This window comes from Stegostoma tigrinum, chromosome 7 (assembly GCF_030684315.1).
Source record: "Stegostoma tigrinum isolate sSteTig4 chromosome 7, sSteTig4.hap1, whole genome shotgun sequence".
NCBI classification, from domain to species: domain Eukaryota; kingdom Metazoa; phylum Chordata; class Chondrichthyes; order Orectolobiformes; family Stegostomatidae; genus Stegostoma; species Stegostoma tigrinum.
In genome coordinates, this window is record NC_081360.1 from 8,726,322 (window position 1) to 8,862,976 (window position 136,655).

At 42.5% G+C, this 136,655-nt stretch overlaps 1 protein-coding gene across 2 annotated transcripts; it reads left to right on the top strand.

Annotated features, from left to right (window-relative positions):
• Positions 1–8,945: 8,945 nt before the first annotated feature.
• Positions 8,946–121,607, top strand: LOC125454434 (uncharacterized). 2 transcript variants are annotated; one of them, XM_048535173.2, is made up of 8 exons: positions 8,946–9,046; positions 9,155–9,238; positions 39,562–39,607; positions 48,755–48,819; positions 62,917–63,027; positions 72,329–72,416; positions 114,235–114,307; positions 121,085–121,607. In XM_048535173.2, exons 2-8 carry the CDS (start codon positions 9,164–9,166, stop codon positions 121,371–121,373), a joined length of 747 nt encoding a protein of 248 aa, XP_048391130.1. In that variant the 5' UTR covers positions 8,946–9,046; positions 9,155–9,163; the 3' UTR covers positions 121,374–121,607. The 2 variants fall into 2 exon arrangements, with proteins under 2 accessions (XP_048391130.1, XP_048391131.1); XM_048535174.1 differs by lacking the exons at positions 8,946–9,046; positions 9,155–9,238 and adding an exon at positions 23,436–23,615.
• The last annotated feature ends 15,048 nt before the right edge of the window (positions 121,608–136,655 follow it).

A 136,655-nucleotide genomic window follows, 5' to 3' on the forward strand; every position in this document is an offset into this window, starting at 1 on the left:
AAATTCCATTTGCCTTCTTAATTACTTGCTACACCTGTATGCTGATTTTTTTTTTCTGTTTCATGCACAACAACACCTATGTCCCTCTGTGCTGCAATTTTCTTGAGTCTCTCTTCTGCCTGGCTTTTGATATTTCCGACCAATTACCTTATCTTTATCCTGTATTAAAATCCACATGCCAAATTTTTTCCCACTCATTCAACCTATCTACATCCCTTTGTGGATAACTTTTCTCCTCATCCCAACATGACCACCAAACTATTTCTGAACCATCTGCAAATTTAGATGCATTTCACTTTGGACCCTTCTTCAAGTCACTTATATAGATGATGAAGAATTAGAGCCCAGAACTGATCATGGTAGCACTATAGTAGTTACATTCTTCCAACTAAAACAAAGCTCATTGATCCTGGATCTCTTCTGTGTTAACAAACCCTCAATCCATTTGAATGTATTGCACCCAATATAGTGAATTCCTATCTTTGGAAACAACCTTTCATGTGGTACTTTATCAAATGCCTTCTGGAAATCAAAACACACTACGTCTGCCGGTTGCCCTTTATCAACTCAACTTGTTGTTTCCTTAAAGAGCCTTATTGAATTTCTCAAACATGATTTCCCTTTCTTAAAGCCATGTTAACAATGCAACAAGCATTTCTAAATATCTTGCTATTTCTTTCTTAATAATGAACAGTGGGAATTTTCCAATGACAGATGTTTGGCAAACCGGCCTGTAGATTCCTACTTTTTATCTCCCTCCCTTCATGGACAGGGTCATCAATCTCCTGGAACTCTCTCAGAATCCAGAAAGTTCTAGAATATTTAAACCAATGTTTCCACTAACTCGGCAGCCCTTCCTTTAAAGTATTTGGATACAGGACATCCAGTTCTGACAAAACCAGGAATTTCTGGTGAAACTCAGCAGGTCTAGCAACATATGTGGGAAGAAAGCACAGTTAACATTTTGAGTCCAGTGACTCTTCTTCAGAAGAAGTCTCGCTAATTTGTTTGCTTTCTGCCTCATTAATTTATCAAATACTTTGTCCTTCTGTTACAAGAGACTGTTACAAGATTTTTCCCTCGATTAACACTTTGCTTATCTGTTATTTTTGGGATGTTTATATAGTCATCTACCATGAAGACAGATGCAAAATATTGATTTAAATTATCTGCTACTTCTCTATTCCTGTTTACGAATGCCTCAATCATATCATCGAAGGGTCTCCCATTCATTTTAGTTGCCCTTTTCCTTTTTTATATCTATTGAAGCTCTTGCTATTTGTTTTAATATTTCTTGCCAAGTTACTTTCATTGTCCCTACTTGCCTGGATGGATGCAGCTCCAACATTATCCTAGCAGCTTAACACCATCCAGAATTAAACACCCTGCTTCACTGGCATCATCTACAAACAATCATTGCCTCTGCCACCGATGCTCAGTAGCAGCAGTGTGTATGACCTACAATGTGCATGCAGAAATTAACCAAAAACTAGTAGACAGCACCCTGCATCTCCACTTCCATCTAGAATGACAAAGGCAGCAGATATACGGGAACAACATTTCCTGCAGGTTCCCCTCCAAGCCGCTCACAGTTAGAAATATATTACTGTTCCTTCACTGTCGCTGAGTCAAAATCATGGAATTCCCTTGCTAAAGGCACTGTGGGTCAGCCTACAGCACGAGGACTGCAGCTGTTCAAGAAGGCAGCTCATTACACTTTCTCTGGGGCAATGAGAAATGGACAATAAACACAGGCCCAGCCAGTGACACTCACAGCCCACAAATGAATTTAGAAAAAAACATATTTGTCCTTTTTATTCACCTTTTGCTAGTTCCTAAAAAAATCCCAACTCTCTGGTCTATCAGAAGTCTTTGCTGCTTTGTACAGTTTTTAACTGGATGGTCTCCTTGACCACCTTTACTAACCATGGATTGTTTATCCTTCTCATTGACCCCTTCTCTTTGACAGAATAATTTTTTTTGCTGAGCAGTATGAAATATGTGTTCAAAAATCTGCCAACTGCACACTTTTCAGTTAGTCTGTTTCTTCCATGTCACTTTGGAGAAGCCTTTCTTCATATCTGTGTAATCATCATTAGTTAAGTTGAAGACATTGTATTGAGACCCAAGATGCTCTCTCACAAACTGAATTAGAAATTCTACCATATTTTGATCACTACCCATGAGAGGATCCTTGGCTATGAGTTCTCTTATTGATCCTATCTTCTTCTGGGTAGGTTGTGCAACATACTGCTATAAGAAACAATCCCTGATGCTATCTACAGTCTCTGCCTTTGTCTACTTTGGGATCAAGAACCTTGTTGTGACTGGACAAGGGCTCTGGCTGAGGCTTTTCCAAAGTTAAATTTTGGCTGTCAATATCGGCCTCACTCGCAGTCATATCCTCCTATCCTTCACCATGGATTAAATTTGGTGCAATTAATCTAAGGTGTGACAGCTTCCTGAAACAGTGCCTCGGTAACTCTACCCCTCCCTGAATGCCCACAGCTCAGAGCCTAGCTCATTGCTTTCCAATAACATGGGAGAGCTCTATGCCACTGGTTTTCATTTTCTGCTCATTGCTGCCCTTCTCACACAGATCTACTCTCCCAGTCTGCTCCACATTCCTCCCAGTCAAATCAGAATAGAGACGGAGAAGCTCTGGTGGTGGAACCTGGAAAAATGGAGCACAATCAGAATGAAAACAGGAAGGAATTTTCACATAGGAAAATCTCCTTACCAAAAAGATGAGGAATCTAGGGTAATTTGTAATTTTCCAAAGTTGGGTCACCAAATTATTATCAGATAACAGTAGCATGGAATTGGAGATCTGATAGAGAGCAGTCTTCACATTTAATTTTGGAACAGCCTTAGAGCTGCTGAATGACTTACTCCTGTTCACATATAACATGCAGAAGCTACCATGGTGCACTTTATGGATTGCATTACAAGAAATCACCAGGCCTGTCCAACCATCAGGATCATTGCATTACCATTGTAGTCTCAATTTATTCTGGCTCAGGTCAATGAGAGCTATCATTGGCTCATTGATTTGATTGTCGTGCATTTTGGCTACTGAACTGAACTTCCAGAAAGAAGCCATGAATTAAGTATGCAATGTAACCTTTGCTGCCAAACTGACTGTCTCTAAATTTCGATTCAGGGTTAAAGATTAGAGGATTGGCACACATGAAAATGATAGCAGGCACAGGCCTGCATGATTGGTTTTTGTTCATTACCGACCAGATTGCATCAATAGAACAGGGGTCCTTGCAATTCGGAAAAGTTGATTCATTTGAAGATGTCTCCGGAATGCATTGGTTGCGATCCAATGAACTTGGGCCGGGACTAGTGGGAATCCTACAAACTGAACAAAATCCCACACGTACTTTACTGGCAAAAACGGTGAGAATGTTTATCTGCTGAGAAGCACAACTTTGATATCCTGGGTGAGTATGGACAGAAAGCATGGCTCTTTCTATTAGTCACTCCAACAACTGCTCTGTTCCTGTGGCTGTTCGTCTGGCTAGAAAATAATTCTCTACAAGAAATTATCCATTTAAGAAATTGTTTTGCTGAAAGCCATGTAAAAATGAAAAATATTGGACAGGAATTTATGACTTTGAAGTTGTCTAGGTAACCAGACTACAATGTGGAAGCAAAATGCCTCCTCAACCAAGAATAGCTAAGATACTTATATCTTCCAACCTCGTCCTTCCCCTGGTTTTTGTGTAAGCTGAGGAATTTGGTGAATGAAAACCAAAATGGCACTCTGAACTCACAACTAGGCTGTTCAAAAATGATATCGAGGGAACTGCACTTCAAACATTTCTTTTGTTGTCATTCTGATACTGCCTCTTTCATGCCAACAAGATGGTGTTCAGCAGGTGAAAATCACCCCCTAAGTTTCTAAAAGTAATTATTAAGTAGAAAGCTCAGCTGGTAGGAATTAGTTGTAACAACAATGATATTCTGAAGGAGCATTGAGTAATTAATCCATTGCTGGATCAGTTAAAGTGCATCACTACTAATCCTGTTGTATATTAATTAAAGCAGACCTTTGAGTTAATCCTTTCTTAATTACCTTGCTCAATGCAGTTGTTCGGTAGTAAATACGTGCACACAACAGTTTTAACAACACTATTATTTAATTCACATGCCTGATTGAGATTTTCTGTAGAGTGTGTATTTTCTTTACAAAAACAAACATTCAGTATCTAGGTGACAGAATTTCAAACCCAGTATTCCATCAATTTGTATCAGAGATAATAGGAACTGCAGATGCCGGAGATTCCAAGATAACAAAGTGAGAGCTGGATGAACGCGGCAGGCCAAGCAGCATCTTAGGAGCAGAAAAGCTTCTTTTCTGATGAAGGGTCTAGGCCCGGAACGTCACCTTTTCTGTTCTTAAGATGCTGCTTGGCCTGCTGTGTTCATCCAGCTCCACACTTTGTTATTCCATCGGTTTGACTGCTTTTAAAAGTAAAAGCATGATCTTTCAAGTCAACATATTCTGACCACACCATAGGGCTGCTCGCTCATTCGAGAAAGAGAATTGATGGTGACTTAACGTGACAGCCGCAGTACCTCAGGCAAGGGGAGATGTTGAGAAGGAAGTTCCTTCATGGTAACCTCAGCCAGTGTGGGCATTGAACCCACACAAGCAACTGTCTCCTTAACTGCAGACAGCCTCAGATCCTTGAACTGTGATGTGCAGGGCTGTAGTCAAGATGTTGCATTTTAATGTGGACAACACTGAAACTAAACACAATGTGAAAGACCCTGTCCTTTCTTGCACAAGTCATTCCACCCTTACATCCACCTTGAGAACATGGAATCAGTGATAATTCCACACATTTCTAGGGGAAAGGCTCATTCTCATTATAAACTCGTAGAGTGACTGCAATGCCTTTCAAGGCTGGAAGATGTACAATAGGCAGTTCACATGTCCACTCTGCCTCATAAGAGTTTTGAGTTTCCAAGGTATGTTGCCTTTCACACATTCAATGCTGCCCCTCAGGATGCTCAGTCATATGAGGGTCAGTTAGCAGTCTGCAGACGCTCTGAAATATTGTATGGTTACTGAAGATGAAAGGGTCAAAAGGAAATGCCTCTGGATTCCTCGCGAACTGCAGGATTCCTGATATTTCCGATATGATCTCCTGATGGAAGCATGTCGAGCTCCTAATATTAGTGTCATGTGATGTAAATGTACTATCTTCCTAACTAATGTGTTCTCTGAAGGTCAGCAGGACCTGAAATGTGTAAATATGTTAAAATGGAATCACCCAAAAACATCAAACATTTAATCAGGTGGATAATGAGGTATTTATTATTCAGCAACACGTAAGGTGAAGAACAGTAAAACTAACAAGGTCCACTTATCCTTTGCACAAAGCAGGGACTGCTTGCCCTATCAACATCAGGATGTTTAATAATTTAACAAAGTCCTAGTTCCACTTATTCATCCTGGAGGTGGGTTTCAACAAGGTTATCTCTGGCCTCTTGGGCTCAATGATGCATTGCTCTGTTGTGCTTTCTTGGATAAAAACTGAAAGAAGTGCAGATGCTGTAAATCAGGAACAAAAACAGAAGTTGCTGGAGAAGCTCAGCAGGTCTGGCAGCATCTGTAAAGAAAAAAAATCAGAGTTAACGTTTCTGGGTGATTGAGCCTTCTTAAGAGCAGTTCTGAGGAAAGGTCACCGGAGCCGAAACATTAACTTTGACTTTTTTCTTCACAGATGATGCTAGACCTGCTGATCTTCTCCAGCAACTTCTGTTTTTGTGCTTTCTTGGATGATCCTTCTGGTCACTGATTCTTAGTAAAGTATTGTCACATCGCAGTTACATTTGCAGCCAGGACACCTTGTCTCATTCAGCCCCTGTGGTGATGGGCACAGTGATGTGGGCATTTTTTCTGGGCTATACTGCAAGGCTCAACTGGACCAGTTTAGGCAACACAAAACTGTCTTTAGAAGGTCTGTTGTCTGTTGCCTTGGTGGAAGCCAGAGCTACATTATTGTTCTGCGTCAATCTGAGGATAATGGAATGATATTGTGTACCATTTTTGGATCACCCCTCCACATCTTCTCCCAGCAGTCATGGCCCAAAGGCCTCAGAATGAAGCAGGAACCTGTGAGTTTTCAAGAATGAAGAATCATGGCAAGTCCCAGGACATCTGGCTATGAGCTTCAGAACCAGGCATCAATGGTTGCCTATAATTTTAACATGCATGAAGCGGTAGCCTTTCTGATGAAAGCTGTGCAGGTTGCTGATTGTACACTCTCAATTCAAAATGTGTGCTGGCGGTAGAACCTTGCACCTAGGAGAAGCTAAGAATAGTGGCGAAATCACCTGCCCAAGCTGTCATGGGGAAAAGTTATGAAAAGTTGTGCTCTGGAGAACATAGCATCAGTTACAAGCCACATGCGTGAATTGTCGGGCGATGCCACACAGGTTCCCATGTTGCTCCTTGAAACAAGCCTTTGGTATGGGATTGGCCAGATTCAGTCAGGCGCTTCGTCCTATCAGATTTGAGGGATCTGTGTTCTTGCAGTCCAGGGATTGGCCATGGGCAGTCCTGCAGGTCAAGTGTAACTATCATGGGATTGCAGATTGATCAGTCTGGGTAGTGTGGAGACATCACTCTCAAGACTGGGCTGTGGTCATTTGGGACTATTGTGCAAAGTAATCCTGGGGGGGTTAACCATAGTCAGCCCTGGGAAGAAGGATCAAGGTGTCTTCTCTACACTGTCTAAATAATCTCAGTAAATATATCCCCTATAATAATGTCAATCAAATAAGGTGGACCCAATGTTCAAGCCTCATTTTATCTTAACTTAAGTGATGTTAACTGTAATTATTTTAAGCGTTCTAAGATAAGGAGAATGAATACCATCCAATGTTCCTGTACATATGTGGATATCAAGCAAAGGAATCACTTGACAGTGAGTATCACCCTATTCTTCCCTGTTGACCAGACTCTACTGAAACAGCAAAATGTTTCACAGGAGTGTTACTACACCAAATTTGAAGCAAGATCACATTGGAGCAATGGGGACAGGTACCCTGAAGTTTGATCAAAGAAGTAGGTTTTAAGGAACAAATTAACAGAGGAAAGAACAGTAGAGTAGCAAAGAGGTTTCAGAAAAAAAACTCCCAAGCATTGGGCCTGTACAACTAAAGTCTTGGCCACCAATGGTAGAATAAAAAGAATTGGGAGCAGAGACCAGAGAGATCTCGTATATTAGTAGGCCTAGAGGAGGTTACTCAGATAGGGTGGGACGAGGCCAAGGAGGAATTTTAATTAATATTGAGACTTGGCCAACCAAGAACTAATGAAAAACAGAGAACAGAATGAAGGCTTCAATCAGTCTATGTTCATAATACAAAGCTGTTGATCTGGATAAGGCATCAAATCATGATCACATCACAGGCTTCTTCCTTCAGAAAAGGGGAGGACAGAATGTGTGAAAAGAAAAGATTTCATGGGCACACCTTTTGGACAGAAGATGGTGATTCATGCAACAACATACATCAGCAACACTTAAGGGGGCTTGTGATGCAGTGGCAATGTCCCTATCTCTGAGCTAGAGAGTTCAAGTCTGACCTGCTCCAAAGGTGTCAAATAACACATCTGAACAATGATAAAAAACCTACATGTTCGATGAATACGCTTAACAAGTAAGCCTAAACACTTACAATGCAAATAGCTCCTTGAAAATGTCTTTTCCACATAAGATATTACCCTGCCTGTTGATACTTTAAATGTTGAAATAACAAACAGAGGAATGTCATATGCATACGTTGAGTGTTAATCTGCTAACATTCACAACAGCAATGTTTAGGCTTTTTTTCTGTTAAGTTTAATCCTCACTTGGCTCATGCTAACTGCTACTGGCAGCTTTTATCAGAGTAGCCACTCTTAATTTTGTGAATATTCTCAGTATTGATGGAGGTCTCAGAGCACAGTCCTATCTCCTCCCGACCTGACATATTCACATACACGCATTCCAGGAGGTGCCACTGGAAACTAATCAAGGAAGACAACCGCTGCTACTTTTTTTGCTCTTCCAAAGCCTGAGGCCAAGTCAAGTACACCCAGATCACAGAGGATCAAAGGAAATTACCTGGGACAGTGACAGTAATGGATTGTCAATCCACAACGACAGTTCTAGATTCTAAAAGCAAATTGATTCTATACTCTGACAAGGGGTCTGTGAAGTACAACCAATAGAAACTAAACTTCAAATAAAAGCAAAATACTGGAAATCTGAAATAAAAACAAAATGCTAGAAATTCACACCTAAATCTGACAGTTTATGTGGAGTGAAAAGTTGGAATTGACTATAATTTTCTGCAGAAAATCTTGTTGAGACTTACCAAGATGAGGTGATCTGGTGCCACTTTGCAGAATCTTTGTTGACCTAATTAAACTGACCATGAGTTGAGATCTCAGGATTCATCCCATCAGTGCTCTCTGAGCATTGGGTATGCAACAATGCAATGTCTTTGCAACTACACTGCAATGCCCTGATCAAGTGCAACCATCTGTTTTCATGTGAGTTTGACATTAGCCCCACAGCTCCTAAAGAATACAAATGGGAAAAAAAACCATGAATGTAATTGACTGAAAGGGTTAACAATCTAAATTTACAGCCCCCACTAATCATCTCTGACTGACTGTGTTAGTCATTTGGCAATTCCATGATCCCTGCATTAAAGAAACCATTGTCACTATTTCATTTCATTGATGACTAACTGTCTGGGAAGCCCAAACTACAGAAAGAGTTAACAGTTTCACTGAACTCAATGTTTAGAACAAAGGATCTACCAAGGTAGGTGAGCCATTATCTGGAATAGTTCACTATTGACATCCCAGCAGGGATTTTACCTAGTCTATGAAACAACATTGTGTTGGGTAGAATTCAGAGCATTGTGGCTTGTAATTTGCAATCTGAGGTGTCATTTAGATTTGGCACAGTTACAAGATCCATTAGCACTTGACTGAAAGCTCCAGAGGCTGCTTTATTTAAAGACATGAAAGGTAAGCCAAGTATCAGCTTAACCATGGAAACAAAACAAACTGTTGGCTGCTTAGTTCTGTGCCATTACTGTGGTTTTATTTTAATAGAGATTTGTTTTTGTGCTGCAGCTGAAACAAATGAAAGGAAGGCGACTAGTTCTACCTCTACTAGCTCTGAGCGACTATCAAAACATTTGTCCTGACTCGGCCCAGGTATGTCACATAAATTCCTTGTGCATGCAGTTTTACATTACATAACATGTGAAATGTAATTAATATTTACTAATTCCCACAATTCATACCATCCACATGAACAGCTGGCTAGTGTTTTGGGCCTAGGCCCTTCTTCAGAAAATTTCAGACCGTTTCTGTGGTTTATTTTCTCATTTTGCTTCACTATTTAACATTATCTCATGATGGCACACATTGTAAATTTCCATTCATATTTATTCTATGTTCACTGTTTTTAAGCCAAGAGTACAGCTATTAACACAAAATCCTGTTCCCAGACTCATTAGGGGTGAAAATAAAAACAAAGTGCTGAAGAAACTCAACAGGCCTGACAGCATCTGTAGAAAGAGTGTTAACATTTCGAGTCTTAACTGACTTTTGTCTCCGACGAAATTAACAAAGATGTTGGCCTGTACCAGGAATGTGAAAAGGGTTCATACTGAATCAACAATCAGTCTTTCATCACGCCTCATCTTATTTCCAATGAATTTCACAGAATGATTGTTCAAGATTTTTTTAAGACTTGTTTCCTCTTCTCATTGTCATTTTCTAGTCAGTGTAAAATATTTTTTTAGTTGGTGTAAAATAACAAGTGGCACAGTGAAAAGTCAGCTGCCACTTCACGATAAGCTTAGGTAACATCTCCGGAGATGCTGCTTGGCCTGCTGTGTTCATCCAGCTTCACACTTTGTTATCTTGGATTCTCCAGCATCTGCAGTTCCCATTATCTCTGATCATGATAAGCTTACTTCACATTACTATACTTTTCAGAAAACCTAAAATCAGGTTAAACAGCCCCTAATGGGACATTGTCACAAAAACACAAGCAAATTATTAACAGAAACTTATAAAAAATGAACAAAAACTTACAAAATGGAAAGATCATTGTCTGCAGTGATGATGCACCTCAGCTCCTGCAGTGCCCAGTTGTCTATAAAGGCCTCTAAATGTACCAGTCAACATTGCATGTTTCCCCTCAATGGATACTTGCGTTTGGACATAACCATGAAAGAAGGGCAGGCAGTCAAGCACAATGACCCTTCCACAATCGGCTGACTGAGCCTGTTAATGTCCACTTTGACCAGGTCCAGGAGCCGGTCCACAAGAAGGCCCTCCATGCCCCCCACCCCTCCCTGAGGGTCCCGCCAATAAATCAGGAGTGTAGGGCTTAAGGATGATCAAAATTTAAGAGCAGCTCCACAGTCCTGGTTTACACCCCACAGACTTATTAATTAGTTCCTATCGTGGAATCTTGAGACTAGCTTTGTGAAAATGTACAAAGTTTTATGTGGCCCAGGCCAATAGATTTCGTATTGTACATTTAAGTATTCCAGTTGGTTTTCCTCCTATGACCTCTCTAAACAGAAGTACAAATTACAGAATCAGCTACAGATTGTTAAATGGCTTATCTATGGTATGAGCTGCAGCTGTTCAGGCACAGGTCCAATCAGTAAGCAGCATCTTGTAGACTTGAATACTTACCAGGACAATGGGCCTGGCTTCTTTTGTTTATTTAGAGGCAATGGTGAAACATTACCAAGGTTAACACATTAGCTTCTTAACTACATTTGTCCCAGACTTTTATTTTAACTTGTCTGCATAAGAGTATTCTCTGAGGGATTCTTCCATTTATCGTCTGAGCCATTTATTATTCACAACAAGTTGCGGCACTGTATTTCTGTTGTCCTTGTGATCAAAATTTAATGTGAATCAAGGAAGTCCCGCAGCTTCTGAGAGTTTCAAGCAAGTCAGTGAGCTGGCAGCTCAACAGCCTTGGCAGGATCACATGAAAGGTGGCTGCTGCGGAGGCTGCAAGGTGACAAAGAATCTGCCCTCGTGTTAGTGAAGTCTTGAAAACCAGATAAGTGTTTTGTTTGGGTTGAGACCAGGCAGAGAGGCCTCAGCAGTCAGAACTTAACAGACTGAACCAGCATCAGTATCAGAACTGTAGAGGCAGACATTCCATGGGCCACAGATTGACAATTAGAAAGGCCTCTCCTTGGAACTATTATGGTTTATCTGTTGGCCACCCCTGCTGTCACGGTTCGGGGTGCAAAAGTGACCATTAACTAGCTAATTAATTAGTTTAATTCTGGCAGTTTCTCTCTGGCTCTCTCTCTTTCTTTTCCTTCTCTCCTCCATTTTATCTTTCCTGTTTCAGTGACCAAAGAAGTTCAATGCCACGGGGTATGAGGTTGTAGCAATCAGCAGAAAACAAAGGGTAGTACTCTAAAGGGTGTGCAGCTACAGACAGACCTGGATGTATTGTGCAACAGCTATTAAAGGCATCAGGACAGGTAGGGACAGCTGGGAAATGTGCAGTATTCTAGGTTCCATTAATAAGGATAGCAAGTACAGGAGGAGGGGGCTGTGACGAAATTATATAGGACACTGCTGAGACTTGACTATTGTGTGCAGTCCTGAGCAACACACTTATAGAAAGGGTATAAATCCAGAGAATGCAGGTGAGGTTTACAAGCATTTCTCCAGAGATGAGAAACTTCATTTATGAGGATAGATTACAGAAATTGGGACTGTTTTCCTGAGAGAAAAGTTCAGAGGCGAATTGACAAAAGTTTTCAAAATCATGAGGAATCTGGACAGACAAGTAGGGAGAAACTGTTGCTGCTGGTAAAATGATTGAGAATGAGAGGAGGTAGTAGGAACTGCAGGTACTGGAGAATCTGAGATAACAAGGTGTAGAGCTGGATGAACACAGCAGGACAAGCAGCATCAGAGGAGCAGGAAAGCTGATCTTTCGGCCCTTAAACCTGCTTCAGAAAAGTTCCTACTATCTCTGAAACAATTTTAACCCTACTGCGAAGCCATAGCCCAGTGCAAAGCCTCTTCTAAGGATGCATTTTTCTGAAGAAGGGTCTAGGCCTGAAACGTCAGCCTTCCTGCTCCTCTGATGCTGCTTGGCCTGCTGTGTTCATCCAGCTCTACACCTTGTTATCTGAAAATGAGAGGACACAGTTTTAAAATGTTTTGCAAAAGAAGCAAAGGTGAGTGAGGAAAAGATTTCACACAGATAAAGGGATCGTTTAGCTTACATGGCTGGTTTTTAATGCAGGCAGACACCAGCAGTATGGGTTCGATTCCCACACTGACTGAGATTACTATGAAGGACTGTCCTTCTCAAGCTTTCCTGTTGCTTGAGGTATGATGACTCTCAGGTTAAACTACCATTAGTTATCTCTGTCTATTGAAAGAGCCACCCTGTGGTCTAGTAGGACTATGGTCACTTTACTTTTTGGTTAGGCATGGAATGCACTACCTTGAAATGTGGTGGAGGCAGGTTCAACTGAGGCAATTAGAAGGACATTAGGTAATTATTGAAATATGATGATAACAGATAAGTCAGGTATTAATTGGAGGAAAAATCTTGTACCGGTCTTTATCACAAGCAAACTAGTTTGGCAAACTAGTGGGATGTAAGACAAGTCACCAGAACCTGATGGTTGACATCAAAATATTTTAAATGAAGTGGTTGCGGGAATAATGGAGGCATTGAACTAAATATTCCAGAATTTACTGGTTTCCAGGAGAATTCCAGTGGATTGAAAGAATGTAAACGTGACACCCTGTTCAAGAGGGAATCATGATAAAAAGCAGGAAACGACAGTCCAGTTTGCCTAGCATCTGTCTTCAGGAAAATACTAGATATTATTAGGAATCAATAGCTGGACGTTTAGAAAAGCTTAACCCAACCAAACAGAGTCAACATGGTTTTATAGAAGAAAAATCGTGTTTTACAAATTTCTTAGAGTTTTTTGAGGCTATGTCAAGCAGAGCTAATAAGACGATATGACAAGCAGAGTTAATAAAAGTAGTAGGACAAAATAGGAGTTGACGGTATTGAGGTAATGTACTAGCATGAATTGAAGACTTGTTATCATAAGGAAGATATAAATCAGTCTTAATTGGCCTTTTTGTGGTTGGAAACATATAACTTGTGGAGTGCTGCACCAATTAGTCCTGGGGCCTCAATTAATTATTATCTATATTAATGACTTGAAGGAGGGAATAAAGTGTGTTGTATTTAAATTTACTGATGACATAAAAATAGGTGAGCGGGCAAGTTGTGATGAGGATGTACGGAATCTGGAAGGGGATATAAGTAGATTGAATGAATGGACAAAAACTGGTCTTCCACCAAAGCTACAGTTCAGACGCAGGATGCAGATGGAAACACCTCACCTGATCAAAGTGATGTCTACCTGAGAACTGATAAAAGAGGTGGCCAACTGCCTTGAATTCTCGACGGACAAATGAAATAGTTTGAAATGTCAATACGTAACACTTCAGAACAGGAGGAGGCCATTTAACCCTTTGACCCTGATTCACCATTCAATATGATCATGGCTGATCATCTAACTCAGTAATGGGTTCCAAATTTTGTCCCATACCCTTTGATCCCTTTAGGCCCAAGACCTACACCTTAACCCTGCAAGAAAACATTCAATGCTTTGGCCTCAACTACTTTCTGTGGCAGAGAATTCCACAAGCTCACCACTCTGGGTAAAGAAATTTCTCCTCATCTCAGACCTAAATGGCATACCCCATATGTTTAGACTGTGACCCCTGGTTCTAAACTCATTGGTGATCAGAAACATTCTCCCTGCATTTACCCTGTCTCATCCTGTTAGAATTTTAAATGACTCTGTGAGATTCCCCTTCATTCTTTCAAATTCCTGTGAATACAGTCCTAACAAATCTAATCTCCTTTCATTTGTTAGCCCAGCCATCCCAGGAATCAGACTGGTTACTGTTTGGTCATTGTAAAGCTAAAGTTCAGTTTCCACTCGCATTATGCAGAACAAGACTGACTGCTTATCTGAACTAACTTGCTTTGATTTTTCTATCAAGTTTAAAAAAAAACCATGTTTGACACTTCCTAGATTCATGTGGAGAGGTTTCTAGCAGATTTTTAGCATCCTATTTCATTACTTTTAAAAATTAAATGACAATTTATTCCTTAATCCTTGTACAGTATAACTCCAGCCAGATGTGAAGAACATTGTAGAAAGTTCGGGACCATACGGATTACCAAATGCAATTTTGAACATTAGGGTCTGGATTTTTATGTTAATGGGGAAAATGGGTTTAGGATCAGGAATGTGGGATGAAGACTTTTTTTTGCATCTGCCTGATTTCCTGGCTTCACTTGCTCAAATACTAAGTTTGTGTGTTTATGCCCTTTTTATCAAAAGATGGGGAGACCAAGCATTCTCAATCTTAGAGCATCAGATAAAAATTGTCAAATGTGTAATAGCAGCAAACACAGACAACCCTTCCAAGCAACATTTTATTACTGTTGCACACACTTCCATGAGGAAATACTAATAACAAAAATGGAAGTGTAAATATTTTAAAACCTATACGTATTCATGAACATTTACTGATGTATGCAGTTCTATATCTTTAAGCTTTGTTTAAATTCAAAATCTGTATATACCACAGTTTATAAATCCAAATTAATTGTTCTATTTTTCATGTGTTTTATATGTTAACATGTTTTCTTAATTTAAGTTCAAAATGCTGTTATTATAATAGCAATATCCCTTAAATCAGATGACATTTATCAGGGCTAAATAATACTGGAGGTAGAGAAGATTTGTGAATTTCTAGTCTGAATAAAAGTCTGAACATCAAGCTAATATCTTGTCAGGTACTACAAAGGAGCTCAGTCAGTAACCCTTTCTCACTTGACATTTGTCATATGTAAAAGCAATAACTATATTCTAACAGACCAAATGCTTCATCAGTCATCCTAGACCACATGGTGCTAAGATCTGAGTTAAGAAGGTATCAGTGATATCTTGCTGAACCATGCCTCCTTGTGTAGTCTAGAAGTAATCTAAACAGTGCAGAAAGGAGTCATTCAGCTCATCATATCTGCAACAACTCTCTGAACAGTGTATCCAGCCCCCTAACCCTGTAATCCTGCATTTACCATGGCTAATCCACTTGGCCTACGTATTCCTGGACATATGGACAATTTAGCATGGCCAGTCCACCTAACCTCCATATCTTTGAACTGTGGAAAGAAGCCAGAGCACCCATATAGAAACCCACACAGACATGGGGACAATTGCAAACTCCACACTGTCACTCGAAGCTGGAATCAAATCTGCGTCTCTTGTGCTGTGATGCAGCAATGCTAACCAGTGAGCCACTAAATGTTCATCAGTTTACACTTTTATGGTTTCTAGTCCTCATTTATCAAAAGCATCCTGAATCTGATTATTATGCCTGTACAAAATTGACACTTTCTTCGACAGTGCCATAATGTTTCACAACGTGAAGGACTTGCATGCTAAATGATCAATCACAATGAAGACGGAGAAAACTCTATAAATTTGAGATCACTCTTCAAGAGTTCAATAAAGCCTACATTTTCCCACCACAACAGAAACTCCATTCTTTGCAATATTGACACATTTCGTCACTGGTACATCGGCATCATGCGATGCTGTGTCAAGTGTGATCTTTATGTCAATATCATGAATGGTGTCTCTTCAAGGTATGAATTGAAACATTTCTTGCTCAACAGTTACATTGGTGGAAATAAGCCAAGCAGTTGTGGGTTAATTCCATTTAAGTAGCTTCAACAAGCACTATGCTGAAAGGTTAGGAATTATTCAGATCTTTATGCAACTTGCTTGCAACCTCATCACTAATTTCGGAAATAGATCTCTCTAAAGTATGGTGCAAAATTGGAAAATTTGCTATTAGTTGCTGAAGTTTTTGGGTTCTAAAATTGCAACAACTTCAGCAATATACTTTCTTACAAATTCCCGATCTGTGATCTATGATCATTTTATGATCTATGATCTATGATCTACTAGTATGAAGCCTTAGCAGGAACAATCTTGTATGACAGCAAAACTGGCTTCAGTTATTGAGTCAGCCTACCTACAGAAAGTTGAAAGCAGAGCCCACTGACTATTTAGACAAGACTTTAACATTGATAGCTTGTTTTTTGCAACTGTAATAGGATCTCCATCACCAAGTGACAGAGGGCACTGAGCAAGAGATCTGAGCAGTTTTCTGTGCTCCCCACCAGTAGGTGTTGACAGTCAGGGAGGGTGGCTGGAGCAGTCAAATGGACTCTGGCAGGAAAAAAAGGAGGGTCTTTGATGAAGAGAGGGCTTATAGAAAGGGGGAGGAGTCAGACAAGTGAATTCCTCAGGTCAATCTCACTCATACAGTCATTTCATGTACACAACCTAAATAATTCCTTATATCTTTAATTTTCTTTCTTGTTTGTAATGAACCAGATGCTAGTAGAAGAAGGAAATCCTGCTTCTGCTCTTTGAGACATCTCTGTTAAAATCTCATAAAACACTAACTTAGGAAAATAGTCCCAAGGGCAGTTCACCATCACCTTCTGAAGAAACTAAGGTTGTGCCAGGCAGAATGCCCATGTCCCATGAGTAGATTTTTTAAAAAATCAGAAGGGAAGTTTTTGCGTCTTGTTTAGCTGGTGACATTTCAAGTTACTAGCTTTGTAGTGAGTGAGTGAAATACTGCAAATAAATCATAAATCTCCACCTCTAACAGTGAAGACAAAATTGTTCTCTTGTTCTCATTTTAAAGCCTTGATTTTCTGCTCCATAGTTCTATTTCTTGCAATTTGATATTGGCAATTCCATTCACAAATTTGTGAAGGATTTTTGATGTAGGCCTGTGACAAATATTCAGCTTTCCCTAGAACCTTCTTCTTTATCCTTCTTTGTCATTCAAGCTTTTTTAATTTAACACACAACAGTGTTAAACAAACTTGTTTAACGGTGACATATCAGGCCTGCCACATGCTCCCTTTTTAATTTACTTTGGCAGCAAGATAAAAAAAAAGTTCCCCTCTCCAAAGCCTCATCAATAGCTGTTCACTCCTAGAAGTGGCATCCCAGCAGCACACCAGGACGAGCATACAGGAACTTCTAGGACCCTGCTGTAGTAATTAGGAAGTAGATGTAAGCAATATTGGATTCTGTTTATAAACCTATTATAAAGAAAAAAAAACTGTCTCGTTTCATACTTCATCCACTGGCTTGGGATTGAATTAACACTGTACTCAGTACTTTAATTTTGATCTGACCAATGTTCCATGCAGATCCAGTATAACCTCCTTCCTCTTTAATTATAACCCTCTAGAAAGAAAGTTGAGTGCTTGGTTTGCTTTCTTGTGACTTGTAAACCTACGGTGTAACTTTTGGTGATTGATATATTTATGCTCTGAGACCCCTTGTTCCTCTTCCATCGCTAGATTTGTACCTTCCTATTAATAAGTGATCTACCAATGAATAACTGAATCCCTGTTCTTCCTATTAAAATATACTACCTTAAATTTATGTGTTGAAATTAATATCCCAATTATATGGCTATTCTGCAAGTTTATTGATGATCTATCTTTTTTTGCTATTCTCTTAAATATTGGTTCTCCAACATTGTGCCATCCACAAATTTAGGAATTGTTTTAATTCCAAAGTCCCAATCATTATCATGTAAATTGTGAACAGGAGCAGTCCTAGCACTGATCATTGTGGAACATCATTTCCCTTCAACCATTCTGAAAAGTAACCACTTACTCCAACTCCATGTCTTTTTGTCTTAAAATCAACCAGCAACCCATCCTGATACATATCCTTTGACTCCTCAATCTCTTATCTATTCAATAATCAATTACTGCCACAAATCAATGTCATTTTGAAAATTCAGACAACTAACATTCAATGCATTACCATTGTCTACTCTGTTAACTCGTTAAAATTGAGTAAGGTTGGTCAACCAAAATACTCCCTCTTGAAAGCATGGTGGCTTACTGGTTAGCCCTACAGCCTCACAGCACCAGGGATCTGGGTTTGATTCCATCCTCGGGTGGCTGCCTGTGTGGAATTTGCACATTCTCCCCACGTCACCGTGGGTTTCCTCCAGTTTCCTCCCATAGTCCAAAGATGCGCAGGTGGATTGGCTATGGTAAATTGCCCATAGTGTCCAGGAGTATGTAAATTAGGTGGATTAGACATGGAAAATGCTGCCTACGTAGGTAGGGGACTGGGTCTGGGTGGGATGCTTGTTGGCAGAGCACTGTGGACTTGTTGGGCCAAGTGGCCTGTTTCCACAATATAAGGATTCTATGATTGATTATCCATTGTTATATTTCTTGTTCCTAGATGTACTTCCATTCTCCTGTTTAGCAAAGATTCCTTATTGTATTCAATGACTGATGTTAAGTTGACTGATCTATAATTCCTGAAATGTATTGTGTTCCTTCTTAAGAACAGGAATTGCATTAGAGATCTGCTAGTCCTCTGTGATACTGTATCTTTTTCTAACAAATTATTTCTAATGAGAAACAATGCCTTTTTTGTCTCTTTCCTTTCTTCTTTTAAATATATGGATGCAATGCATCTCAACTTACCCTCTTTCTGATTATATAACTTATTTGATTCATTGCCTTTTTTGAAATTTTAAATGCACTTATCTCATTGCTCATCTCATCATTCAATGTATCAAGCCTACAAGTTTAATTTTTCCATACCTTGAGAAATATGGGAAAAATCTCAATATTGAGAAAATATTTTTTGATTTTCCCCATGAAAGTAGGGCCTGGGCTATTGGTTCACAGTGGAAGCCTGATACTGAAAGGGGGCACATCAAATAAACCATGTCAGATAATGGCGCTCTTGGTCAAATCATTTCGCACTGCACATCACACAAGTTTATTGGAGGCCCTAAAGCAGTCGCTCTTGGACCTCAACATTGCTGAGTCTACCTCAGATTACCCTTGAAGGTATAAATAAATAATGTGCCATAAGAATTTCAGCACCTGTGTGATATGATGTATGAAGGCTCTAAATCGCAAAGATTGGGCAAGAGTATCAAGTCAGATGTCCCTTCAACTCCGAGATAACAAGAACTGCAAACGCTGGAGTCAGAATCAATTCAGTGTGGAACTGGAGGAACGCAGCAGGCCAGGCCACATCAGCGGAGCAGGAGAGTCAATGTTTTGGGTTTACACCCTGCATCAGGACCCTTCAACTGTTTGCACGAGCAAGAAACAACCCATACCCAAATAACATGTACTTGCGAAACTCACAACACAGGTGTCCAGTGTTAGATATGAATCTGCAATTGGACAGTACGTTAGAATGTGTGAGAATTACACACACAACTAATTTAGGATTGTCAGTTAGATTCACAGTGTGATGTACCTGTGTATTCTAGAAGCTACATATATTAACACATAGGATCCTATACTTCACAGACAGAGAGAACATGTACACACGTTATACCTGTTTCAACTCAATAACCATGGTGACAGTCATCTGCTAGTTCAGCACAATGTTCTGACTAATTGGATTCAATCTGCTTGTTTTAAATTTCAACAAAGCCTGGCTGTTAACTGTCAATCAGCATTATTAGATGCATTCTTCTTGATAACACCTCTAACAATCAGAGCCCACTTGCCAACCAAGCAGCATTCTCCTCTCATGCAGAATAAATGTTGGTTTTTTTCCCTTGAATTGGCATTCTTGGCAAATATTCTGATGGGTTACTGATAAAATGTTTTGAAAAACATATCTTTTTCAGCAATACTCAGGTCTGTGCCAGCAAAGGGCGTAATACAAGATGGTTATTCATCCAAAAATAACTTGTTTACTCTCACTCAACTTTTGAAACAAAGCTTTGCAATAAAAAGAGACCTGATAGAAATTTTTCTTGGCAATAATGTAGTGTTACCATCTCTAATTGAATCTGTTCCTTGACCCTCCATTACATGTCTTCTCCCCTATAGCCACTGGATCCAGCCAAATGCCTTTTTCCTGATATTGCATAACTAATAAACACAAGTTTTTTTTTCACAAACACATAATAATGTTTTAATGGATTTTTGTTTCTCTCCTTTAGTCAGTTGGGAATAACCACATATTAGTGTCATAGTCTTATATTGTGAATTTTAAAAGAAGACTAATGGAATTGCAAGCTGGGCCCAGCATTTATTGCTCACCCGTGGTTGCCCTTGGGAAGGTGATGGTGAGCTGCATTCTTGAACCACTGCAATTGATGTGCCATAGGTAGACTCACAATGCCTTTAGAGAAGGAATTCCAGGATTTTGGCCCAACAACACCGAAGAAATGGCAACATATTTCCAAATCAGAATGGTGAGTGTTTGCAGAGGAACTTGCAGATGATGGTGTTCCCACGTATCTGCTTCCATCTTCCAGCTAGTCGATAGTGGTTGCAGGTGTGGAAAGTGCACTATAAGGAGCTTTGATGAATTTCTGCCATGCATCGGTAGATAACACACTATCTTCATTGGTGGAGGGAATGAATATTTATAGATGTTGTGTCAAAAAATGGGTACTTTAACCTAAATGGCATTAAGTTTCTTGAGTGTTGTTGGAGCTGTAATCTTTCAGGCGAACAGGGGCTTTTCTACCACATTCCTGATTTGTCCCTTGTAGGTGGTAGACAGTTTTTGGGGAATCAAGCTGCTCACTGTAAGATTCCTTGACTCTGACCTACTCTCATAGGCATCGCATATTATTATGGCCAGCTCAGTTCAGTTTCTGGTTAGTGGTAACCCACAGGATGTTGATAATGGGGGATTCAGTGATGGTAGTGCTACTGAGGATCAGAGGGTAATGATTAGATTCTCACTTGTTGGAGATGGTCATAGCCTGGCACTTGTGTAGCATGAGCGTTAGTTAGTATTTTTCACCCTAGCCCGGTTATTGTCCAGACTTAATTGCATTTGGACATGGACTGCTTCAGTATTTCCTTCATTTTCTGAGGCAGGCCTCAGGACCAGGAATCCAGTTCAGTGGGTTCCAAGGTGGTTGATAAGCCCAAAGTAAGATCTGTAGGCTTGCCACATGCAAGGCAGATGGTTCTTGAAGGTTTGTTTAGGTGGCTTACTTGGAGGCTTCAGTCCTCTCTCTGGTGCCTTGACTTTATCTCTTTCTGTTCCTGATGGAGTCTGTCAATGTCCTCAGTGCCTTCTTGAAGGCTGTTATGACTCCATCATTCAATATGATCATGGTTAAGCAATCTCAGCACCATGTTCCTGCTTTCCCTCCATATTATTTGATCTTTTTAGCCCTATGAACTATATCTGTCTCTTTTTTTGTAAATATTAAATGGTTTACAATGATGATTCGGGTCTCAGCAGCACATTCAAGCTGAGGTTAGAAGCTGCTGAGAGAAAGCCACTTACTGTTGTTTCTAATTTGCAGGACAAGAAATGTGTACCATTAGTTAATTAGACAGTGCAGGTTTGGAGGGCTGAGGGACCTGTTCCTGTACTGTAATTTTCTTTGTACAATGGTGAATAAAATGGCCATGAACACAGTCAGAATAAGCCTAATGAGTTTTTAGCTTAATCCTACCAAATCCATCTCATGAGCCAAGCTCCTACCGCATCTCTTATGTCAGATTTTTACTCATCTTAACAATCCGCCACTCAGTGGATATCTGCCAAAATATCAGAATCCTTTGCACCTGTACCATCTTTAAAAGAGACTGTACACCCAGAAAAGCACTGGCATTCAAAGATGCCCTGCTTGATCAAAGAAATAGTTGGAACATTGTCAGGAAAAGAAGGTGAAGATGGCACTGCGATTCTTGATAGGAACCAGGAGGTCCTGGTGAACAGGATAAGTCAGAGGATGGGTATCCCCATTCTTGAGGACTGGCAGAGGAGGTCACACCTCCAGACCTTGACAGCTGAGTCTGTCATTATTACCCAGGTCAGTGCCACCTCCAGGGTATGGAGGAATGGCTACCAATGCAGAATGAAGGTCAATGACTCTCTCTGCTCCACGAGGGTAACAGCTACACACTTCTGACTGCCATCTCATACTCACTCTATTTCCACCACTATACCCACATCTGTGCAATGTTCACGCTATTCCACTCTCACATGCAGTACTTGCCCTCGCTCATTCTTAGTCTACCTCCCAGCCTCCCACACCACTAACCCTGCACGCCTTCTATGCTGCCTCCTCAGTCTTTCAGAACATCTCACAACCTTTCCCTCCATATGCATTAGCACGCACAACAATGGCACCCACTGTTTTGCCACTTATTGGCCCTAATTTGTTCATTATAGGAAATGACAGCACCTAATGGGGCAGAGAGGCATCGTACAGATTGAATGGTGCCCCACATCCATGTCCTCACCTGCCATGAGAACAGGATATCAGTTTTCACAGGAGAAGACCAGGACTACTCTTGCAGGAATGAGGAAACATCTGTGTCCTGCCAACTGAGTAAGCCCCACTCTTCGTTCCACTGTAACCCGGTGTCACTCTCAATCATTGCGCACCTACTTATCACTGGCCGTGGCACTGTCTCTCCCTTCTGTCTTACAGATTCCAGTGGCCTCCCCATGATCTCTGCGGAGAAACGCCCAGAAAACCCATCCTCGACCTCTGACGACGTGAGGCCTGAGGTCTCAGAGGAAACATAGACAACATGGCCTCCTACAGCCCCCAGATAATAGTGCAGTGTGGGAATCCTAGTCACAGAGGGTGTGGGTACGCAGCCTGGTGAGCACCTCACTGTCACAGCTCAGCAGCCAGGCCAGGATGAAACGGTCCAGATGCTGGAAACTTGAAGCATTGTCAGAGACTAGTCATTAGGTCTGCCCCAGGCCGGAGAGGACCTTGTGCAGTCAGCCATCAGGGGATTCACACACACACACACACACACACACACGCAGGGATGAACAGGAGCAGCAGATAGGGATATGGAACGCTATGGTCCTCAATACCCAGAAGCTGCAGCAGTGCCGTGTATCCATTGACTCTCTGCCTGCCGTGGACAGGTTGCAGGCTGCTGTACAGATCCATACCCAGCATCTCCAGGGTCTGCTGTAGAGTCTTACAGGCCTGCACTCCATCGGCCCGGCCACTCAGGATCAAGACATGGTGAAGGATGGTGTGGGGGAGAAGCCAGTCCAGATGCCTCCTCATCACTTAGGAGACCATAGGTACCCATCCAGTAAAGGGAACACACACAGGTCTCTCAGAACATTCCTCTCAGGACACTCCAGAGGTGGCAGGGCCCTCCACCCCTGCACTACCAACCCTTCTCTGACCCTTAGAAGTTTAAGCTGAAGAGGGACAACTTGCATCTGACAACGTGACCCTTGGCCTGTCTGTCCTGTCTAGTCACAAACATTCCCAGGGTTTCCCACCAAACTCCAGGGACAACGGACTGTACTGCTGAACAAGTTCCCTCCAGCCACAGCGGCTGAACCAGATCCTACGTGAGATATTGTGTGAGGGGAAAGAAAGAAGAAAATGGAAATGTGCTGAGGGCACCTTGGTACCACAGGTGATGAAGGTTTGTCCATGACTATTACTTTGTACATAAATGTTCTTGGTGTCAACTGTCAAGTGTTTGTGAGCCTCTCTGTGTAATGCATGTTGGGAAATACTTCAAAAAACTTTTTAACCAAAAAAAATGGGAAAATTCAATGCATAAAGCGAGGTGCAGTTGCCACCACTATACGGGATAGATAGTGCCTGTGATTCAAAGTGACAGCAAACCAGGCTCCTAAGGCTGGTATTAGAGATAATGGGAACTGCAGATGCTGGAGAATCCAAGATAATAAGGTGTGAAGCTGGATGAACACAGCAGGCCAAGCAGCATCTCAGGAGCACAAAAGCTGACGTTTCAGGCCTAGACCCTTCATCAGAGAGGGGGAAGGGGAGACGGCTCTGAAATAAATAGGGAGAGAGGGGGAGGCGGACCAAAGATGGAGAGAAAAGAAGATAGGTGGAGAGGAGAGTATAGGTAGGGAGGGGATAGGTCAGTCCAGGGAAGACGGACAGGTCAAGGAGGTGGGATGAGGTTAGTAGGTAGGAAATGGAGGTGCGGCTTGGGGTGGGAGGAAGGGATGGGTGAGAGGAAGAATAGGTTAGGGAAGCAGAGACAGGTTGGGCTGGTTTTGGGATGCAGTGGGTGGAGGGGAAGAGCTGGGCTGATTGTATGATGCAGTGGAGGGAGGGGACGAACTGGGCTGGTTTTGGGATGCGGTGGGGGAAGGGGAAATTTTGAAGCTTGGTGAAGTCCACATTGATACCATTGGGCTGCAGGGTTCCCAAGCGGAATATGAGTTGCTGTTCCTGCAACCTTCGGGTGGCATTATTGTGGCACTGCAGGAGGCCCATGATGGACATGTCATCTAAAGAATGGGAGGGGGAGTTGAAATGATTCGCGACTGGGAGGTGCAGTTGTTTATTGCGAGCCAAGCGGAGGTGTTCTGCAAAGCGGTCCCCAAGCCTCCGCTTGGTTTCCCCAATGTAGAGGAAGCCACACTGGGTACAATGGATACAGTATACCACATTGGCAGATGTGCACCTGAACCCCTGCCTAATATGGAAAGTCATCTTGGGGCCTGGGATCGGGGTGAGGGAGGAGGTGTGGGGGCAAGTGTAGCACTTCCTGCGGTTGCAGGGGAAGGTGCCGGGTGTGGTGGGGTTGGGGGGCAGTGTGGAGCAAACAAGGGAGTCATGGAGAGAATGGTCTCTCCGGAAAGCAGACAAGGGTGGGGATGGAAAAATGTCTTGGGTGGTGGGGTTGGATTGTAGATGGCGTAAGTGTCAAAGGATGATGCGTTGTATCCGGAGGTTGGTGGGGTGGTGTGTTCCCGCAACACATCCCTCACACCCTGCCCCCGCCACAACCGCCGAAAGAGGATCCCCCTCATTCTCACACACCACCCCACCAACGTCCGCATACAACGCATCATCCTCCGACACTTCCGCCATCTACAATCCGACCCCACCAGCCAAGACATTTTTCCATCCCCACCCTTGTCTGCTTTCCAGAGAGACCACTCTCTCCGTGACTCCCTTGTTTGCTCCATATTGCCGTCCAACCCCACCACACCCGGCACCTTCCCCTGGAACCGCAGGAAGTGCTACACTTGCCCACACACCTCCTCCCTCACCCCTATCCCAGGCCCCAAGATGACTTTCCATGGATGTGAGTTTGCTCGCTGAGCTGGAAGGTTAGTTTTCAGACGTTTCGTCACCATTCTAGGTAACATCATCAGTGAGCCTCCGACGAAGCGCTGGTGTTTTGTCCCGCTTTCTATTTATCTGGTTAGGTTTCCTTGGGTTGGTGATGTCATTTCCTGCGTTGGCGATGTCATTTCCTGTTCTTAGAATTCCTAGAAGCATGGCATTCCAACCGGAATTCCATCAACAAACACATTGGCTCCAAGTCAATGTGTTTGTTGATGGAATTCCGGTTGGAATGCCATGCTTCTAGGAACTCTAAGAACAGGAAATGACATCGCCAACGCAGGAAATGACATCACCAACCCAAGGAAACCTAACCAGATAAATAGAAAGCGGGACATAACACCAGCGCTTCGTCGGAGGCTCACTGATGATGTTACCTAGAATGGTGACGAAACATCTGGGGACAAACCTTACAGCTCAGTGAACCAGCTTACATCTCGAACACAATAAAGACCCACTCTCTTGTGGACTGAGAGGACGAGAGTGCTGTCTTGGAGGTGAAAGGCGGACGTCGGGTTGGCTGTGCACCCTTGCGACCAGTGGATCTTAATGCTGGCTTCGGCCTAACGCTGGTTCAGGGGAGCAGCCAACCTGCAACGATGGCTGCGGCAAGTGCTCGTGCCCCAGGTCAGGGGGTCCGGAACACCATCCGTGTTTCTGTAAAGAAGGTGGATGAAGGTGCACCTGTGGACCGCACCTTCTTCGTGAAGAGGGTCCTGTTGGACTGTTGTGGGTTTGCTGCTGCGGACATTTACTGCCTGCAGGATTTCCCCGGAGGAGGTTTTTACGATGTGACCTTCCGGAGTGCCAAGCTTTGCGAGCGCTTCCTGGAGGTTTTCAAGGAGAAAGGAGGTGAGGGCCCCCTCTCTGTATTGACCGCTGTCCCACTGTTTGTGATGCCAGCGCAGAGGAGCCGTATGGTGACTGTACACATGTACAACCCGCATGTGCCAGCAGTTGATGTCCTGACCTTCCTCGGAAGGTATGTGAAGGTGGAAGGGGACCTAACTGACATGGTGGACCCCTTTGGCATCTGGACGAGTAAGAGGCAGGTCAAGGTGACGCTGAGGATGGGCGCAGACGGGAATGTCGCACACCCACCGTCCAGCTTCGCGATCGGCGGGAGCAGGGGCTACCTGACCTATGCAGGGCAACCTAAAGTCTGCCATGCCTGTGGTAGGTCAGGTCACATGGCGGCCGACTGCAAAGTCACCATCTGCAGGAACTGCAGGGAGGAGGGACACCTTGCAAAGGATTGCCCACGAGAGAGAAGCTGCAACCTTTGCGGGGAAGCGGGCCACTTCTATAGGGCATGCCCGCGGTGGGGTACCACCTACGCCCAGGTCGCCGGCAGGGGAAATGCGGGGCCAGCCCCCCCGGAGGAGGGGAAGGCACCAGGGCCCAGCAAGGACCCCACTAATGTGCAGGAGGGCCAGGCCGTGCAGGAGGGCCCAGCCCTGCAGGATGGGCCCGAGGCCAGCAAAGCACCCCTGCAGGCTCCGATCCCCCCCGACAACCCGGAGCCAATGGAGGCGGCGACAGGCGACCCAGGGGAGTGGACAACAGTCCGGAAAGCGAGGAGGAAGGTGCGTCGACGGGCCCAGGAACCGCAACAATCAGGAGGGAAGAGGCAGCTACAGGGGGGCTATAAGAGCTCCTCTGACGAGGAGGATTCGGAGAGGGCCCACCCGAAGCAGAAGTTAAAGGTCTCGAGGGGGAAGGAAAGCAGCACCCCGCTTCCAGGTGATGGGAGGCGTCCTGAGGCTCACTCCGACACCCAGTCAAGTGCCGCTGGAGCACTGGAGGGCCCCCCGGAACTTCCAGGCGGGAAGGAGGAAACAGCACGTCCCCAGCCTGATCCGGAGCCGGGCCCTCCTGCCTCCGCACCCCTGACGGGGGGATGCCACCCGGAAGGCAGCACAGACGGTTTCCTGAGCCCAGAGAGCGTCCAGCAGTTAGCCCGGGCAATGGGCATGAAGGGACAGATGGAGGGGCTGGACCTTGGACTTGGGGAGGGTACTGCGGTCACTGCCCACAATGGGGGTACGAATTGCGAGCATTAATGTGCGCAGCGTCAAGTCAACCGCGAGATGTGTTTCCACGTTGGCCTACCTGACCACCATCAAGGCGGACCTCCTGTTTCTGCAGGAGTACGGGAAATGGTCCGGCGCCTGGACCTGTGGGCCTTCGATCTGGTCGGGGGGTAACGACTGTCGCTCCTCGGGCCTGGCTATTCTGCTGCGGGGGCACAACTTCACCATCTCTCAAGTTCAGGAGGTGGTGGGGGGGCGCCACCTAGTGGCTGACATCACCTACAGGAACGCTCCCCTGAGGCTGATCAACGTGTACGCCCCAGCGCTACGGAGTGAGCGGTTGGCCGTCCTGCAGCGGCTTCCACCCCTGCTGGCTACGTCCAGGCCGGTCATCCTAGGCGGAGACTTCAACTGCATCATTGATGCAGATGGATGATCCGGCGTGGGGACAGCGGGTGGGGGGATTCAACTGGACATCACGTCCAGATTCCTGATGGGCACGGTGAAGGACGCCAAGCCGCTCGACGTCTTCAGCACCCCTGCAGACGGAGCGCAGCAGAGGTACACCTGGTCGCGGCCAGACGGGTCTATCCGCTCAAGGATAGACTTCCTGTTTGTGTCACGGACGTTCTCGGTCAGATCCACTGGTGTCGAGCCGGTGTTCTTCTCTGACCACTGCCTCCTGTTGGCCGACTGTCACTTACAGGACGACCAGCCGGCCGGCAAGGGGACGTGGAAGCTCAACACGACTCTGTTGACCCCAGAGAACGTCGAGGAGCTTAAGAGGGAGTACACCGGTTGGAGAACCGTGAAACCCCTCTTTGAGTCTCCAGGCGACTGGTGGGAGACGGTGAAGGAGAACATCAAGAGGTTCTTTGTCCTCAAGGGTGTTCAGAAGGCAAGAGAGAGGCGGGGAAAGCTGTCGCGACTCCAGAAAAGGGTGCAGAACCTGCTCCTTCTGCAGTCGATGGGGGTCGATGTCACGGAGGACCTCCGCGGGGTGAGGGGCCAGCAAGCCTCGCTCTTTGCCGCGGAGGCCTCCAGGATAATCTTCCGGTCCAGGGTCCGCTCCGTGGAGCAGGACGAGACGTGCTCGCATTTCTTCTTTCAGAAGGTGCACAAAGAGAGCTCTGTGCTTAGCCGGCTGAAGGAGGACGACGGCTCGGTGACGTCGTCTCGGCCCGACGTTTTGAGGATCAGCAGATCCTTCTATGCCGGACTGTACGACACGAAGCCCACGGACAGCACGGCCTCTGAGTCGTTCCTGTCGTCTATCACGGAGGTCTTGGATGACGGCACGAGGGAGTGGCTGGACCGGCCGATATCCCTGGACGAGCTGGCCAGAGCCCTCAAGTCCTTGCAGAGGAATAGGACTCCCGGAAGTGATGGCTTACCGGTCGAGCTGTATTCTGCTCTGTGGGGCCTGGTCGGCCAGGACCTGCTGGAGGTGTACGATAGTGCGCTTCGGGCAGGGGAAATGTGCAAGTCCATGAGGAAGGGCATCATCACCCTCACTTACAAGAGGAAGGGGAAGCGGGAAGAAATTAAGAATTGGCGTCCCATTTCACTTTTGAACGTGGACTACAAAATCCTGGCCAAGGTCATTGCCAACCGGGTCAGGTCTGTCCTGGAGTCGGTGATTCACCCTGACCAAACCTGTGCTGTGCCGGGCAGGAAGATCGCTGAGAGCCTCGCGCTCATCAGGGATACGATCGCCTACGTACAGGACAGGCGGGTGGACACCTGCCTCGTCAGCCTGGACCAGGAGAAGGCCTTCAACAGGGTCTCTCATGCTTACATGAGGGACGTCCTCTCCAAATTGGGGTTTGGGGAGGGCATCCGCAATTGGATCCGGCTGCTCTACGCCAACATCGTTAGCGCAGTCTCGATCAACGGGTGGGAATCAGACAGTTTTCCTGTTAGATCTGGAGTCAGGCAGGGCTGCCCGCTCTCTCCTGCCTTGTTCGTGTGCTGTGTGGAGCCCTTCGCCGCCTCCATCAGGAAGGACGTGAGCCTGAAGGGCGTGACTATCCCAGGCAGCGGAGGCCTTCAGGTCAAGACCTCCCTGTACATGGATGATGTCGCCGTCTTCTGCACCGATCGTCGGTCGGTGAGTAGGCTGTTGGACATCTGCGGCCAGTTTGAACTGGCCTCGGGTGCCAAAGTCAATAGGGGTAAGAGCGAGGTCATGTTCTTCGGGAACTGGGACGACCGCTCCTTCATCCCCTTCACCGTCAGGACAGACTACCTGAAGGTGCTGGGTGTTTGGTTTGGTGGAGCTGGGGCATGCACTAAGACTTGGGAGGAGCGTATCTCCAAATTTAAGCAGAAGCTGGGCAGGTGGACACTCCGGTCCCTCTCCATCGCGGGTAAGAACCTGGTTGTCAGGTGCGAGGGGCTTTCGGTACTGTTGTATGTGGCGCAGGCCTGGCCTATTACCTGGACCTGCGCCGCTGCGGTCACCCGGGCCATCTTCCACTTCATTTGGGGGTCGAGGATGGACCGGGTCCGCAGAGATACCATGTACAAAGACCTGGGAAATGGGGGAAAGGGCGTACCGAACGCCACCCTCGCCCTGACGGCTACCTTTGTGTGTGGCTGCATCAAGCTGTGCGTAGATCCTCAGTACGCAAACACCAAGTGTCACTACTTACTGAGGTTCTACCTGTCCCCGGTGTTGCGAAGGATGGGCCTGGCCTCGTTGCCGCGGAACGCTCCGAGTAGTTGGACCGTTCCGTACCACCTGTCCTTCGTGGAGAAATTTTTGAAAGGAAACACCTTTGACCACAAGGCCATCAGGCAGTGGTCAGCACGTAGTATCCTCAGGACCCTTCGGGAAAAGGAGAGGGTGGATCCCGTCGTGTGGTTCCCCATTCAGACTGCCAAAGTCGTTTGGCAGAATGCCTCATCGCCAGAACTTTCAAACAAGCACAAGGACATTGCTTGGCTGGCGGTGAGAGGGGCTCTGCCAGTGAGATCCTTTATGCATGCCCGGAATCTCTGCACCACCGCACGCTGCCCTCGAGGTGGCTGCGGGGGGGACGAGACTGTTGATCACCTCCTTCTGGAGTGTGCCGATGCGCAGGAAGTCTGGAGGGGGATGCAGTGGTATTTGTCGAGGTTCGTCCCGAGCAGCTCCGTGACGCGGGACTCCGTGCTCTACGGGCTGTTTCCGGGGACGCATACCGAGACCAACATCAACTGCGCCTGGAGGACCATCAATGCGGTGAAAGACGCTCTTTGGTCTGCCCGCAACTTGCTGGTCTGCCAGCTGAAAGAACTGACCCCGACCGAGTGTTGCAGACTGGCGCACTCCAAGGTCCAGGGCTACGTGCTGAGGGACGCGCTAAAGCTTGGGGCAGCCGCCGCCAAGGCGCGGTGGGGAAAGACCACCGTATGAGCCCCCTCGTCCAGAAAAGGGAAAAGAATCCTATCTGGTAACTGGGCCCAGCTGGCGCCTTCCCCAACTGGTCAGGGGGCCAACTGGGACTGTGCGGGGTGACGACTGCCGGGGCGGTTTCTTTGCTTTGTTTTTTTTTTCTCTGTTTTGTTTTTTTTTCCCTTCAGTTGGTGTACGTACCCCCGGGTAACCCGGAGTGGCTTGCATGACTGGGTAGGTGTATAAATGTTTTATTTTTAGTACATTCTATGAATAAAGTATATTTTTTCAAATAAAAAAAAAAGGTGACGAAACATCTGAAAACTAACCTTCCAGCTCAGCGAGCAAACTCACATCCAGAACCTCAACCTGAGCTACAAATCTTCTCAAAACTCGCTATGGCTTTCCATATTAAGCAGAGGTTCATCTGCACATCTGCCAATGTGGTATACTGTATCCATTGTACCCGGTGTGGCTTCTGCTACATTGGGGAAACCAAGCGGAGGCTCAGAGACCGCTTTGCAGAACACCCACGCTCGGTTCGCAATAAACAACTGCACCTCCCAGTCGCGAACCATTTCAACTCCCCCTCCCATTCTTTAGATGACATGTCCATCATGGGCCTCCTGCAGTGCCACCATGATGCCACCCGAAGGTTGCAGGAACAGCAACTAATATTCCGCTTGAGAACCCTGCAGCCCAATGGTATCAATGTTGACTTCACCAGCTTCAAAATTTCCCCTTGCCCCACCGCATCCCAAAACCAGCCCAGTTCATCCCCTCCCCCCATTGCATCACACAACCAGCCCAGCTCTTCCCCTCCACCCACTGCATTCCAAAACCAGCCCAGCCTGTCTCTGTTTCCCTAACCTGTTCTTCCTCTCACCCATCCCTTTCTCCTACGCCAAGCCGTACCTCCATTTCCTACCTACTAACCTCATCCCACCTCTTTGACCTGTCTGTCTTCCCTGGACTGACCTATCCCCTCCCTACCTCCCCATCTATACCCTCCTCTCCACCTATCTTTTCTCTCCATCTTCGGTTCGCCTCCCCCTCTCTCCCTATTTATTCCAGAACCGTCTCCCCATCCCCCTCTCTGATGAAGGGTCTAGGCCCGAAACGTCAGCTTTTGTGCTCCTGAGATGCTGCTTGGCCTGCTGTGTTAATCCAGCTTCACACTTTATTATCCTAAGGCTGGTATATTCTATCATGCTGTTTAGGTAAAGCCAACCTTTTTAGGCATTTCTTGTTTGTAATACCTAGACAACCCTTCCATGGTCTGAGAGACTTTGGCGCAGATGGCTGTGTGTTTTGGGTGCTGTCCAAATGAATAGTGCCTCAATTCTGTTTTTTACCATCTTCACATTCATGTCATTGTTTGTCTTCAAATCATATGGCCAATGGTCCTCAGAGGAAGTCCTATTATCTCATTGTGCACAGCTCCATTTAAATGCAGGAAGTTTTATAAAATACGTTTAAAAGCACAGAAACTGCAGCCTCAAGTTGTGGAAAGTGACTCCCAGATGAAATAGTATGCAGAATCACACAGCTGTGTGAGCACTCAACTGTTCCCAAAAGTATGTCAGCATTTGCTGATATTTGAAAACTGTTCTTTTAACGCCTCATCAGATCTTCAAATAGATTCACATTCCTTTTGTCATGATATTGCTATAATGAGACTGCTACAATTAGGTGGGTGGCCTTCCTACACAACTGTCAATTGTTGGCCCTAAGTGGGCAAGTAATAGAGACACTTCATCATTCATATGGGAGATGTGGGCTTCACCAGCAATTTTTGTCCATCCATCGTTTCCGTTGAGAGGGCCCTTGAAGTGTAAGGAGGGGTTTTCTGAATTTTGCCCCAACAATGATGAAGGAAAGGTAATATATTTCAAAGTCAGGATGGTGAGTGGGTCGGCAGGGAACTTGCAGGTGGTGCTGTGGACCATCTATCTGCTGCATTTGTCCTTCCAGATGGTAATGAGAGTCAGCGATAGAGGCCGTAGAGGCCGTAAATACTAGTGTATGTGGTGCTGAGCAAGTGGGCTGCTTTATCTTGGGTGGTATCAAGCTTCTTGAATATTGTTGGAGCTGCATTCGTCTAGGTAAGTGGAGAGTATTCTATCACAGTCCTGACTTGGGCCTTGTAGCTGGTAGACAGTCTTTGGGATGTCAGGAGGTGAGTCACTCAACGCAGGGTTCCTAGCCTCAGACCTGCTCCTTTATCTATCATATTTATTTGGTGAGACCATTGGAGTTTCTGGTCAATGGTAGCCTCCAGGATGTTGACAGTGCAGGTCTTGGTAATAGTATTGAATGTCATTGAATATCAATGGGCAGTGGTTAAATTTTTTCATTGAAGCAGATCATTGCCTGGTGAAAATGTTAAAAATGTTGTGTTTCACTTTTTAGACATTGCATCTGATGTGAGATGACGTGGCTGTGAACAAGACATTTAACAAGCAAAAATCCCCTTCAAATGGCAACACAGTGTTGCCTGGTGAGAAACTTGTCACACAGCATCTCAAAAGCAATAAGATATGGAAGGAATTGCTCCTAATTATCAGGATTGGCTTCACTGGACTTCTCGTCTGATTCTGGCACAAGTCCCACCTTAACTTAGACCCTGTAAGATTCCACCCATGGTTAAACATTTTGTGGAAAACATACATTCTGGAAAGTCCCCTAAGAATCTTACATGTTTCAATAAAGCCTCCTCTCATTCTTCTCAACTCCAGTGAGTACAAACCCAAAATACTCAACCTCTCTGCGTAATAAAATCCTTCCAAACTCAGGATCAACCCAGTAAATCTTCTCTGGACTGCCTCCAATGCCAGTACATGTTTCCTTTGATAAGGAGCCCAAAACTATTCACAGCATTCCAGCTGTGATCTGACCAGGGCCTTGTAAAGAACAAAGAACAGTGCAGCACAGAAATAGACCCTTCAGCCATCTTGCCTGTGCCCACCATGATGCCATTCTAAACTAATCGCATCTGCATGCACAAACAAATCCCAGGTTTAATGTAGGAAACTGTAAAGTGATTAACTTAGTAGGAAAAATACAGACAGATAATATAAAACAAAGGGTACAACTGCAAGACGGATGCAGGTGCTGAAGGAATATAATGGGTGTATATTTGTACAAGTCGTTGAAAACAACAGGACAGGTTAAGGGAGCATTTAATATGGCATGCTCCAGGGAATGGCATGGAGAAATTAAAGAAGTTATGTTAAACTTGGAAACGACACTACTTTGACCTCAAGTTAATAATTGTGTTATACTTTGGACACCATGCTTTAGGAAATACGTGCAGATATTTGAGACAGTACAGTAAAGATTCATGAACATGGTCTCAGTACAAGGAACATCAGTTATGTAAATAGATTGGAAACGTTGGGATTTTTATCTTGGAAAAGAGAATGTTGAGAATAAATTTTTTATTGGCATTCAAACTCATTAGGAGACTGGACATTGTAGAGTAGAAAAAATGATCGTGAGCCAGAAGGTACCGATTTAAAATAATTAAGAAAAGAAGCAACGGTGACTTGAGGAGAAAACTTTTCACACGGTGGTCAGTGTCAGGAATGCATTACCTGATATGCTGGAGACAGAATTAGATTATTGTAGTTTGAATATGAGTTTGATTTATTGTTGTCATATGTACCAAGATACAGTGAAAAATATTGTTTTGTGTCCTGTACTGGCAGATTGTATCATACAAAGTGCTTCAGGATAGCAGAATATAGTGCTACAGTTGCACAGAAGCTGCAGAGAGAGAGATCAGAACTAACATTTAAGAGACCTGTTTAAAAGTCTGGTAACAGCAGGGAAGAAGTTGTTCTTGAATCTGTTGAATCTTGAATTACTCAAACCTGTATATCTTCTGCCCAATGGAAGATGGTGAAAGAAAGAATAACCAGGGTGGGAAAGTTTTTGATTACGTTGGTTGCATTCTTGAGGAACTGGGAACTATAGATGGAGTCAATGAATGGAAAGCTGGTTTGTGTAATGGACTTGGCTGTATTCACAACTCTCTGTAGTTTCTTGAAATAATAAAGTATGGATCTGGATAAACGCAACAGGCCAGGCAGCATCAGAGGAGCAGGAAAGCTGATGTTTCAGGCCTGGACCCTTCTTCAGAAAGATTTTCTCAGACTCCAGCATCAGCAGTTCCTAATATCTCTCTGTAGTTTCTTGCAGATTTGGGAAGACCTTGTTGCCATACCACATTGTGATGCATCTGGATAGGATACTTTCTATGGTGCATCTATAAAAATTGGTAAGAGTCTTTGTGGGCACATTGAACTTCTTTAACCTCCTGAGCAAGTAGAGATGTTTTTTGACTGTCACAACGATGTGGGTGGAGCAGGAGAGATTGTTGGTGATCATCACTCCCAGAAACATGACGCTTTCGACCATCTCCACCTTCGCACCATTGATGCAGTCAGGGACGTGCCTTTCACTCTGCTTCCTGAAGTCAATGATCAGCTCCTTCATTTTGTTGACGTTGATGGAAAGATTGTTGTCTTTACACCATGTCATTAAGCACTCAGTCTCTTTTCTGGACACTGTCTTCTATATTCTGTCTATATCACTAGAAAAATACTGTGCGGATTATTGGGAGAAGATAAATTGCTCTTATGGAGCTAACTTGCTCCGTCTATGCTGTAACAGGTCTGTGATTCTTTGAAGTACCAGTGTAGTATAAGAGTCGGTAGACTGCCTGGAAAGTGGCAGGATGGAGGTCTCATTAGCTTCCTAGAAAAATGCTGTGTCCCCGTCACTACCACATGATTCTGCTCATTGAGTAACATTTACAATTTTTGCAATCCAATGACAGATTTCATGAGTCTAGCCACCTTTGAAATATTTGGACAAATGCATGTACAATTCCCCCATCTGTTTCTATTACTGCTTTTAAGTGTCAACCACCAAATCTTGGAAATTTATCTGCCTGAAGCTCCCTTATTTTCTTTATCATCGTTTCATTTTATTCAAATTACATCCATTAAGCTCTTCCCTGTGACTTATTTCTAGGTTCCCTTGCATTTTGCTATTTTGTCCTTTTCCTCAACTGTGAAAATGAAAACGTGGTAATTTGTAAACATGACAGCCATTTCATTATTATCAGTTGTCATTTCACTTCTGTTTGGCGTTTTAATGGGGTCATATTACCTTTTATCACTGCCTTGTTCGTAATATATCTTCTATGAGGGTCGAGCTGTGGATGTGGTGTATATGGACTTCAGTAAGGCATTTGATAAGGTTCCCCATGGAAGGCTCATTCAGAAGGTCAGGAGGAATGGGATACAGGGGAACTTAGCTGCTTGGATACAGAATTGGCTGGCCAACAGAAGACAGCGAGTGGTAGTAGAAGGAAAATATTCTGCCTGGAAGTCAGTGGTGAGTGGGGTTCCACAGGGCTCTGTCCTTGGGCCTCTACTGTTTGTAATTTTTATTAATGACTTGGACGAGGGAATTGAAGGATGGGTCAGCAAGTTTGCAGACGACACAAAGGTCGGAGGTGTCGTTGACAGTGTAGAGGGCTGTTGTAGGCTGCAGCGGGACATTGACAGGATGCAGAGATGGGCTGAGAGGTGGCAGATGGAGTTCAACCTGGATAAATGCGAGGTGATGCATTTTGGAAGGTCGAATTTGAAAGCTGAGTACAGGATTAAGGATAGGATTCTTGGCAGCGTGGAGGAACAGAGGGATCTTGGTGTGCAGATACATAGATCCCTTAAAATGGCCACCCAAGTGGACAGGGTTGTTAAGAAAGCATATGGTGTTTTGGCTTTCATTAACAGGGGGATTGAGTTTAAGAGTCGTGAGATCTTGTTGCAGCTCTATAAAACTTTGGTTAGACCGCACTTGGAATACTGCGTCCAGTTCTGGGCGCCCTACTATAGGAAAGATGTGGATGCTTTGGAGAGGGTTCAGAGGAGGTTTACCAGGATGTTGCCTGGACTCGAGGGCTTATCTTATGAAGAGAGGTTGACTGAGCTCGGTCTCTTTTCATTGGAGAAAAGGAGGAGGAGAGGGGACCTAATTGAGGTATACAAGATAATGAGAGGCATAGATAGAGTTGATAGCCAGAGACTATTTCCCAGGGCTGAAATGGCTAGCACGAGGGGTCATAGTTTTAAGCTGGTTGGTGGAAAGTATAGAGGGGATGTCAGAGGCAGGTTCTTTACGCAGAGAGTTGTGAGAGCATGGAATGCGTTGCCAGCAGCAGTTGTGGAAGCAAGGTCATTGGGGTCATTTAAGAGACTGCTGGACATGCATATGGTCACAGAAATTTGAGGGTGCATCCATGAGGATCAATGGTCGGCACAACATTGTGGGCTGAAGGGCCTGTTCTGTGCTGTACTGTTCTATGTTCTATGTTCTATAAAAAATATTATTGTTGGATCTGATACCATTACAATTTTTTTTCTCATATTTGCCTTATTACTTTACCTTTGTGTCTGTTTGTTTATTTTTATAGCTTTAAATTTCCCATTTCATTGAACTTTTGTAAGGCTTCCCTTTTGCAACACGAATTTGTATTTATAATGCACCTTTGAATTAATGAAAAGTCTCAAGACATTTCACAGCGACAACACAGCAGAGATTTGACACCGAACCACATAACATAACAAAATGGCAGATGGTTTTATCAAAGATGGAAAAAATTGGGAGGTAGTGGGAGGCGCTGGCCTAGGGGTATTATTGCTGGACTCCAATCCAGAGACCTAGATAATGTTCTGAGGACCCGGGTTTGAATACCACCATATCAGATGGTAGAATTTGAATTCAATAAATATCTGGAATTAAGAGTTTAACAATGACCATAAATCCATTGTTGATTGCTGGGAAAATCTCATCTGGCTCACTAATGCTCTTTAGGGAAAGGAAACTGCCATCCTTACCTGGTCTGGTCTATGTGTGACTCCAGACCCACAGCAATGTGGTTGACTCTGAACTGCCCTCTGGGCAATTAGAGATAGGCAATAAATGCTGCCTGGCCAGTGATGCCCTCATCCTGTGAATGAATAAAAAAAAATCATGAGCATGAAGGAAGAGATACAGAGACACTTAGGATGGGAATTCCTGAGCTAAGGATCTATGTAGCTGAAAGTACAACCACTGATGGTGGAACCAATAAAATAGGACATGCAAATATTCTAGATTTAGATGACCATAAACATCTTTGAATGTTGTGAGACTGGAAGAGATCACGGAAATAGAGAGGGTAAAGCCTATAAGGAATTTTTTGTAGAATATGTCACAAGCGGGACAAACATTTAATGCCTGTTCCTAGTTCCCTGAGAAAGGGATGATGAATAGCCTCTTGAACCACCACAATCCACTTGCTGTAGGTAGCTCCACAAACGCTGTTAGGGCGTCATTTTAAAAACAAGGTTGAGAACCTTCAAAAAAACACACGGCATTGCCTAATGGGGAGTACAGAGGTGACGAGTGAATGGAAATTTTCGCAGCAGAGCTTAGGATGATCTGAAGTTTACAGAAGGTGATCACCAATGCATGGGAATAATCGACTCCGCAGGTAACAGGTTTTCAACAATAGATTAGCTGAGGCAGGAGCGACCAGGTTGCCTTAGTGATGGTGCAGGCATGTGGACAGAAGCTCATCTTGGGGGTCAAATACAGCAGTGACATTGCACGCTGGTCTAGGCTCAGACATCTGCCAGGGAGATAAGTCTAGTAGAATTTTACTGGTCTCTGGTGGCAGGAAAGGAGAAGGGGTCTCAGTGCAGTTGAATTCTCTTTTCCACTGCTATCCCATTTCCCATCAAGTTAGTTTAACCCATTTTTAAAAATAATACAAGTAAACCACCCATAAAAACCTTTTTCCCTGGTGCTGTCAAGCTGCAACCCACCCAGTCTGTCTAGATTCCACCTCCTTTAGAACTATCCCAAGGTCATAAGCACTTATTTTAAAAATTGGTATGTTGCATTGTTGCTTACCTGTGATTGACTACACAAATTTGTCTTTGTGGGAGTATTGACAGAAATAAAATGTCTCAGTTGCATTTGTCACTCTGTTTAACAAGGTCTTTAACAACTGACAAAGGTCCACCCAGTATGTTCAGCGTTATCTCTGGCATACCAAGCCATGATTTTACAGTTGGAAGAAAGGTTCTGCGTTCTAAGCTTTGGGGACATAACATATGCTTTCATTTATTATTGTTTTGGGATTATTATATCCATGCACATCACCCAATTTCAGTAAGGGTCAAATTGCTGTGCACATTCAGTTTAGTTTCAGCCTCTGAGAAACAGAATGCTTGAATGATCCCTGCACAGCCAAGATTTGTGTAATCTATCCGAAGTATAAGTACTTGAAAATCAAACATAGTTTGAGCCACAAACCTCTTTGTCAACTTAAAATATTTCCATGTTTGTCATAACGTCTAACAATGTTCTAATATGTTCCATGGCTTGCTATGAGAGGCAAGATTTTCAGCGCACTGTGATACTGAAGTTAGTAGCTGTCAGATCTATGTGTGGATCTTTGGTCTTCCTGATCAGCATTTCCCTTGTGAAACCTTCCAAGGGCAGGATTGTATTCACTTTCTTTATAGCTCCATTCATTTGGTTTGCTTAATAGGTATTAAAAAATTCTTTTACTGCTACTGTGATAAAAATGAATATAACTTGGCTTTACACTGATAACGCTAGCGGAGAGCATTTAAATGATAAAAAAAAATCGTTTTCATTAACAAGAATAAAAAAAGCTGAAGTTGAAATGTGTTATTGGCAGACAGCCAGTTTTCTATGGTGCATTTGAGTAGCATGATGTTAATCGAAAAATCATCCTTTTTGCCCTTTTCTTTCAGGGAACTTCCTCTGCTAGCAAGTTAAGGGTCTGCTCTGCCAAAGCCGGTATGTATAACAGCATGCATTATAAGGGTCTTTATTATTACACTGCATGACAGATATTTAATATAGGAACAAATCTGCCTGACATTTAGAGCTTCCTCTATGTGGTCATTTCTCTGATTTTATTTGTCCTGGTACTGACAGTGGGTGTTCATATTTACAGAGCATTCAATATTAATTCAAAATATTTCTCTGTTCGGCAACCGGCTCTTTTCGTTGCTGTTCCCATTCTATTCCTCTCGGGAGAGAAATGGACTTCAAACCTTCCCATGGCTTCCATTGCCAATGCTGTTTGTTGGCTCAAGAATTGATATGCACTGCCTGTCTCCAGTGGAATGACCCACTTATGATTTCAGTTCATGGTTTTGTCGATTAATTCGGAATGAGAAAAGACTATCATACGCATTGATCCGTAGATAGGTTGAACACCCACATATCAATGATTACCTCCCTCAACCTTTGAGAATAGCAATGAAACAGAGACATCTCTTGGGATCTTTTGTCAAAAAGCATCTTTTGGTAAAAATACTTCTCTGACCCTTCACTGGCAAACAAGCAAATTGAGAGACATTGGCATACATTAAAGTCAAATTATTCGTTCTTTCCTTTCTGTGTGCTGTCATCATATTTCATAACTTCTTTACGAATGATAGGGATTCTTGTCCCACATTATTGGCTATATGGCACTGGTGTACCTGTACTGGAACAGCTTGGCCAGAGGTATGGCACGTTCTGGAGTGCAGGGCTTCAGTACTATTGCTGGAAAGTTGTGAGGGCCAAAGTCTTTGCAGTATCCAATGCCTTCACCTCTTTCTTATGTCACACAAAGAGAATGAAATTGGCTGAAGACTGGAATCTGTGATGTCAGGGACCTCCAGAGGACACCAAGATGGATCATCTACTCAGCACTTGTGCATGAAGATCGCTTCAGCCTTATCTTTTGCAGTGAGGTGCTGGACTCCACAATCAGTGAGAACGGGAATATTTATGGAGCTATCTCCTTCAGTGAGTCGTGGTGAGAGTGGTTGCCCTTGATATCAAGGCTATATTTGTCACAATGTGGCATCAGGAGCCTCAGTAAAACTGGAGTCAATGGGAGTTAGCGGGGAAACCTGCACTAGGTTGGAAACATACCTTGCACAAAGTTTATGGTTAGTGGAAGTCAGTCATCTCAGCTCCAGGACATCTCTGCCGGAGTTCCCTGGGCGGTTTCCTCGACCCACCCATCTTCAGTTATTTTATCAATGATGTTCCCTCCATCATGCTTAAGTCTGTGTCCAAACACAGCAAGACCTGCACAGAGATGGTAAGAACTGCCGATGCTGGAGTCAGAGATAACACAGTGTGGAGCTGGAGGAACACAACAGTCCAGGCAGTGTCAGAGGAGCAGGAAAGTTGACATTGTGGATCGGGACCCTTCCCGTCTTCAGAAGCAGGGTCCCAACCCAAAGCGCCAACATTGCTGCTCCTCTGATGCTGCAAGACCTGAACAGAATCCAGGTTTGGGCTGACAATTGATCAATAATATTTACGCCACATGAATGCCAGAATGAACAAGTCCCACAAGCCAGAATCTAACTATTGCCACTGACATTACCATCACTGAAGCCCCAACTATCAACATCCTGGGGGCTAACATTGACCAGAAACTCAACTGTACTCACCACATAAGCACACTGGCAATGAACACACCTACTGACTGCCCAAAGCCTGTTTACCAATACAAGGCACAAGTCAGGCGTGCGATTGAATACTCCCCTGCATGGGTACAGATCCAACAACAGCCAAGAAGCTTGACGCTATTCAAGACAAAGCAGCCACTTGATTGGTACCACATCCACAAGTATTCACTCAAACCCCGATCCACTCCACCAATGGATGCTTAGGGTGTGCCATCTACAAAAAGCATGATAGAAATTCAACAAAGCTCCTTAGATAGCGCTTTTCAAACCACATCCACTGCTATCTCGAAGCACCATGGTAGTGGACGTACGTGAACACCACCACTGATGGCTCACAGCACCCTGTGGATACCCAGTCTTGAGTTGCTGGATGTGTTTGAGATCTATTTCATTCAGCATCCAAGATGATGGACAGTATCCTCAATGTGAAGAAGGACTTTATCTCCACATGGACCATGCTAAAATCACTCCTGTGATGACCATTATGAACAGATGCACCTGTGGCAGGTATTTTGGTGAAGGTCTGGTCAAATGTGTTTTTCCTTCTTATGTGATCCTTCATAAGGTGCTGCACATGCAGCCTGGCAGTTATGCCCTTTAAAACTCAGCCAGTAGATGTACTTTTGAACCACATTTGGTGATGGACATTGGAGTCATTTTCCAGTGTACATTCTCAGTTTTTACCAAACTTTATGCTTCTTCTAGGTTATTTTCAACATTGAAGAGCTCTGAATCATCAGCTGGTTGGGAAGGTTGGTGGTATGTGGTAATCAGCAGGAGATTTCTTTGCACCGTGTTTGACCTAATGCTATGAAATGTCATGGTGTCCAGAGTCATTGTTGAGGACTCTAGGGCAACTCCCTCCTTGCTGTATGGCACTGTGCCATTGTCTCTGTTGGGTCTGTCGTGCTGATGAAGAGAACAAACACAAGGATGGTGGTAATGGTTCAGGGACACACTGTGTAACTGGCAATTGATATGACTATGTTAGGCTGTTGTTTGAAAAGCCTGTGAAACTGGTCACCTAATTTTGGCACTGGCCCCAAATATTTTTATGGAAGATTGTGCAGCGATGACAAGGCTCAATTTGCCATTATTATTTCTAGTGTCCCAGTAGACAACAAAAACTCTTTCTGATTTTATTACTTTTTGATGCATTTTAGCAGTTTGAAACAACCAAACGGGTTGCTGAGCCATCTCAGACCGATATTTAAGAGTAAACCACATTGCTCTGTATCTGGAGTTACATATAGGGCAGACCAGGCAAAGATGGCAGATTTCCTTTCCTAAAGAGCATTAATGAAGCAGATGGGCTTTTACAATAATTAGCAATGACTTCACAGTCATCATTAGACTTCCAACTTTATTTAAATTGAATTCAAATTCCATTATCCGCCATGGTACGGTTTGAAACCAGGTCACCACATCGTTACATGGGTCTTTGAATTACTTATGTATGACAAAAGCGCTGTGCTATTGCTTCCAACTGATCCATTCTTGGTGATGGACATTGTCTGCTCTTGTAGTCCTCAAAAATTCCTCCAAATGGTGTTCAAGATGAAGGAGCACTGATTCATCAGCTAAGTGAGGCGGTCAGTGATAGGTGATAATCAGCAGAGGTTTCTCTGTTCATGTATGACCCAATGTCATGAGAGTTCATGGGGGCTCAAAGTTAATGTTGAAGATTCCCAGGGTCACTGCCTCCTTGCTACATACCACTGTGCTGCCATCTTTGCTGGCTCTGCCTTGCCAGTGGGCCTGAGCTAGAAATGGAGGAGATAGTAGGAACTGCAGATGGTGGAGAATCTGAGATAACAAGAGTGGAGAGCTGGATGAACAGAGAAGGCCAAGCAGCATCAGAGGAGCAAGAAAGCTGACGTTTCAGGCCTGGAACCATCTCCAGAAATGGGGCAGGGGAAGGGGATTCTGAAATAAATAGGGAGAGAGGTGGAGGCAGATAGAAAATGGATACGGGAGAAGATAGGTGGAAAGGAGACAGACAGGTCAGAGGAAGGGGTGGAGGCCGGGTGTGTCTTTGTCATTTCCAGTGCTTAGATGGATACTGGGGTTGGAGGGATGTGGTGGGAGGGATGGGTTGGCAGAGGGATCCATCTGGCTTTATTCTTTCTGACTTTCTGTGGCATTTTTGTATCGCTGAGTGACTTGCTGGGCGATTTCAGGGGCATTTAAGAGTTGATCGCAACGATGTGATCTGGAGTCACATGTAGATCAGACTTGGTAAGGATGACAGATTTCCTTCCCCGACATGCACCAATGAACCCAGCGGGTTTTTAAAGACAATCCAGTAGGTTCCTGTCCACCAATACTGAGATTAACTTTTTATTCCATACCTATTGATTTCTTGGGAATTTAACTTCCACCAGCTGCCATTCTCCTGGCATCAGCTGAATGAAAGACAAACCAAATTGGTAAATGAGACATCAGGTGAGCATTGGCCTCCTTATTTCCATATGCAGATCATAGAACAGGTCTGGGCCCGAAATAGCTCTCTCACTGCTCATATCAATAATAAGGACTTTGGTCTTTCAGATCAGAATGTGACTGCAGACTGACCGTTATATGGGATGCTATTCTGGTTCTTCACATCTGCAAAGCAGTACAACACCATTACATTTCTACACTGAAGTTGCCATAGCAAAACGGGAGTTAAACATACTATAAAAAATCTGTACAACTAACTGAAACATGCAGAGTTCATACTCCCTCTGAATTGCAGCTTTTCTCCAGTTCTTCCTGGTATAGATTTACACTTCCATTTCAACTTTCTCTGACCCACCACGTGGTACCTCCGCTGTATTGCTATGTAGAATAATTTTCCAGACAATGTCTTATTGCAGTTAGTTATTTAAACCATAGAGTGGAGATCATGGACCAATATGAACTCTTCTGTTTGATCTCTTCAATCATCACATCATTGTATAGCATGAATAGGAATCTGGGCCAACATCTGTCCTTATTTGTTCAAACTGAGCAGAGGCTATGCCTTCCATGTGCGACCTTGATCATCAAGAGCATCAGCTTGGAAGCAAATAACTAAAGTGTCCTCAATAGTACATTTTGAAAATAAAACTGAATTAATGGGTTGCCACTTGCCTTATAATGGAGGACAAAGGAATGTCATTAAAAATTGCATATTATCAGCAAATATTATCTTTAAAAATTTCTCGGTTGCAGTTACTGGCCTGGAAATAGGTTGGTGCCAGCACAGTTGGACACAGAGTATATCTGATATTGGGCCTCAGGCATCATAGAGATGAACTCATCTGCTTGCTCTCCAAGGATGTACATTCTCTCTGAACATTACTGCACTAATATCCAATTGCTGCTTCAAAAGCTTCCTTTTTTTGGGTGAGCGAGAAGCTCAGCATCTACATTCAGTAAAATGTGTCTTGAAGTGCCATCTGACAGAGACTGTACACTGCTATCCCCGTCTCCAGCACCTACTGCTGCTTAAATCCTACTTAACTGTACTGAAGTCCCCCTGAGGTGTGTGTTTTCTTGATGGAGGAGGATGTGCTGGTCTTGTAATGGAGCTTCCTGGGAGTGTGCCACCTACTCTAAGCATGCCTCAGTCTCCTGTTACTTCAGCTTATCTGCCACTTTTAAACTGTCTTTGGGCGATAAAAGACATGAATTAAAACTGACATACCAATGAGGTTCAAAGTGACATTGGGCAGATGGTGGCATTTCAGATTTATGTCAACAATTCAATGCAAGTGCCTTAGCTGCCAAATGGCAATGTGATAACTTATTCTGTCACCAAGTCTACATGACAGCTCCTTCCTTCTACCAACTAAGCATGCTGATTGTACCATCCTGCCAATTTCCAATGCTGTCTCCTCGAGGTGGCCGGAACCGCCGGGCCAGCCCCAGTCTTTACCTTTCCGTAGAGTTTGAACTCACTTCTGCAATGAAAGAAAGCAGATAACTGTTAGTAGGAGAAGAGGAATGCATGGAGATGATGAAATGACTATAGTTTGGAAGGTGACTGGAAGTGATGAGTATAGATGACACACGATAATGTTTATTGTAAATATTGTGTGTTCAGATGTGATGTTTTGGGACAGAGAAATAAGTGGAACAGTGAAGTATGTTGGTATGCGGAGTGTGTGACGTGACTCCAGACCCATAGCTATTTGGTTGACTCTCAATTACCCTCTCACATTGGCATAATAAGTCACTCAGTTGTATCAATCACTACAAAGTATCAGCAAAAGAAATGGAACCTGACAGACCATCTTGCATCAACCTAGTCACTGGACAGAACAATGGGAACAACTCTGATGCCCTGCAAATTCCACCTTAATAACAACAGGGACTAGTGCCAAAATTAAGAGACCTGTCTCACGGATGAGTCTGACAGATGCAACAGCCTGACATAGTCAGACTCACAGAATCATACCTTACAAACAATGTCCCAGGCACCATCATCACCATTCCTGGATATGTCCTGTTCCCAGCAGAAGTGGCAGCACAGTGGAATACAGTCAGGATGGAATTGCCCTGGGAATCCTCAACATTGAATCCACATCCTTTGAGGATTCATTGCTCCATAAATATCCCATCCTCAATGATGAAAGAGTCCAACACATCAGTGCAAAAGATAAGGCTGAAGCATTCACAGCAACCTTCAGCCAGAAGTGCCAAGTTGATGATCCATTTTGGTCTCCACTAGTGGTCTCCTCATAACAGATACCAGCCTTCAGCTAATTTGATTCACTCCACATGGTGTCAAGAAATGGTCGGAGGCACTAGATATTGCGAAATCTATGGGCCCCGACAACATTTCAGCAAGAGTACTGAAAGCTTGTGCGCCTGAACTTTCTGTTCCCCTTCCAGCACATTTACAACACCGGAATCTACCCAGCAATGCAGAACATGGCCCAGGTATGTCTGTACATAAACAGCAAGACAAATCCAACTGAGCAAATTACTGCCCCATCAATCTACTCTCGATCATCAGTAAAGCTATGGAAGTTGTCATCAACAGTGCTGTCAAGCAGCTCCCGCTCAGCAATAACTTGCTCACTAATGCTCAATTTGGGTTCAACCAGGTCCACTCAGCTCCTGACCACATTACAGCACTATTTCAAACATGGACAAAAAAGCGAGAGTTCAGAGGTGAGGTAAGCGTGACAGCCCATGACATTCAGGCTGCATTCGACCGAATGTGGCATCAAGGAGTCCTGGGAAAACTGGAATTAATTGGTATCAGGGGTTAAACTCTCTAGTGGTTGGAATCATACCTTGCACCTAGGAAGATGGTTGTGGTTGTCGGAGGGCAATCATTTCAGTTTCAGGACATCTCTGCAGGAGCTCCTTGGAGTAGCGTCCCAGTCCAAACACCTTTAGCTGTTTCATCATTGATCTTCCCCCCATCATATGGTCAAAAGTGGGGATGCTCGCCAGTGATTGCACAATGTTCAGTATTATATGCAACTCCTCTGATGCAGCATCTCATATTCAAATGCAGCAAAATCTTAATAATAACAGGCTTGGGCTGACAATTGGCACGTAGCATTCACAATTAATGTCTCCAATAAGAGACAATCTAACCACTACCTCTTGATATTCAATGGTGTTCCATCACTGAATACGCCACCATCAACATCCTGAGGCTCAATATTGACCAGAAACTCAACTGGATTCACCACAAAAACACAGTGGCTACAAGAACGGGTCAGATGCTAGGAATGCTGTAATACGTAGTTCACTTCCTGACTCTGCAAAGTCTGTCCACCACCTACAAGGTACAAGTTAGAATGGAATACTCCCCACTAGCCTGAGTGGGTGCAGTTCCAATAAAACTGAAGAAGCTTGACATCAGCCAGTACAAAGCAGACCATTTGACTGGCACCATTTCCACATCATCTACTCTATCCACCACCAATGTTCAGTAGCAGAACTGTGCACCACCTATGAGATGCACTGCAGAAATTCTCCAAAGAAAGCACCTTCCAAACTCATAACCATTTCCACCTAGAAGGTCAAGGGCAGAAGGTGTGTGGAACACCACAATCTGCAAGCTTCCCTTAGAGCCACTCACATCCTGATTTGGAAAAATATTGCTGTTCCTTCACTGTTGTTCAGGCAAAATCCCGAAATTCCTTCCCTAAGGGTATTTTGGGTCAACATACAGCAGACGGACTGCAATGGTTCAAAATGGCAGCTCACCACCACCTCCTCAAGGGCAGCTAAGAACGGACAATAAATGCTGGAAAGCTAGCGATGTCCACACTCCATGAGTGAAAACAAAAAGAAGATGAATATGATAGAACCCTGAAATATAAACTTTTTAGGCTGATGATCATTCCAGTGCTGATGACATTTCATCATTCTGAAACTCTAACTGCTTTTGTCTCTCCACAGATGCTATCTTATCTCCTGAGTATTTGATAGTGAATATTTTCAACAGTTGCTGATTTCGCAACACTAAAATAGTCCTATACATAAAACAGAATGGGCAGCTAAATGTAAAAGTTTCAGTGTGTTACATTAGCAATGATCCAGACAATGATCGCTTCTTACACAGTTTTTTTTATTCACTCATGGGACATGGGCACCACTGCCTGGCCATCGTTTATTGCCTGTCCTTAATTTTCCTGCAGAAGGTGATTTTGAGCTGCTTTTTTGAACCACAGCAGTCTATGTTCTGTAGTTTACCCATAATGCCCTGAGGGAGGGAATTCCAGGATTTTTACCCAGTGACAGTGAAGGAATGATGATATATTTCTAAGCCAGCATGTGAGTATCTTAGTGGGAAACTTACAGCTGGTGGCGTTCCCACATATCTACCGTCCTTGTTCTTTGAGCTGGAATGCACCTTGGATTTGGAAGGTGCTCTCTTTGGTGAATTTCTGCAGTGCATTTTGTCGATAGTACATACTGTTGCTGCTGAGCGTTGATGATGGAGGGAATGGATGCTTGTAGATGTGGTGCCAACTTAACAGCTACTTTGCCCTGGACATGTTGAATGTTGTTGGAGCTGCACCCATCCAGGCAGGTAAGGAGTATTCTACCACACCCCTGACTTGTGCCATGCAGGTGGCGAACAGGCTTTGGGGAGTTAAAGGGTACTCACCACAATATTCTTAGCCTCTGACCTGTTTTTGTAGCCACTGTGTTTATGTGGTAAGTCCAGTTGAGTTTGTGGTCAACGATAACCCCAGGATGTTGATAGTGGGGGATTCACTGATGGATGGTAACACCAATTGAATGTCATGGGGAAGTGATTGGATTATCTCTTATTGGTGATGGTCATAGCCTGGCATTTATGTGGCACAAATGTTGCTTGTCACTTGTCATCCCGGGCCTGGATATTGTCCAGATCTTGTTGGGGTTGAACATTTACTGACTCCTCAGATGTTGAAGCAGTCTTTGACAAGAAGTAGGTTCAAATTTTGGAATTTGTGTACAAGTCTTTTCAATATTTTTCTGTGTCTTGCAGCTTCTGTGACGGAGCAACAGGAGGAAGGCATGGATGACTGGGTCTGGGTGGTATCCGTTCCTCCCGTGAGTTATTTAGAGAAAATTTAACTTTACATGTCCGTGGAATGCACCCATCCCCACCTAACTGGTCACAGTTTAAGTGAACATTTTATGCACTGACATTTTGTTAGTTATTGTTACATTATGCCACACACAGTCAATGACTGAAGGGAGGCTTTTCTTTTCATAGCACGTATAATATAATGATCATTTCTGATGACAATATGGATCCCAGTAGGGCCAAAGTAATACACCTGTGTCAAGTCATTTCATTCTGAGTAAACTTATCTTCTTCTGATTGCAGGATAATCCTGCTTTATCTTGTGTACCAGACTGAATTCTATTTAATCTTCCAAGCACTACTTTCTGAGTTCCAGGCTACTTTTTGTACAAACCCTGTTTTTCCAATTTAGAAGCCTTCTCACTTCCAGTTCTTGCTACATAATCATGGGACACAAGTATTGTCATTGCATCATTATACATCATCATCATTTATCCACACTACTGACATCTCAGTACTTGACAAATCCCATCGCAAGTTTCATATTGAGTTCTTTAATGTCTTGTGCTATTTTTCCTCACAAGTTTAAAATAATGTTGATAGGGAATAATTGGAAGAGTCCCTTTTGGCTGGTTCAAATTAAGGGACCAACAATGAAAGCTAAAAAAATTCAAATTCCCATCTTGCCCTTGGGACACCATTGGAACTTAATGTACGTTAAAGCTGAGAGTTTATTTGAGCATTAACATGATTTCTCTCTCAGCGAAGTACAGCATTTATTGCATTGCAATCCCATACGTACAATACTTAAATGGGTTCAAACTTATTTACTTCAAATGGATAACAGCTGCACAAAATATTACACAAAGGACTGTTGTGAAATTCATTAAGGATTCACAAGTGATATTTGCCAGTTGCAATTTCAGTCCTGATTGGCAGCTCCTGGGCTGGTTTTATACATTGAAGTCCCTGTAGCTTGTCACTACAGTGACAGAAGAAGGATGATTGATTTTTAGATTCCAACATCTGATTTTAATATTTGGGATTTCCATGAACCAAAATTACTTTTTATAAAAGGAAAAACATTGTCTTAAAATGACCTTAGCAAGCAGCTAATCACAGAACCTGGGCGAACTCTGTGCAATCAATGTGGAATAAACAAAACTGTCTGAGCTGAAGCTAACATTTTATCAAAGTTTACTGAAACTCAGTTTAGGATGAAGAATCTGCCATCTCCTAGGTTTAATTTCCACCTTTGTGTAAATTTTAATATGCTGGACATAGAACCTCGCCTACGATTAGCAAACCTAGAGAAACATAACTTCCACAGTTAGAATGCACAAAAATAAACTTATACTTCAATGAACTACTTTAATGACTGAAACAAACTGGAGAAAGCACTGTCTTAGCTTCTCAAGAAGGAAAAGTGCCCAGTGACAGAACTTATTAAAAAGATACGTAAAGCTATTGAGAACTCAAAGAACAAATGGAATATTCATCACTGCCAAGGATACTAGACTGCAATTAAACAATCGTGGTCTCAGGTTAAAGCATTCATGCCTCAAGGACATGCTAAGAACTTTAAACTGTATATTTCTGTCATCATCCTTTTGAACTGGAACTGAAGCCTTTAAAATGTAAGCATACATGTTTGAAATTATATTTGTATCATTTTTCTTGGAATTGGCATCTAATAAAAATGCTCTTTTTTTCACTCAAGTAAACGTTACGGTTGGCTCCTTACTGTTTCTGACGAGCTAATTAATTATACTTTAATTGGGGAAATCTATAACTTCATGCTAAAAATGCGAAAATGTTGGTTGCAGCTAACCAATGAGATTGGAAAATGGTAGCCAATGGACCCCTTCTCATCCAGTCATAGCAAGCTACAAAGCTCGATCTGTATGTTGATCTCTTGCAACAAGCACAAAGGCTCCTGCTGCACCCGGTGAACCACAGAGTAATAGAGTCATAGAAATGTACGGAAACAAACCCTTTGGTCCAACTCGTCCATGCTGACCAGATATCCTAAATTAATCTCGTCCTGTTTGCCTGCATTTGGCCTATATCCCTCTAAAGTCTTCCTACTCATATACCCATCTAGGTGCCTGTTAAATATTGTAATTATACAGTCTCCACCAGTTTTCCAGGAAGTTCATCTCATACATGCACTAGTCTCTGTGTGAAAAAGTTGCCCCTTAGCTCCCTTTTAAATCTTTCCCCTCCCACCTTAAATCTATGCCCTCTAGTTTTGGACTCCCCCACCCCAGGGGAAAGACCTTGACTTTTCACCCTATCTATGCCCCTCATGAATTTATAAGGTCACTCCTCAGCCTCCGACACTCCAGGGAAAATAGCCCTAGCCTATTCAGCCTCTCCCTATAGCTCAAAGCCCCAACCCTGGCAACATCCTTGTAAATCTTTTCTGAACCCTTTCAAGTTTCACATTTCTTTCCTACAGCAGCGAAACCAAAATTGAATACGGTATTCCAAAATTGGCTTAACCAATATCTCTACAGCCATAACATGACATCCCAACTCCTGTATTCAATGCATTGACTAATAAAAGCAAGCGTACCAAAGGCCTTTTTCACTACCCTGTCTACCTGCGACTCCACTTTCAAGGAACTATGGACCTGAACCCCAAGGCCTCTTCATTTAGTGACTTTCCCCAGGACCCTAGCATTAGGTGTATAAGTCCTTTTCTGATTTACCTTACTGAAATGCAACTCTTCACATTTATGCAAATTAAACTCCATCTGCCACACCTTGGCCCATCGGCCCATCTGATCAAGATCCAGTTGTACTCTGAGATAACGTTCTTTGCTGTCCACTATGCCACCAATTTTGGTCTCATCTGTAAACGCACTAAACATACCTTCTAAATACACATTAAAATTATTTGTATAAATGACAAAAATACTCTCAAAAATGTAAGACACTATCATATAGTTATCAAGGAAAGAAATTGCATTTATCCCTACAGCTGTAATTTTGTTCAAAATTCACTATAATTGTGAGGTTGCAGAAAATCATAAGATCAGACAAGAGGACTAAGGTGGCAGAAACCTCAAAGCAGGAACCTGTGATCAAAGAGAGTGGTTTACCTCATAGCAAGTAAGCCACCAAAGGGTCAGAAGAGCACTTCTGTTCTCAGTCCTGTTTATACAATTGATTTTCACAGGTCACCCTGGCCCTTATCTCCTTGATCTCCTGTCCTTCCGTCCTTGCCTGACAAGAAACTTAGAACTTTCTACACATGGCTGAGTTAAAATCGCAGTCATGTCCAGATAGAGCCATCAAGACCTGTTGTGCATGTATTAAAAATCACACAGCCAACAGTGCCCCAACTCTCACCTTGCAAATTTGGGCACGTCTTTAACAGTTGAACAAGTTGACATAAAGAATTATCATTTCCGAGTGCATAAGTGTTTGGATAAGTAACCATGGTGATTTAATTGCTCATCCACTAAGTCCCTGCCAGATGGAGTGGGGATTTAAAGATGACCAAGATAATCACTAATCACCAAATTGACAACAACAAGAGTTCTAGAGATGTCTAACACAAGTAAGATCATCACTAATGGAACTGTTATATCAAAAACATCCACTCCCTCCAGCACTGACGCTCAGTACCAGCAGTGTGTACTAACCACAAGATTCACTGCAGAAATTCACCAAAGATCCTCATTTGGCACCTTCTAAACCCATGATCACTTCCATCTAGAAGGACAAGGACAGCAGATCTCTGGGAACACCACCACCTTCAAGTTACCCTCCAAGCCACTCACCAATGTGACTTGGAAATATTATAACTGTTCTTTCACTGAGGCTGGGTCAAAATCCTGGAATTCCCTCCCTAATGGCTTTGCAGGTCAATGCAGGTGGACTGCAGAAGTTCAAAAAGGTAGCTCACTACCACCTTTTCAACGGCAATTAGGGATGGAGAATAGATGCTGGCCAGCCAGTGACGCCCACATCCCACAAAATGAATATTTTTAAAAAACTGGCACTCATAGATTAAGCATGAGCTTTCAGGATGATGGAAAATTTAAGAGATACCAGCAGCTTCTATGACCATAGAAAGTACCAGTAAAAGGACAGTGAATTGGTAATTGGAAGAACACATGGTATTATCTTGCTGTGGGATGGGATGAACATGAACAATCTACCAGGGTGAGGAAAAGATGGTTTGGAAATAACAGTGTCTGAAGGTGGTAATCTGTTTTAGAAACTTAGGAATGAATTGCATGAGTAAGATAACTTGAGGCACTGTTGTTCTGTCCCACTCTGAATTTATATGATCCAATCTGTCATAGTGGGCAGTCTTGTTTCTGGTTTTGTACTGTATTTAGATGGAATCTATTTCAACATGTTGGTTATTGCATCGATGATTGAAAACCAGGCTTCTCATGCTTGTCTTTTTTTTGCTTGTCCTAGCACTGTAACTTTGTCCCAATTAAACTGATGTCCTTCTATTTTGGAGTGTATTGAAATGAGGGAAAGCTAGCTGCGCCGTTTTACTGTGAGTTGGTGTTTTCAAACACCAATGTGATAAACAACCATGTTGAAATAAACCCCATCTACGTACCACTGTGGTACAAAACTGGAAACAAGACTGCCCACCATGACAGACTGGACCAGATAAAATCAGAACGGGACAGAACAACAGTGCTTCAATGGAGGTTAGACAGCACTGACGATGTCACCTAGAGGGGAGACAAAACATTTTCATGAAAACCAGTCAGCTCAGCGAACCAACCCACAACTCCATCACAACCTGAGCTGCAGATCTTTGTTAAAACATTGAGTAAAGTGGTGGACCTAGTTCTGAGGGGAAACAGCCCAGAATTACCTGCCCAGGAGATGAAAGTTGTGCAGATTAGATGCGTGTTTAATATGGGCAATGAGGGTTGTTATTCCTCCCCCGTTCAGAGGAAATGAACTGAAACAAGTGCACCAAGGGCATCCTAATGTGGTCTGAGTGGAAGAAATAGTTAGATGTTACTTCTGGTTGCTGAAGGAGGACTCTGAGATAGAGCAGCAAGTGGGATCATGCAAATCCTACGCATTAGGTCACCCCTTCATCCATAGGAATGACTTCAATCACCATGGCAGCAGATTCACATCGATTTCAAGGGATTAGTAGAGACGCAGATGTTACTAGTGGTCATGGGTCCCAACTCCAAGTAGTCCAAAGTGGTGAACATGAAGTTGGCATCAGCAGAAGCAACGTTAGACCAAATGAAAGGTGAAATATTTGCCAGGTACAGGAACCCCCCAAAAAGCCATGAGTGATAATGGTCCACGGTGGCAAAAGAGTTCAGAGAGTACCCAGGATATCACAAAGTCAGACATGTGAGATGGCCTTGTATCACCCTACGACAAACATGCAAATGGAGAGACTTGCACAAACCCTGAAGCAAGTTTTAAAGGCGTCTCAAAGGTGAGGATTCATGAGGATGGTGAATCAACAAGTTCCTCTTCACGTACTGTAACATGCCACACACGATGACCCAGTGCTCGCTGGCATCCTTAATGTTCAACCGCCAGCAGAGACCAATGCTTGACTTACTGTATTTAGAGAGAGACCAGGGAGCTGGTAGGGAGAGTTCAAGAAGGACACATGGCCAAAAGGGCAGGAACCGCAAAGTTGAGGGAATTCCAAAGAAATGTCCAGAAATTATATGTCTGAAGAAAAATAGGTTCCAGTAATACTGGTGGCTCAAACAGGACCAGTGTTGGATACAGTGCAGATCAAGGATGAGATAGTCTGGAGGAGACAAGTGGACCAGCTGGTCACAGCATCTCACCAATAGAATAAGTCACTCAGAATACAGAGCTGGCCCGGGGGGACTAGTGGTGTCAACCATCATGTGTCTCTGAGCTAGGGTTTGTCATACCCAGGGAACAGACAATGGCAGCTTCACAGTGAAACAGCAGACAATCAGAGAGAGAAGCAATTGTTGAACTGCAGGAACACCCAAAGTCTAGACACTACACCAGAAAAGACTCCTGAGACTAGGAAATGGTTTCCTAGAAACGACCATCTCCCTGAGAGATGCATCGTGTCGATGTAGACTACAGAAGCAACAGCTTGCATGAGGGCGTGGTCATTTTACAATGTTTACACTGCTTTTGTAAATGTACGTGATTATGTATGTATGTTGGCTTCAGTACCTGCATAATATTTACAGTTGTTGCATGTGTGTTCATTAATGGGATATTTTAAAATAAAGGGTAAGAGGCATAATATGTATGTTTGGAGGTCCATGCTGCCCCTTTAAGAAAACCAGGCCAGGTGACTTAAAGCAGGAAACTGGGGTCAGTCTAGCTACAACTGTGTAGTTGTGAAGACCATAAGACGTAGGAGTGGAAGTAAGGCCATTTGGCCCATCCGGTCCACTCCAAAGACATAACCTAAATGATTTCTGCTTCAAGTTTTTATAGGCCTAATTTGTGGTCTTTTTATAATTTATAATTGGGCTCAAACATAATAAATAATACATTTTAATCTTGAACACAGTGAAACATTTCCAATTGCTGCTATCTATTGACTCTTTACATACTCTTTCAATTGTTGTCTTCCTCTCCTGGTTGCCCTCAAGTCTTTCTCCTGACCTTTGGTCACTCAATCCAACCCTTGTCTTCTTTCATGATAATTCTGATTCCCATCATCTCATCTAAAACTCAGTGTCAAACTGATTCTACAACAAACCCAAGTCTGACTTGCAACCGTGACTCCCATCTCAATTTCTCTCAGAATTAAATCCCATCCTATCTTTGGTGCTACTTACCTGAGCACCATTGCAACATCATCAGAGGCCTAACCCTGGAGCCCAAATAAACATAGGTCTCTTCAAACATCACTGGGGACATTGAAATAACACCTCATCTGGACACTCTTAGCAATCAGGTTAGGACTGGGATGGGATGAGAACTACACTCAATGACAGTGACCACCTTATTTCTAAGTCATTCTTTTCACTTCATTCTGCACAACTCTACTTCATCACTGCCAATTTTCCCCAAATTTCTTCTTATGGCTCTCCTCAGGCTAAGCTTCATTGCACTTCTTTATCATTTTCATTCCCACTGCTGAAATAAAAGCTACAATTGCACCTTGGCTCCATTTTTTTCTTCTCCTTGTTCACATGCACATGGTCCTATATTGTCACATACAGCTGGAAAAACCTGAAACATGATACAGACCCACTTCTGCTCTTTGTGCCAGAAATCATCTGATGAAGGGCCTAGGCCCGAACTGTCAGCTTTCCTGCTCCTAAGATGCTGCTTGGCCTGCTGTGTTCATCCAGCTCCACACCTTGTTAACAGGGGGAGTTTGTCTGTTTTCAGACACAGACATCAATGGTAGAGGCTGACATTAATATTACTGGCAGAGGACATCAGAGATGAACACAGTGGAGCTTATGCACAGGGATTTGTTCGTTGGTCGGCTATTGTGGTGCAGTGTAATGCTAATAGCGAGGGTACAATTCCTCCACAGCTGAGGTTACCATGAAGGTCCTACCTTGTCAACCTTGCCCCCATCTGAGGTGTGATGTCTCTCAGGATAAACCACCATCAGTCAGTTCTTTGTAATGAGAAAGCAATCTTCTGGGACCATAGCTGCTTTACTTGTCCCAACATTGGATATACATAGTGTCATTGACACCAGAGGGAGGTGATTGAATTATTTTACAGTCTTCCCCTCGTGTCCGTAACAGAGAAGGTTTTTAATTTCTTTTTCATTTCTTATCCCTTTTAGAAATAGATAGAACTATGTTTTCTCAAACTCTATTTGTAAAATAAAACTTCTAAATGACCCCCAGCAACTGTTTACCATATATATTAATGACTTGGAGGCCGTAAATGTACCGTAGCAAAATTTGCGGACAGCACTGAAACAGGTGGAAAGGCAGGTGAGAGGGATGCAAACAGTTAATAAATATTCTGATCCCTACCTGGCCAGAACAGAATCACTTGCCTGCCTCCTGAAGTGCTCAGTGCACAGGGACAAGGTATCTTGATGAAGAGTCTAGGCCCGAAACGTCAGCTTTTGTGCTCCTGAGATGCTGCTTGGCCTGCTGTGTTCATCCAGCCTCACATTTTATTATCAAGGTATCTTGATGTTGTGCTTTTGATATTGGGACTTGTTTGCCCTTAAAATGATCTGTTGTGATGAAGCAAATTTGTCCCTGCTAAGCCAAAATGAACAAACCTCAGGCACTTCTTTACCACTGTCAAGCCATCTCTGGGAAATGGTCTTTTGCAGCTTTTGCGGTTTCTCATCTTCGGCAGTTGTCAATCATAAGTGATTGTACTGGCTCTGACCAAATTGTAATACATCATCCTTGAGAACTCTTGAACTTTATAGGCAAGTGCAGCAAAAGGAGTGTTTAGAGCAATATCTTAGTCTTTGTGTGGGTTGGGAAATCTACACAGTGTCAGACACAATCACCCTTGATATCTGATTTATATCTCACTTCAAAGCTGATTAGTTGTGTCATCTATAATCTGCTCTACCAGAATGGATGTGATTTGAATCTCACAAATTGTGATGATATCAAGACCTGGTGATTATGACAGTCCTGCTGCTACTACGAGTCCATTGGTATCTACTCGGCAGAAGATTTCAAGAAGTCAAGAGGAACAATGTTAGCATTGTGGTGTGATTGTGCCAATACATGGAATTGGTGACTTGGAACCAATAAGGACTGTAGATGTTGGACGTCAGAGTCAGTAGATGTGAAGCTGGAAAAGCAAAGCAGGTTAGACTGCATCCAAGAAAGGGTTTCAGCACAAAATATTGACTTTCCTGCTCCTTGGATGTTGTCTGACCTGGTTGTGCTTTTCCAGCTTCACATCTATTGACATGGAATTAGTGATCTGGTATGAGCTGTGAGATAGTCTCTTGTGGGCTATACCAAGGAGCTCCACTTGCTGAGGGAAATATCTTTCCGGATGTCTAGTGGAAGTATATTGGCACAATTCCAGCATTGATCTTAGCTTTTAGTGTGCGTCATTCTGCCTTTTCAGGTTTATATGGGTCTTATCACTTTACACCAGAGATCTCCAACCCACATGTCACAATCAGCTGGTTGATCACAGAATCACTAACAGTCAATCTCAGTCTCAGTTTCATATACATCGCTCATGCTCCCTCAAAGCTGTGTGCCCACACTGATTATTATGACACTACATGACTTCCACTTCCAGAAGGCTGGCTTGGAGTTCAGGTGTCCATGCAGGGTGTAGAAAAATTACAGGGATCACTGCTACCTGCTTTTTATCTTGATGAAAATGCATCCCTGGCTAGTGATAATGATGAGTGATGAACCTGGACCATCCAAAAATAAACTGAAATGTGCAAATTCCATGTGGAATGGGAAAATAAATTTCTGTTCACAATGTTAAATGATGACAGCATTTGCCTCAAAGTATGTCGAAAGGTAAAAAGGGATACTTGAATAGCAACTCACAATGTTGAACAGAAAATTCAAGGAATGTTTTCTTTTGCTCTGAACAAAGAAAGTTGACAAGCTAAAGACCATTTGGCAGCCCAACAGTCAGTAGTTCTTTCTAAACCAGCAATGATGTTGCTTTTGCCACATTCTGATAAAAAGAAACTAAATCATTCACAGATAGTGAAGTAATTAAAGGTGTGATGACAGTGGTTGCTGACTCTTTATTCAAAGACTTCTAAGAACAAGAAAGAAGCAAAAGCAGCAAGCCACTATGATGCCACCCGAATGTTACAGGAACAGCAACTCATATTCCGCTTGGGAACCCTGCAGCCCAATGGTATCAATGTGGACTTCACCAGCTTCAAAATTTCCCCTTCCCCCACCGCATCTCAAAACCAGCCCAGTTCATCCCCTCCCCCCACTGCACCACACAACCAGCCCAGCTCTTCCCCTCCCCCCACTGCATCCCAAAACCAGCCCAGCCTGTCTCTGCCTCCCTAACCTGTTCTTCCTCTCACCCATCCCTTCCTCCCACCCCAAGCCACACCTCCATTTCCTACCTACTAACCTCATCCCACCTCCTTGACCTGTCCATCTTCCCTGGACTGACCTATCCCCTCCCTACCTCCCCACCTATACTCTCCTCTCCACCTATCTTCTTTTTTCTCCATCTTCCGCCTCCCCCTCTCTCCCTATTTATTCCAGAACCCTCACCCCATACCCCTCTCTGCTGAAGGGTCTAGGCCCGAAAGGTCAGCTTTTGTGCTCCTGAGATGCTGCTTGGCCTGCTGTGTTCATCCAGCTTCACACTTTATTATCTTGGATTTTCCAGCATCTGCAGTTCCCATTATCTCTAACCCAGAATATGTCTTTTGTTGCTTACACAGTAGCGAGATGAGTGGAACCTTTCACTAGAGACATCTTTACAGCTACTACAGCAAGAACTGAAGGAATGTGAATGCTTCTGACTACAGGTCAATGAATTAACCAACATGATCGATGCAGTCCAGCTGATAGTTTCTAGGTGCATAAGGACATAACAACTAAAGAAGATCTTTTCATATGTCTGTCCGTTCAAGAGAAAGCAAGGATAAAGAACAAAAGGGTTATAATATCTACAATAAATTCAAAATGGTGTGTGGTTGAGAAAAACAGGATGCAGCTGCTCAAGGAGAAGTAGTAGATCCAGGAGATATGCCTGCACCAGGAGATGCAGTTGCATTGTGACATACAACTTTTACAGGAGATACTGCTGCTCTGGGAGAAACAGATGCACTAGGAGAAACAGATGCTGTAGCAGAAGCATCTTTCCCAGGATATTCGGCTGGACCAGGAGATGCAGCTATTCTAGGAGGCATGGCTGTACCAGGGGAAACATCTGCATTGAGGGATACAGCTGCACTGGGGGATAAAGCAGCATGGGGTGAAACAGCTGCTCCAGGAAAAATAGCTGCCCAAAGAGAAACATGGTGAAATGGCTACTCTGGCAGAAATAGTTACACCGGGAGATAAATCTGCCTCAGAAAATTCGACTGCACCAAGATGTCCAGCTGCAATGGGAGAAACAGCTGCACTAGAGGCAACATAGAAAATAGGAGAAACATAGAACAGAGGAGCAGGGTTACTTATTTACCTCAAGACTTCTCCACCATTCATTATGAATGTGAGATGGTATCAATTTGATATCCTAATCCTGCCCTCCCCCCATATCCCTTGCACCCTTTAGCTACAAGTGCTTAACAAAATGTTTTGACCTCAACACTTTCTGTGATCATGAGTTCCACAGGCTCAGTATTCTTGGCGTAAGAAACTTGGCTTCATCTCAGACCTAAAAGGGTTATCCTTTTTCCTAAAACTATGACTTCTGGTTCTGGAGTCTGCCACCACTGGGAACATTGTTCCAGCATCCGACCTGTATAGTCCTGTTAAAATTTTATGCGGTTCTATGACACCCCTCCTTAATCTTCTTCAATCTCTCCTGCCATTCCAGGGATCAATTTGATAAACTTTTGCTGCATTCCCTCATTATAAAAGAACATCCTTCCTCAGATAAGGAGACCAAAACTGCACACCATATGCCTCAGCTTGCTGGGGTGATTGGTATTACTTCCGGTTCTGCTTTTCAGTAGGTTGTACACAGGGTCTCATTCAATATGTTTGTTGATGGAGTTCCAGTTGGAATACCAGGCCTTGAGAAATTCCCTGGTGTATCTCTGTTTAGTCTGTGTTGTTATGGATGTGTTGTCCCAGTTGAATTTGTGTCCCTCGTTTGTCTGTGTGTAGTGAGACTAGTAAGAATTTGTTGAGTCTCTTGGTGGCTAGTTGGTATTCATACATTGTCAGTTTTCATCCGGTTTGGCCTATGTAGTGTTTTCTCACAGTCCTTGTGTGGTATTTTGTATATTACCCCAGTTTTGCCGGTTTTGCATTTGGGTTCCTTTACATTTGTCAGTAGCTGTTGTACGGTGGTTGTCGGTTTGTGGGCTACTCTGATACCCAGGGGTCTGAGTAGTCTTGTGGTCATCTCTGAAATGTCCTTGATAAAAGGTAGGGTGATTAGTGAGTCTGGTTATGTTGTGTTTTCCTGTTGTGGTCTGTCTCGGAGATAACAGCGGATTGTGCTTTTCGGATATCCATTTCTTTTGAAGACTCCGTATAAGTACTCCTGTTTTGTTCCGAGTTGCTGCAATGTGTTGCGGCTCATTTTAATAGTGTCCTGATGCAGCTATGTTTGTGGGAGTTGGGGTGGTTGCTGGTGCAAACGAGTATCTGATCCATATGTGTGGTCTTTCTATATATGCTAGTCTGGAGTTCCCTGTTATTTTTGTGTTCTACCATTACGTGCTGGATGGGTGGTCGGTTGTTGTTCTCTTCTTCTTTCATGAATTTTATCCTGGTAAGAATGCTATTTATATGTCGGTGTGTTTCTTCCAGTTTTGTGTGAATAATAATCACAAAGGTGTCATCTACGTATCAGACCCAAAGTTCGGGTTGTACAGTGGGGAGCTCTGTCCATTCTAACCTTTGCATTACTACTTCTGCAATCAGTCCTGAAGTCCGGGATCCCATTGGTGTTCTGTTGATTTATTCAGTATATGCTGTCGTTGAAGGTAAAGTGTGCTGAAGGTACATTCCTTCAAATGGTACAGCTAAACACAACTCTATTAAGAGTTACAGGAGCTACTCAGATGCTTTTGCTGGAGAAAGATATAAATCTTACTGCAGCGAACGTATTGTAAGCCAGAGATTTACTAAATGGGATAAATCGAGGACGTGTGCCCATTCCTTTGCATAATGCACACATAGAATATGACCCAATACGTAATATGACAGCTAGAATTGTTCAAAAATTATCCATGGATGAAGATGAATTACTTCTCTGTAATGATTTGGCCAGAGTGAAAATAATACTCTATCTGTAATCACAGAGAGTTGGAGAGTGGTTAAAGAAAAGGCACAGTTTATAATACAAAATTCAGGTACTTTTCCATCATATAGGATGACCAGAGCAATGGCTAAACCAAGTCCACCATGAGAGATCAAAGTGATATCAAAGCAAATATTAGAATACCCTTTTCTTTTTCTTTAAAGATGTGGATAATTTAAAAAGAGTGTTTTAGTAAGTCTTGCTGAATTGAGGCTCAACAAGCAGATCAGAAGTTCAGGAAGTCGGCTCCCCCACCCCACCCAAGTCAACCCAGTAATGAAAAGTCCTTTCACTTCACACTAATCATGGAGCACCAGTCCACCATGAGGATGGCCGTGTTGACGAATCAAAGGCAGGTGTGCGCAGGGTAGGCATTTGAAAGCAAGAGTTCTTTTGTTGCCCTAGCTAGGAATGCATTCAGCTGGAGTTGGCAAACTGAATACTGAGACAGCCTGAAGATATTACAACAGTGAACACAATATTCGATGCCACTGGAATGCAGCCTGAGCTTTATGTTGCATAATTGAGAGAAGGAACTAAGTGTCTAAATGGACACTTGTTAGAGGAATTAAATTGCTGCAGCAGCTAGACTCCAAACTCCCATTTGTTTGTGGAGCTGGACGAACACAGCATGCCAGGCAGCAACAGAGGAGCAAGAAAGCTGATCTTTCGGGCCTGGACCCTTCTTCAGAAATGGGTCCAGACCCGAAACTGCTCCTCTGATGCTGCCTGGCCTGCTGTGTTCATCCAGCCCCACACCTTGTTATCTCAGACTCCAGCAGCAGCAGTTCCTACCATCTCCCATTTATTTATGCTTGTTTTCATGGCAAGGTGAATTATGTAGTACGCTCTGATAGATATCCTGTGACATTTTTACATCCAGTCCAGGTTGCTTAAAAGATGGTAATCTGTTTAGGTAGGTGGTGGGACGGCTCCAGATAGATCTATTTCTGATATTACTTCACAGTCAAAGAATGAACACTCAAATGATTTTTTTAATGAATGCTGTTCAATACATTAGTGCTCCCTTAAGTTAGCTTCGTGAAAATTGATCAACGAAATGGCTTTGTGGGTCAGACAACCACACGATGGAATCAGAGGGAATATAATAACAAATTTCAAGGAAAGCTTGCATAGTGAAGGACTGGGATGTTTTTCCTATTGTGTAATGTAAGATAACATTTTGTTCTTTTTAAAATGATTTCATTTTCTGTCTTTGACTCTAGTTGAAGTCAGCCACTTATACAATTCAAAGCCTTCCACCGATAGTTTCTCCCGAAGAACTGAAGGAAGTGCAATTTGAGAAGGATGAAATCAAATATAGGATGAACACTGTGGTAAGGACTCATCAATCTGTAATCTATAAAGCAAATTTTCCTACTCCATTTTGCCTGATTCTTGGTGAGTGGAGGGAAGTTCAGAGGAAAGCTATCCTGTCCCATCACTGAATCAGTTTCATTATTTCCTTTCAGAAATATAATCGGGTATACACAGGAAGTCGTAGACGCAGATACTATCACAACAATTAAAAGGATGGGAAAGGTTTAGAGGGATATGGGCAAAATGAAGACAAATGAGCCTGTCTTGATTAGAGGCATTGCATGAGAGTAAAAAAATAAAACTTAACATGAAAGAAATAAGAGAGTGCAAGAGAGTAATGAAAGCAGATTCCACATCTTTCTTAAAGCAATTTTACATGTACTTAAAGAATTCATTTACAGGTCGGCATAGACAAATTGAGCTGAAGGGCCTTCTTCCATGCTAACCCTGCATTTGCTCATTTCCCAATAAAATACAAATAACAAGAATACAGGAATGCCACATAGTTTAAAAGATGGCCTTTACTATTGCAATTTTAAAGAGCAATGGAAATCTGGAACTCAGTCTGTCAACATGTTATTGAGACTGGGAGTCAGTTGAACTTTTCAAGATTGTTTGGCAAGGGGAATTAAAAGATATGAACCAAAGACTGCAAAATGAAGTTAAGATGCTGATCAGTCATGATAAAAATGAATGGAGGGGACAGGGTAAAGGTTCAGAATGCCCTCCTCCTGCCTCTATGTTTGATGATGAGAGGCATTGCATGAGAGTAAGAAATAAAACTTTACATGAAAGAAATAAGAAAGTGCAAGAGAGTAATGAAAGCAGATTCCGTATTTTTCTTAAAGCAATTTTACATGTACTTAAAGAATTCATTTACAGGGTTCTGAGAAGAAAGCTGAGGGTGGGACAAAACTGAATAGTGTTTTCAAAGAACTGGCACAGGCCAAATAATGACCTTCTGTGCTGTGAAATTCTGTGATCCCATGGATTATACTACTTTTCTTGTTTTCCATTTAGAAAGCTGATTAGATAACTATTATATATTACATATCAGATTTAGGCCCTGGGTCAGAGGGGCACAATTTCAAGGACAGCAAAGCATGAACATTTAACTTGCAATGAGATTTCAGTGCAATACTCAGAGACTGCTGCATTATTGGAGATGTTGTGTTTCAGCTGATAGGTTTAACTAAAATCTCATCCTGAGATCCTAAAGGAGACCAGAAAGTTCTCTTATCCCCTAGCCAACATTTAACCCTCAACCAAAGCCATACAGATTAACTACTCATTTATCCTACTTGTGAGATCTTCTTGAGCATAATATTAGGTGCTTGTTTTGCTGCTTAAAAACTTCGCAAACTTACTCACCATCTATAAAGTACATTGATAAACTGATATATTTATATAAGTTTTATATTCTTACATTGCTGCTTTTGCTTGATAAATTCAATTCATATTTAAATCTAAGAGATGAGATTTATTTTGGGATGTTTGACCGGTTTTTGAAGATGGAGGAAGGTGCAGAAAAATCTTAACACTTGAAATAATTAACAGAAAAGCAAGATATCCTCAAGAACTTAGAAAGTGAATATTCAACCTGTTGAACTGACAATACAGAAAGAGTGGTAACTAGATTAGGAGAGGCACAAAAGACCCATAAGCACAATGATCATTTTAAACATCTTTTAAATTTATTTCTGTTCTTTGTATATTAAAAAATTGTTTTAAAATGTCTTTGAAATTAATTAGCATATAAATGCATTGCATTAATTTGCCTACCTTTTGCTGGGCAGAATTCAGTAATCAGTATACAATAGACAGATGGTTAAACTTGCAAAGTGGACCCATTTTCTCTTCTTCACGTTTAACATTCACACCTATCTAACATCATTATCCCTCCTTTATCACCATTATCGCTGACATTGTCTTATGCTGTGGACATGCTCACCACCTGTTCCATTTGCTCCTCTTCAGCTCTGTCGTCAGCATATAAATCATAATTTTTCAGCTCCTTTCAGTTCAGAAGAAGTCATACTGGACTCAAAATGTTAACCCCTCTTTCTCTCTCTCCACAGATGCTGCCAGACCTGCTGAATTTCTTCAGCACTTTCTGTTTTTTACTTCAAACTTCCAAGCAGTGTTTTGCTTTTGGTTGAGTTTGCTTTATTTCCAAAAGAATGTGTTGACTCTTCCTGCCTGCCTTCTCAGGCACTATATGCATATACAAATATATAAAATAGGAGTAGAAGCCCCTCAAGCCTGTTCTGCCATACAATAAGAACATGACAAATCTATTTGTGTTTCAAATTCCATGTACCCATCTACCCCCGATAATCCTTGATGTCCCTGACTAATAAGAATCTATCCACCACTGTCTTAACCATAATTAAGGACCCTACCTCTACCACCTTCTAAGGCAGAGAGTTTCAAAGTTAAAGGGTTACTAAAGTAATTAACTAAGAGCCCTGTCATTTGGGACTGGGTGAGTCACCCAACCTCCTTTATTCCATTTTTTTAATATAGTAAGTAAGCAGTCTGCAGTTCTAATTTTCACTTGAATTCCCTTTCAAAACCACTCATTAAAATTAACTCCAAAAAAATTACATTTCTATTCTAACATCCACAAGCTAAGGACCTCCCAAAGTGCTTCACAGCCCATTTTGAAGTGCAGATACCTGATTTGTTAACACAGAGACGTTACAGTAGCCCACAAACAGTTAATTTGATAAATGACCTGGTCATTCATGTCAGAGATGACAGTGGAAGAGTAAGTGTTGGTCAGGGATACAAGAAAGTCTCATTTTCGTGATATTTCAATATTACTACAGAATATTTTACAAACACCTGTAAGGGCACACAGCCTTATTATCCAACATTTCCTGACACATCTGCCAATGTAGTATACTGTATCCACTGTACCCAGTGTGGCTTCCTCTGCATTGGGGAAACCAAGCGGAGGCTTGGGGATCACTTTGCAGAACACCTCCACTCGGTTCACCTCCCAGTTGCAAACCATTTTAACTCCCCCTCCCATTCCTCAGATGACATGTCCATCATGGACCTCCTGCAGTGCCACAATGATGCCTCCCGAAGATTGCAAGAACAGCAACTCAAATTCTGCTTGGGAGCCCTGCAGCCCAATGGTATCAATGTGGACTTCACAAGCTTCAAAATCTCCCCCTCCCCCACTGCATCCCAAAACCAGCCCAGCTTGTCCCCTCCCCCAGTGCATCACAAAACCAGCCCAGCTCGTCCCCGCCTCCCTAACCTATTCTTCCTCTCACCTATCTCCTCCTCCCACCTCTAGCCGCACCTCCTTTTCCCACCTACCAACCTCATCCCACCTCCTTGACCTGTCCGTCCTCCCTGGACTGACCTATCCCCTGCCCGCCTCCCCACCCATACTCTCCTCTCCACCTAGCTTCTCCTCCACCCATCTTCGGTCCACCTCCCCCTCTCTCCCTATTTATTTCAGAACCCTCTCCCCATCCCCCTCTCTGGTGAAGGGTCTAGGCCTGAAACGTCAGCTTTTGTGCTCCTGAGATGCTGCTTGGCCTGCTGTGTTCATCCAGCTTCATACTTTGTTATCTTGGATTCTCCAGCATCTGCAGTTCACATTATTTCTGATTTCCTGACAGTGCAGTTTCCTTTTAGGACAATATTGTCATCTCAGCTCAGATTACATGCTCAAGTGTCTGGGATACAGCTAAAAGCACCAACTTCTGACTTAAACACGACAAAGATACCACTGAAATAAGAATAATACCCTGCTCCCAGCTACAGTCCTTTTTATGCCAGTGATTGCTAGAGAGAAACAGTTCATCTGAAAACTGCACACATCATTGATCTGTGATTGAACCAGGTAGTCTTCGGGCTGGCTGGTTTAGTATCTTTATTTGTGAAGAAATTCACTGTTGAATTTGTGTCAGAATCTCAGAACGCTTCCCTGCTAGCCTGTTAAGGATTGACTGTATTTGGAAGATGAACATATTTGCATTGCCGATATATTACCATGCTAAATATTTAACTCGTAACTCAGGGTTATATGCAAATACAGCCAGTGTCCCTAAAGCTGTATAAATTATGCAAATTTAAAACAGTAACTGACAGTGTAATTTAATATCCTTGCATTAGATTCCCTCTACAAAATATACTGTACAAAACCTATCAACTTTCTAAACCTGTGCTTACAGTTCCAAACTCACCGCATACATTATCCAAAATCTGTTAGCTGAGACCATGGGATTTTCATGTGGTTTCTGATTTCGCACTTAGAATAAGATTTGGAATTTATGAGGGAAGATTCTATATGATCATTTTTCAAGACTCTTTTGCAACAAATCCTCATGAAATTGGATAGTCCCTGCCAGCAGGATTCGGATTGTGTACTCAGTTTGTGCCCATTCCAAGTAATGTGGGCAGTATGCAAACTTCATTCTGCCTGCTAATTAAAATGATTATGGTGTGCGGCAATGTGCTATTGTATGATGCAACAGCAGTGGCAGGTTTTGTGGGAGGTTAGCACCACTTGAAGATAACCTGCACAACTTAAACCAGATTGCACCTTTTAAAGGTAGGCTGCATTCTGGCTGCAGCAAGGACTTGAAGTGGTGAAATAAAAGTTTCTGTGCAAGACTCAACTTTAACAAAAAAGGTGCAACAGGACAGAGTGTACCCCAAAATTCCTTATACAGCACTGGGAGTTCTTGCTGCAGAAAGTGCTTAGGAGCACAGAAGTTCTCTTCCCTCAGAGGGGGGCCAGGTGCCTTCTAGGCAGAACACCCGAAGCTCAAAAATCCATATTACAACTACAAGTTATCTTGCACTGTTCTTTTGATTTAACAATGTTGACAAGCCGTTATCTTTAGGACTCTGGTCTTTCGTTGATTCAATAGTGATCAGGTGGATTAAGATCTTTTCTTGTATTGGAATTCGGGATGCTTCTGTCTGCACTGCTCTCACAGCAGCAAACTACAGCTCATTCATTTTGAAGGTGTGTCAGGCCGTTTACCTCTCAATTGAAAAATTCCTGGTGGCACTCTGACTCATTAATATAAAAATCTCACTGCTCCAAAAGCAACATTGGCTCGCAATTAAAATCTGAAGCACTAGATTTTTCCAAGTTGTAGAATTCTCCTGGTACTTCATCTAAATAGCATTGACTGACAATGACTGCAGTTTATATTCCAAGTTGGAAAAATATGTGGTCCCTTACACTTGTATGAGAAGGTGCAGATTTGGACATAGAAAGGACTGCCTGCAACTATCTTGCTTGGAAAGACAATGGAGCCAATTGATAAATATACAAATGAGCAATATTTTAGTAGCTGCTTGGCAGAGCTGCAAAGAGAGAGAGAGATAAAGAAAATGGTAATGGCAAGGAATGGAATTTTATCTCTCTGTCTCTCCCCCCAGGTCCTCCTCATCATCGCAAAAGCCAGCACCAGTCATAATGTTCCTTTTAGAATTATATCCTTTATCTTATTTTGCCTCTTCTCATTTTTGCTACCCTTCCAGTCCTTGCCAATACATTTCATGATTCTTTGTATTGAATGTCATTCGTCATGATCCACCCATTTCCCCATCTACTTGGTACTTGAAGCCTATCATTCTCCTCTTTACAGATTGTAAACTTTCAAAATATTGTGTCTTGATGATTTTTCTTTCATAACTGTGGGATAAGTAATGGGACACTGGACAGAACTTCCCTGATATTTCCAAAATAGACCCACAGGATTTTTTCTATCCACTTGAAGGGGCAGATGGGTCAGAAGTTCAACAACTCACCCGAAAGATGGTGCAGCCCTCCTTTCGTATTGCATTGACATGTTTGACTTGAATTTGCATTCAATTCTTCAGTGTATAACTTCAAACCACAAACTTCTTTCTAAATGTGTGAATGCGACCAACTGGGAGAGCAACAGTTGCTACCAGATCCCAGATTTCAGACGGGAAATATTATCCAGAATGTGTGCTGTGGATGGTTGCTTTGCTTCTGGAAAGTAGACATTCATGTAAAACAATAACATTTGTGATGCACCATAGGGTTTACTATGCTGCCACTATTCTGCATGAGGCGACTGAACAGAGTTCTGTGAAAGAAAAGTCATTTTGAGGAAGTAACAAGTGCTGTGGATAAAGTAGAAACTGTGGACATACTGTGGCTTTACTGGTACAGTGTGGTGATAGTCATGTTTCACAAGCCATTCCAAAAGGTAGAAATATACAAAATTCCACTGAGACACCAAAATGACCAATTTGCCTGACTGATGAAAACAATTTACACCAACTTTTGTCATTAAAAGAAATCAGCTCTATTTATTGTAAGACATTTATCTTTAACATAAGCTAGAGAAAAGAAAGGATTTTAGATCAGCAAACGTATAATAAACTATCCCCCTTCACAGACCACAAACAGACACATACTCGATCGTGACTAAGAGAGAGAAAGGACACAATGGTTAAACACAGAAACTATGGATTGATAAAGACAATGGAAAAATGTAAAGATGACAGTACGTATCTGAAACGGGTTTGAGCCATTTGGGCTGTCTCAGGATTTGTGATAGAATATTGGATGGGAAGTCCAGTGAGGCCCATCTCAACATTGGGCGCATCTCACGCCATCTTTTACGCTTTTCTTAAGCCTGACAGTAAGTTGTCCTCTAGATAGCAGTGAGTTGTCAAAATAAAGAGGATTAATACTTGTTAAACACATTGTTAATGGTTTAACTCATCTCATTAATATTCAGCTTCCAATCTTACCAAACAAGCCAGACATCAAGAAACAAAAACAAAGTTGCTGGAAAAGGAAGTTTGACATGGAAACCACAGCAGCTACCTGATGAATTCATCTCATCAGTTTCAGCAAATAACCACAGCTCATTCTACATTGCCATGCCATCTAGTGCAGACACCATGCCAGGAGGCTTGCCATGATTGTCAGTAGTCCTCAATCAAGACAAGAGGGATAGCTTTTGTTCAGAGGTCCTGGCACAGGAAGTCAAGGACAGTCTCCTATACCAGTCCAGGTGTTTGGAAATGGTCAGTCATTAATCCAGATAGCAAAAATCAAGATGTTTTCCTCATAAGGGATGAGAACTCACAGAGCCATGGAGTTATACAACACTGGAACAGACCCTTTGGCCCAGCCCATCAACAGCGACCAGACATCCTAAGCTGATTTAGTCCCACTTGGCCATGTGCTTCTAAACCCTTCCTATTCATATACCCATCCAGGTGCCTTTTAAATGTTGTAATTGTGTCCACTTCCACCAACTCTTCTGGCAGCTCATTCCATACATGCACCATCATTTGTGTGAAACAATTCTGCTCAGATCCCTTTTAAATCTTTCCCCTTTCACTTTAAACCTACGCCGTCTGGTTTTGGACTCCCTTACTCTAGGAAGAAGACCTTGACTATTTACCCTATCCATGCCCCTCATGATTTTATAAACCTCAATAAGGTCACCCCTCAGCCTCCAGCAATTCAGGGGAAAAGGCCCTAGCCTATTCAGCTTCTCCAGATAGCAAAAAAGCTCCAAACCCAGCAACATCCTTGTATATCTTTTCTGAACCCTTTCAAGTTTAACATCTTTCCTACAGCAGGGAGACTAAAATTAGAACAGAATGTTGGTCAGTCCACTACCCATCTTGACTCGGTCTACTCTATCATGGGCTGTTTCCCTCCTGGAATGAAAGATAAGCTGGTAATAGGAGAGTTAAAATGGGCAGCACAGCCATTACTTTTGGTGTAGGTGGGGAAGTGCCCAAGTAAGTGAGTAGACAGCACCAAGGACATGCGTAGTTGGTGATGTTGGAGGTTTGGATTGGGTGAGACCGAATGAAAGAAGATATTTCAGGCAATATTGAGAGTGGCAAAGCATGAGCCTTGTTGGGAGGTGGATGCAGGCACACAGATAGATTGAGGTGGGTTATCAGAGAGAAGATCATGGCATTTACACTTGCAGAGTGCAGACCTTCTTCCAACAGATGCTGAGACTGCTTTAACCAGGGTGGCAAACTCTGACCATAGAATCATAGAGGTGTACAGCACAGAAACAGATCCTTCAGTCCAATTCATACATGCCAACCAGATATCCTAAATAAGTCTAGTCCCATTTGCCAGCATTTGGCCCATATCCCTCTGATTCCTTCTTATTCATGTACCCATCCAGATGCTAGCAAATGGGACTAGATTTATTTAAGATATCTAATCGACATGGACAATTTGACTGAAGGGTCTGTATCTATGCTGTATACCTCTATGACTCCATGACTATGTGATTAAAAAAAATTGCTATATTTCTGTTTTAAATTCTGCCCCAAGAGGAAACGTCCTTTCAATATCCGCCCTGTTCCGATCTGTTCTACAAAAGAGTCACTGGACCCGCAACATTAACTCAGTTTTGTTTCCACAGATGCTGCCAGGCCTGCTGAATTATTCCAGCAATTTCTGTTTTGTTTCTGATATCCAGAAACAATATTCTATATTTTGTGTGTGTAAGTGGCATGGTGAGAGTTGTCCTTGCTGTCAATCATCCTCCCCCACCCTCTAATCTCCAGTCCATGGGTCCATCCTGCCATGTCTACCAATACCATCCTGTGCCTTGGGTAGCAGTGGTTCCTATACCTCCCAGGTTGCGCCAGTGAGCAAAACAGCCCCTTCTGGTGAGCTTGATTTTCAAACTAGGTCACCTCAATCCCAGAGAAGGCCTGCAAATGGTCATTTAAGTAAATGAGAAGTCCCATAAAATCCACCCCTTCAAAGCTCAGCAAAATTTCCTTTTAACCTTCCCCACTCAAAGTACAAGCCTGCTGTTGAATCTTACCACAGAACCAAAAGTGAACATCCCTTTTTACTGATGCAGTAAATTCCTTTACCACCTCTACAGCTCTCACACTTCAAAAAGGATGTTGTGCGCAGAATTTTTCAGGATATTCCACATGATGCCTAATTAGTGTTTTATAACACATTAGGCTTACCATAATTTCCTTGCTTTTGTCGTCTACGGGGAGCAGCATATTCACTATCTGCCACCAGTACATAATTGAAATTGGGAATTCACTGTTTGGAGGAAAGCAGGCACAGACATAGCCAATGATAGGGGAGCAATCAGTTTCAAGCACCGATACACTGTCTCATTCATTTGACTCTATCATGATTTATAGCTTTAGGGACCCTGGCAATTACAAAGCTACTTTAAAACGTTGCATGTAAAAAAAATCCTTGGTTTTGTTTGACAGGCAAATCTAGGCTTCAGAATCTTTATAAAAAGTTGACATAATTGCATTTCATTGGCTGTTTCATTGCAGAAGGAGCGTGCAGCAAGGGAACTACGCTGGAAGATAGATTATCACCTACCTGGTTACACTGAGATGTTAGCCTCCAGACAAAATGCAGGTGGGTTCTCTACTTCGTACATGTCACATGCTATCAGTCGCTGAATGAACAGCCCATCTCCCAGTGGAAGGCTACATTCTTTTCTTAAAAATGAAACTCCCTGAAATTAATTAGACAATGTCAAGCTTGATTTTATCTTATTTGGAAATAATTTATTACCCTTTCTGCAGGATCTATTAGTCTACAGATCAGTGTAATTATTCATTTGCAAAAAAGCTCATGGGTAATTAAATGGAGGAAGCTTTAACACCCGATTGTATTCATGTCCACATTTGGGGACATTTTTACATAAAGCAATAATTGGCCACTGATTTGGCTACAAGGGCCATATTACCAGCAGAAACAAAACAATCAATTTCTGTGGAAAACATGCCATGTTTACGAGTGCAGCATTTGATTTTACACAAATATGTCAGTTCACAATTGTCTCAATTCTGTGATTTCCCTGTTTTAGTATGTGTACTTCAGGAGGATATCCTTTCAAATGTTTTAATGAATGCCCACTAGGTTTTCACACAATCTTTTGGGATGAATATTACCAGATTTTGGTGAGATGTTAATTTTGAGGAGTTTCGGGGAGCTGTGTGACCACTCTCAGACATCCCTCCAGTTTTTATCGATATAATTATGCAATACACTTCCACAGTGCCACTCTTACTCAATCTTGCATGCAACAAAGATGGAAGTCTTCAATGCTAGTGGGACTTTATGATATCTGTGCTGAGCCTGCCATACTTAAGTATCAGCTGTGCATCACACTTCAAGCTTAATCTTGCAGTGCAATTCCAAACAAAGCTGAAAGAGGCAAGTTAGCATCCTACTGACAGACAGAGACCTAATGGTCATTGTGGATAGCGTGGTGGGGAAGTGGTCCTCTTTCCCAAGATCTTCAGAGGAGACAATAACAACAAATATTGGTCTGAAGAAGTTATCTGGTAAGCACAGGATTCATAGTCCAGAGAAATATGCATCAATGCTGCAAAAATATAATAAATTCTGGGTTTGTAAGGATAAATGCCACCATTCCCTCTCTGCTACCTCACATTCACCCTAATTCTGCCATTGCGCCCATCTCCCATCAAGGTTCACAGAGAACCACTCACTATTGAATGCAGCAACATTGTTCAATGGCTCTCATCTACCCCATGCTCCCCCAAACTATATCCTTTTGTCCCCTCTGCCCTTTCTACTCACTCACTTGGGAAACCTCATCAACTTTCCTGATTGAAAACAGACCAGATCTTCAGCTGACTTTATTTGTTCCTCAGACTGAGTGCACTCACCCTGAGAGACTGACCCTTGAATAGCAGTGTTATATTTGCAAACTTCAAAACCATCAAAACTATTATTGGCTCTAACAAATTTTGGGAATTCTAGACAGTGCACCTGTCATCACTCCAATTACCTTTTCTAGGGCTGTAGAACATTGATCATTAGACTCTGGTGAGAATTTTTGTCTGTTTACCTTACCTATCTCTGATATTTATTTTCTGTTCTAATATCAATTACTTTCAATAGATCCCTGCATTTTCCTGACAACTGATGTCAGGCTGTTTGACCTGTAGTTCTGTGCTTTTCCTTACCCTTCAATAGCAGTGTTGTATTTGCAAACTTCAAATCCATTGGAACTGTTATAGGCGCTATCAAATTTTGGACAATCTGGACAGTGCACCTTTATCACTCCTATTGTCTTTTCTAGGACTGTAGAATATTGATCATTCAGCCTTGGGAAGAATTTTTGACTGTTTACCTTAAATATCTCTGATAATTATTTTCTGCTCTAACATTAATTACTTTCAAGTTCTTACTTTTAGTTATTATTTCTTGCTTCCATCAGTGAAGGTAGTTAGAGGTAGGGTTTCATGCCTCTTTGTCAGTTTATTTGTCTGTAAACTATATATCTCAAAACTAATGGATGGATTACAGCAAAATCTGAATCACAGAAAGGGTAAGTCCCAAAGCAGAACTGATTAGATCATGATGAAGATGAAGTTTCGGATCCAGATTTTGGAATTTTTTAAAGGATTGTTTAACATTGGGAAAAATTGTCTTTTTATTTTGAATGCTGTGGGATGTTGTGTAGTGGACTGTTTTAGAGTATTGTGAATTGTCTCAACTGCTGTGATGCAAGTTGTCAGATGTGTCAAAAAAAAGCGGAGTTTTCAGGGCAGATTTTCAGATGTGCATTAGGCAGAAGCAACCTCAGTGAGATGGAAGTTCTTGCTTTTTTTGGCTTTATAGTTACATTGCATCAACCAGACAAGAAAAATGCACAGAGGAGACCTGTGTAATTATAATGGCATTGAGATCACACAGTAAAACAGAGGTATGAGCTCCACTGAGCACTGGTTTCACTTATCTCTGGTGTGTAATTTGTGCCTTCCACCACAAAGACAAACATAAAATATTTATTCAAAATTTCTACCATTTCCTCATACTCAATGGCAATTCCTCCTATTTCTGCCTCTAAAGTACCTTATTCATCCTCTTCTGTATATCCTTGTAAAAACTCATGAAAACCGTTATGTGCATTCCTGATTGGTTTGCTCTTGTACCATAAATATTTTCCAGAAACAAATTAAAAAAGAATAATTGATTCAAAGCAGGATGGGCAGGGAACTCTGAAGTAGAGACTTAAATTACTGATCATGTGTAAAATTTCTCGCTAGGCTACTCAATTTGGAAAGAATTAATTGTGCTGAATTTTCATCTGGGTCCAGAGACGCATTGTGATGTGTGAGTGACCATGTCCCCTGTTTTTTTTTAAAGATACCTGACATCCCTTTGCATTCCTGATGTCATGTCATTTTCCTTTGGCCTTTTTGTGGTTGTCCATGGTTCAGGTACAAAATGCACACTTGCATCCTCTTGAGGTTGGGTTGCCTATTTTCAAAGAGAGATGAAAATCAGATTTCTACTGCCACACCATTTCTACTTGGTGACATGGGATTCTGGAAATCACTTGGATCAGCCTGGCTTGAAAGTTGTTGAAGAAAATGGAATGCCTGCTGAAAAGTGCAACATTATGAAAGTAATTAAAAATTGGTTTCCCACTATTAAATAACATTATTTGGTACTGTATTGTTATATAGGTCTGTTTTAGTAGTAATCATAAGACTTGAAGTAGGCCAATCAGCCCCACAAAGTTGCACCACCATTCTGGATCATTGACCTCAACACCATTTCCCCAAGTTAACACCATATTTCTTAATGACAGTAGTATTTAGAAACTTATTGTTCTGTATGTTGAACATACTCAGTGGATGATTTTGCATAAAAAAAAGTAAAATGTTGCAGATGGGGCAGAACAGGGGCTCAGTGAATAGCACTGTTGCCTCACAGCGCCAGGGATCTGGGTTCCATTCCAGCCTCGGGTGACTGTGTGGATTTTGCACATTCTTCCCATGTTTGCGTGGGTTTCCTGTGGGTGCTCTGGCTTCCTCCAATAGTCCAAAAATAGGCATAATTTCCAGGGATGTCCCTAGGTGCGAAGTGTAGTGCTATTGAATGGGGTAAGCCTGGGTGGGATGTTCTTTGGAGGGTTGGTGTAGACCTGATGGGCTGAATGGCCTGCTTTCACACTGTAGGCATTCAATGATTCTGTGTTGAAAATCTTAAATGAAAAATGTTGGAGAAAGTTAACAGAGTTAACATTTCAATCAATATAACTATTCTTCAGAGCTCAGAACTCTCCCGAAGAATCACATTGAACTTGAAGTGTTACTTCTGTTCCTGTCTCCACAGATGCTGCCAGATCTGTTGAGTTTTTCCAGCACTTTCTGTTTTTATTTGAGTTTTCACAGCCCTCCTGGGTAGGAATCCCAAAAATGCACTGCCCTCTGTGTGAAGAAACTCCTCATTTCAATTATAAATGTTCTGCTGCATGATCTGACTGTGTCCTCAGTTGTAAACACTTACCCCACCCCCCAATCCCTCCCCAACTATCCCAGCCCTCCACAATCAGGGGAAGCAATCTTTCTGTGTAGCTCTCTAAGGACACAGTAAATGACAATTAGATCATCTCTCATTCTTCTAAACCCTGAAGAATACAGGCCCAGTCTCCTCTCTCTCTCTTCATAGAATAGTACTGCAATCCCAGGAAGTAACGGCGGCATGGCTAATCTGAGGGGACAAGGACTGATATGAGAGATAAGTGTTGACTGGCCTACCTCTGCACCTACACTCCTTGTACACTTTAAGGTAGCTTACAAACAGTACTGCGACCTCCACCCTATTTTGAAAAGACTAAAATGGTGCGTGAAGTCAGGTTTGTTGTTTGTGAATCATGAAAGCTTCCTTGTCTCCAGGGGAAGATTCAGTCCAGGGTTGCTACTAAAATTAGCAATTAAAATCAGCACCCACTTTATATCCCTTACCTTCATCAGTGTGAGACATGACCTGTGCAATGTAAAATATAAAAGAAATGCAGAAACTTCAGAACAACATTGGGCAACCTACATGAGTGTGATTCTTTTTGTAGTACAGTTGAAGAATCATTACGAGGAGCCAGCCTGGAGAAGGAATGAGAAGTGATGCTTTGAAAGCAATATAGTAGCTTGTCTTGGAACTGATAAAAACTCATCATCACCTATACCAGCTAGGGGATTGAACAGTCATCCTTCTTGAGACATCAGCACTACAGTTCGAAAGGTGTGAACCCCAAGCAACCAGCTCAGCTGTTCTATTAGGAGGCTATTACTAATTACTGCATTTAACACTAATTAACACTCCTATATTAGCAATCAGATTGTCTATTTGAAAGCTGCCATACTCCATCAGTCACAAGAATTACCATCGAAACTACTGGTGCATTAATAATATATGCTCAACTTCCTCTACACAGTGCAACTCTGTTCAGCAACTACATTACAACAAGTCAACTTTTTAAAAACATTTCAGGAATTATTTTATCGAAAAATAAACTTGATTTCAATCATTCCCTGTTGCAACCGGCTCTCTCCTTAGATTTTTGAATCAAAACAGTATATCCATTGTTGAGTAATCATTTACATTTTCAAGACTTAACTGCTATTCCCATGCATTCTAGCTGCAAGGCCCTGAATCATTTGACGTGAAGGTAGTAACCGAGATATTTGATTGTACCACAAACAAGGAAGCAGGAGCAAGGTGCACTTAAACATTCCTCCTTGTGTTGACATAAGGCTGTATGTGATATTCAATGTGTATGCTTCTAATCCCATTCAGACATGCAGCCAGAAATATTTATTGTCAGCACACTTCTTTTGAGGGCTAAGTAAGGGCCTCCGACAATAGTTAATGATAGACATCAGCTCTTAAGGGGCAGTGCGTGCTGGTTGCATGCCCAATGAAATACTTGGAAGAAAAGAAATAGCTGTGAGGCCTGCAGGTGAAATCTCTGGTTTTTACAATGCTGTTTTGGATGCCGTCAGATAAAGAGCACAATTCTTCACCAGCAGGAAGAAAACTCTCCAAGCAACATTTGTAAAAACAATCCAAAAGAACTGCGGATGTTGTAGGGGAGGCGATGGCATAGTGGTAGTATTGCTAAGTTGTTAATCCAGAAGCCCAGACAATGTTCCAGGCGTCCGGGTTCAAATTCTGCCTTGGCAGATGGTGGAATTTGATTTCAATAAATATCTGGAAGTAACAATCTAATGATGATCATGAATCCATTATTGATTGTCAGGAAAAACTCATCTGGCTCACTAATATCCTTTAGGGAAGGAAACTGCCATCCTTACCTGGTCTAGCCTACATGTGATTCCAGACCCAAAGCAATGGGATTGTTTCTTGACTGCCCTGTGGACCATAAGTGCTGCCTAGCCAGTGACACCCTCATCCCGTGAATGAATAAAGGAAACAAAAAATCAGGAACAAAAACAAAAACAATGTTTCTGGAAAAGCTCAGCAGGTCTGCCAGCATCTGTGAAGGAAAAAACCAGAGTTACCGTTTTGGGTCCAGTGACCCTTCTTCAGAGTCAAGGAAAGTTCGTTGTGAGGAAAAAACATAGAGTGAGCTGCAATTGGATCTCCTTACCCTTGACAAATTCTCCTTTAACTCCTCGCACTTCCTACGGACTGAGGGGGTGGCCATGGGAACCCACATGGGCCCAAACTATGTCTGCCTATTCTTGGATATGTGGAATAGTCCCTTTTCTGTTGTTACACTTGTACTATCCCCCACCTCTTCCTTTGCTACATTGATAGCTGCATCAGCGCTGCCTCATGCTGCCACGAGGAGCTTGAACAGTTCATCAACTTCACTAACATCTTTAACCCCAACCTCAAATACATCTGGACCATCTCTGATACCTCCCTCTCCTTCCTAGAACTCTCCATCACCATCTCTGGAGGCTAACTTGAAACTGAAGTCTATTTCATGCCCAGCGACACCCACAGCTACCTGGACTACACCTCCTCTCAACCACTCTTCTCTAAGAATGAGATCCCCTACTCCCATTTCCTCCGCCTCCGCTGAGACTGCTCCCAAGATGGTGTGTTCCCTTCCCGAACATCCCAGATGTCCTCCTATTTCAAGGACCACAATGTTGCCCCTCTGGTAATCGAAAATGCCCTCAACTGCATTTCTTGCATTTCCTGCACTTATGCCCTGACTTCCCCTCTCCCCAACAAAAATAAAGACAGAATCCCCCTTGTCCTCACATATCACTCCACCAACCTCCGCATCCAGCGTATCATTCTCCGCCACTTCTGCCACCTCCAATCCAATCTCACCTTCCTACCCCTATCTGTCTTTTACAGGGACCGCTCTCTCCATAACTCCCTTGTCTGCTCCACACTCTCCACTAACCCCAATACACCTGGCACCTTTCCCTGCAACTGCAGGAAGGGCTATACCTACACCGACGCCTCCCCTGTCACTTCCATCTGCACATCTGTCAACTTGGTCTACTGTATCCACTGCTCCCAATGTGGCCTCCTCTACATCGGTGAGACCAAGCATAGACTCAGAGACCATTTCATAGAACATCTGCACTCAGGACGCGACAAGCAACAACACCTTCTGGTCGCCAACCATTTAAACTTCCCTTCCCACTCCCTGGGTGACATGCCCATCCTGGGCATCCTCCAGTGTCGCAATGAAATCATCTACAAAACGGAGGAGCAGCACTTAATATTCCGCCTCAGGAGCCTGGATCCTGATGGCCTAAGGATGGAATTCACCAGTTTTAAAATCTCCCCACCCCCGGCCTCATCCCATGTCCAACCCTCCCTCTCATCCCCCCCCCCCCCACTCCTTGACCTGACATAACCTGTCCATCTTCTCTCCCACCTATCCGCCCACCCATCCCACTGACCAATGCTCACCACTCCCCACCTGCATTCAACTATCACCATGCAACCTACCTTCCCCAGTCCCACCCCGCCTCTCTGTATTTACTTCTGAGCTCCCTTCCCCCTCCCCATTTTTTGAAAAAGTGTCCCGACCCAAAACATTTACTTTCCAGCTCCTCTAATGCTGCCTGGCCTGCTGTGTTCCTCCAACTCCACACTGTGTTGTGTCTGACTCCATCATTGGCAGTTCTTGCTATCTCCTATGAAATGATATGTTTCCTTACATAAGGAAATAAACCCTGATTGAGTTCCAGACATTGCCATAGGGAATGCAGCAAGGATGGGCAGTCTCCACAAACCTTTCTCAATCAGAAAGATGGAACAGAACAGGCCACTGTGCATGCATATGTAAATAACTCCAGCACACGCAGATGAAGTAGTCTGTGAGCTCAACTGATAAATTTAAATTGGTTTCTGGCATAATTGTCAGAGCAGCCTGAATCGTTTAGAAATTGTTGGTCAATAGCAGGATAACATTTGGCGATAAACATTAAGTTCAAATTTGCACAGTTATGAACTGGTTGTGCTTGCAGCTTCTTGTGCATACTTAAAGGGATGTGTTGTTTGATATGGTACACCAGTTACTGAGGCTAACATTTTGCCAGCATATAGTCAACACGCAGCTAGCATCACACCAATATAGTTTACCATATTATTCATTTGTGTGGTGAGCAAAATCTCTTTTTAGTCTGGCCTGAATAATTTGTGTTAGCCTTGGCCCCTTTTGGGGCCAAAATGACAGCCATTGACTCTATCATGAGTTTGCCTGATATATAATAAGTGATGCGTTTGATCATGGTAGTCATTATTGTGCAAGACAGTCTTGCTACCAAGCTTACACGGTAAGAACATAGCTAAGGCTCTATTTTTATGACAGTCTTACATGGACACCATTAAGCTTTTTATTTCAGATTTTTATTGAATTTAAATACGATCTACTGTGGTGGGATTCGAACCCACATCCCCAGTACATTAACAGTACATTGGGTACTAGATCGTTTGTTCAGTGACATTACTGTTATTGTCACCAATTTCCCTTAAAGGAGTCTTATTGAAAATTCAAGTTCAGTTCAATTATTGCACAAATTTTGTCAATATACTTCAAAGAATTAGGTAAAGTCCATCATGCATAGTTTTCTTTTTTGAAAACGTGCTAACTATTCTGTAACACATTTTTTGGTTTTGATAAGATTTTCTTGCACATCTTTAGGTAAGAATTTGTTATCTTTCTTCCCAGCAGCTGTGTATCAGACATGGGAGCTGGGGCACCTTCTATCGCCCTCACTTTATCTTCCAATTACTATAGAGGCCAGTCACTGATCATATCCATAAAAGGCTGCCTGTTAAGAAAAGAACTGAAATGTTTATTATACAAAAGAAAACTAAACATAAACTAACTTACTGAAGAACCATTGGAGTGAACTCATCACAAATAATAGAAAGAACATTTCCCCAGCAACAACCTCATGGCAACTTAAATGACAGGGAAAAATTAGCCATCTCTCCATGCTAAAGCTTCTTGTTCAGCCAGCACTACTGTGATTGGTTTCTTGTTGACAAATTTCTGCATTCAGTCATTGTCTTTGGTTAATGTCTGCTACTGAGGGTTTCAAACAAGCTGCTAACTCAGCTTACTGATTATATAACATTAATTATTTAACCCAAAGTTTTCAACAAGCTTACAGAATGTGTTCCTTGCTGACGCTTCCATGAGGAGCTATAGAGCTTTCTTCTTACAGACGTCTTTGCGCCTTAAGAGCAGACAGATGGCTTTTCCATACATTTAGCTTCCAGCATTTTTAAGGCCAGCCTTCACACTATTGTAGCACTTCAACCTCCACTCATTGATGCCCACAGACACAAACTAACTCACTGGTTTTCTGGATGTTTCTGTCTTTGTCTCCCTGTGTCATTAGACATCTTGTTGTTAGACAACTGCCTAATTTTCCCTATCTCCTGGTCCTATTCCAAGGTTGTAATATCTCATCAAAACGCATATATAATAGACCCTGAGATTACTAGCATCAAAGCTCATGAACTCAAAAATGAAATTACAACTATTTTATCCCTATTCTTAACACATAAAATGTAGAAATACAAATCAATATAAAGCTATATATCACTCCTCCAGGTTAGAATCCAAGTTCCTAAAATAGCAATATTATGTCATGAACTGGGACAGTGGTTAACTTTGCTGCTTCACAGCGCCAGGGACCTGGATTCACCTCCAGCCTTTAGCGACTCTGTGTGGAGTTTGCACATTCTCCCCGTGTCTGTGTAGGTTTCCTCTGGGTGTTCTGGTTTTCTCCCACAGTCCAAAGATGTACAGGCTAGCTGCATTAGCCATGGTAAATGCAGGGTTACAGGGGTATGATAGGGGTTTGGATCTGGTGGGATGCTTTTCAGAGTTATGATATGCACTCTCTAGGCTGAATAACACATTCCCCAATGTATGAGTCTATGAACCTTCATCACAAATATCAGACCACAAATCAATCCTATTTTGCCCACTTATGTATCTCCAATGATCCAATGATGTTGTCTGTTGAAGACTTCAGTGCATTACCGGCAGCATCCACCTCTCCTAGTGGTGCTGCTAGTCCTGGAGGGCAGGATGCTTCTTTTTGGTCTGCAGCTCTCAGAGTGGAGTTTCTTTCTGACTGAGAACTTGATCACATGGGAGACCTGACACAGAACCCAGGTTAGTGCCTGATTGTACTTAAGCAGCATCAAGTCTCATGAAGAGAAACAACGTGGGCCTCCAAATGGGTAGAGCCCTGTCGCATGGACTAAATGCTGCCCAATCTTTGTTGAAATTATAGGCTGTTTATCCAGTATAAGTAAAGCGTAAGTGTCTTTGACATGTTTCTCCTCAAGACGGATTTGAATTTTGACTATTTTGGACAATGCCAGTGACGTAATTAAAACCAGTCAAAACTCATTTCCTTTGATATATTCCTTATGGGACAATAATGCGTGCTAAATTTTTGAAGCATCTGAACTGTAGCCTCCACATTGCCTATTTTACTCAGTCTCTTGGATGGCTGAGGTTCCAATTATCAGTTAAGCTACAAACTGAATGTAGTTCTGAAGTAAGGCAGCCACTTTCAGAGAAGGGAAGGGTTAAGAAAGGGTGAGAAAAGGAAGCCAAAGTTAACAAACCATATTCTCCATTTTGAATAATACCCTCCATTAATACATGACTGAATATTACACTGTGTAAATGCAGGGGAGGCATGTTACATGTAAAACTTTAGGAGAAAACATTCTTTGTGCATGATTGAGTTGGTTGAAAGATAAGTTTGGACAGCTGAATAAATCAAAGACATTTGGTATGGCCTTTGTTATCCTAAAGGAATAAGTAATAAAATAATACTTTTGCAGGAATGCCTTATAAACTGAGTTTAGTGGTTTAGTGACTGAAGGCACCGACTGAGTTAAGTTAATTAATGTTGCAATTTATATGTAGTTTAGGGATAAATGCAATTCTATTAATACTCAGCCATAGACATTGCACACATTGCATAGATCTTCTCACTAATATCTGGGATTTGCACAAAAATTTGTGCATCCTGATAAACAAGAAATGGCCTCGCATAGAAATACACAGAGAATCATTTCTATGTGCCACTATTCTGGAATCTTCCATCACTATCCGTGAGAACTGCCTGCCCCATCAGCAGGGCAAGACTCACAAGAGCTGGTGGCATGATCAAAAACAGTTGGGAAAAAGTGATCCTGAGAGATCTCACCATTGACTCTGGATGCCATGAAGTCTCATGGCATAAGGTCAAAGATGGGTAAAGGAAATCTATCAATTAGCACCTAGTACCCTCCCTCAATGATTAAATCCACAGAATCCCTACAGTGTGGAGACAGGCCATTTGCCCCAACAAGTCCACACAAATTCACCCCCCTTCCCTATCCCTGTAACCCTGCTTTTCCCATGGCTAATATACCTAACCTAAGCATCCCTGGACACTATAGCATGGCCAATTCACCTAAGCTGCAAGATAACAAAGTGTGGAGCTGGATGAACACAGCAGGCCAAGCAGCATCTCAGGAGCACAAAAGCTGACGTTTCGGGCCTAGACCCAAAGGGTCTGAGATGCTGCTTGGCCTGCTGTGTTCATCCAACTCCACACTTTGTTATCTTGGATTCTACAGCATCTGCAGTTCCCATTATCACTCACCTAAGCTGCACATCTTTAGACTGTGGTATGAAACCAGAACACCTGGAGAAAACCCACGCAGACGCAGGGAGAATGTGCAAACTCCACACAGCCATTCACTCAAAGCAAGAATTGAACCTCATAAGGACCACGAATACATCGAATTGAAAGGAGAACCCCAAAAGTTTGTACTTAAGAAAGTGAAAGATCAAATGTAACAGCAGCAGCAAGTATTTTAAAATGATGTCAGGACAAGGGACTGACATCACTGAAGCAACTTATAAAGTGGCATATATACTCTTGAAGAAGAAGTAAGCCATTTAGCGATGTGGAAATCATAAGAGAAAGCATTGTTGAAGTTGTAAGATGTTTAGATTCAGATAATGGTAATAAGTACAAACAACTACCTCTTTCAAGAAGGTCTGTAGCTTATCAGTAACATGAATTAGCACTCAATGTAACAGAACAACCTCATACAATATGCCAAAATAAAGACATGTATCATTCGATTGCCTTGGATGAATCTACTGACATTATTGACTCAGTGCAGGTGTTATGTTTTATTCATGTTATAACTGTGGATTTTCATTGCCACAAGGAGTTACTGGCTTTGGGTACCCTTACGGTGAGGACGTTTGGAATTGACATCTTCACAGTCTTTCAAAGAAAAATGCTGTGAAGCAAAACTGAATCTATGTAATTTAGTAAATGCATGCATAGACGGTACACCTACCATGAGAGGAAAGCAGGAAGGATTTGTTGCATTAATACAGAAAGAATTGCCAGATCCAGATACTTTGATTTGCTTTCATTGTCTTTTGCATTAAATGAATATCCGTGCCAAATCTGCTGTTTTAAGTGATCATTGAATAAAGTTATAGGTATTGTAAACTACACTCAAACAAATGCATCACAGCATTGCCAATTTTGCAACATGCTTCAGCTTGTTGATGAAACATTCACTGCGAATATACCAAATCATTCTAAAGTGTGCTGGTTGTCACAAAGACAGATACTTGGAAAACTTTTATCTTTGCGAAAACGAATCACAAGATTTTTTGAGGAACTGAATGAACCACGTAAATTGTCAGAAGAGGATTTCTGCAGAAATACTGCATTTTTGCATAATATAATGTCAAAGCAAAATACTCTGAATTTCCTTTGCAAGGTAAGACTAAATCAATACATGATATGTAGTTAAAAATCCAATTATTTTGGAAAAGGCTGACCTTTTTCAAAACTCTCCTTACCCGATTGGAACTTTTCAGCTGAACATTTTCCCGAACTGGCAAAGGTAATTAATGAACAAGGTACAAGGAAATCATTAAGGAAATGCAATGTGAAAGAATACAAAGCTGTTCCAGAATCCCTGATTGAAGAATACAGTGAAAGATGTGCAGATTTTGAGAAACATGATCTCACATTGAAACTAGCTTTTCAACCACACGTGGTTGATGTCTCCGAAGCTCCTGATGACTTACAGATGGAAGTGATTGAGCTCTCAGAAGATAATGCTCTGAAGCCTCTATTTGATGCTAAGAAGGATCCTATAGAAATATGGAAAAATGCCATCGAATACCCATGTCAATGTCAACGAACTTGTCAAGTACTGTGGTGTTTTGGCACAACTTACTGTTGTGAATCAACATTTTCATATGTGACACAAATTAAAATGCACTTAAGATCTTAGATGACGGATATTCACCTGGAGAACCAATTAAAGCTACAGTCAACAATGTTGGAACCAAATATCCGATTCTTATCTTGCAATAAGCAATCACAAAAACATCATTTAATGGTTTGTTGTCTAAGTTTTTCACTTATTAATAATTGTATTGTCAACTTTGCCAAACAAATAAATGTATCTTGTGCTGAATTTTGTTTTTTTTCGATATCCTCATATAATAGCAGTCTTTAACTAAAATTAGTGAATATGTTGACAAAAATATGATATTTTGTTGTATGTCTTAAATTTTCAAAGCACACAGCCTAATAGGATCTTGGTTAAATAAAATGTGGCCTTCCAATGTAAAAACGTTCCCTACCCCGGACTAGAATCTTAACTGAACCAACCATGTGACCTGGCCAGAAGCTTGAAATTCTGTTATAATTCACTCATCTCCTGACTGCCAAAGCGTTTCCACCATCGTAAAGACACGACAGAATTTTGATGCAACACTCACCACTCAACCTGTGTAAGGGCAGCTCTGACAACACTCAAGGAACTCAACACCAACACCATAAAACAGCCCACTTGATTGCTATTCCATCCATTACCCTAAATATTTACTCCAAATGCTGCGGGGAGTACTGAAAGGAACTTTTCCCACAGCCCCTCTTGCTTATAAATTTGAAATCATATCAGATTACCACTTGGTCTTTTATCCTGTAATTTACAGAATATTTTTGTCACTCAGCACAGTCTTGGTGACTACTGCTGACAATGTTCCCTAAAGAGACTTGTTTTCAGCTTCAACAGTGTGGAGCTGGAAGAACACAGCAGGCCAGGCAGCATCAGAGGAGCAGGAAAGCTGACGTTTCATGTCGGGACCCTTCTTTCTAAAGAAAGGTCCAGACCCGAAACATCAGTTTTCCTGCTCCTCTGATAATGCCTGGCCTGCTGTGTTCATCCAGTTCCACACTGTGTTTTCTCTGACTCCAGCATCGGCAATGTTATCAGCAGATACTGACTGGTATTGCTGGTTAATTAAATAACTACTGTGGACCGTATCCTATTGAGAAGGATGTTTTGAATTTTTAAAATAGCTTTTACTCTGCTTCCAGATGGCTTAAGATTGTGCAGTGAATATCCACATCATATAAGCTGGGAAAAATTCATATCCAATCCCTGGTCAGTGTTAAGCAAGCTGATGACAGCCAAATGGCCCGAATGGTATTACTGTAGACCTGTCTAACTATGCTGTACAAGAAAAAAAATTTGGAATTGAAGAGTCAGAAAGAGGTGCCAAGATACATTAGCATGAAGAAGACCATAAGATATTGGAACAGAACTAAGCCATTCAGCTGATTGAGTCTGCTACTCCATTTCTTGAGATCAAGACTGATCTGATCATTCTCCATTCTACTTTCCTGGCTTATCCCCATAACACTTGATTCCGTTCCTGATTAAGAATCGGTCTCTCTTAGCCTTGAATGTACTTAATGACCCAGCCTTGATAGCCTTTTGTAGTAAAAAAAAGCCCCAAAGAGTCACTACCCTCTGAGAGTAGAAATTCCAACTCATCTTTGACTTTAATGTGCGACCCTTTACCCTGAGATGATGCCCTTTTGCCCCAGCCTCTCCCACAAGCGGAAACAACTCTCCGCATCTTCCTTCTGCATCAAATTCTCTATGAATCTTGTATGCTTCAAGCAAGGGATGAAATGTTTCTGTTGTCAATTATGAAGTGTTTGTTGAGCAAGATTGATAGCACCGTGTTGCCAATGTTAGAAGCAATGTGTCTCCTGTAAATCTCCACTCTCCACCTCATTAATAATGTAATCAAGTCCTTAGGCATCACGTCCAATCAAAAACTCTCACCTACTTCATCCTCACAAACGATGAATCTTTCCTGTCGTCTGTGCTTTCTGCTCACTTAAGACCATAAGGCCAAAAGACATAGGAGTGGAAGTAAGGCCATTTGGCCCATCAAGGCCACTCCGCCATTTAAATCATGGCTGATGGGCATTTCAACACCACTTCCCTGCACCTCCCCGTCGCCCTTGATTCTTTTTGAGATCAAGAATTTGTCAATCTCTGCCTTGAAGGCATCCAACGTCCCGGCCTCCACTACACTCTGCGGCAATGAATTCCACAAGCCCACTACTCTCTGGCTGAAGAAATGTCGTCTCATTTCAGTTTTAAATTTACCCCCTCTAATTTTAAGGCTGTGCCCATGGGTCCCAGTCTCCCTGCCTAACAGAAACAACTTCCTAGCGTCCACCCCTTCTAAACCGTACATTATCTTGTAAGTTTCTATTAGATCTCCCCTCAACCTTCTAAACTCTAATGAGTACAATCCCAGGATCCTTAGCCGTTCATCATATGTTAAACCTACCATTCCAGGGATCATCCGTGTGAATCCCCGCTGGACATGCTCCAGGGCTAGTATGTCTTTCCTGAGGTGTGGGGCCCAAAATTGGACACAGTATTCTAAATGGGCCCAACTAGAGCCTTATAAAGCCTCAGAAGCACATCGCTGCTTTTATATTCCAACCCTCTTGAGATAAACGACAACATTACATTCGCTTTCTTAATTATGGACTCTACCTGCAAGTTAACCTTTGGAGAATCCTGGACCAACACTCCCAGATCCCTTTGCACTTCTGATTTGCGAATTTTCTCACCGTTTAGAAAATAGTCCATGCCTGTATTCTTTTTTCCAAAGTGCAAAACCTCACATTTACTCACATTGAATTTCATCAGCCATTTCCTGGACCACTCTCCTAAATTATCTAAATCTTTCTGCAGCTTCCCCACCTCCTCAGTACTACCTGCCTGTCCACCTATCTTTGTATCATCGGCAAACTTCGCCAGAGTGCCCCCAGTTCCTTCATCCAGATCATTAATATATAAGGTGAACAGCTGTGGCCCCAACACTGATCCTTGCGGGAAACCACTCGTCACCAGTTGCCATTCCGAAAAGGAGCCTTTTATCCCAACTCTCTGCCTTCTGTCAGACAGCCGATCCTCAATCCAAGCCAGTAGCTCACCTCGAACACCATGGACCCTCACCTTGCTCAGCAGCCTCCCGTGAGGCACTGTATCAAAGGCCTTTTGGAAGTCTAGATAGATAACATCTACTGGGTTTCCCCGGTCTAACATACTTGTTACCTCTTCAAAGAATTCTAACAAGTTTGCCAGGCATGACCTCCCTTTACTAAAACCATGCTGACTTGTTTTAATCTGACCCTGCACTTCCAGGAATTTAGAAATCTCATCCTTGACAATGGATTCTAGAATTTTACCAACTACCAAGGTTAGGCTAATCGGCCTATAATTTTCCATCTTTTGCCTTGATCCTTTCTTAAACAAGGGAGTTACAACAGAAATTTTCCAATCATCTGGGACTTTCCCTGACTCCAGTGACTTTTGAAAGATCACGACCAAAGCCTCCGCTATTTCCTCAGCCACCCCCCTCAGAACTCTAGGATGTAGCCCATCTGGGCCAGGAGGTTTATCAATTTTTAGACCTTTTAGCTTTTCTAGCACTTTCTCTTCTGTAATGCCTACCGTACTCAACTCTGCCCCCTGGCTCTCCCTAATTGTTGGCATACTACTCATGTCTTCCACTCTGAAGACTGACGCAAAGTACTTACTAAGTTCTTCAGCTATTTCCTTATCTCCCATCACTAGCCTTCCAGCATCAATTTGGAGCAGCCCAATATCTACTTTTGCCTCTCGTTTGTTTCATCAGTTTGGAGCGGCCCAATATCTACTTTTGCCGCTCGTTTGTTTAATGACCTTAATGACCCCTCCTGCCCCTGCACCACCACTAACAGCTTTTCTATCCTCTCCCTTCACACTCAATCCTTCCTTTTTTCTCACTGCAGGAAAGATTGGCTCACGTCAGTGCTTAGGGATCCAAAACAGATAGGGTTTGGCAGAGGTTATTCACATGCGACAACAGCAAAGAAACTCTTCGGCCCATCTTGTTATGCCAGTTGTTGAGCACCTATCTATTTTAACCCTGGTTCCCAGCACTTGGTCCATGGTCTTGCTATGGCATTTAAGTGGTAATCTAAATAGTTCTTACATAGTGTGAGAGCTTCCACCTTTACCAACCCTTCAGACAATGAGTTCCAAATACCCACCACTCTCTGGATAAAAGAAGTCTCCTTAAATGATCTCTAAACCTACTGCATCTTATTTTGAATCTATGCGCCCTAGCCTTTGAACCCTCTGCTGACAAGAAATGTTAATTCCCATCTCATATTCTTACTGACTTCAATCCACCCATCAGCCTTTTCTGCTCTAAGGAAAGCAACCCCAACCTATCTAGTCTCTGTTCATGCCTGAATTGCTCCATCCTAGGCAACATCCTTTTGGATCTCCTTTGCACTCTCTCTAGTGTAATCACATCCTTCCTATAGTGCAGTGACTAGAATTTCACACAGTAAACTGAGTGACCTTCTTTAGGCTGTGAAGCACTGCTCGCCCATTCCTACCAGTGCAAGCTCATTCTTAATTCATGCAAGCTAATCCCACTAAGACAACAAATACCATCTCTTCTTCTTTACAAACTGAAGCTGCACCCATTAATCCTCCACAAAGAAGCCAACACCGGAGGGCCTCAGCGTCATCTCCACCTCTGATGAGAAAGTTACTGAACCCACAGAGGATGACCTGGAAAGGCTTTAACTTCTTCTCCACACCATCTCAGACACTTTCACCTCACTGGATTCTGCAACTCAATTGCAGTGAGTAGTACAGTCTGGTGAACACATCATTGACAAGCCTCCTCAGTTGATCAAAGAAGAAATGCCAGGTCTCTGTCTCTCTTCTTTTTGGAAGTGTGAACAGAATTTTATAAACACTGTATACTACTGTGCCATCAAATCTGCTGGATCTGTCTCGCAAATGGTTTGGGAATTATTCAGCAATGGTGATGGTGGTGTCTCAGACATTGTCTTGGAAGATATGATTTTATGAGTATGACTATGACGGGCTGTTGCTTGACTAGTCTGTGAGACAGCTGTCCCAGTTTTGGCACCAGCCCCCATTGTTAGTGAGGAGGATTTTGCAGGGTTGCCATGGCTGAGTTTCCCATTGTTGTTTATTGTGCCTTGGTCGATGCCAGGTGATCTGTCCAGTTTCAGTCCTTTTTAGAGATTTTTTTAAGTGGTTCAATACAACTAAGTAACCTACTGGGTTATTTCAGATGGTAGCTATGAGCCCATTATGTTGCTGTATGTCAGGAGTCACATGTAGGCCAGCCAGAATATGGACAACAAGTTTTCCTTCCCAAAATGATAATAGTGAACAAAATGGGACAATCAACAATGATTTCATTATCATTATTAGGTAGTTAATTCCAAGCATTTACTGAATTCAACTTACACCATCTGCCGTGGTGGGATTGGAACACCAGTCCTCAGAAGTCTACCTGGGCCTTTGGATTACTAGTCCAGCAACGACATTTATCTGCCATCAGCCTCCTCCTAACTGAACACTGAAGACTTTGTACACTAAGAAAGCAATGGAATCTACAATGAGGCTGGCAATCAAGAAGTTAGTGCTAAAATCAGTGAGTATCACTACTCAGAAAACAATGTGAATTAGACAGAGTAACAGCCTACAGGTACATGCAAAGTGAGTGACACTAAGAAAGCAAGTTAAGAAAACTATAAGGTGCATCCTCTGTTGATCATGCATGGCCCTGCACACAAAGTGACCTAACAGAAGCATACAATTGATAGGTGTCTCTGAACTTCAAAGCAACATGTTGGAGGGTTCATACTCTGTGTGCATTGGGACAGAGAGCAGTTATTGGTGGTGTAGTGACACTGGTGGAAGCCAACTTCCTTGGTCGAAGGGTTGAAGAAGATGGTGGCCATGGAGCATGCAGAAACACTGCTGTGTAGAAGCAACTGCATCATGGTTAAGACAAGCATTCACTAAATGCAACCACCAGGTTCTTGCTCTGTTTTACATGTCATGAATTTGCATACCTACTTTCTCAGGAAAAGAGAGCAGAGTTGGAAGGAAAGCATAAACGTGGCAAGTTGACACTTCAATAAAATCCGTATGGAAGAAAATAAGGTAGTCCATGTTCAATGGTGAGATTTGAAGTTCCCACTTCAGACTTAAGGGGAAAGTTGCAGCAATTTTTCTTCTCAACATGAAGATTCTAATTTTCTCCATCTCAGTTTATTTTCCCACCTTTCTGACATTTCTCATGTCACTGGGAAACAAACGGCTTTACCATGAAGTTCAAAATCAGAGAGATCCAATGGAGGAAACAGAAGGTAGCTGAAGATAGGTGAAGAATGCATGCATGCAGGTGCCAGGAGTCTGATGAGTTGAATACATTAGTTTACTTATGAAATTATGGCAAAAATGAAGACTCAGCTCATACGTGGGCTGGAATAGGTATACAATATTGCTAACAGACATGTATTCAAGAATTCCAGGGAAGGAAAGGAAAAATGGAATGGTATGAATTAAGTCGGTGTGGACACGTTTTGCCCATACATGCTGGGGTATATTTTAATATTTGGGTGCTGTGAGAAGGGGGAACCGAACAGAACCTGGGGCCCCTAAAACTAACTGCAATGCATCAGTCCATTTGACCAAATATGTAGGAGCAGAAATAGGCTATTTGGCCCATCATGACTGATCTGATAATCCTCAACTCCACGTTCTGCCTTTTCCCAAAAGCCCTCAATTCCCTCATTGATTAAAGAGTCAGTGATTGTTAAGCTCTGCTACATGTATCATTTTACTTCTGGTCTTTCCTGTTTTCAATCAGTGGGCATGATGACAACCCATATACCACAATTTCAACACTTACTTATAAGGACACTTTAAAAATACAAGTTGAAGAAGTTTGTAGTTGTCACAGAGAGGCACAGCGATTTTGTGATGGAGTCAATCATTTGCACACTTTGAATTCTATCTTAAATAGAATGAATGATGCCTTAACCTTGACCTTTCATTGCCCCACTAAACTGCAGGAAAGTGATGCCCAGCATATTGTTACCAGATATGTGTATCAGGGCCATGAGTAGGATGATGGAAGTGGTAAACATCTAAGTGGAGATTCCACTCAAAGTACTTTCACTACACAACCCACTGCCTCCAAATCAATGCCCCATATAACTGCCTCTGAACCACAAGTGCAGGAGACCCTCTTTGGTAGGGTCTTTGCAGCGTCCAAAACCATAAGGCCAAGAGTAGGAGCAACTCACCAACCGAAGCAGACATATGATCAGCCTGACAGCATGTGACGATTTCCCAAGAATTCACCTGGTAAATATGATGGGAAAAAGAGAAATAACAATTTGGAGTTGCACATGGTTTGCACATTAGATATTAAGATTCTATTTGCGACACATAGAGTCAGAGAGAAGAACAGAAACAGATACTTTAGTCCAATTCATCCATGCAGACCAGATTAAATTAATCTAGTCCCATTTTCCAGCATTTGGTCCTTACCATCTTAATTCTTCCTATTCTTCCTATCCAGGTACCTTTTAAATGTTGTAAATGTACCAGCCTCCATCACTTCCTCTGACAGTTCATTCCATATATGTACCACCCTCTGCATGAAAATGGTCCCTTTTAAATCTTTCACCTTAAACCTATGACCTCTAGTTTTGGACTCACTTCCTGGGGAAAAGGCTTTAACTATTCACCCATCCATGCCCCTCCTGATTTTATAAACTTCTATGAGGTCACCCCTCAGCCTTCAAAACTCCAAGGAAAATAACACAAACCCTCTAACCCTGGCAACACCCTTGAAAATCTTTTCTGAAAATCTTTTCTGAAACCTTGCAAGTTTTGTACCTTTCCTATAACAGGGAGACCAGAATTATACACAGTGGTCCAAGAATGGGCTAACCAATGTCCTGTACAGCTGCAACATGACCTCCCAACTCCTATACTCAACGTACTGAACCAATAAAGGGAAGCATACCAAACGCCTTCTTCACTACCCTGTCTACCTGCTACTCCATTTTCAAGGAGTTATGAACCTATATTACAAGGTCTCTGTTTAGCAACACTCAATATTATTGCTTAAGTATTATTGTTTTGAACTGTACTGTTCTTTCTTAGCTGCTGACTAGTAAGTTGTCTTCTCAGTTGTGTGAGAAAACCTGAATTGAGGATGAGCAGTGGGTGGTCTGTCAAAGGGATGCTTGTTCTTTGCAGTAAGTTTTACTCTAGTGTCAACGAGAGAAAAGTAACAGTAAAAACTTCTGTTATATGGCAATAGAAGAAAGAACTGTGGATGTAGTTGCAAATCTGAAACAAAACTAGTAATTTTTGGAGAAACTCAGCAGGTCTGGCAGTATCAGTGGAGAAAAAGCAGAGTTAATGTTTCCGGCCCAACAACCCTGCTGCAGTTCTCATGCTTCCACATATGCTGCCAGATCTGCTGAATTTCTCCAGCAATTTCTCCAACAATTTGTCTCAATTATAAGGAGATACTACAGAAACTGGAGTTATTTTCTTTAAAACAGAGAAAGTCAAAGGTAAGTTTGAGAGGGGTGCTCAAAATGTTGAAGGAAACTGCTAACATAAATAAGGAAACCAGTTTCCAATGTCAGAAGAGTCAATAACCATAGGACATGGATTGAAATAACTGGCAACACAACCAACAACTACATTTGGAAAATATATTTAGACAGTGATTTTTTGTGATCTGGAATGCACTGTCGGGAATGGTACTTGAGGCAGATGCAGTTAAAACTTTTAAATGGAAATTGCATAGAAGTGAACCCTACATAATGCCAATGTTCTTTGGGAAAGAAATCCACTGGCCTAATCAACTGAAATGGATTTTAGACCCAGAGCAATGTGTTTTATGTTTCACTGCTCCCTGAAATGTCTGAGAAAACAATGCAGTTTTTGAGAAATTCAAAGACAGTTAGGATAGATAATAACCACTGGAATTGCCAGTAACACCCAAATCCAATGAATGAATTATAAAAAAAAGCACTTTTCAGATATGGGAAAAGACCAGTGACCTGGCACTAATTTGTTAGAGCTTACAAAGATCTGGCACAGGTATAATTGGCCATATGGCTTTTTGTTATCATTCTGGATTCTACGAGTTCTCATTAATAAGTGTGATCCTATGATTTCTTCTGGAAATTACATGTGGGTGATTATTGGAAGACAAGGTAGGCTTGGGTGGTGATGCTATTGTCTTGGAACAGCTTGTTGGCACTCATTACTCAGATCCACAAATAAGCAATGGAGAATGTTTTCTGGCAATGTTTACAGTTCTGCTTCAGTGACAGTTTAGTTTCAGAGAAAATCAGAAAGGAAGAAAGGAAAGTGATGCTAGCTGCTACAACAGGAAGTACATCCAAATGCCCACAGAGTACACTTTTAAAAAATTATTCATGGCATGTAGACATCACTGGCATGTCTTCATTAACCAGAGGGAAGTTAAGAATTAATGATGTTCCTGTGGGTCTGGAATTACATGTAGGTTAGACCAGATAAGGACAGCAGGCTTCCTTCCCCTAAGAACATTAGAGAACAAGATGGACTTTTGCAGCAATCGACAGTGATTACATGGCCATTTTAGGCTAGTCTCAAATTACAAGTTTTTGTTGAATTCAGGTTTCACAATCAGCCACTGGGTGGGATTTGAACCCTTTACAAACAAGACAGGAGAATTACTTACAAAAAGAAAGAGCTGTTTATATGCCTTGAGAAAAGAGTTAACAATAATAAAACAATAGCTTGCATTAATTATAGTGCCTTTAATGTTGTAAAATGTCACAAAGCACTTCACCAGATAATGTATGAAAATCAATTTGTCACTGGACTGCATCAAAAAGGGCAGTGACCAATAGCTTGGTTAAAACTGCAGATTTTAATAGACAAAAGGTTCGAGAAATTCAAGGCGGAAGATCTGAGATTAGGGAATAAGTAATTGAACTCACAGTGACCAATGATAGAGCAATTGAAATAGCAGATGTGCAAAGTGCCAGGTTTAGAAGAGTGTAGAAATTTCAGAGGATTGTACAATTGGAGGGAGCTATAGAGGTAAGGTTGTGAGAAGCCATGGAGGGATTTGAAAATAAAGAGGAAGCAAAAATCACATCAGCAAAAGTTGTAGAGCTAAAAAAAATTTTATTCTTCTGAGTTCTAATTTTTTAAGAGAAAATGGGAAGATTCTCTCCATCCCTTGTGAAGAATCATCTGTCATATTGTGATGTTCCTAGTCAGCAGCTGAAGACACTTCACCATCTGTCTTCAGTAAGATTTGGGCTGATTGAAGAAGACTAGTGCCTTCTAATGCAATCCACTGTGTGTCATTTGGATTGAATCAGACAATCTGAGAATTACCCGCAACGTTTGAAAAGCTGTTGACAGCTCAGGAGCTGACAAGCAGACACCTGGTGTGGCTGCAGTCAGTTTTCTTGCCAGAAATGTGTGGTAGGTAGTGGATGTCTTATGGACATGTTAATTCAAGTCTTCCTCACTATACATACCATCTGGCACTAGGCAATGTTTCATTTAACAATTTGGAATAAGAACGGCTGAACAGCTCAACAGTAGATGGTATCAGGATTGATTGCATGACTAAATTACCTGTCTGACAGCAATTATGCTTCAGTCATGACATTTTTCCACTTCGTACAGCCTGACGGAAATGCAGGATCCCACAATTTATAATTTTCAGCAAACATTTACCATTCTTATTAACATAATGAGATTCATAAATGAAATAATTTTTGAGATAGAATGCATTGTTGCATCACATGTTGCATTCAAATTCTCCTCACTTTTAATGAAGAGAGTGGAAAGGAAAGAAGAGAGCTCAAGGATAACAACATAAAGTACTGAAGAGGTTCAGCAGGTCTGGCAGCATCTATAGTGATGGAAACAGAGTTAACGTTTCCAGTCTGATATGACTTCTTCAGAATCTGAACTGAGTTTCCCCAGCTTTGTCTGTTTTTGTTTTAGATTTCCAGTGTCCGCAGTATTTTAAGAAAACTCAGAGATTGTCTCAGTTTAATCCAATCTATTGCACTTCCCTGGTACCTCTTCAAGAGTGACATTGCATGGTTCCATTGGTAAAAGCAAGGTATAATGTTCCCTACACTGAACTTGAACGTCCACATGCAATCACATTTGGCACGCACTCTTGCAGTTTTTAGTAGCCAAAATCTCCCACTGTTGCAAACAGTGGGAATCAATGCACACGAGCACATACACATTGTACAGGAGGCAAAATGTCAGCTTCCCAATGGCAAGATTAAAGTATGGGATTAAGTTCATAGTGGCTCGAATGTGGATCAGGTTTCCCAGTGACAAGCAATGAGAAACAATGCATTAGCTTCCCATCATGCACATTTAAAATAATTTCACCAGGTTAAATGGTACCTTTACAATTAACTCCACAGCAAGAAGATTCATACTAGGTTAAGATGACATGCAAACTGGCCAGGTAATTTTCCTCCTGGGCACAGACTAAGTTGGAGCTGGTTTCTTTTTGTGGGGTGCTCTGTTAGCTCATCAGAGAGGCGACATTGATGTAATGAGATTGGGCAGTGGCAGTACATGGAAGTTTGGGGCACAGATGACTGACAAAGGGAGTGACGCAGAGTACTGGCCAGGCAAGGGGGTGGTCATCAGTGGTGGAGGGAATAGATATTTATGGATATGGTGCCAATCAAGCAGACTGCTTTGTTTTGGATGGTATTAAGATTCTTGAGTGTTGTTGGAAACAAATGGGGAGCATTCCATCACATTCCTGACTTGTACCTTGTAGATGGTAGACAAGCTTTGAGGAATGAAGAGATAAGTGACTCACTGCAGGTTTCCAAGCTCTTATTGCCGCAGTTTTTTATATAACTAGCCTATTTCAGTTCCTGGTCTACGGTAATACCAGCTTGTTAGTACTGGGTGAGTCAGTGATGGTAACACCCTTGAATGTGTATGGATGAGTATTGGATTGCCTCTTATTAGAGATGGTTATTGCTTGGCACTTTATGTGGTACAGATGTTCTTTGCTATATTAGCCTGATTATTCAAGTCTTGTTGAATTGGGGCACAGATTACTTCAATAATTGAAGGGTCATTAATGGTGCTTAACCTTATGCAGCCATCAGCCAACATTTCCACTTCTGACCTTATGATGGAGTGAAGTTCATTGATGAAGCTGGTTAGGTTTAGGAGACTACCCTGAGGAACAGTAAAAATTGGGGCATGGATAACCTAAGAAGGGTCGGTGGTCATCATGGATCTCTGAGGGTTTATAGAGGACAGAGGGAGGAAGCTGGGTCACACAGTAAAGGTTGTAATCTTATAGGGAGGAGATCGCCCATTATTGCTCAGAGATTCGATTTTATAGAGGTAAAATCAATTGTGAGTGTTATGTTGGTGTTTCCTTTGGAACCTGAAATCATATGCCAGACAGACAAATGGAAAATCTGAACAGAAACACTTCATTGACAATGCTCTAGACTGGACACAAACCACACCCCTATCGGTCACCTGACTGGTCTCTGAATAGGGCAGCACCCCTAACTACATGCATAATGGTGAGAATCTGACAGTCAAGGATAACAGCACAGGTCAAGGGTGACAGAGGAAGGCTCAAAAATGACTAATTGCAAGTCAAGAGCAAGTTTCCAGAAGGAGGCAGATGGGTGGTGTTGGTGAGAAGCTCTAGGTCAAATAAAAGTTGAACATGAATGTTGATGGGTAGTTCTAAGGTCAATATAGGCAGGACATAAGTTATGGATTGATAATTGATGCTGATTGAGGGAAGGCCAATAGTGACTGTGGAAGGAGCAGTAGTTGAGGATAGCTGGAAGAGGGATACAGAAAGATGAGATGGTTCTAGACAGCCCGACTTCTGCTGCTGGTTTATCTGCCATAAGTATCTGCCCTAGTACCCGTTAAAAGATTGCACTCAAACATTCAACTCCCTGAAATAATAACAGAATCACTGACTTTCTCCACAGATAGTAGGAACTGCAGCCGCTGGAGAATCTGAGATAACAAGGTATGGAGCTGGATGAACACAGCAGGCCAAATAGCATCATAGGAGCAGGAAAGCTGACGTTTCGGACCTAGACCCTTCTTCAGAATGGGAGAGGGGAAGGAGGTTCTGAAATAAATAGGGAGAGAGGCGAGGGGGACAGATAGAAGACGGATAGAGGAGAAGTTAAGTGGCGAGGTAACAGACCGGTCAAAGAGGCGGGGATGGAGCCAGTAAAGGTGAGTGTAGGTGGGGAGGTAGGGAGGAGATAGGTCAGTCCAGGGAAGACGGACAAGTCAAGGGGGCAGGATGAGGTTCGTAGGTAGGAGATAGTGGTGGGGCTTGAAGTGGGAGGAGGGAATAGGTGGAAGGACAGGTTAGGGAGGTGGGGACGAGCTGGGCTGGTTTTGGGATGCGGTATGGGGAGGGGAGATTTTGAAGCTTGTGAAGTCCACATTGATACCATCAGGCTGCAGCGTTCCCAAGCAGAATATGTGTTGCTGTTCCTGCAACCTTCGGGTAGCATCGTTGTCACACTGCAGGAGGCCCAGGATGGACATGCTGTCTGCAGAAAGAGAGGGGTAGTTGAAATGGTTCGTGACTGGGACGTGCAGTTGTTTAGAGCGAACCGAGCATAGGTGTTCTGCAAAGCGGCCCCCAAGCCTCCGCTGACTTTCTCCCACTGATTAGCTAGGTACCTTGCTCGTAGATGGTCACATATTTTTGTGTACCAGCCAACCCACTTATGAGAAATGTCCTGTACACTTCCACCCTTGCCACTAATACCACTCTCCAAGATTCTGACCAGTCTCAGAGACATGCACTCTCATATGCATATTCGCGCACGTACACTTGCATTCAGTCTGTCGCCCAAAAACACAGCTACGTGCACACGGATTCAGATAAAAATTACATTTGCATGCAAAGACACAGTCTCATTTCAAACTACCTGCAATTAACAAATCACTGTGATCTCAGAAATTAGAGATTGTGCCCCCTCCAATGTGAACCAACCTTTGACAAACCAGCTGCGTGGCTTCTTTGAACCCTTTCATACAAGGTACTGAGATGAAAAAGATTTGGCTCAAACAATAAATCATCTTTGGTGCAGCTGTCTCTTGTATATATGATATGGTTTCAAGGGAAATGTGCAAGAGGGAATTTAAATTTATCACTGCAGGATGCTGGATAAAGAAATCTATCCCTGATAGACCAATAGAATGACTAGCACAAATTTACAGGGGAAAATTTTAACATGGAGGAACTCCTGGATGTAGGTGCAGGTAGATTGGTCAGGGTAGAACAGAAGAAAGTCAGGTAAAGCTGGTAAAATTGACAGCAGGTCGTGAAACTGACTACCTCAGTTACTTAGATAGTAAAGTGTGAAGCTGGATGAACACAGCAGGCCAAGGTTGCAGGAACAGCAACTCATATTCCGCTCGGGAACCCTGCAGCCCAATGGTATCAATGTGGACTTCACCAGCTTCAAAATCTCCCCTTCCCCCACCGCATCCCAAAAGCAGCCCAGTTCGTCCCCTCCCCCCCACTGCATCACACAATCAGCCCAGAGCTTCCCCTCCCCCCACTGCATACCAAAACCAGCCCAGCTTGACTCTGCCTCCCTGGACTGACCTATCCCCTCTCTACTTCCCCACCTATACTTTCCTCTCCACCTATCTTCTTTTCTCTCCATCTTCAGTCCGCCTGCCCCTCTCTATTCCAGAACCCTCACCCCATCCCCCTCTCTGATGAAGGGTCTAGGCCCAAAACATCAGCTTTTGTGCTCCTGAGATGCTGCTTGGCCTGCTGTGTTCATCCAGCTTCACACTTTATTATCTTGGATTCTCCAGCATCTGCAGTTCCCATTATCACGGATGTGACTAGTAGTCTTCCACTTAGATTTGTGTTGGAGCCTCAAGTATTCACAATATTCACAAACAACTTGGATAATGGCATGAGAAGTGAAATATTTAAATCTGCTGACACCACAAGATTAGGCAGCATCATAAACAATGTTGACAACTGTGTAAAATTACAACAGGCTATTGGTAGATCAGCTGAATAGGCTAAACTGTGTCAGATGGATTTTAGTATAAGCAAGGGTGAGGTTATCCATTTCAAGGTTATATCAGGGTATTTTTCAGAAGGTGCCAATTTAAATACAGTGGATACCTAACGAGATTTGGAGTTCAGGTGGATAGCTCTTTAAAATACCACAAAAAGATTCAGAAAATAGTCAAGGAAGCTAATAGACTACTGGACTCATATCTAAAGGCCTAGAGGAGAACGATACAATTGGTGTGTTGCAATTAAACAAAATTCTAGTTCGATCCCACTTTGAGTACTGTGAGCAGATCTCAGCACCAGGCCTAAAGAAGGATAGTTTTGGAACTGAGGGAAGTTGAACACAAGATTACAAGGATGAAACAGGGACTTTGAGGGTTAAGTTACGAGGAGAGGTTAGACAAATTAAACTTTATTCTCTGGAATTCAGAAGGCCAAGGGCTATTCTAATGGAGTTCTTCAGGATATTAACAGGGAAAGACAGGGTAGATAAAGATATTTTATATAAAATATTTCCAATGTTTGAAGTTTCTAGAACCAGAGGAACAGTCTAAGAATGAGGGTCAGGCAATTCAGGAGAGATGCAAAGAGTAGTGGAAGTTTAGAACTCTCTTCCTCAGTTGGCAGTCAATGCTAATTCAATTGTTCAATTTAAATCTGAGAAAGACAAATGTTTATTAAGCAAGGGAATCAAGGGATGTGAGCTCAAGTCAAGCGTATGGAGTAAGGTCACAGATCAGGCATGATCTTATTGAAAGGCAGAAGAGGCCAGAGGGACTATGCTCCAATGTGATAATGCTTCTCTCTATGAGGTTATCTGTGAGAAAGCCTGTGGAGTCTAGCATCAGCTTGAACATAGACAATAACAGAATGTTTCTTTTTCATGCTCCTTCTCAACTCCTCGCATACCCTCATTCTGCTATCTAATGTGATGAGCAAGCTACTGATAGAATGACCTTGGAACTCTTGCTTCCCAGCCTGCCCTACTTTCCTCACACTGAGTGTCTAGTCCAATTACATTCATTCAGACAGCTAAAAACTGCTGCATGTAGCCATAACAACCTAAGGAGAAAGAAAGATAGAGAGAGATAAAATAAACATTTCAGCAGGCCCTCTCTCTTGACCTGACTCTTAAGTCACGTGCTCTGTTACAGGCATTGTGCAAAACCAAGCTACTGTGGATGTTGCAAATCTGAAATAAAGGTTGAATATGCTGTAAATTTTAAGCAGGAAGGGCAGCTGAGACAGCAAAAGGGTTAGCATTTCAGGTTTGTGGCCTTTCATCTGTATCTAACTTGGAAGGAAGTATACAGCTGGATTCAGCACATGGTGGGTCACCTTGAGGACAAGAGAGCTACAGTCAGGCCTGGGGAAGAGAGATAACAAGGTGTAGGGCTGGATGAACACAGCAGGCCAAGCAGCATCAGAGGAGCAGGAAGCTGACATTTCAGGCCTAGACCCTTCTTCAGAAATGAAGAAGGATCTAGGCCCAAAACGTCAACCTTTCTGCTCCTCTGATGCTGCTTGGCCTGCTGTGTTCATCCAGCCCTACACCTTGTTATCTCGGATTCTCCAGCATCTGCAGTTCCTACTCGGCCTGGGTAAGAGTTGGTTTGTTTACCAGTTCACTGGAGGATGAGGTCAAAGACAGGTTCAGCTACAAAATACTCAGCTTGAGACCTTACCAGGGCAGCATTCAGGACAATGCTAATGGACAAGCACACCAAACTGCTCAATCATTTGGTTAGTTGACATGTAGACAGCCTCTACACATTGTCAGGGAGTGCGGAGGAATCTGGCTCCAGGTTGGAAGAAGACATCACATACAATTTAGCCATAGTTGCTGTTCCTGCAAACTTATATCCATGGCTTTTTATTGCTGCTGCTATATTAGAGAATTATAGAACAGAACAGAATTCCCACAGTGTGGAAGCAGGCCGTTCGGCCCAACAAGTCCACACAGAACATCTGAACAGCATCCCACCCAGACCAATTCCCCTACTCTATCCCTGCATTTCCCTTATCTAACACAGCTGATCTCTACATCCCTGAACACTATGGACAATTTAGCATGGCTAATCCACCTATCTTGCACATCTTTCGACTGTGGGAGGAAACTGGACCACCCGGAGGAAACCCACACAGACACAGGGAGAATGTGCAAACTCCACACAGACAGTTGCTCAAGGCTGGAATCGAACCCGTGTCCCTGGCGGGGTGAGACACCAAAAGATATGGATCACACTAAAAGACAAATTCAAAATCTGATTAAACGTCCTTGTCATCAATTGGAATTAATGTAATTTAAACAGAAGCTTGCAGAATCCATGGACTACTTGATGAGGTGAAATTTAGAAAAGGGCTTATTATGTGATTTTTTTTGGATAAGAGTTAAAAAACAGAATTGTTCAGTTGCTGATGGCATCTACCCCAATGGAAGCTTTCCAGTAAGATTTGCCAGACAAAATGAAGACTTATAGCTTTGAAAATTAACTGAAGAATGGATGTAAGTATGAGATGATCTTTGTAGGTCACCAAAGCTCAGAAGTTCGAGCTACAAAAAAGCCATTCACTGACCCAAACAGACCAAGCACAGGGAGTATTTCCTAGCTATACCAAAGACCACCTTGTATCCCACTCAAGGTGGCATGAAATGATGAGCAAACTAGAATCTATTGAAATCAATGACAGGATAAAGCATGGTGAATATATGCTTCATTCAGGCAATCTTTTGGAAAATATAAATTTCATCACACTGTCAAAATTGTTTGCATAAATTCAAATTATTTGTCCTTTGAAAACTAGCAACCATTCATTATCGGCTGAGATTGGTACAATAATTCCATGTGCAGGATCAAAAATACTGGGGTGCAAGTACAATTAATTCTCCTGGATGTCACAGACATTCTACATTGTAGCCACTGAACAATTGCAGTTATGTACAAGCCTGCCATGGCCTTGCACTGGGCATAATTCTTTAAATCAGTTCAACATCAGACACAGACAGGAACAAAGGAGCAGGAGTAGGCCATTCAGCTCCTCAAAATTCATCACCCAGAATTTATTTTTGATGGAAATGCAAATAAATAATTGGGGGAGGTGGTGGGGCTATTGCCATTGAGAGTAATGCATAAAGCTAAGCAATCACACAACCAGCTCAGATCTAAGCTATGCAGTCCTGTCACATCCAGTTGTGAATGATGGTGGACAATTAGGCAACTCAATGGAGGAGGAGGCCCCATGAATATTGCCTTCCTCAATGATGGAGAGTTGAATACATCAGTGCAAAAGATAAGTCTGAAGTTTTCACAGCAAACTTCAGCCAGAAGTGCAAAGAGGATGATCCATCTCGGTATCCTCCAGTGGTCCCCAGCATTACAGATACCAGTCTTCAGCCAATTCGATTCATTCCATGTGATATCAAGAAATGGTTAGAGATACTGGTTACTGCAAAGGCTACAGGCCCTGACAACATAGAGTCACAGACTCATACAGCACAGAAACAGGCTATTTGATCCAACCAGTCCATGCTGACTATAATCTCAAACTAAACTAGTCCTACCTGCCTGTTCTTGGCCCATACCTCTCCAAACACTCCTTGTTCATGTACTTACACAATTTTTAAAAAACTTATAACTGTATCCAAATCCACTACTTCCCCTCGAAGTTCATTCCATACACGAACCATCCTCTGACTAAAAACAGTGCCTGTCACATCTTTGTTAAATCTTGCACCTCTCACCTTAAAAATATGACCCCGTCTTGAAATCCCTCAACCCTGGGAAAAGACCCCAGCCATTCATATTATCCATATCACTCATGATTTTATAACTGTCTATAAGGTCACCCTTCAACCTCCTACACTCCAATGAAAAAAGTCCCAGCCTACCCAATTTCTTCCAATGACTCAAATGCTCTATTCCCAGCAACATCCTGATAAATCTTTTCTGAACCCTCTCCAGCCTAATAATATCCTTCCTATAACAGAACGGCCAAAACATTCCAGCTATAGCACTGAAGGACTATGGTCCAGAACTTGCCAAACTGCTAGCTTAGCTCTTCCAGCATCGTTACAAAATTTGGCAACTATCTGACAATGTGGAACATTGGCCTGGTGTATCCTGTACATATAAAGCAGGACAAATCCAACCAAAACAATTAACCGTCAGGATACTTTTGATTATTGGTAAAGTGATGGAGGGTATCATCAACAGTGCTATCAAGCATCTACTCAGCAATAACCTGCTCAGTGACGCCCAGTTTGGGTTCCACTGGGGCCACTCAGCTCCTGACCTCATTGCAGCCTTGGTTCAAACATGGACAAAACAGCTGTATTCCAGAACAGATGTGACAGTGACAGATGTTGACACCTGCATTCAACCTGAACAAAACTGAAATCATGGGTATCGGGAGCAAACTCTCCGGTGGTTAGAGTCATACATGGTTCCAAGAAGATAGTCATGGTTGTTGAAGGTCAGTCATCTCAACTCCAGAAAATCTCTGCAGGAGCTCCTCAGGGTAATGTCATAGGCCCAACCATCTTCAGCTGTTTCATCAATGACCTTCCCTCCATAATGAGGTCAGAAGTGAGGATGTTCGCCAATGATTACATAATGTTCAGCACCATTCGTGGCTCCTCAGATACTGAAACAATCCATGTGCAATTGCAACAAGATCAGGACAATATTCAGTCTTGGGCTGACAAATGGCAAGTAATATTCACACCACACAATTGCCAGGCTATGATCATCACCAATATGAGACAATGTAACCACTGTTCTTTGACATTCAGTGGTGTTAGCATCACTGAATTCCCCACTATCAACATCCTGGGGGTTAACATTGACCAGAAACTCAACTGGACTCAACCCACAGCAGGTGGAATGCAGCAGGTCAAGAAGACAGCTCATCACTACCTTCTCAAGGGCAACAAGGAACAGGCAATAAATGCTGGCCCAGCCAGCGATGGCCACATATCACAAATTAATACAAAGAAATTAGAAGGCACATTGTATTTATGGTGTATTTCTGCACCATTTAGGCAAGTTTCACACATTTCAAAACAGTAAGCAGCACTGCCCAGTTGGATGATTCGCGACCATACATCACACCTCTGCTGAGTCCAGAATTTTTTCAAATCTCTTGAGCCTTGCTCAGTGTTTACTATCAATCAGCAGAATAAAAATCCACATTCTAAAATACGCAAAATTATAATTGACTCTACTTCACCTTATAAGAAATGTTCTAAATTTTCTAGCTTTTCTTCAGGGAGAGCATTGCTGGTTTTACTGTGCATTGATAGCAGAGGTTTGGAGCAGAATTTGGCAGCGCGTGGGAGCTGAATTCTCATGCATCCATTAACCTGGGAATTTTAGTAGGTCATTACACTTCACAAGTCCACATTAACTCTGCTCCCTCACACCATCTGGTTAATCAGTAAGTTGCAAAATTAAAATATTACTTTTGAACAAGTCAATTTTTTAAATTCCACTGGAATAAGTATTTTTTGCTAATTCAAAATGCAGAAACATTTTACAGTTGATAGCAATAATTTGCATATCTTCAGTGAGCGTATATCAAAGCGTAAATTGAGCAATTTGATGATTGACTACTATTTTGTAGAAGTTGCACATGACAAAGTATCAATATATTCTGGGAGTTGGAGTGCCTTCACTCTGAGAAACAGAAATAAAAGAAAAAAAGATTCTGGCAACAACTGCTCTGTCCAGAATGCTTATTGAGTGCAAAAGGATGAGAAAATGTTCTTGCTCTGTTTTTTGTCTCCTGACTCCTGCCAAGGTAGGTTCCCTGGGCCATTGGCTCTCTCTACCTTTGTTGTCCACTTGATCCATAATCTAAAGAAGGCTATGGAATGGGAATTATAATTGGGCACAGTAGATTATTTTTCCATTATTTCAGCTGAAGCGATGATAGGATTTGCAGAAGCTGACTTTCCAAAAGAGGAAGGAGATAGTAAACAGGAATCTATGGGCTGGTTAGCCTAATATTGATGATAGGAAAGATGCTAGAATCTATTATTAAGGAGGTTATAGCAGGTCACTTAGAAAAACATAACACAATCAGGCTTTTACGAATGTGCTTTTATGAAAGGGAAATCGTGTTTGCCTAATTGATGACAGTTCTTTGAGGAAGTACCAAGCAACATATAAACAAGAACCAGTGGATATACTGTTATTTGATTTTCAAGGTGATTTGACAAGGTGCCACATAAAGTTTACTACGCAAAATAAGAGTGCACCGTGTTGGTGTAGCACACATTGAAAATTGGTCGGCAAATAGAAAGCAGAGAGTGGGCATAATTGATCAGTGTTGGTGCATCAATTATTTACAATCTACATAAAAGATTTGGATAAAGGGATTGAAGGAATAGTTGCCGAATTTGCTCATGATGCACAGATGGGGCAGTACATTTTGAAAAAAATAGAGTCTTTAATTTGGAAGTGTCTGCAAAGTGATGGAGATAGGTTAAGTGATGGGCAAACATTTAAAAAAGACAGCATAATTTTGGGAACCATAAGGTTGTCGACTTTGGAAGAAAGGATGGAAAAGCATCATATTATAATGATGAATTACTAGCTCAGAATTCTGAAAGATCTCGGTATCCTGGTATGTGAGTCGCAAAGAGTTATATGCAGGGAAGCAAGTGATTAACAAGGCAAATGAATTATTATTATTTATTATAAGGAGAATAGAATATAAAAGTAGTGATGTGTTTCTGCAATTACATGGAGCATTGGTGAAATCACATCTGGAGCTCTGTACAGTTTTGGTCTCCTTATTTAAGAAATACCATTCTTGGTAGTGTAGATGAGCAGAGAGAGCTCGGTGTCCATGTACACAGATCCTTGAAAGTTGCCACCCAGGTTGACAGGGTTGTTAAGAAGGCATACAGTGTTTTAGCTTTTATTAATAGAGGGATTGAGTTCTGGAACCATGTGGTTATGCTGCAGCTGTACAAAACTCTGGTGCGGCCGCACTTGGAGTATTACACACAGTTCTGGTCACTGCATTATAAGAAGGATGTGGAAGCTTTGGAAAGGGTGCAGAGGAGATTTACTAGGATGTTGCTTGGTATGGAGGGAAGGTCTTATGAGGAAAGGCTGAGGGACTTGAAGCTGTTTTCGTTAGAGAGAAGAAGGTTGAGAGGTGACTTAATTGAGACATATAAAATAATCAGAGGGTTAGATAGGGTGGATAGGGAGAGCCTTTTTCCTAGGAGGGTGGCAGCGAGCACGAGGGGGCATAGCTTTAAATTGAGGGGTGAAAGATATAGGACAGATGTCAGAGGTAGTTTCTTTACTCAGAGAGTAGTAAGGGAATGGAACGCTTTGCCTGCAACGGTAGCAGATTCATCAACTTTAGGTACATATAAGCCGTCATTGGACGTACGTGGAATAGAGTAGGTTAGATGGGCTTCAGATTGGTATGACAGATCGGCACAACATCGAGGGCCGAAGGTCCTGTACTGTGCTGTAATGTTCTATGTAAAGGATGAAAATATATTACAAGTAGTTCAGAAAAGGTTCACTTGAGTGACACTTGTGATGGCTTGGTGGGAGGGAGGTGGGGTTTATCTTATAAGAAAAGATTAGACTGGCTGTGGAGAGGGAATCATATTGAAACATTTCATCTTGAGGAGATGTAACAGGCTGCATTTTGAAATGATGCTATCCCAAATGAGGGCATTTAAATGAGAGGGCATAGTTTTAAAATGAGCTGTCTCCCACTTTCGATGAAGCGGATCATTTTCATTCAGTTGGTGATCGTTGGAACTCTGGAAGTTTTTGGAATTCTTCGTCAGAGATTGGGGTCATTCGATTGTTTTATGGCAAAGGTAAATAGATCCTTGACTGACAAAGGTGTCAAAGGTTATTGGAGATATGTGGGAATGTGGAGTAGTGCCCACAGTCAGGTCAGCCATTACATTCTTGACTGGTGGTTTAGGCTGGAGGGTCCAAATATCCTACTTGAGTTCCTAAATTATTTTGTAATCTATCACATACCTTCCAATGCCTTTTCAGCTGTTGCTTTAAGGAGAACAGGAATTAGATCTGTCACCTTTCAGTTTACAGGTTGACGTGGGGGTCAGTTAGCTCAATTGTGGTGCAGAGGGATGCCAACAGCATGTATTAAATTCCTGCATTGGCTGAGGTTACCATGAAAGACTCCCCTTGTCAATCAATCCACTTGCCTGAGATACAGAGATCTCACGTTCGCCTCTGTCTAATGAGAGGGCAGGACTGTGCCGACTTTACCCTTTACAGCTTGATGTGCGCCTAATTAGAATCATTTGTGTGATGCACCCCTTATGATTGTCTGAATATTTTGCACAGATGAGTAGCAAAAACGTAAAAAGCATAAGGCCATATTGCATCATGGCATGGATTCCAGGCCAAACAGACCTGTACTTTCAAGATAATTACATGACATCGCAACATGTTACATTTGCATTATAAAGGTGCCAGCCCCGCCTGTAGTCACTCTGTCTATGCAGTGGAATCAGTCGATTATGTGTGTGTGTAGTGTGTGGTAATATTAGGAAGCAAGGGATCCAGACTTTGTGTGGAAATCTATGTTATCGCAGCCACGTAAAGAGTTTATCTGACTCAACAGAGCCAAGTCTCCATGGTATAAGTTACACAAATTAACTTAAGAGCAAACCACAAATAGCATCATGGTGGCAGCAAGAAGATACTAAAAGCTAGTTTTAGCTAGTCAGTGGGGTAAGTGGATGTTAAAGGCTGAAAAAGTGATAATTTAAAAAAGGTTGTATGACATCATCATTCATTTTTTTGAAGTGAATGCCATTTATGAAAGCATTGAGAAAATCACAAACCTGAAATTTTTAAAGGGTCAGTGAATTGCAGAGGAAAGATAAAACAACAATAAAAAAAACACCTTGCAATAGATTCTTATACTGGCATTTTAAACAGCAAATATATGGAAAGCAAACATGTATCTGTTGATCAGCATTCAATTGACATTCATTCAGAACTTTACTAAACTTGAAACACTACTTGAATGCTGTTAGAGAATCTGAAGCCTTTGTCTCCATCCAAGAGTTATATCCCAATGGAATGTAATGCCTGCAATATGTGCCTGAAGTGAAATTGAGGTAAGTGCAACTATCACCCTCTTATGTATCTTACATAAGATATACTCAGGTAATTGATACAGCATTATACCATCCACCCTAGACAGCTAACTGCTTACAATAGGTTCAATATCCCATGTATTGATATTGTCCATCTTAAGGACCAATATAGCTTGTCAAGACTGATAACTGAAAACTTTCATAGGATGGAGTACACTATTGAACTACCAACATGCGTGGATCTAAACATTACTATGATCTACAAGATAACAATTCTGAAAAATTGCCATACCAAAGATTACAGATTGCAAAGGCAACCTCATGCATTTTGGTCACAGCCAAGTGGCGCAGTTTCAGAAAGTTACTTCAGATGATGACGAGCTGCAAGAGCTCAAGAAAATCATTATCAATGGATGGCCTGAACACATCCAAGCAGTTCCCCTGCAGGTAAGCTCATCTTGGTCAATAAAAGACAAACTCGGGCTCTCCAAGAGTATAATCTTCAAAGGCAAACAGATCATAATTTTACTTCAAGACATGCTTGATCATTCACTCGCAGATCACATGGGCACAGAAAGAAACCAAGAGTTTGAATGTGAATGCAAAAGTTGGCCCAATATTAATAGGGAATTAATCAACTAATCAAGCCATGTGAAGTAAGTCTACTCTATCTAACTCAACAATTGGAGATCTTCACCTTGCACATTTCCCCTGAGCTGTGGTGCAGGTTTTCAGTTGATCTTTTCCATGCCCACCGACACAATTGCATTCAGATGGCTGACCATTTCAGGGAATTGCCCTTTGTGAAACAAAAGGAAGATGATATAAAGTTGGCGAGACTTTTTAAAACTTATTCATTTCATGGGATGGGGGCATCGCTGGCTGGAGAGTATATGTTGCCCATCCCTAGCTGCCCTCAAGAAGGAGGTGGTGAGCAGAAGTCCACCTGCTGTGAGTTGACCCACAATGCTGTTAGAGAGGTAATTATAGGTTTTTAATTCAGCAATAGTGAAAGAACAACAATATGTTTCCAAGTCAAGATGGTGAGAGTCTTGGAGGGGAAAAGCAGGTGGTGTCATCCCAAGTATTTACTAATCTTGTACTTCAGATGGATGTGGCCGTGGGTTTGGAAAGGTGCTGTCTAAGGATCTTTTGTGAATTTCTGTGGTGCATCTTGTAGATATTATACACTGCTGCCACTGAGCGTCAGTAGTGGACAAAGTGGATGTAGTGCCAATCAAGTCAGATGCTTTATCCTGGATGGTATCAAGCTTTCTGAAGGTTGTCAGAGCTGCACCCTTCCAGGCAAGTAGGAAGTATTCCATCACACTCCTGGCTTCTGCTTTGTAGATGATGATCAGGCTTTGGGGAGTTAGGTATTGAGTTATTTGTTGCAATATTGCTAGCCTCTGACCTGCTGTTGTAGCCACCATGTTTATATGACCAGTCTAATTAAGTTTCTAGCCAGTGGTAACCCCCAGGATGTTGTTAGTGGGGGATTCAGTGATGGTAAAACCATTGAACGGCAAGGGATGTTGGTTAGATTACTTCTTACTGGCGAAGATCATAGCCTGGCATTTGTGCAGCACAATTGTTACATGCCACTTGTCAGCCCAAATATGGATATTGACCTGATCTTCTTGCATTTGAACAAGGACTGCTTCAGTATTTGAAGAGTTGTGAATGATGCTGAACATTGAGTAATCATCAGTGAATATCCCCGCTTCTGACTTTATGATGGAAAGAAGGTCGTTAATGAACCAACTGAAGATGGTTGTGCCGAAGATGCTGTCCTGAGGAACTCCTGCAGAGATGCCCCGGAGCTGAGATGACTGACCTCCAACAACCATGATCATCTTCCTAGGTGTCAGGCATGACTCCAACCAGCAGAGTCTTTGCCCCCTGACTCGTGAGATAGTAATTGGCTGGGTTGGATTTATCCTGGTTTCTATGTGCAGGCCAAATCTGCAATTTTGCACTTGTCAGGTAGATACCAGTGTTGTAACTGAAAAGCTTGGGGAGGGGAAGGGCAAGTTCTGGAGCACAGGTCTTCAGTACTATTGTTGAAATGTTATCAGGGCCTCGATTCTTTGTACTATTGAGTGCCTGCAAATGTTTCTTGATACGTGAAGTGAATCAAATTTGCTGAAGACCGATATCTGTAATGTTAGGGACTATTGGAAGTGGTTGTGACGGATCATCCACTTAGCACCTCTGGCTGAAGATTGACCACCATGTTCAGTATGTTCAGTGTACCTCAACAAATTATGTCCAACAACATTTTGTAGTACACTAAACCCTAGTGTAGGAAATGGAATGTCCAATATACTATATCCTCTCCTCCCTACCCTACTTTGAATGGTCTCACAGAATGCATTGTTCATACCATAGAACCCATGATGAATACGTGTAAAGCAACTTGCCAAGATTTCTGTATGGTGCTGCTAAATTTATGTCCTCTTCCTCTAGGCACAGCTTACCCTTACCAGCAGCTTCCATGTTTCAGAAACACATCCTCACATTTCTTCCCTTCCACGATCTCACCATTCAACCACATATGCAACAATGCCTTATTGGAAAGAGGGAGAAAATAGTACAACAGCAGGATCATAGAGTCATAGAGCCACACAGCATGGCCCAACAAATCCATGCCAACCAAGGTTCCCAAACAAAATTAGTCCCACTTGCCTGTATTTGGCCCATAGGCCTAAAACTTTCCTGTTCATTTGAGTACATGTGGCAATAAAGCTAATTCAGTTCAATTCAATCCAAATAGTTCCATGTTTCAGCTCCTATTGCCCCTTAAATATAAGGAAGACAGAGTCATTGAAGACACAATGGGCCAAATGACCTCCTTTTGCACAATAATGATTCTGTGATTCTGTGTATTCTTAACATGCTTCCACGCTTGGAGAATGAAATACTGTTTTTAAATACATTTCATTATCATGTAAAGATGAAAACATGCCCTGTAAAAACATTTTTAAAGACTCAAGCTTACACACGTTCATCTTCATTCAGGATGTCCAGACAGTTTCATATTCCAGTTTCTTACAGTTTTTAAAGATAAATATGCATTCTCGACTTTGTTACTTTGTTAGATCCTCAATCACCCTGAGAAGATGGTAGCCAACCTTTACGTTTAACCAAATTATTCTGGCACACCAAAGGGCAGTCAAGCCTCAACCAGACTAGTGTGGGATTGGAGTCACATGTAGGCTGAAGCAGATAAAGATGGTAGGATATCTTCCCTAAAGAATATTAGTGAACTGGTTTGGTTTTTATAATAATCCAAAAATGTTGTTATCACTTTTGCTGATAACTATTTTGAGAGTATATTGGTTAGTTTGTTAAGATAATGTGTTGCATAATGTAAGTCAAATTATTTGAAGATATGCTTAAAAAAAAGTGATGTAATGCAGGAAGTAGCACAATATCACATGCAGGAGATATCTTAGCCAGTCTGTATACTAACAACATGAAGAATCATAGAATCCCTTCAGTGTGGAAACAGACCCTTTGGCCCAACGAGTCCACACCAAAGCTCAAAGCATTCCACCCTACCAGCCCCTCTATAACCCACCTAATCTACACATCCCTGGACACTATGGGAAATTTACCATGGCCAATCCACCTAGTTTGCACATCTTTGGACTGTGGGAGGAAACTGGAGCACCTGGAGGAAACCAACGCAGAGATGGGGAGAATATGCAAACTCCACACAGACAGTTGCCTGAGGGTGGAATTGAATCTGGGTCTCTGGCGCTGTGAGGTAGCAAAGCTAACCACTGAGCCACTGTGCCACCAAGAAACCTCCATTAAAATTCCATGCCCAACTACAGTGACTGCTCTTCAGCTTTGTTTGTGTTTGCTAAGAATATGATATACAACAATGCCAGCTTTCCATTCACTGACTTTTTTTAAACTGGAATTCAGAGTTTCAAACTGCCATGATTTGAACAGATCGCTTCAAAGTTGTTAATCTGGCCCTCTAGAATGCTAGTCCAGTTACATAAGCACATACTAACCATACCCTGATATGTTAGAACAATAAGTTTATTATCTGGGCTAGTGCACTAAATTTAGGAACAGGAGTGGATTATTTAGCATTTCAACCATTAAAAGGTTGTTGCCTCTATATATTTTCACAGATTCATCTGTTGAACACTGCTTGTGCTGAAAAGTGAATGTTATAATATAATGGGAGCAGCCCTATGGCTCAGTAGGACTATGGCGACTTTACTTCATTCACGTTATTTATATTGGAGGCTGCTAAAAGTCCAGAGAGATCACAATAACAGTGCAGTGGCTATGTCTGATTTTCCCCCATGCATCAGTTATTACAATGGATCATTATTACAGACTAGTTTTCTCAGTGAATAACCTTTCAGAGCAAAGAGAAATGGAAATGAACTTTTGTTAACTGCTTTTTTCTTTTCTGTATCTCGTATTAATAGATTGCATGTTGAAGGAGACATCACCCGCAGAGAGGTCTGAAGTATCTGAGACGTTATCATTCCCTATGAAAAGGTAATATTTATACATTTGCTTTCTCAAACTTTATTTGTTCATTTTCCTTTCCTCCTGTAGATGTTGCCTCATTGATAAACTGTTTGCCTTAATTCAAGGTAATATTGGGTAGTTTGAAGCTGAAGATATAACTTCCTACAATATCTTCCCAAAGAAAAACCCATGGCTACTTGTCATTGGGACTGGAACTCAGGTTAAAACTTATCAAAAGCAGGGTTCATGTTTTAACATCTGAAAAAAACAGCCTAAATCTGCAGTTTGACAGTCAAATAGTTGCCCCTAGATGTTCAGCAGGAAGATACGTTGAACTGTTACATGCGCCATATTCACCCTTGTTTTTGTATTGTGTTATGTGTCATGCATATCTGCAGCTCTGCCCTATTCATTACCCTTCTCTCCAATAGAGACAGAGGTTCATGTTAATGCTACGGGATGCCAGTTTTCCAGTCTTGATGTGTTCAGGCACTATACCAATAGAATTTAGAGCATTGCCTGTGGCAAGTTAATCAATTGCTTTATAAAAGAGTTGTATATTTAGTTCTACCATAATAAATAGCTTTCTCTGTTGTCTATTATGTCCACATTGACATTGCTCTACCAGAGTGCAATTCAAGGTAGGTGCTTCACTCATCTCACCAAATGTTTAATACAGACAATAATGACCTCTTCTGCCATTGTATTCAGTGGAATCGTTTTCTTTGATGATGGGGCTGTTGCCTTTTTTAAACTCCTCATACATATTGCTATGCATTCCGTATGCCCAATAACATCTGGAAATTCTAGTAGAATTGCAACTACTAGTCATTGGTGCACTGCCTAGCAATCTGTTAGGATTTATTTCAACAAGTTCTTAGTTGTATCACCTGAATCTCTCTTGACCTGAGTGAAAACAGATGGCTTGGCTTTAATAATGGGAATGTCACCGACATTAGCCTTGAATCTGCCGGCATTTTTCTGTTCTTGTTTTCCATTTGTTAAGGGTGCGGTATTGTATATAGAGTCTCATAATGGTTCTATTTCACTTCCGCAATCTGTCTGGGAACACCTATGCGACTGAGCTATAGAACGTTGGTTTTGTCTGGATGACTAGAACAGCTGGTATTGATGTCAGGATGGCATTTCTGTTTCATTAGAAAACCCGTTGAATGGAGATTTCTCACATGAAAACAGATCAGGGAGCAATCTGTGGTGAATGTATGTGTTTGGAATGATATTCAGAGAATCAAGTTTGGTAATGATATGATTTTATTGGTGTCAGAGCCCTGTTTTTGGATGACGCCTGGACACTTCATAAAAACCAAAGGGTATAGAAATAAGAGAAGACCATTTGGCCCCTCAATCCTACTCCACCATTCAGCCAGATCAAGGCCGGTCCTTCCCAAGCCTCAGCTCCTCTTTTGTGCCAGCTAAACATAGCCACCAACTCCTCAATATTTCAAAAATCCATTTACCTCCTCTTTAAATATTGCCCAGCGATCTAGCTACCACAATTCTCTGCGGTATAGCATTCCAGATGTTCACTATTCTATGAGAGAGGAAATTCCTTTGCATCTCAGTTTTAAATCAGTGTTACTTTATTCTGTAAATTTTTATGGCTTGGTTTGTTCTATAAAAAGGGTGTTAATTGCACAAAATTCATCATGGCAGCAAAGCTCATTTAGTTCTCTGTCCAGTCTTATTTATTTTTTCCGAGGCCTTCATCTTTGTTGCGGGAGGTTCATGCCCCTTCGTCTGTTCCTACTCTTAAATTTGAAATCCTCCGTAGCTACAGATGTTCTGTCCTAGGGCACCAGTCCACTGTTCTGAAGAAGAGCCACTGAATCCAAAATGTCAACTCTGATTTCTCTCTGCGGATGCTGCCAGTCCTGCTGACTTTTTCCAGCAATTTCTGGATTTGTTTCTGCATGAGGGATTCTATTATTTGCAGCATCAAGCTCCTCACAGAACCTCATAGGAGCCCAGTTTTGGAACAAAGGTACTCATGAGGTTAACTGTCCCAGTTTGAGTTGAGACACAAAAGGAGAGAACATATTCTGAACTATTCATGGGGGTTCCATCATTGACAGATGCAAGTGCCTTACAGCAAAGCTTCACTCATGCACTTCCTCTTCGCATTGCAAATAAACATGCAATGTTTCTCGTTCAGTGATTTACTCACAGCAAGCCTCGTCTCTTGGAGGGAAGCTAAATGTTTTTCAGCCCATCAAGTTTCATAAACAATACACCAATTTCATGCATATCACTGGCCAGTTATAAGTTGCCTGCCAGTCCTGTACTTATGGTGCTGATATTCTACCTTGCCTATCAAAGAGTTTTTTCCCTTTTTTTCTTTTCATTTGTTTTGTTGTTTTACTGGTATTGTGGGCTCTGTCAATTGTTGACAGGCAATCTAAGCTGCAGTCATTCATTGAAGTGATGTGCCAACACCTTCCTGGTAAAAGATTTATAACATGAGGGGTCAGTGCGAACCTCAGAGATATCCAATAGCATGTCTTCTACACCATTTAAGTTGGGCATATTTCTTGTATCTGCTATCTCCTATGTTGTGTTAAAGATCAGCAGGAAAATTGCAATGTCCTCTGGAGACATGAAGCTGCCCGAAGCTCAAGATCCCCCTTACAACCTGTACAAGTTGAATCCAAAGAATGCAGAGCATAATATTTGGCACTCAATTATAAGAGTTGCTGGAGGAGTTTGTCATCAGTCCACCTTCAACTCTACTCCTGATTTTTTGGCCTTAAATTGTAACTCTCCTGAGATCTCTGCAAGATAACATTCATGAAAACAATCATTTATCTTGCAAAATTGTAATATCCGGTGTACCGAAGCTGGAAGAATAACATTTAAGCTTCTGTACACTGGACATTGCAATTTTGAAAAATAAATGGAAATTTTCATGAACATTATTTTGTAATTAAATGTTTTTGGTAAAATTTATCAAAACAAGAAACTTGTTCAGAGTTCTCTACAAGGCAGTGGAGCTACTCATCCCTAGCTAGCTGCTTGGTGCAGAAGTGCCAGGACATGTCCACAAGCTAGTGGGCCTACTCAGCATATCTAATGGCCAGACCTCCCCTAGGTACCTCTGAATCTTTACCTGAGGCCATGTGGGACCCAACTTCCACATGTCAACACAAAGAGACACAGTTGAAGACTTGCCCTATCAAAAGCGAAGTACCAACAGGGAGAAGCTTATACATTTGATGCTGAAGTTTGCATTACTGTTAGCTCACTGTGTGGGCTAAAAATGAGAAGCAAACTGGCACATAAAGTAGAACGCATGTTAACTCTCTGAACCCACATACTACACACATCATACACTGCTGGATACATGAATATATTATGAAAACAGAAATGTAGCATAGTCATAAAGTGCATGCTATCCAGTTAGTAAATGGAGGAATCAATTTATGCTATTTGTTACTGAGAGGTCAGATGTTTGCCGATTCCTTTGTTCTATGAAGCTTTAATACTGTCTGTGAAAAGTTCTTGCATAATTTCACTAATAATTGGGAAGAGTGGTTTCAGATTTAAAAATTATAATCACTGTGGATATGTGGCCAATGTATTAAATTAAGCAAATTGAGCCTGTTGTGCAAATGTAAATTGGATTAATTAGCAAATAGTTTTTCCCAAGTACCTAAAAATCATAAACGGAATTGTTATTCATTGTGGAGATTGTACCTGCAGTGCTAAATTGGAGAACTTATTTCAAAGCATGTTAATTAGTTATAATTTGTAGTTATATAAAGATATTGTTGAACCACTGTACCAGAAGCAAGAGCTTTAACCTCTTTTTAGGTAACTTTCAAAGACATTATTTTCTTAACTGAAAGGCTTGTTAAAGAACTAAGTACCATGATATTAAATTATTCCATGTAATGGAGAGCTTTATATGTTACATTGACTACACAAATGCTTTGGGCTGGTACACCTTAACAGCACACTTTAACTCTTTGCTTTCCTAACTTCAGTACTCCATGGCATTAATTCTAAAGATCAAATTAAATCTCAGACAGCAAGAACTGCAGATGCTGGAAAATCTGAGATAACAAGGTGTAGAGCTGGATGAATACAGCAGGCCAAGCAGCATCAGAGAAGGAGGAAAGCTGACGTTTCGGGTCTAGACACTTCTTCAGAAAAACTAAATTAAATCTGAGAATTTTTATATTTCTATTTATCATTGCAGCATCAAAAATACCTTGAGCCAGATATCAAATAAATCTTTCTCTATTCTGTTTGAAAAATAGGCTTTAAGCCTCCACTCAGAGGGGATCCCAAACTGCACAAGAGTGAATAGTTTTCTGTTTCAAATCGATTCATGGAAGTCCCTGACAGAGACAGCAATTTTCCCATTCAGAGTAAGGAAAAGGAAACAGGTTGTATAAAAGGCTGCTGTTACAATAATGTCCATTTCACAATGCTGCAGTTATTTACAACACATTTCCACAACCATCCTCACCTGCCCCCTCCGCCCCCCCCCACCAAGATCAGTTCTGAGGGAAGAGTTATTCCAAGAATTCAATCTTAAATATACACTTAAAAGCAATGATGTCTCCCTTCCTTCTAATGGCATCATTGTTACTTTGTGTGGGATTGGAAGGTGGCGGTGTCTTCCTTACAAAGTGGTTTACGACAACAGTTGATCAGGAGGTCGAAGAAGCATCCATTTCATCCACCTAAGTTACATTTGAATCACTATCTTAGCAGTGAAAGGTACAGTGTGGTGGCCCACTGCAATGTGTACATTGTACAATTTACAATCTGCTTTGGACTTGATTGTACACTACTTTACAAAAAGTCATCTTTTTCCTTTATTCGTGTAATATAAGTGGCTTTTTTTTTTCTTGATTTGTGTGTAAAGTGACATTTTTTGGCTGGATTCTTAACATAACCAGCAAATATCACAAGAGGTGTATCAGAGATAATGGGAACTGCAGATGCTGGAGAATCCAAGATAATAAAATGTGAGGCTGGATGAACACAGCAGGCCAAGCAGCATCTCAGGAGCACAAAAACTGACGTTTCGGGCCTAGACCCTTCATCAGAGAAGGGGATGGGGTGAGGGTTCTGGAATAAACAGGGAGAGAGGGGGAGGCGGACCGAAGATGGAGAGAAAAGAAGATAGGTGGAGAGAGTATAGATGGGGAGGTAGGGAGGGGATAGGTCAGTCCAGGGAAGACGGACAGGTCAAGGAGGTGGGATGAGGTTAGTAGGTAGATGGGGGTGCAGCTTGGGGTGGGAGGAAGGGATGGGTGAGAGGAAGAACAGGCCAGGGAGGCAGAAACAGGTTGGACTGGTTTTGGGATGCTAGATTTCCCTCCCTAATGGCATTGTGGGTCAACCCAGTGCAGGAGGACTGCAGCAGTTCAAGAAGGCAGTTCACCACCACCTCCTCAAGGGCAACTAGAGATAGGCAATAAATGCTGGCCAGCCAGTGATACCCATGTCCCACAAATGAATAAAAAACAGAAGGTGATGGTAGGATCATATCTGGAGTGCTGTGAATGATTTTGATCCCCTTATTTAAGGAAATATATTGTTTCATTGGATGCAGTTCAGAGAGAAGTTCAATATGTTGATCCCTGATAAGGAGAGATTGTCTTATGAGCAAAGGCTAAACAGTTTTTATTTTCCCCTCCTCTACATATTGACAGGACACGGACATCACTGACTAGTCATTTATTGTCCATCACTAAATGCCCAGAGGGCAGTTCAGAGTCAATCATATTGCTGTGAATGTGGAGTCACATATAAGCTGGACCAGGTATGGATGGTAGTTTCCTTCTGGAAAGGACATTAATGAATCAGATGGGTTTTTCCCCAACAATCAACAATGGATTCATGATCATCATTAGACTCTTAATTCCAGATATTTTTATTGAAATCATATCTGCTGTGATGGGATTTGAACCCAGGTGCCCAGAATATTATCTGGGTCTGTGGATTATTAGTCCAGCGATAAAACCGTTAGGCCATTGCATTCTATTCAGAAGCAATCCTACTCATTGGAGTTTAGAAGAATGAGAAGAGGTCTCATTTAAACATATAGGATTTGCAAGGGGCTTGGGAGAGCCTAGGACCAGAGGGGATAGTCTCAGAATAAAAGGGTGCCAATTTAAAGCTGAGATGAGGAGAAATTTCTCCTCTCAGAGGTTCGTGAGTCTTTGTAACTCCTTGCCACAGAAATCCACGGAGCAGAGTCCTTGTGTATATTTAAGGCTGAGATAGATTCTTGATCAGTAGGGAAATCAGTGTAATGGGGGAAAGGCGGGAAAGTGGACGTGAGAAATGCTACATCCGCATTGATCCTATTGAATGGTACAGCATCCTCAAGGGCCTGAGTAGCCTCCTCCTGTTCCTATTTCTTATGGTCTTATGGTGTATTACTTTAGATTCCTGCCCATGTATGACATAGCTATTTTCCCAAGTTTGCACATTTGTTTTCTTCTTGTTGCATTTATTTGGATCACAATGGGAATATTGCAACTTTATCGGCACATTGGCAAGCATGAAAATCCGATGAGACAATATGGTCGTTGTACAAAAGGGCACAGAGTGTAGAGGGAGAACAGATAGAAGACCATCCATAACCTAGTTCATATTCATTACACTCATGGATCTTCTGTGCACTAATATGAGTGCCTGTGTTTCACGTTTCCAGCATTCATTGCTTTTTATCCATTTGCTCTTTAATATGTGTGTGACCTTACAAACAGCTACATTTTCTCAGATTGAATATTGCCAACTGTTTAATGTGTTGTTTAATTGTTACAGAAGCTATCGCCTTTCCCAGGCAGCAAAATGCTGCCCTGCTAAACCAAGAAAACCAGCAAGAGCATGCAAGCACTGCCAAGATAATCAGGAGAAGAACCAGGAGAAAATCCAACAGCCGCTTTGCAGAAAGAATAACAGAAACCAAGACACGACTGCTGATCCTGGGTGGGTTTTACCAGACAGTTCTACATCACCAAAAGCTGTTCCCGTGCCTGTGATAACTACAAATTTGATGCAAACATCAGTTATAGCCGTCAAGTCAGAACTGACTGAGGACATTGCTGAATGAAGACAAGGAGAGACTCTGAATGTCTCTGACCTCCTCAGAGGATTTTAGCATTTCACAATCCTAATGTTTCCCACAGGACTTCCAACTAGACTCCCACGCTACTGAACGGCAACAATACAAATGGAGCATTATTGTCGCACCAGGAGATAACTAAACAACTGTGATAATCACATTTCAGAGTCAATGCATTAAAAGAATGAGCAATGCCTTACTTATGGCATTTTTCTTCCTGTATCAGAGCAAATCAGTAATTCAGAAAATAAATCTAATAGATTAGAATAGTTAGCTGCAGAACAGAGGCAGTGAGTGCGAATCATTTCAAACGTGCTGCAGATTAATTGGGTTTCCATCCATCCAGTTTTGGATTTTGAGAAAGATGGCCCCCACCACCGCGCTCCATACTAAAGACCTAGGTTTCTGGAAAACAAGTGACATCTGTATCAATCATATACCACAGTGCTGTGCCACACAATTTATGTAACAGCTAATAGTTCTTTTGAGTACTTCTCAGTCACACCTCATTTTCCACACATATATTCTCCACACAAGGTCTGGCCTCCCCCACAGTACCTATTGAATCCTCCCAGCCCTAGTTTCCACTCTCTCAGAACACACAGCAGATTAGGGACAAAAAGATTATAACAAGAGTGAAATGAGATAAAGAAACTTCAAGCTAAATGTAAGCTCGAACTTTTTAGGAAGTCAATCAATATATTCTGCTTCATGCACTGGGGTGTTAGTTCTTTACAATTATTTTTATAACTCATTTGACACACATATATATATATTCAGAAACTGAGTGTTTTTGTTTCCATCGCTGAATCACAGTGACATCTTGCTTTTGTTTTTAACTGCTAACCACCACCAGTAAATCACCCATGTGACCAATTAGATATCTACATGTGAAACATGTTAGGGGCAATACAAACCATTCCATTTCATTTTATTGCCCATATGGAAATTCATTTCAAATACATTGCTTATTCATTCAGAAAATGGCACATCAATGCATAATAACAATAAAAATAAAGAAAATTAGTCCATTACAGAACTACAACTTTAATTAAAATGTATTAAAAACTATTCCAATACATTAAAATAATCTATCATTAAATCACAACATGACTACACATCTTTATTCACTCATCAAACTGTTGTTAAAAATTATTATAGATGAGGGGATGTGTGAGTTCAAGAACCATTTTGTCCTCATCTAAGGGATTACAACTTTTTTCCTGAATGCACCCAACATTAATGCTAAGACAGGGAGTGCCTCTTATTCTTCATGACTCTATTTACTTTAAACAAAACTCTTTGACAGCAGATTTCATTGGGAAAGATATGCTCATCGAATACCTTTCACAGTGCCACAAAAAAGTTTACTTTCCTGAGACTATGTACCAGGAGAAACATCCAAACAGAATACCACTCTCAACTAAAGCTGTATTGAAGAATTCTTAAGTGTCTGTTTCACAGATGTGAAGCAGCCTTGTATTTGTGTGGGCACATTGGCTGTGAATTACGTGGATAGCACATTTAGACAGGTAGTCACACTGCAACTCAGGAACTAGAGGAAAGAAGGGAATGGGTGACCACCAGACAGTCCAGAATGAACAGGCAGGTAATGCCACAGTTCGCTGGGGCCCCACCCACTAACCGGAATTCCATTTGGGAAGCTGACGAGTGTGCTGGTACCTCGGATGGATACAGTCAGACCAAGCTTCCGGCACCACAAGCAGCTTAACAGTAAGGAGGTTAAGAAGAAGAAAAAGCAATAGTGCTAGGGGATTCTTTAATCAGGGGAGCAGACAGGCATTTCTGCAGCTGAAGATGTAACTGCAGGATGGTATTTTACCTCCATGGTACCAGGGTCAGGGATGCCACTGAACAGCAGCAGGGGATCCTGAAAGAGGACAGTGATGAGTTAGAGGTCATGGTACATGTTGGTACCAATGATATGGGCAAAGTGAGGAATGAGGTCTTGCATCAAGAATTCAAGGAGCTAGGCAGTAGATTAAAAAGCAGGACCTCAATGATTGTGATCTCTGGATTACTTCCGGCGCCATGTGGTGGTAAGTTTAGAAATAGGAAAATAGGATGGATGAATGCATAGCTCAGGAGTTGGTGCAAGAGGGATGGTTTTAGATTCCTGGCTCACCGGGACTGTTTTGGGAAGGTGGTACAAGTCTCCAACTGAACCGCATTGGGACCAACATCCTTGCAGGAAGGTTTGCTACTGCTGTTGGGAGGAATTTAAACTGGTCTGGCAGGGGAAGGGGCCACAGAATATCGATGAAACAGAGACACAGCTACAGCAAAGGAAGCAAGTCATAGTGAGTTCAGCTATGTTGAATGTCAGGAGAGTAAGGCAAGGCTGGATGGTCTTTGCTTTAATGCTAGGAATGTAATAGGTAAGACTAAGTTAATGGCGTTGATTAACACGTGGAAGTTTGGCCTTATTGCCATCACAGAAACATTGTTGAAGGAAGTGCTTAGAATGGTAACTCAACATTCTGGCATATAGGATCTTTAGGCGAAACAGAAGAAGATATAAAAACAGGTAGTAATGTACACAATTAATTAAGGACACAATTACTGCAATGAGCAATGATTCTTGGAAGGGTCCTCCATCCAAGGCATTGTGGGCAGATCTTGGAAATCTTATGGGGGCAGCTACTTTACTGGGAGTGTATTGTAGGTCCCCAAAGAGTCAGTGGGAAATAAAGGAGCAAATATGTAGACAGTTCACAGGGGTGTGTAAGAGTAATAATCAAGTAATTATACCACAGCATTTCAACTTTCCCAACATAAACTGGGGTAGTCATTATGTTAAGGGTTTAGAGGGGGTGGGCTTTTTGAACTGTATCCAGGGGAGTTTTTTGCATTAATATGTAGAAGGTTCAACACGGGATGGCACAGAGCTGGACCTAGTTCTGGGGAGAAAAGCTGGACAGTGCTTGTTGTGGCAGTGGGGGAACATTTAGGCAATAATGACCACAACACAGTACTATTCAAATTTGTTCTGGACGAGGCTAAAAGATAGCCTGCAAAAGATGGCTGTGCGGGAAAGACAGATTTTCTTGAAATTAAGCAGGATCTGGCCGCAGTAGGCTGGAAACAGCTACCTGCAGGTAAGTCTATAATGGAACAGTATGGGGCATTTATAGAAGAGCTGGGTAGAGTACAGTCCATCACGTACATGTTACAAGGAAATATAGGAGTACTAAGTCCTGGATATCCAGGACAATTCACAACTGGATAAAAAAGAATGGGGCTTTTAGCAAGTCCAAAGGGAGCAATTCAACTGCTGCCCAAGAGGAATTCAGGAAGTGCTAGAGGGAACTTAAGAAAGCAATTAGAAGAGTATAAAGAGGACATGAGAAAGGACTTACCAACATGATTAAGGAGAATCCTAAGATTTTTTTAAAATACATTAAAGGGAAGAGGTTAACCAGAGATCAAGTAGGACCCATTAGGGACCAAGGGGGCAACCTTTATGTGAAAATGTAGGACATTGGAAGGATATTGAATGATTACTTCTCTTCCTCTTCACGATGGAAAAGGTGAACATAGGTATGGAATTCAATAAAGGGGACTATGAGGGACTTGCTGACATAGAAAATGGAGAGGTATTGGAAATGCTGTCAGCTATAAAAACAGACAGATATCCTGGCCCAGATGAATTGCGTCCCAGGTTGTTGTGAGGGGGAAGGCAAGAAATTTTCGGGAATCATAACACAAATTTTTAATTTCTCTCTGGCCCCAAGAGAAGTGCCAGAGGACTGGAGGTTGGCTAATGCAGTTCCAGTATTTAAGAAGGGTGGTAGAGATGAATCAGGAAATGATGGGATGGTGAGTGTCACTTCAGTGTTAGGGAAACTATTAGAGAAAATTCTGAAGGAGTGAATTAATACCCACTCAGAAAGGTATGCGTTAATTAGGGATAGTTATCATGGCTTTGTCAGAGGGAGGTCATACCTAACATATTTGTTAGAATTTTTTGAAATTGTGATCAGGTTTTGGATGAGGGAAGTTCAGTTGATGTTGTTTATATGGATTTTAGCAAAGCTTTTGACAAGGTCTCATATGGGAGACTGATTGAGAAAAATAAAGAAAATGGAATTAAGGGAAACTTGGCAAGATGGATCAGAAACTGGCTTAGAAATAGGACACAAAGGGTAGTGGTAGAAAGCTATTTGAGTGTCTGGAAGGCAGTGTCCAGCAGTGCACCACAAGGATCAGTACTGGGACCCATATTGTTTATTATATACATAAATAATGTAGATTAAAATGAGGGGAAAATGTTAAACAAATTTGTAGACAACACCAAGGTTGGTAGTGTGATTAACAACAAAGAAGATGGCTGTAGAATACAGGAAGATACAGATGGTTGGTCAGATGGTCAGATGGACAACCAGTGGCAGATGGTAAATAACCCCGATTAAGTACAAAGTGATGCACATTTGAAGACCAAGATGAGGGAGTATTTAATGAATGGCAGGGCATTGGGTAGAGAAACAGAGGAATCTTGGGGTAATTATTCACAGATCCCTGAAGTCAGCAGAGCACGTGAATAGGATAGTTAAGAAAGCATATGTGACACTTGCTTTCATCAGTCGTGACAAATGTAAAAAAGCAAGGAGGTAGTATTGGAATTTTACAAAGGCACAACTGGAATACTGTGTGAAGCTCTGGTTGCTTCATTACAGTAAGGATATGATAGCACTAGAGGGGGTACAGAGGATGTTCTCCAGGATATTGCCTGGATTAGAGAAATTGAGCTATAAAGGGGAGATTAGATAGGATTCAGTTCTAAGGAAGGGTCACTGGACCCGAAATGTTAGCTTTGTTTTTTCCTTCAAAGATGCTGCCAGACCTGCTGATCTTTTCCAGCAACTTTGTTTTTGTTCCTGCTTTACAACATCCACACTTCTTTCAGCTCTTATTGTGTTAGATAGGATTGGATTGAAAGCTCCTCTTGGGAGCACATACCCTCCTGCAAAAATTCCATCCCCTATTCCCAATTCCTTCGCTCCCAAGAGGAGGTCGAACAGTTCATCCACTTTACCTTGCACCCCAACCTCAAGTTCACCTGGACCATCTCCAACACATCCCTTAGCTTCCTGGACCTTTCTGTCTCCATTTCAGGTAACCACCTAGAAACCGACATCCATTTCAAGCCCACCGACTCCCACATCTACCTAGAATACACCTCCTCCCACCTACCCACCTGCAAAAATTCCATCCCCTATTCCCAATTCCTTCGTCTCCGCTGCATCTGATCCCAGGATGAGGCATTCCACTCCCGTACATCTCAGATGTCCTTGTTCTACAAGGACTGCAACTTCTCCCCTGCAGTGGTCGAGAATGCCCTCGACCATGTCTCCTTCATCACCTGCAACTCATCCCTCACACCCTGTCCCCGCAATAACCACCAAAAAATTTCCCTAGTCCTCACATACCAACCCACCAACTTCCGGATACAAAACATCATTCCTCCGACACTTCTGCCATCTACAATCCGACCCCACCACCAAAGACATTTTTCCATCCCCACCCTTGTCTGCTTTCCGGAGAGACCACTCTCTCTGGGATTCCCTTGTCCGCTCCACACTCCCTCCAGCCCCACCACACCTGGCACCTTCCCCTGCAATCGCAGGAAGTGCTACACTTGCCCCCACACCTCCTCCCTCACTCACACCCCAGGCCCCAAGAAGACTTTCCATGTCAAGCAGACGTTCACCTGCACATCTGCCAATGTGGTATACTCTGCTGTACCCGTTGTGGCTTCCTCTACATCGGGGAAACCAAGCGGAGGCTTGGGGACCGCTTTGCAGAATATCTATGCTCGGTTCGCAATAAACTACTGCACCTCCCATTCGCGAGCCATTTCAACATTCCCTCGAATTCCTTAGGCGACATGTCCATCCTGGGCCTCCTGCAGTGCCACAATGATGCCACCCAAAGATTGCAGGAACAGCAACTCATATTCCGCCTGGGAACCCTGCAGCCCAATGGTATCCATGTGGATTTCACAGGCTACAAAATCTCCCCTCCTCTCCCCTCCTGCGTGCCAAAACCAGACCAGCTCATCCCCACCTCCCTAGCCTGTTCTTCCTCTCACCTATCCCCTCATCCCACCTCAAGCCGCACCTCCATTTCCTACCTACTAACCTCATCTTGCCCCCTTGACCTGTCCATCCTCCGCGGACTGACCTAACCTATCTCAGAAGGCAGTGGAGGCCAACTCTCTGGATACCTTCAAGAAAGAGATGCATAGAGCTCTTAAAGATACTGGAATCAAGGGTTATGCAGATAAGGCAGGAACAGGATACTGATTGTGAATGATCAGCCATGATCATAATGAATGGTGGTGCTGGCTTGAAGGGCCGAATGGCCTACTCCAGCACCTATTGTCTATTGTCTATTGTCCCCTCGTTACCTTCCCACCTATACTCACTTCTACAGGCTCCATCCCTGCCCCCTTAACTTGTCTGTCTCTCTCCACCTATCTTCTCCTCTATCCATCTTCGATCCACCTCCCCTCTCTCCCGATTTATTTCAGAACCCTCTCCCCATCCCCCTTTTCTGATGAAGGCTCTAGTCCAAAACGTCAGCTTTTGTGCTCCTAAAATGCTGCTTGGCCTGCTGTGTTCATCCAGCTCCACACTTTGTTATCTCAGATTTTCCAGCATCCGCTGTTCCCATTACCCCTGATACAACCGGCCCTCTGACCCTCCTGTTTATATCTGTCAGCCAGGGGTTCCTTATTGGACCAGATTAAGAGCCCCAATCAGGGAACTCATATTCCGTGAGGTCCACCTGTCTGACCTCATTACAATCTCTCCTTCTGAGCCCGAGACCATAACCTGGTTCCTTGTTTTGTCGTTTCTCCTTGGGTGTTTCAGCACCGGGTCAGATTCCTCCAACTCTGCCTCTGGTACGGTTGGTGTGTAATGCGTAGTAGCTCTCAGTAGTATTAACTCTCTTCTTCATGTGGCAAAGGCATCAAGGCAATGACATCCACCGTGACCATCTCAGATTCTGAAATATCCTCAGTGTTTGAGGGAGAGGAACACCCGTTGGTTCCAGAACAGTAGAACATCGAACAGTACAGCACAGTACAGGCCCTTCCAGTTCATGATGTTGTGTCGACCTGTTATCCAGATCAAACTACCCTGCATACCTTATATTATACTATCAGCCATGTGCTTATCGAAGAGTCACTTAAATGCCTCTAATGTATCTGACTCCACTACTAGTTCCGGCAGCGCATTCCACACGCCCACCACTCTCTGTGTAACGAACCTACCTCTGACATCTCCCCTACACGTTCCTCCAATCAACTTAAAATTATGCCCCCTTGTAATTGTAATTTCCGCCCTGAGAAGAAGTCTCTGGCTACCCATTCTATCTATGCCCCTCATCATCTTGTACGCCTCTATCAAAGTCACCTCTCATCCGTCTTTGCTCTAATGAAAAAAGACCCTAGCTCCCTCAACCTTTCCTCATAAGACCTGCCTTCCAGTTCAGGCAGCACCCTGATAAATCTCCTCTGCACCCTCTCTAAAGCTTCCACATCCTTCCTATAATGAGGTGACCAGAACTGAACACAATATTTCAAGTGTGGTCTGAGTAGGAAAGGCATTTGAGGAACCGAACACATTTTTGTCCTGCACTGTTTGCTAGCTTGCGGCCTTCATGTGATCCACATGCTTGTTCAGGATTATCACACACACCCAAACTTTACACGTTACTGGAGCTGCCGTCACATCAATCATGCCTCTTATCCGTGCAGGGCCATTCCCATGATTCCTACACCAAACTTCACCACCTGAAGTAAACTCTTTCTCTCATTTAGTTGTGTCTTGCATTAGCATTCTAGGAAGATCAGATTTAACCTGGTGCAGCTTCCCATTAGCAACTCTGCTGGAGCTAACCACGTAGCTGCATGAGACATGGTCCTATAATCAAACAGAAACCAGGACGGTTTGTTATCTAGTGAAGATATAGACTATTCCTTTAAGTCTGTCTTCAAAGTTTGGTGACTCTTTCTGCCAGACCTTTGGATGATAGATAATATGGAGCTGTCCTTACAAGTCAAATACCATTCGATTTTCGGAAATACTCAAAACCCCTGCTGGTAAACGATGGCCTGCGACCAACACTTCTGTGAGTTCAGATATTGCTAAAGGTGCATATAGTTTTTCTATCCTCTTCTCCATGTTGACTAAGAACATTGACCTCATCAAAGGACCTACATAGTCAATATGTAACCAAGTCCACGAATGTGAGGGAGCTGCCGGTGTTAATTTTTCTCCTTGTTGCACGACCAACACAGCTATGTCTTCATCCAATCCTAGCCGCCAGTTATAAACCCTCACCAAAATCTTCATTTTGTAAACCCCTGGATGACCCTAGTAGAGTTTAGCCAGTATTTTGCAGAGATCTTTGCTCGGGACAATCACTGTTGCTCCCTAGAACAATATGCCATCGTCTGCTGTGATTGTAGTACCGTGATTTCCTCCAGATGCAAAAAAGTTTCTATTGTGGTTGCGACGGCCTTTTGGAATCCCCCATCCTCGCCAGCTGTTTCAGTTTTGCCAGCATTGGATCTTTCTGCATCCAAAATCTGATATTGTCAGCTGTGGCTGGAAGCATGTCCAATAAGTTTAAAACCACTATGGACTCTTCCAGTGGCAGTACCATTGGTGGTGTATCTGACAGCAGGAGGCAACTCAATTCTTCGGCATTTGCTTCTTGGCCTCTCAGATCGTGTTCCAACTTGTAATTATATACACCTAGTACTAGAGCCCGCCATTGAATTTGGCCTGAAGCTATGGATGGCAATGTCTTTTCCTCTTTAAGTAGACCTAGCAGAGGTTTGTAATCTGTAGTTATTACAAATTTACATACGTAAAGGTATTGGTGGGACTTCCTTACTCCAAAAGTGACCGCCAAACCTTCCTTCTCTATTTGCATATTTACACCCTGCATTAGTCAAAGTCCTGGATGCATATGCTATTGGGTGTTCCTCTCCATTGGGCTACCTTTGATCTAATACTACCCCAGTGCCATAAGGGGAGGCATCGTATGTCAATACCAGATCTCACTTGGGATCATAGTGTGCCAACACCTTAGAGGATGATTTCTTCACTCCCCAGAAAGCTATGGCTTGGCTATGTGACCATTTCCAAGGCTGACCCTTATTTAAGAGTTGATGCAAAGTTGCCAGGATGGAGGCCAGATTATGTACAAACTTTCTGTAACATTTCATCAGTCCAAGGAAAGACCTAATCTCTGGCACTGATGTGGGAGCCAGGACACATATGATTGCTATCGTTTTATCTTCCAACAGATGAAATGTGGTCTTGTCAATGCTGTAGGTCACTTGGGGTGCCAGGAACACACACATTTTCCCCTTCTAAGGCTTACACCTGCCTGGGAGAAACATGTAAGGACTATGTCAAAGTTCTCTAAATGCTCCACATTGGTGTTCCCTGTGATTAACACATCATCTAGATAAATGGCAACCTGGGATTGACCTTGCAAAATGTCCTCCATCATCTGTTTTAAAATTGCACAGGCTGACAATACGCCAAATGACAGCCTTGTATATTGGTATAAACCCGTATGCGTATTAACTGTAGCATCCATCAAAAATCCTACAAAGGTAAACCAACACATTAGACTTCACAACTGGTACAACCAGTGCTGCCCATTCCACAAACTGGACTGGTTTGATGATTTCTTTGCTTTCCAGCCTCCTGATTTAAACCTTCACTTATGCCCATAAGGAAAATGGCACTGGGCAGGCCTTTTGGAATCATTGAATTGCTCTCTGGTCAAAATGCAAGGTGGTATTTTCTCCTTTGATAGCCCTTAGCCCTTCCTGAACATCCTCCAGGTACTTACTTAGGACTTCACTCAGGCAGCCATTTTCTCTTGAAAAGTTGACCCTACCAAGGTGAATCTTTCTCAATCAGTTTCACCCCATCAAACTTGGGCCCGAGCTTTTTATTACAATCGCTGGTAAGTGAGCCAACTGCTTCATATAAGAGACTGGAACCAAAGTTGTGCCCTTAATCTGTAAAGATTCCCCAGTATAGGTTTGCAGTCCAGCTGAGATCTTGCCCAAGCCCAAGGATTGGAGTCCAGAATGAATTTTGTTACCATTCAACCAGGCATTTATTTTGATTGGTTTTGATTTGGATGATGCTGGCAATTTAACTGTTCCAAATTAGATGTATGTGGGCTTTCAGGGCATGGACACCAGCCTATGAGTTCTGTTACTCAATTTAGTGGGACCATTGCTGTCTCAAGTCTGCATACCAGGAGCAACTACAATTGCTTGCTGGCTCAGATCCTGAAGAAAATTTTAATAATTTGTCCAGTTCTTGGCTTTATTTTGCTGTGGGCTGGCCGCGAGTCCCTCTGTTCAAGATATGCCCTGAGTGAGGCTATGCAATTGCCTTCACTCAAATGGTGCTGCCCAAGCTCAGGCGGCCTGGTGAGGGTGTCCACTACCATCAGAAGACGCTGTAACTCATGCTCCAATTGCTGTTTTTTCCAATGATTAAGCCAATCATCGTGCCTATTTGAAGTTCAGTTGGACTTTAGCTAGTAGGCACTTTTGCATGGTTCCATCATTAATCCTACATACCAAAAGTCTCTCAGCATCTCATTAAAGACTAAACCAAGGCCACATGCCTCTGGCAGTCAAATTAACTTAGTCAAAAAGTACAGTTTACCCCGGCTCTTACCGAGTAAAATTGCTGGTATCTCAGAATTAGTGGAAGCTTAGTATTGTATTATTCCTTAACTAAATCCATCAGCTTTTGAAAGTTTTTAGTATCTTGTGCCTAAGGGGAAAGTTAGGCTCCTAATAACCGAAAAAGGTGCAGGTCCACAAACTGGCTGGAGAATTGCTCATCACTTTACATCTAATGAGCTGCCAGAGGAAGTGGAGAAAGCTAGTACAATTACAACATTTAACAGGCATCTGGATGGATGAATGAATGGGAAGGGTTTAGAGGAATATGGGCTAATTGCTGGCAAATGAGCCTGGACTTATTTAGGATATCTAGTTGGCATGGGCAAGAGTAACCTAAGGATCTGATTCCGTGCTGTACATCTCTATCACTCTATAACTCTGTCTGCCCCCATGTCACTTGTCTGGAAAAGATAATGCATTCTTTCCACACACTGGGCTCAGTCTTTGATGGCAATGTTGAATGAGTCAAGCTTCCAACAAAAAAGCATAATGCCAGAGATGCTTACCCCACCTCAAAGATGACTGTTACAATAAATTTCTCGCATCACCACTGAAATAACTCCTTAGAATTGCTACAAATCTGAATGTTAGGTTTCAACCTGCTTGATCAGTAGAGGTGCTGTTGAGCCACTCTCAGCAATGGGTATTGAAGTGACCTGAATAGAATACATGCTGTGCCTTTGCTATCCTCAGTGCTTCTTCAATACGGTATTCAATATGTGCGAGTGCTGATTCATCTGCAGGAAGAGAGCAGTCAGTGGGAATCAATAGGAGGGTTCCTTGCCCATGTTTGACTTGAACCCATGGAACCTGGAATCAATGTTAAGGACTCCCACTCTCTCATCACTGTGTAACACTGTTTTGCCCCATCACTCATGGACGTGCTCAGCTGGGACATATCAAGAATGTTGTTGCAGGAATCTGGGACATGATTGGATGAGTATAACAATGTTGGGCTAAAAGCACTTTATCATTTTTAGTACCCAGATTGATGGCACATTATTCATTCAATGGAGATGGTCACTGCCTGCACGTGTGAGATGCAAATGTTACTTGCCACTCAGTAGCCACTCCTAAATATTGGACAGGTCTTACTGTATCTGGCATTGAACTATTCAGTATTTGATAAGTTATAAATGGAACCAAACTCTGTGTAGTTATCAGTGAGTATCCCACTTCTACTTACAATTGATGATAGGTCATTGATGAACCAGCTGATTATAGTTGGGTATAGGACATTACGCTGTGCGGCATCAAGGAGACCTGGGAACCCCAGGGCAAACTCTCTGGTGGATAGAGTCATACCTGACACATAGGAAGATGGTTGTGGTTGTTGGAGGTCAGTTATCTCAGCTCCAGGATATCTCTGCAAGAATTCCTCAGGGTAGTGTCCTAGACCCAACCATCATCAGTTGCTTCATCAATGACCTTCTGCAAGTTCCCCTCCAAGCCTCCATTCTGACTTGGAAATATATCCCCACTCCTTTACAGTGATTGGATCTAAACCCTGAAACTGCTTCCCAACATCACTGAGGGTCATCGTACACCCAGGAACTGAAACACTTAAAGAAGTGTTCACCACCACCTACTTCAAAGCAAGTAGAGAGGGAAATAAATGATGGCTCAGGCAGTGACATCCAGATTGTATGAAAAAAGGCATGGTTTAGGTTTGCTGGAATGGTACCCACCGACTATTCAACCCTCCTCACTCACTCTCTGCTCCCTCCACCTACCTCACTGCCCACTTTACCCACATCACTCACAGATCACTCCACTCCCTTCATTCACTACCCACTTTACTCGCTTCAATTACTGCCCACTCCACCCACCTCACTTACTACCCAATCTACCCATCTCAGTCATTGTGCAGTCAACCCACCTCAAACACTGCCCACCTCACTCAGCGGCCATTCTACCCAACCTGCCACTGTTTGCACCTGACCACACTAGTCACACCATCCATCCGCTACCCTACTTGAAGATACTTTAAATTCTATGTCAAGGAAACAATCTGTTATTACATCTAGCTTTTATTCTCAGATAAGTGGAACACTGAGGGACAAATTTGACTGTGGCACTTGTAGACTCAGGCAATAGCTGGAGAACTGAAGGGGTGGCACGGTGGCTCAGTGGTTAGCACTGCAGCCTCACAGCACCAGGGACCTGGGCTTAATTCTAGCCTCAGGTAACTGTCTGTGCGGAGTTTGTACATTCTCCCGGTGTCTGCGTAGGTTTCCTCCGGGTGCTCTGGTTTCCTCCCACAGTCCAAAGATGTGCAGGCTAGGTGGATTGGCCATGCTAAATTGCCAGTAGTGTTCAGGGGTGTGTGGGTTATGGGGGGATGGTTCTGGGTGGGATGCTCCAAGGGGCGGTGTGGACTTGTTGAGCCGAAGGGCCTGTTTCCACACTGTAGGGAATCTAATCATCTAATCAACTGGCTAAAGACCTATGCTGCCTCCTCTACAAGGGCAGTCAGTACTACTTGCCAACCAAGCAGTCAAGAGCTCACTGGTGATGTTTTATTTGGATCACGATCTGAGCAATGGGATGTTCAGCTTGTCAAAATTGCTAATCAGGCAGAGGCCAAAAGGTCAATTACTCAGCAGTGCCACAAGGTGGTGGCTGTTTACAGAAAATATATCCAACAGAGCTCAAGACTGCATACTAGTGCAGGTCAGTGATAAGAGGTGGTGGAAGGTGTTTCACAGGGTTAAAATAGCAGCAGAGGAAGCTTAAGCGGTTAGTAACTTTGGCAGGGTTGTTATTTCTCAGCAGTTTCACCTTCCTAATGTTTGCTCCCTCCATCTGGAGCTGGTTAGCTTTGAATGAGGGACTCCCCTAGGACAAAACTATGTTTCCATGTAGTGTTCCCTGCGTGGCAATAGGCAATATTCTGGGCTAATATCCGTGGTGGCAGGAAGATGCTCTTCATCGGGCATTAACTTAACTGCCTCAATTGGCAGCAGGATGGAAAAGTTACCCATGGACCTTCCTACCACTGACCTGATTGCAGTGAATGGGAGACGGAAGAGGAGGATTCTCTACCTCCAAACCTATTATGGAGGAGAGGTTAAAATACATCTCTGAATGTGCTGAAACCTATTTGTATTTAAAATTTAGACAAGCATTCATACTGGTTACACAACAGAATTCTCTTAGAAATCAACCATACAAACACTATCACTAGGACCAGTAGTAGGCCAGACTGCTCCACCATCCAATAAAATAGCTGTTGACCTATCTGTGATTCACATCCACATTCCCAACTATCCCACAATACTCTTTTTCTTCCCCTGCCTAACTAAGATCTATGTATTTTGCCTGGAAAATATTCAGTAACCCTGCCTCCACCATCTTCTGAGACTCAGAGTTACACAGTGACACAACCTCCTCAGAGAAAAAGTTTTCTCTTATTTCTGTCTTAAAAGGGTGACCCCTCATTCTATAAGTGTCCCCTAGTTCTGAAATCACTCTCAAGATTAAACATCCCATCATGTCCACCCAATCAATACAAGGATCAAACAAATTTCAATCAAATCATCCCTTGCACTTTTGTACTTTAATGAAAACCAGCCTGGGCTGTTTAATCTTTCCTCATAAGGAAACCTGTTCATTTAAGGTGTCAATCTCATAAACTTCTTCAAATTCACCTCCAATGTATTTATATCCTTTATTATATATGAAGACCAAAACTACACACAGTACATGTGATATGTTCTCACCAATGCCCTGTACAAGTGAAGCATTAAATCCTTACTTTTATGATCAATTCTTGTCAATCATAGAAGCTAGCATCCTATTCATCTTTCTGGTTGCTACTTCCTGCATACTAACCTTCTGTGGATTAGGCACTAGGCCACTTCGATTTCCTCTGCCACCCAGAATTCTGCAGACGTTCTCTATTTTTTGCTCTCCCTTCCAGGCTCACATTGAACACCATCTGTCAGATTGTTGTCCACTCACTTAAACTATCCATATCACCATTCCAGTTTGTTCTGAACTCTGCAAAAGGCTTCCCATTATCCTCACAAACTATTGAACTTGGCTTGATTTTAATGGACTTCCAAGACCCCTCACCATCTAATGCGAGAGGAAACCTGATTTCCATTTCCCATTTCATAAAGTTGATCAGACCTTGGTGTGGAAGTTGTGCTTTTGTCCACAAACTATTCCCAATCTACAAAAAAGGCCAGAAGAAAATGTCATGGGACCGGAAATGCTGAGCAGGATCCTCCAAATAAACCACCCAGCCATTCATACACCGAAACGCGATTCGAGTCCTGGCCAAAATTCAGCTCCATATTCTGGTTGTAAAAGCAGAAAACCAGGCAGAAACCTTGATAGAATCCAATTTGAAAATCCGCAGCTGGGAAAAGGTGAATTGTAGCAGATGAGGCACACTCAGTGCTTTGGCGAACAAAATCCATGTTTTACAGACGCTACAGAGAGTGGACAAGTCCAAGATCTGTTTGAGGATCAGCATATAATAGGAAGTAGAGTGGAAAATT

Bases quoted from the DNA above. Each gene is read 5' to 3' on its own strand.
- LOC125454434 (XM_048535173.2), top strand. From the start codon at position 9,164: ATGAAAGGAAGGCGACTAGTTCTACCTCTACTAGCTCTGAGCGACTAT. The intron at 48,820-62,916 runs GTGAGTTATTTA...CTTTGACTCTAG, and splicing joins GGGTGGTATCCGTTCCTCCC to TTGAAGTCAGCCACTTATAC. The intron at 63,028-72,328 runs GTAAGGACTCAT...GTTTCATTGCAG, and splicing joins AATATAGGATGAACACTGTG to AAGGAGCGTGCAGCAAGGGA.